The sequence below is a fragment of the Hippoglossus stenolepis genome, chromosome 5 (assembly GCF_022539355.2).
Source record: "Hippoglossus stenolepis isolate QCI-W04-F060 chromosome 5, HSTE1.2, whole genome shotgun sequence".
NCBI lineage: Eukaryota > Metazoa > Chordata > Actinopteri > Pleuronectiformes > Pleuronectidae > Hippoglossus > Hippoglossus stenolepis.
The window spans coordinates 6,580,380-6,723,318 of record NC_061487.1 but is presented as its reverse complement, the minus strand read 5'-3'; the positions used below and the strand labels follow the sequence as shown (position 1 = coordinate 6,723,318).

General features: G+C 40.9%; 8 protein-coding genes across 12 annotated transcripts; 3 read left to right on the top strand and 5 right to left on the bottom strand.

Moving 5' to 3' along the window:
- Positions 1-12,251: 12,251 nt before the first annotated feature.
- On the bottom strand, positions 12,252-14,434 carry cdkn1cb (cyclin-dependent kinase inhibitor 1Cb). Its single transcript, XM_035156902.1, has 3 exons — positions 13,717-14,434; positions 13,439-13,556; positions 12,252-12,987 (listed from the first exon to the last, which is right to left on the bottom strand). The coding sequence occupies exons 1-2, from the start codon at positions 14,234-14,236 to the stop codon at positions 13,441-13,443; spliced, it is 636 nt and encodes a 211-aa protein (XP_035012793.1). The 5' UTR covers positions 14,237-14,434; the 3' UTR covers positions 12,252-12,987; positions 13,439-13,440.
- A 7,396-nt stretch (positions 14,435-21,830) lies between these two features.
- On the top strand, positions 21,831-45,688 carry ptdss2 (phosphatidylserine synthase 2). Its single transcript, XM_035156892.2, has 14 exons — positions 21,831-22,058; positions 22,304-22,381; positions 22,887-23,251; positions 27,975-28,076; positions 30,707-30,789; positions 32,944-33,011; positions 34,259-34,393; positions 36,167-36,217; positions 37,147-37,260; positions 38,788-38,906; positions 39,412-39,526; positions 40,145-40,290; positions 41,182-41,367; positions 42,484-45,688. Exons 3-14 carry the CDS (start codon positions 23,019-23,021, stop codon positions 42,635-42,637), a joined length of 1,506 nt encoding a protein of 501 aa, XP_035012783.1. The 5' UTR covers positions 21,831-22,058; positions 22,304-22,381; positions 22,887-23,018; the 3' UTR covers positions 42,638-45,688.
- A 265-nt stretch (positions 45,689-45,953) lies between these two features.
- tmem168b (transmembrane protein 168b) lies at positions 45,954-53,659 on the bottom strand. Its single transcript, XM_035156890.2, has 4 exons — positions 52,163-53,659; positions 50,719-50,861; positions 49,952-50,226; positions 45,954-48,393 (listed from the first exon to the last, which is right to left on the bottom strand). Exons 1-4 carry the CDS (start codon positions 53,297-53,299, stop codon positions 47,846-47,848), a joined length of 2,103 nt encoding a protein of 700 aa, XP_035012781.1. The 5' UTR covers positions 53,300-53,659; the 3' UTR covers positions 45,954-47,845.
- A 979-nt stretch (positions 53,660-54,638) lies between these two features.
- bmt2 (base methyltransferase of 25S rRNA 2 homolog) lies at positions 54,639-63,143 on the bottom strand. 2 transcript variants are annotated; one of them, XM_035156899.2, is made up of 5 exons: positions 62,848-63,143; positions 59,232-59,373; positions 58,988-59,116; positions 57,896-58,010; positions 54,639-57,133 (listed from the first exon to the last, which is right to left on the bottom strand). In XM_035156899.2, exons 1-5 carry the CDS (start codon positions 63,005-63,007, stop codon positions 56,501-56,503), a joined length of 1,179 nt encoding a protein of 392 aa, XP_035012790.1. In that variant the 5' UTR covers positions 63,008-63,143; the 3' UTR covers positions 54,639-56,500. The 2 variants fall into 2 exon arrangements, with proteins under 2 accessions (XP_035012790.1, XP_035012791.1); XM_035156900.2 differs by lacking the exon at positions 62,848-63,143 and adding an exon at positions 59,572-59,979.
- A 3,761-nt stretch (positions 63,144-66,904) lies between these two features.
- Positions 66,905-72,851, bottom strand: ppp1r3ab (protein phosphatase 1, regulatory subunit 3Ab). Its single transcript, XM_035156889.2, has 4 exons — positions 72,007-72,851; positions 71,645-71,715; positions 71,473-71,552; positions 66,905-70,958 (listed from the first exon to the last, which is right to left on the bottom strand). The coding sequence occupies exons 1-4, from the start codon at positions 72,783-72,785 to the stop codon at positions 67,794-67,796; spliced, it is 4,095 nt and encodes a 1,364-aa protein (XP_035012780.2). The 5' UTR covers positions 72,786-72,851; the 3' UTR covers positions 66,905-67,793.
- A 3,052-nt stretch (positions 72,852-75,903) lies between these two features.
- On the top strand, positions 75,904-89,203 carry LOC118109399 (forkhead box protein P2). The gene is made up of 15 exons (XM_047339779.1): positions 75,904-75,955; positions 76,390-76,561; positions 79,503-79,607; positions 80,473-80,563; positions 82,122-82,299; positions 82,754-82,849; positions 84,001-84,091; positions 84,472-84,612; positions 85,373-85,559; positions 86,573-86,643; positions 87,243-87,344; positions 87,455-87,576; positions 88,456-88,525; positions 88,614-88,735; positions 88,820-89,203. Exons 2-15 carry the CDS (start codon positions 76,403-76,405, stop codon positions 88,947-88,949), a joined length of 1,665 nt encoding a protein of 554 aa, XP_047195735.1. The 5' UTR covers positions 75,904-75,955; positions 76,390-76,402; the 3' UTR covers positions 88,950-89,203.
- A 4,131-nt stretch (positions 89,204-93,334) lies between these two features.
- LOC118109626 (myoD family inhibitor domain-containing protein-like) lies at positions 93,335-98,030 on the top strand. Its single transcript, XM_047339930.1, has 4 exons — positions 93,335-93,509; positions 93,901-93,990; positions 94,493-94,726; positions 96,427-98,030. Exons 1-4 carry the CDS (start codon positions 93,458-93,460, stop codon positions 96,696-96,698), a joined length of 648 nt encoding a protein of 215 aa, XP_047195886.1. The 5' UTR covers positions 93,335-93,457; the 3' UTR covers positions 96,699-98,030.
- Positions 98,031-102,208: 4,178 nt separating this feature from the next.
- Positions 102,209-130,282, bottom strand: si:ch211-272n13.3 (ankyrin repeat domain-containing protein 26). Of its 4 annotated transcripts, XM_035156882.2 has the most exons (45): positions 129,823-130,282; positions 128,864-129,152; positions 127,765-127,879; positions 127,459-127,632; positions 126,970-127,076; positions 126,295-126,432; positions 125,848-126,008; positions 125,695-125,721; positions 125,198-125,234; positions 125,045-125,114; positions 124,916-124,967; positions 122,206-124,547; positions 121,836-122,016; positions 121,238-121,299; positions 121,050-121,149; positions 120,163-120,221; positions 120,014-120,083; positions 119,880-119,924; positions 119,305-119,316; positions 118,782-119,018; positions 118,579-118,686; positions 118,434-118,504; positions 117,069-117,968; positions 115,866-115,975; positions 114,675-114,890; positions 114,052-114,079; positions 113,813-113,954; positions 113,495-113,708; positions 113,188-113,371; positions 112,738-112,884; positions 112,067-112,529; positions 110,700-111,205; positions 110,406-110,558; positions 110,133-110,308; positions 109,775-109,868; positions 109,555-109,581; positions 109,118-109,195; positions 108,838-108,972; positions 108,194-108,306; positions 107,732-107,873; positions 107,341-107,631; positions 106,864-107,099; positions 105,770-106,019; positions 103,248-103,293; positions 102,209-103,128 (listed from the first exon to the last, which is right to left on the bottom strand). In XM_035156882.2, exons 2-45 carry the CDS (start codon positions 129,061-129,063, stop codon positions 102,998-103,000), a joined length of 9,150 nt encoding a protein of 3,049 aa, XP_035012773.2. In that variant the 5' UTR covers positions 129,064-129,152; positions 129,823-130,282; the 3' UTR covers positions 102,209-102,997. The 4 variants fall into 4 exon arrangements, with proteins under 4 accessions (XP_035012773.2, XP_047195885.1, XP_035012774.2 ...); XM_047339929.1 differs by lacking the exon at positions 114,675-114,890; XM_035156883.2 differs by lacking the exon at positions 117,069-117,968.
- Positions 130,283-142,939: the final 12,657 nt, after the last annotated feature.

The window sequence follows — 142,939 nt, the reverse complement described above, 5'->3', positions numbered from 1 at the left end:
TGACCGGAGGAGCCAGGGGTCAAACCAGCAACCTTCAGATTAGCGAAGGACCTGTTCTACCTCCTGAGCCACAGCTGCCCACAAGGAAGTAAAGGAGTGGAGCGTTCACTGCTGGTAAAAACCCTGAGCATATCTGCTGTTTAAAGTACACTTGACCCATTTGGGGCTGGAACGAAGGTGGTTTTTCATTACGTCAGCGGTGCAATGTTGCTGCTTGACTTTCTAAAGAGCTCAAGGCTGATCATTTAATCATATCAGTTGAGTTAAACAAAGTTGAAGTTACAGTTTGTTCACTTTTATTGTAAGCTACAACATCAGCATGTACAACAAGTGAACGCATCGCAGCTCCTATATGGCCGTGACATTTGGCTGTTTTCAGTCCAGTAGTACAATCAGTCTCTTGTTAGTCCAATCTGCCACGCTCAGCTCCGTCACTAACACAAGCACTGTACATAAACTGTACAACAGCCCAGCAGCCTCTGACTTATCACAACAATGTTTCTTTGAATCAAAGTACATTTACTTGGTTACTGTACATTTGTACATTTTTCATGTGTCTCTACTTAACTTGTGCAGATTTATTTTCAGGTACTTTTCTACTATCACCCCACCACACACATTAGCAAATATCTGTACTTTCTACTCTAGTACATTTTGACAATGATTAGCTTTACATGTTCACATTGTTTTTTTTATGTTTTTAAAAGAATAAATAAGGAGAGGGGAATTGGTTCATTCATCTTGCAGCAGCAGCACAATGGCCCGGTCACACATTTGTGAATGCAAAGGGAATAACGCGGGTAAAAGTTCACCAAAGTTGAACTCCACATGAAGCCACACTGCGATTTGCTTCGCCACAGGAAACAAATGTTTTATTCGCCTCCTTGCTCGCACAGATTGGAAGTGAATGAGAGGCGAAGGTTCGCCAATGAAATATTTGTGTATGTGACCGGGCCCTCGCCGTTGAAGAACATGTCAAATGGATTTCAAAGAGGCCTGCGACAAGACTCAGCCATAAATTATCATGACAATGTGTTTTCAGTAACTTAATTAGCAACATTCTTTATTAATATGAAAGAGTCTGCTCTATTGTTATATTACACAGAATATACAGTAGACACAGTGAATGATAGTAGAGTGTTTCATTAGGGAATAGGCTAAACTCTGCAAATACTTGTTTTAAAATATCCATTTGTACTTTTACTAGAGTAAAATGCTTTTGCACCTTCTCCAACACTGACACTGAACACCTGACTGACCCTCTCCTGCATAATCATCAACCAAAATTCTGTGAACTCTTTCTGCATAAATTCTCCTTCAGTCCCAATCCATTAACCCTGATTTGTTTTCTGTTATTTTTGTACAGTCATATTCAACATAAGCATGTGCATGATATCATCTGACCCACTTGCAACATATTTCCAATGTGTTTATATGGAAAAGGAGGCGTAAATGCAGTGTCTCTGGAAAGCCCCAGTCTGCAAACCATCCGCAGCGATAAAAAGGTTCCTCCACAAACGAGTATCGACTGAACCCAGTGACCCTTGGCTTGTGCTGGCCCTGTAAAAAGTATGTACGTGCTATTTGTCCCGTAGTCTTGTCCCTGTTAAGCATTAAAACAGGGAAGGTGAGCGTATGAAACGAACTTGTATTGTTATTGTAGTTATTGTATATTTTAATACAACACAATATGAAATGTATGAAAAACTGGGAATATTATACTGGTCTTCTGGTTTTCTCTGTCTATGCCGAATTGCTAATAAAATAATATCTGTTTATTAGTAAGATATAATTTCTCTTTTTGATTTAAAAGTTGCGAGTCGGATGGAAAAATGAATTATACACAGTATAAACTCTTAACTATATTTTGTATTTATATTCATTTTTATTGTCTTGGTCTGTATTTACTTCTATTCTTGGCGGAGCAACTGCAAAGAAAACCAATTTCTCCCCAGGGGATCAATAAAGCATTTCTCATTCTGATTCCCATAGATCAGTCACAGTTTGGCTGATAGGGTTTCAGCACTTGTTAATGATTAAAACAGATTGATTTGCTTATTTTAATTAATTAAAAGTAAGTGACTGTTTTTACTTACTGAAGGAGAACTCTTTTCTTATTTTGTTACATTGAAACTCCAATATCTAATCCGGTGGTTTCAAACCTGGGGGCTTGAGACCCTCCAGGAAGTCCTGAAATTAATCTGAGGATTAATCTGAAAAGAGGATGAAGGCGAAAAAAAATCTGTGGCGTAACAGTTTTAGCATTTTTGTAAATCAAATTATTATTCTTTTTTTTGTAAAATAAAGGATATCTTCACAGCCACTTTGTCCTTTAAAATTACTTTAAATCAAGGAATTAAATCCAAGAGTAGATAACAGCAAAAGCTGAACATGTTTGTTGGTAAAATATGTTTTACAATAAAATCAATAAATAGAAAAATACAAGAGTTATCTTGTTTCATCCATTTTAGCATAATTTCAACCAGAAAAATAAAATTATTGTTTTGGATTTATGAAGCTGATTCTTCCCCCATAGTGACTATCCAACAGTGCAGGGATCACAATGAAAATTTTGAGGGGTTGAAGGTAAAAAAAAAAAGTGGGGGTGAATTTGGGGGACAGACAGGAAAAGGGTGTGCCCACGGTGTCTGAGAGCAGATGGCGTGCCTCTCCCACTCTCTCCCTCTCTCTCCTTCTCTCACTCTTTCTCTTTTTGGTGACGTCCACTGGGAATTGGAGAGGCCTTTAAGCATTCCTTTAGAGGCCAGAGACAGATAAGTGAGTTATGCAGTTTACCACCATCTGGGCTCAGACAGTGCCTGGCCTGCAGCTGACAAGTGTGTGCGTGCATGTGTATACTATAGTAATAGTGGTCAAGGGAGGGGCGCAGGGGGCGTGTTTCCATAGCGATGGGACCTGGATAGAGGTCTGCGGCGCTGCACACAGCCCTCCTCCCCGGTGCTGTGTCGTCATTGTTAACGCAAATGCTGACTTTGAGAAGGTTTTCTTTTTTTTGTCCACCGTCATTGTCGACAAATTTCGGGCCATTCTTGTGCAGCTGACAGTGTCTTCATGGAACACAGCATCTGTTGTGAAACAGAGGGAGGGAGTGAGGGATGATGGCAGGGGACCATGTTAGGTTTGCCAATTTCCCCATTCCCATCGTCGTAAGCTTTGTGTGCACTGTCGTGTCTGATCTGCACTTGACCTGCTGCAGAACTGCCCGTTGTTATCTATGTTCAGGTCTTCTGTTCGGCTTGGGAACGACTCTTTGCAAATTTACGTTCTCTCTTCTGGACAAAACTTTTTAATCCTGTAGTTGCCTGGTGACTTAAATCTTTTTCGGGCAAATTTTGCTGTTGGTAGTTGCAGTTCCAACGTGGCATCAATGCTGCTGCTTCTGGTGCCACTACACTTGACACTAATACTGTTTGGTGATGACGGTCGTTTTAAAATTCCCCTGTGGAAACTTTCTATAAGAAAATTGAGATTCTGTTATTAATTTTGTTTACTTCACAATAAGTGACTCAATAAATGCTTGCAAGCCATTTATATGTGGGGTTTTTTATTAGTTATCTGCAACATCTTGTTAAACAGTAATGTGATAAATGGTTCGATGGACAAATGCTCTCTAGAAAGAAATCTGACCCAAATATGAGCTTACAGACATTCCCCAGCCAAGGGGGTTATGACATCACCCCTGTCAGTTTGCATGCTGGTTGGTTTGTATGCTTTTTAGCAAGATTGAGAAAAAACTACCAGACAAATCTCTGCAAAACATGGAAGGATCAAGAGTAGAAACTTTTGAAATTTGCAGTAGATCCAGGAATTCTTTATCACTTTCTTTACATTGCGAGATGAGACGAGGCGTTTAAAAAAAAAACATTTTCACTGATTTCCCAGGGAATAAGTCAAAAATCTGTCATATTTAGAAAATTGATATCTGCGGGTGTGAGCAATGTGATGCAGTTTGATTACATTTCCGGGGACTGCTGGGCCTTGGCGGAGGTATGCGATCTACTGAGTGATATTCTATTTAAAGACTTTGTTGGGCCATTTAATACTGTATTTCCATAATGAAAGGTGACATGAGGAAATAAGTCATGGATCTTAAAACAAAGAAAGTTCTAGAGGCTGAAATATCCTGACTTTGAGTCACACGTTGGGGTCATTTACCCACATGGCAAAATTGTTTTGGCCTTCATTTGGCCCCTACTGTCATCTGGCCCACATACTGCATGGAACTTGGGCGGTCGGCTCCTGTTTGCCAGATCTTGGCCATGGGCAAGAAATAGCAATACTGCATCTGAACCAAAGGTCGCTCGAATTTGTTTTGTGCTATTTTGGGGCTTATACACAGTTGACCACTTCAGAGTACGCCTTGCCCAAATCACCACATGTTTGCCCAAAAAGGCTAACAGTTTTTTGGGGGATATTTGGGACACATTTGCTATTTTATAAGTGGACCACTTTAGGCTCACATCAATTTTTGTCTCCAATCACCAGTAAGTTTTTGAAGTTTTTAATGTCAAAAAACACATACTAATAGCCATTGCAATACTACAGTCACTTAAATTCCAACTGCTAAAGGAACTGCTTTGATATTATCCCAAACACTATAGGAAATGTGTAACATCCTATGAATGACGCACTTTAGTTGGATGATTTTGGCCCTTCTCACCTCTGTCAGGCATCTGTTGACATTCTGATGCTGATGTTGTCATACAGTACCACGTCTGTGAGGATAACCTGCTGCTAAATCCCTTGATACATAGATTTCCATGTACACAATATAGGCTGGATACCCACTGTGTAAGTACAAAACCCCAAAACCCACATTGGGACAGTTTCCCTTTCCCTTCAGTCTCCCTCTTTCTTAAGTACCCATCAAAGCAGCCTGCCCCCACATCACCTGCCTCTCCTTCCCTCCTCGGCCAACTCTCCATCTATTCATTCATCCATACATAGACATTTATGTGTGTGTGTGTGTGTGCACGCATGCATGTGTGTTTTGTCTGAGCAGGGTTTTCCTGCTGTGTAATTGCAGGCTGCGTATCAGCCCCAGCCCCGTGTGGAGACCAAAAGATGTTGCTAATCTGCCAACAGAATACAGCAGGTCAAGCAGCCAGCGGCGGCTGAATTCAAGCAGGACCCCAGTCACAAATTGAGACAGGCTGACAAGGCCCCGTGCCATTCTGGGTATTGTTGCGAGCTGCCAACGAGACTCTAAAGCTTCTGGCGCAGTGTGAAGGGAAAAAAAGCCAAGGAAAGGTGAGCACGGCTATTAATCTATACTGCCACCAGACACTCAACTGCATGTTTGTCTGTCTCTCACACACACACACATACACACACACACACATATATATGCAGCAGCATCTAGGACAGCTTTCTGAAAGCAAAACAGAAACATTTTTGACATTTCAGCTCTCATGTCTCCTCATCAGCTTTTCTCAACTTGCCGGTCGCTGCTTTTTCAAATTAAAGTGACCGTGATTACACGTCTCATCAAAAAAGACACCCCTGTCCAAAAACGTTCCTAGCAGAGATACGCAGCTGAGGGCTCGCGGGATGAACCCGAACCTTGCCACTCCTTGCTGTCTGATGAATGATGGGCCTTTGTTGCGCGTCCCATAAAGGGTTCCGTGGCCGTCCCTTTTCACAGGACCTGGCGAGCAAATGTGAGGCGTGAATAGCATTAGTCCGAGTCAGTGCACCCATAGCAGTTTAGCCAGCCCTGAAAACACAGCCTGCTCGCCCTCCTCCCCAACTTTTATGAGCCAAAATGATTGAAGGAGAAGGGAACTGCTCGGCCAGTGGAGAGGGACGGCGAGCGGAGGAGCGCAGAGCCGAGGTGTCAGAGATGGATGGATGGACAGATAAAACAGAGACAGCAGCCGCTCGACAGAGGACAAGCATCCCGTGCAAGAAGGGAGGTGAAGGGGAACAGGTTTGGCTTGGAGGGGCTGAAAAGGGCCCAGACAAAGGGAGAGTGCAAAAGAATGGAGGTGGAGGACTGTGACTGTCAGGACTGGCGCTGGGATGGAGTTAGATCTCATTTCTCAAGTGTCATCGCACTATCTGGGTCTCCTCCTCTCTCCTCTCTGTCCAATTACTCCCACAATGCAGCAGGCCCCTTCCTGTAAGGCCACATATGGTTCTCTGGTTGTAAACCCATCACTCCCTGGTGCGGGTTTTTGATTGGTACAGTATGTGTGAAACTCAATGGGCCACAGTGGGTTGTTGTTTGACAGAGCCACTGCTGCGACTGCCTGTCTCAACACGATTTCTTCTGAATGCTGACACGCCGCCATGTCGATCACAGACCACGGGCTGCACCGCAGGACCCAATCATCTACTGTCATTCTCAAAAATGCACTTACTTGCTCTCTTTAAAAGGTGGAACATAACTAAGGCCAATTTGATTAAAACTTTGAATAAACTGATGTGGAGCTCTCAGGTGGAACTTAAATACTCTGTAAAGAAGACATAACAAGGGCCTGCTTTTTAACCACTTATAAGAAAACACATCATTTTCAAATTGTACACATCTGTTTGAATTTTGTCATTGCTCCTTGTCGTTTCTCTATGAAATCAATATTTAAGGGAAGGACTGGTTTCAGTGGCTGCGAGGCACCTTTATTTGTCTCACAGGTCGGAATTCCCCCGACATCTGTGGTTTGCAGGCATCCAATAATTGCATTGCATCACTGTCTGCATTGATATGTGTAGTCTGTGGGAATGTAACACACACACACACACACAGCAGATGTTGATGGTGATGTATCAGTGGTACCACAGAGACACCAGTGTTTTCTGTGAGTGCTTGTTTGGGGTCAGACAGTGGATCAATCAAAAGAGGGAATCACTGTCTCTCTCAAGGGCAGTGAAGCAGCGTGGATCCTCTCTCACATGACATGAATGGTCCTTCAACTGATGTTGTTTGCTTAGTGCTGAATAAAGTGAGAAACAATGTATGTTGGTGCATGTTGAGCAGCTTCGCGCGAACACTCGTGTAAAATGTATTTCGACTGAGGACTTTATCGTGAGTTAAAGGCGCCAAAGTTTTACCTTTGCACCCAGAGTGCCATGGTATTGCTGCACCTTACACTAGAGAGAAAGTCCGGCTTCAAATGTCATTTAACAGCAGTGGGTGAGAAATGCCTCTTCTTCTTCTTCTTTGCTCAGTTTATTGGAGAGTGGCAACCAACCAATCAAGGTGCATTACCGCCATCGACTGTGTTGGTGCGAAGGTAAAACTTTGGTGTCTTTGTTGATCAAAGTGATTTTAATCAAAGCCTTTTCCTACAAATGAAAAACTTTTAATAGTATGACACAAGGTCCGTGCTGACTGACTGACTTTGCATGTATTGATCGTGCCTGATTCTTGGAAACTGCAGAAGATCAATACTGAATCATCTCCGATACAAAATCTATACAGACTCAATGACATTTTATTATTCAGACTTTGGGTCCTGATATAATACAACAGGACTTAGAATAAAGTAGATTAAATGAACAAAAGATTTATATAAACATGGAGTATATGTTATAAATGCTGTATAGGCTAAAACTAATATTTGATCCAACATAATGCCTTTTAACTACTCTCTTAAATATCTGTCAAATAGTAACAACGGCAATATGTATTCTTATAAAAACACATTAAACTTAAAAACATTATCCCTTTTAAAACAATATTATACTCTGCTCTCCTCATCCACACTGAGATAAAAAACCTGACTGTTGTAATTAACTCATAGTGTATATTCCCCACACATTCACTTGATTCATTCTTCTCAGATAAACAAAGTTTTAATCTCCATCAACAACTCATTTTCTAATACAGTCTAGCGCGCGTGTTTGTGTGCGTGTGTGCGCGCGCGCGTGAGTGTGTTTGCAGAACACTGAAGCTCCATCACGTCGTGTAACATTTGTAAAGGATCTGCTTTTCTTCTCTCTTGTGGACAGCGTTAAATCCGATCCCCTTGATGCGTGGTGAGAGCAAAGTGAATTAGAAGATTGAGGTGGGAGGCTGATTAACCCCCCTATGCACCCCACCCTCCCCCTCACCCCTGTACCCCCCACCACCACCGCCTCCCTTCCAACCGAGACCAAAGTCGAGATGCAGAGAAAAGGAGGAGACCGAATAAAAAGGGGAGATATGTGAAAAGCTGCCACGAGTTCCCTGTCACACCGCCTCCTGCGCGGATTGAGTCGTGCTCTTTGTTGTCCCCGGGCATGAATACTGAGTGGATGTAAAAAGAAAAAGGCCCAAAAGGAAAAAAAATATATCGGAGCACGGCCTGTGTCTGGAATAAAAATAAAAGTAAAGATAACCTGACCCGGTTCTGGTGTCACCAATATGCGGTGCAGTGTTTTGCTGACATTAATCCTGTTTTTTTCTGTAATCCTATAATAATCCATTATAAACAGTATAGTGCGTAAAAGGCGACTTTAAATCTACGTTGGTTTTTTATTTATTGACAATATTTCTGATGTATTACTATTAGATAAGGTTTTGTGTAACAGTCTAAATAGGCTTTACTTGGTCAGGGATGATAAACTCCTAATAGTTCAATGCAGACGGCTAGACTTGTGCGCGCTATTATCCGCCTTTACATATACATTATGGCTGATTCGACATAGATCATTAACTCACCTCTACACACATACACACACGCACAAAGAGAAAGAGAGAGAGAGAGAGAGTGTGTGTGTGTGTGTGTGTGTGTGTGTGTGTGGGGGGGTCGTCCCATCCTCCGGATACAATCACCTTTATGCAAACGCGTGGGTCTAGGACTCCAGTCCTGAAGTGGAGTGGGGGGATGAGGGCGACACAGGTGTCCTTCAATCTAACGACCGTGCAACCGACGCCAAAACATCCTCTGCGGCGCGCACGCACGCACACGTCAGCGCAACCTTCAAGCAGTACAGCAAACAGGAATAATGAGTATTTTGATAAAGGGATTTGTTAAGTTTAGAGTGAATTAGACGCGAGAAGAAAAACAAAGGAGGCATTTTGTGATTTGTTGTGCGTAAGTGGCTCAGCAGGCCTGTGCCTCAAAGGTCAAAGCCCAGTTCAAGATACAATACATCAGCATTAACATTATTCATGTGAGTCATTTATGTTATTTAGTTTATTTTGTTAATACAACTGAACAAATAGTTTCGTAAGGAAATCCATGCCTCATTCTGCCTTATATTTCAACTAAAACTTATCATCGTTTACCTCAAAACTACTGGAAACGTGCATCTGTGTTTCTCATTTATTTTCAAAAACCAAATATTGACACTATCTATTATTAGATTATTAGAGGCATAATCGTTTGTAGATCTGCTTTCTTATTTGCACCTTGTCAATAATTCCCAGACAGTTTTGCTCCGCAGCTTCTAAATACACACAGTCCTGAATTCGGGCCTTCATTCGTTACGTTATATGGTTTTTTTTAAAAGTCTTATTTGGGGGAGGGGGGGGTAAAGGGGGTCAGGGAGCTTTAACTCGGTGACAAAGACTCATTTGCAGGTCAATGCGATGGCACACTCGCCTCTCCTCTCGATCCTGCTCGCCTTTGTTCCCCGTCGCCTGCGCCGATGCCAGATGGTCATGGAAAATGCTAATTCCTCTTGGCTGATTTTCCTCCTTTCCATATTCAATTGTGCTCTTTGCAGACTGTCCCGTTAATTGTGTGTTTTGAGTGGTTTAAATCTGTTTTTCTCTCTCCCAGAAATTATATTTTTTCAAAAACGACAGGCCACTGTGGTTTGCGTATGTCTGGTCAGGTGTCTGCATCCAAATTATTTGGGATTAACTGACATGTTTTGCCGAAGACCGAGAAGGTTTTATTATAGGAGCCAATGTGATTAATAGCAAAAGATAAAATGAACAGGCTCTGCAGGCGCGCACACAGAGGATTCAAGATCCATTCACTTTACGCAGGAACTTTACGCATCAGGGAATTCCATTGCAGTGACTACACGTTCAATTTATGACTTCGAATATTCATTTATTCGTTTTTTTAGCAATCACACTACACATTATATCGTTGATTGCAAATAAATTATACAAAATGTCATTTTTCACCCTTACACAGAAAAGAAAGCGTGTTGTGATTTCAATACAAATTTCAATCCAGTGAAATAAAAGGGAATGACTGCTCACATGATGTCTTGTACCTCCAAAGAAAAACATAGCTTTTCTCAAAGTATTTAATCAGTTGTTTTTATTATTTTTCATGGCGATAACCATCTAAAAGGTCAACTACATTTTTTCATTATGGCTCTGAGAACATCATGATTTGTAACAGTTCATGGTTTATATTGATAAAGATCTAACCGGTCAAGGCAAAATGAATATAATTTCACTGATGCCTGATGGAAATAAATCAGTGGATGTGAGCAAGCTTAAAGGTCAGATGGGAGACTGAAGGCCCCGCGAGGTGGATTCTCTCCATCAGCAGCTGCTTGTTCACTCATATATTCTCCTGCAGCAGCAGCAGAAGCAGGGCTTGTTAATGAGCTCTGTATGTTAACTGTCATCTCTTTCCTGTATGTCCATCATAGCAGGGTTTAATTAAGTTATAAGCTGTGTGCATTTAAAAAAAAAAACACCAGACACAATACACGGAGGCCTTTGGCACAGTGGCTCACCGTATTTGTGACAACCTGCCACTTATTACGCACGGATGGTCTGATTAAATTGATGAACGTGTTTGTAATAAAAGCACATTTCTTTTACTTTATTTGTCTTTATATTGTGTGTGTGCGTTTAAAAGAGAAGCTTAGCATTTGAATTTCGGGCCTTAACCTCTGACCTCCCTCACAATGGCTCAGATTCAATACCTTTTTGATAAAACGAATGCGATTTTATGTTCTATTTATTGGGACAAATTCTATATAGTTACACAGCTGTAGAGACAAATAAAGGAAGATGACCCCTTTAACTCTGAGGGGGGACTCGATCCCCCAGAATGTGTCCAGTACCCAAAATAGAAGGGACTTCATTAAAGTAACACATGAACAGCTGTTGTCTTTAACATGTAAACTATTGAGAGTTTAAAACTGCACTGAAAGGCCCCGCAGCTCCCCGTGGGCATATGGGCGTTAATTAGCTGGATATAGCCATAGATTAATTATAATATTTTTTTTCTACCATTCGTATCAATAGAGCAGCCAGACAAAGTGGCCTTTGTTCTCTGATGCAGGACATTCTGTGGCAGACTGAATGGGTCTTGGCTATGTCTACATGGATTTGCCATATGGCAACAAAAAGGAAAGAATGGAGCCGGAGAGCGCTTTGTGTTGGAAATCAGAACAAGGCCGTCAGAGCTTATGGCTTTGCGGAGCTGACAAAGTCACCGTGGCCATCAAAAAGTCTCCATTTTCATCAAAACATTCATGTCATACAGTCAGAGCCACTCACACAACCAGGGGGAACTTATGGGAAATTATGACATCTCTTTGTTGGCCCTCTCCTGCATGCGCCCTGACAGTGGATCCAGGCCCTGCACAGGCGCATTCAGCCACTGCTGCATTTGGCTTATTTCAATTAAAGGGTAAACTTGCAAGTGTGACCTGTTGAATGGTTTGTTTCAATAGACGAGGACAATTACAAAGACTAGTAGTTTTCTTTTTCCAGCTATGGCAGGTGGCCTCCACGCCCGGTGTATCCACGGCGGGGTAAACACAGTGTGTGTGTGCAGAGTGGGTCTTTAGAGGGCTTGTTGAGTGCGGGTGGATGTGGGGGTGTCTTCGTGGCGGACAAAGCGGGGATCCAAAGGCAGCTGCTGCTTCTTTTAAGGGGCGAAAGGGCCTTTAAATCCCAGCCTATATCCCGCAGCTGCCGCGCTTGCCCGAGGCTGCGCGTCTGAATGTGTTTTTGGCCACGCAAGGTTTACGGGCGTGAGCAGCAGACAGATACAGGCGGGGCTACGTGGAAAAAGTGAAGTACCTGCGTGCCGTGCGGAGGTGGAGGGGTCGTAAACAAGTGTGTGGTAACACTGCATGGATCCTTCGTGGTGTTGGTTGTGCTTCCTTTGCGACCATACGTGCGTAAAATGTTACACATCCTCTTTAAATGCGGCTTGTATTTCACATAATTCAATAAATCTACCATGAAGCAACTGCTCATATTATAAATATCACGTTTACACATGAGACTTTTCCCTATAACCGCATTCAAGGTGGAATTTAAGCACGAAACACCCGATCGGAACAAGCAAAATGGACAAAGAACGAACCAACAAATCAGCTTTAAATTGAAGTGAAAAATATTTTATTCCCATCTTTTTTTGCAAGACATGATTAGGGCACTTGAAGGTATGAAACAAAACACAGAAAACAAACGGCTCAGAAACACAAAGAAAACCTATTTTTCAAGTGTGGACTATGGGGAAGCTACATGATTGCAAAACATCACAATGAAACAAATGTAAATAACAAAATAAAATAAAAATATGCCCTTTGGCTAAATCAACAAGGCATTTGACCAATATAAAGAAACATAAATAAATTATAAGTTAGAATAGTCTTAAAAATATAAATTTACAGAGAAAAAACAGAACAGAAATAAAACATTTATTTAGGCTATTGTCTCTATAAAGCTGTACACTTTTTGGCCAGTGTATTTTTTATTTATTTAAGTTTTTTAGGATTGCACAGATGTTAAAACATTAACACTGTCGAGTGGCTGTATGCAAAAGCAATAATGAATGCTACATTTGTACTGGATAGATGTCACTCGGCGATATTTGTCATCCCTTCCCCCTGAACCCAAACCGTGCGATCCTGAGAGTCTGGTCCCGGTGCGCCGCGCCGAGCCGAGCCGAGCCGAGCAGAGGCAGCCGAGCCCCGGCCGTGCGCCCTTTCTCCCGCACCGTCCCCGGGGTGGGGCGGACCAACCATCTTCGCCTCCTCCTCGATCCTCAACGAAAAAAATTGCGCAGGCAAGTAGTGCAACAAGAAAACGAACGGGGTGTGAGTGTACACCTGGAGGAAGAAGAAGAAGAAGAAGAAGCACGGTGAGTTTTCTGCAGAAGTCCGAACCAACAGCAAAGGCACGAGTGCGCGTTCCGAGGAAACAGGAAATGTAACCTCAGCAGCAGCGTGCGTCACCCTTTACCCGAGCACTTTTCCCGCCACACGGTGACGCACACGTCCCCCTCCCCCAACCACTGGTGTTACTACTTCTTCTACTATCACTACTACTGCGATTTCACCACCCCTCCCCACCCCCACCACCCTCCCCTCCTCTCCATGATAAGCCTGCCTGCGCTTTTTTGGCTCACGTCTCTAATCCTCTACAACCATCCCAAAGAAAAACAAAACAGAAAGAACTCGTTGCTGGACACAAGCTAAAGTTTTTTTTTAGCAACACTATGAATAGTGTCGCGTAAGAATCTTGACATTTAAAACTGGTAAATCAGAATTTTTTTCGTACCTTCAACGGATCCTCTTCCGTGGAGTCTGCTCTACCGGGATCGGAGACTTGGAGAGGTGGCACGCACCCGTGTCACTGGGTTTTCTGTCAGCAGCCCTCCTTCGTTTCACGAAAAAGTCTGTAAAAAAAAACAGATGAGACGTTAGAAGTGTTCTCATGTATCCACATAAAAAAAAGATTACGCACGAAGGAGCGACAGACAAGGATTCAGGGCGCAGCTCCGGAGCGGAGCGCACAGCCTGGATGAGAGAATTGTCAGTGTCTTGACTGTTATTTACCTGTGATGTGTGTGTTGTTGTCAGTAGTGGCAGCCCTCTTGCGTCTCAGACACGGGACCTGTCTGTGACTCGTCCTCCCTGAGTTGATCTTGTCCGTGCGGTTCTCCTTGACCTCCACCTGGCACGGAGTGCCGCTGCTCTCGGGCACGGCCAAGCGCTCCAGCGCGTCCGTGAGAGGCGTCTCCGGCACGGCGGAGTCCGAGGAGGGCCTCTGCTTGACGGGCACCCGGGTCCTGTCGTTTTGTACCGAGTCCTGGTAAAACTCCGGCGTGTTATCCACGGGCACCTCTTCCCACTTGTAATCCCCATCCAGCGGAGTGTTGGCCTCGAAATTAAAGTTCCACCTCTGCTGGTCGCGCTCGGAAATCTCCCGCATCTTGGCTGTCATCTCCCGGCTCAGCTCGTCGTGGTCTACCGGCCCGAAGAGGTTGCGGCAGACGCTGGTGCGCCTGTGGAGAGGGAAGGTCCTCCTGGCCACCAGCCTCTCCAGCGCGCTGCACGATAACTGGACATTGGACATGTCTGAAAGGTTTCCAAACAAATTCCCCAAGAAATAAAGAGGAAGATGCCCGATGTGTCTGATTTATCCCTGATGAGAAACGACCGGGTGCTGTTGTAAATGTCTCCTCGCTCTCACGCCTGTCCACACCCCACACTTCAGTTTAAATGTACCTTCGTAGTGAGATGTGGAGTATATAACCTCCAGGGTCCTCGGTCACAGCAGCCACCTCGCACGACCTTCTCATTGGCTGCCTTAAGTCCAACCCCCAGAATCACACAAACACACACTCACACGCACAACCCCCACCCCGATTCCCCTCTGAGTCAATTTGGCTGCGCACCGATCAGGGCGCCCCGTTTGGAGTCTTTTCTCTCGGAGTGTCAACCCTGCATGGGATAACAGAGATCGGACTTTCCCGATGTCAGCGCGAAAAAGTGTCGGAGCTGCACTTTTAGATCTCCTTTGAGTCCCCGTACAAACCCCTGCATCAATTATCGGACACGGTCCGATAATGGACCTACATTGGATCTGTTGTATACAATCCAAACGTTGAATAGTCGTGTAATCTTTGCGCAGTGTGAGTTGTTTACTATAATGTTAGAATTAAACGAAATACCATTTTAATTGCCCGATGTTTGAACCTCTCTCTCTCGCTCTCGCTCTCGCTCTCGCTCTCGCTCTTACACACACACACACACACACAACACTCCCTTTTCTCTGTCACCACAATAACAACACGAGCTCCTCGGGTCGTGTAGTATCTACAACAACAACAATCAGGAGAGAGAGAGCTGCTTTTTACGCACGGAAGCAAAGTGTACAACACGGATTTAAGGAAGTCATGAATCCAGATTAGAAATTGAAAAAAACACACACAAGAATTATTCTGAACTTATAATTGTATTATTATTTTTTTTGTATATATATATTTTTTCAATCAATCTACTGCTCATTTTAAAACGATTCCTGCAATCCATTAATGTTGTGTTTTTCAGTACTGGCAAACAAATAATATGACTGAAGTGAGGGGAAGTTTTATTCCATGTTTTAAATAAAGCATCTTGTTGGTATCACACTCAATCCACAAAGGTGTTTATGTGCTACTGTATGGAAGAGTAGGCCTATACAGAGTCACTCCACACCCAGGCGGTCACCATGGTGTCTGCGTGCCGTCTTGGAGGATAAGCATTGGTTAGAGTATGTAGCAAACAGTTTATTCGGTGTTGGTCAAGCATCATTATTTAGTGTGTACATTCACTTCAGTGTGACTGCGTGCTGCCGAGTGCAGGCTCCACTCTGCTGCCCTCAGATCCTCACAGGCAACGCCTTGCAGTGGAAAAGTGGTGCACAGCGCCCCTCTGTGGTTCAAAGCTACCACTGCAATAAGGGCATGTTAAAAGTGCAAACGTTGCAAAACTAGTGTGGTACTCAGAAGTGCCCTTACCTCAGCCTTAAATTCAGTCAAGCTTCTCCAAATTGCACACACTCATTGATATCAGTCCTCTTAATATGCCAGATTTTTCTTGATCAAGATTCATGAATTATTTATCTGGCAATTTGTAACAATGTCAAAATCCTTGATCCTCACAAAATGCTTAGCTTTCCCTCTGACCCATACCACATCCCTCCACCAATTTTTCTGTAAATGCTTCTGGTAGTTTTGAAGTAATGTTACTAACAAACAAACGCAGATGAAAACACAACTTCCTTGGCACAGGAACTGATAAGCCACAAATCTTTGTGGCTTATCAGTTATTTGTGGACATGTGATCTGTATGGTTAAATGTTTGGCCTTATTGCAGCCTTATCGCAGCAACTGCTGTCATGTTAACAAGTAAACTGTAGCGATTCTGATCTGCAGGAAATTACACATATGTTTTATTTTTATTGGTAACATATTTCTGACTTATCTGTGTATATCTTCACATTTGTTGTATTCATTTCTGTCTCTGGTCTCTTTCTTGTGTCGTCTATGCAAAATTCCACTCCTGGATAAAAACACGTCATCACTGTATCCCATTTTTCCTTGTATTTTGATGAGGTTATTTAAATGCAGAAGGCTATATAGATTATTTAGAAGCAGTTTTCCTCTGTGAGGCTAAGTGGGAGTGGAACATACTCCAGTGTGATGTTTGAACTTGTATATTGGTTCCTGTCACAGGTGATTCGCTCACCAGTGGTCAGCTCTCCGTACGTCACCTCACACCTGGCTTTAGAACGCGTGTTAGAAACTTCGAGCGTCGTGTGTCATGTGACACCATGATGTCACACGTGGATCATGCAGGTCGATAAGGTCAACAGTGTCACACAAAATCAAGTGTGAGACCACCTGGAGAGGGGATGGCTGCCTGCCTCAAACAGTTCACCTGTTTCAAAGTCCAGGTGGTCTCAGAAAGTGACACTCCCTCACCGGGTGATGCTCTGTTCTGCAGGCTGGAAGTGTGACCAATCTACAGTGATGGTGCAAATGAATTTACATACACATATTGTGCATCAGGTGGTAGGCAAATCACCTCAACATGCACAACAGGAGTATAGTATATAGAACAGGGAACTGTTTTCTTGATGTTATCTAACTGAGTTCTTGGATGAGGATGAATTAAAAAAAATTTGCATCAGAACATCCGTTGTTTTACAGCTCACCTGATGTGATTAAAAAAATGAATTTAAAGTATGTTTTTCCTCGTGATTATTGCTTTTAATTCAAGATCAAAAAGAGCAGACCAAATTTGCTGAGCTATGATTAATGCCACAAATATCTGATGATCATGGTCATCATCCGGGCTCTGATCATTACCTTCTTTTTCTGTGATCAAAGCTGGTAGAAATCTCAGCATGGAACGTTAGCTCCCTCTAGTGGTAAAAGGTACGTACTAAAACTTGGCCTTACTGTTATTAGTGTAATTAGCAGTATATGTATACAGAAAAAGCCAGTGTATCTCATTAGACAGTGTTCATGTGAATAATTAAATTAAACACCCACCTTGACCATATTAATATTCCCACGGTAATCAACGAAGTGTATAAATAGTAAATAGTAAACTCTAGAATGGATTACAGATGATGATGACGAACTGTTAATCAGTTTGATTAAATGACTGCTTTTGTTTCTATAATGTCTGTTAAACAGTCCAAAACATAAACATGTAACATCTAATTAGTGTGAAATTGGTTACTGATTTACTTTGAGAGCTGGGAAGCATTTCTCCTCATACAAATATAATTGAGGGCAGGAGTTTGAATGCAAAGAGAAAGTTTGTGTCAGATATTTTTATCTCGCAGATTTCATGAGAGCAACGGGTCAGTCGACTCTAATCTGATGTCCTACGACCTGTTTGCAGCAGCGTGATGAATCTAATCACTTCGATCAACTTCAGGAATGTCTCAAGAACATCAAGGCCTGGATGACCCAGAACGTTTTATTTCAAAATTCAGACAAAACTGAGGTCATTGTAATCGGCCCGTAACATGTCAGAGAAACACTGTCTGACCAGATAGTCACCCTGGGTGGTTTTAGTTTGGCCCCAGCTCCACTGTGAGGACCCTTGGAGTCATGTTTGACCAGGACATGTTATTTGACCCACATATAAAACAGGTCTCTAGGACAGCTTTCTTCCACCTGCGCAATATCATGAAAATTAGAAACATCCTGTTTCAGAAGGATGCTGAGAAACTCGTCAATGCATTTGTTACCTCTAGACTGGATTACTGTAATTCTTTACTATCAGGATGTTCCAGTAAGTCTGTGAAAAGCCTCCAGCTGGTCCAAAATGCTGCAGCACAAGTGCTGCCAGGAACTAGAAGGAGAGATCATATAACGCTCTGCATTGACTCACTGTAAAATTCAGAATAGAAGTCAAATCCTGCTCCTCACATACAAAGCCCTTAACAATCAAGCGCCTTCATATATCAAAGAGCTCATGAAACCGTATTTTCCCAATAGATCACTTCACTCCTGAAAATCAGGCTCTCTTGTGGTTCCTAGAATCTGTAAGAGTGGAACGGGAGGTGGAGCCTTCAGCTACCAGGCTCCTCTCCTGTGGAACCAGCTCCCATGGGTTCGGGAGGCAGACACCATCTCTACATTTAAGGTTAAACTTTAATGGATAACTAAGCCTATAGTTAGGGCTGGATCAGGTGAGTCCTGAACCATCCCTTAGTTATGCTGCTATATCACTGCAACACCTTGAACCAAGAAAATGTGTGACTTCTGTGAGATAGAAGGAAAAGTTTAAGTCAAACAAAAGTAATTTTTAGTCTCAGTATATTGTTTTGTTCTTGTCTTTTTCTTTTTGCAATTTTGATGGTTACCAGGTGTCACATTAAACTAAAGATGGCTGTTGTATAAACGTGTATATGTGTAGGCCTTAGTGATACAAATATACTGTATATATTTAAATGCATTGTCACATTTTTGTGACTCTAGAAAATACCTAAAGAGAAAAAAGATCTAAAGTATGGCAACATTTAACTTATCTAACCACCTATAAACCACATGGTGCTTTCCTTGTCTGCACAGTTTACTGTTTTGTGGTCTGGCTGTGGGCTGGTGCTGTTGTTTTTGACCTATAAAGGCATTAACTAAAATGGGCCATTTCCAGGGTGTTGCTCTCCACCCCCACGAGACCCCTCACCTGAACAAACTCATCCTTTTGATGTGACAGAGGGGCTGCAGGCATCACTGTGGAGCTAAATGCTCATTTGATCCCACCATCCAATGCGACACCTATAAAACTGTTTCTCTGTGAGCTGCGTTTAAGCTTGAAGCCGGCCGTCGCTTGACACACCCACTTGCAATAATTTCCTATCTATTTCCTGCCTAATGATGCACTCCACCAAATTATATATGTGTGTGTGTGTGTGTGTGTGTGTGTGTGTGTGTGTGTGTGTGTGTGTGTGTGTGTGTGTGTGTGTGTGTGTGTGTGTATATCTTTAAGCACATCAGGCCCTTCAAAGACATGCAGTATGTTTAAAACAGCAGTGAGCAGTGCAGACACAGTTAATGTTTGATTTTCATTAGTGATAACTTTATTGATAGAGCACTTTTCAACACAAAGTATAAAGTGCTGTACAACAAGAAAACAAATGGTTAATATAGAAAGAATTACATCAATAATAATGGTAATAATAATAATAGAGATACAAGAACAACAGTAGCCTGGCACCCCAAGTAAATTCAGAAATATGCCCACTGAAAAAAGTACATTTGTAGAGACATCCTTATTTCATCAGGCAATTCATACCAGAGCCTTGGGTTCGTGATGGCAACACTCTGCCCCCCCATATAGTTTTCAGCCTAGATCCAGGGATTGACAGACTACCCCCCCGAAGATTGCAAGCTTCGTAAATATGAAATTAAAAAATCTGAGAAATAGCCTGGGGCCAGGTTGCAATAATCAATTCAAATAGAATGTCACTCAGTAGATTGCATATCGCCACCAAGGCCCAACAGTCTCCTTAAGAAACAATAGTTAAATTCATTAGATCTGGATATTTATTTGGATCTGCACCAAATTGCACACACTCTTTTCAGACACTTTATTCATCAAGATCCATAAATTATTCTGTGAAAGATCTACGAGAAACACCTTTAACCATGTTGCATTGGGTATGTGTTCTGTGTTTTTGCACTGTACAGAGTTATGTTTTTAACTTGTTCCTTTGTTATATTCTCTTATTATCAGCATCAGAATCAGAATCAGAAATACTTTATTGATCCCAGGGGGAAATTGTGTATGTTCCAATAGCTCCATGCAAGATTAGAAATATAAGCTTATAAGATTTACAAAATATATAAAATAAAATAAAATATGAAATATGCAAAAAGTAAATCATGTACAACTGTTGGTAGAGGAGGATACAATCAAACATTTTTTTATTATAAAGACCTAAATTAGAATATCAGTTGAAAAGGCAGCCGTGCATCGCCTGCACTAAATTTGTGCTGTTCCTTTCAAGATAAGTCTTTACAGCTGTGTGCTTTGTCCCGAAGGCCCTTGAAACAGATTTGAACTCTGCCTCTCCACTATTCCAGCTCTGTTTTATGGTCTGTAAAGGTCAGAATTGTTACGTTGTAGGAAGCTTTTTAGTTTATGAATTTCCCTGTGATTATGGGATTTAAAGAGGCACTGTAGGGCTATAGGCTCTAAATCAGAGAGGTTGTCAATATATTAAAATATTTATTGGTTAGAAACAATAAATTACTTCAAAGCAAACAAATGTGTTTTTGTGTTTGAATGCAAATTGTTTTATATGGCATGCAGTCAACATCATAAAGTAAAACGAGGTCAAACAAATACTAAAAAGCCCAGGGCTACTCCTGCTATTTATTTACCCTCACAAATACTAAACCTCTGTCCTCACACTTTATGATCCAAAATGGCTGCTAAAGTGTCAGTATGCCCCATCCAGCCTGTGGAGAATGTTGTAGACACACACACACACACCCAAATGCAAACAGGTGACCAAATGGCACTTGATCACCCTCAAATTTCGATAAAAAAATGTAGAGGTTGAATCACTATACTATTATTATTATTATTATTATTATTATTATTATTATTATTATTATTATTATTATTATTATTATTAATAATAATAATTACCAACTGCTCAAAGGTGATAATCTTTGACCCACAAAAATCTATTGGGATAAAAGGTACATTTTCCTCCAAGATACAGCTGAGTGAAAATGGGAGATTTTCCAAACTGGAAATCCTCCAGTCCGTTACTTCTGAACCGGAGTCCATAACTCTGGTTACACAAGAGAGAGATAACGTTGTTTTTGCCCTGTGTTGTCAGCTGAGGGTTTTTCCCGGCCATGAAATCAAGTCTCGAGGACGAGCCTCTGAATGGATCTTATTCAGTAAAATCCATGATGTAATCCAAACAAACATCATTTGGCTGAGCAGTGACTGCTCAGAAAACCATTAACAGCCCCTGTAACAGTTGTTAAAGAACAGAAAGTGGCTCCATACCTTGAGGATGGTGCTATGGTGAAAACTCCAAAAGAGAGAAAGAAAAGTTATGAATTGTGGTATCATAATGTGTAACTAACAGCTATCAATGGTTAATAAAACAATTACAGATCAGCATGCCTTGATAAGAGCAGCGTTTTTTCCTACGTTGGGAACATTTGACTGGTTTTCCTGTTCATCAAAAATTCAACTTGGTTGTTTATTTGTTTATCTCTGTTATTCATCAGAAAGTCTCCTGCAATGGTCCAAAGGGCAACTGCAAATAACATAAACTGAAAACATGTATCAACCTTACCCAACATTTACAACTGGACACTAGAGTTTTTTTTAGTTTAAACCAGCTATGAATAAAACCTTGATGGATCATTAGAAAATGAGAAACATTTAAGTAATTATTTCACTGGACAACCAGACTTATATCTATTATTTAAGCATAAGGTAATATAATATAATATCATATAATAATGTGAAGGTGTTAGAATTAAAAGCCATTGATTCATCATAACCATTGAACACTTATAATTTCTATAAAATGAATTAAAAATGATTAATATTATTCGTGTAGTTGTCTTTTTATTTAACAAATCTGTGTGACGTATGCGGTGCAGTTACACGGAAGTGACGACAGACGTGACTGAAAACATGTTGTTTGGACGCTGTTTTCCGACACCATGCTTTTACCAAGTGGCCCGATGAAGAATCGTTCTGTTGCAAATGGCTTTTATTCTGCCCGCTGTTGCTATGGGAGGTTCACACGTTGACTTGATGTCTTCAGCTGTTGTAAACAACGCTGATCCGCAGCTAAATCCGCCAGATAGGTCATCCTGTCAACTCCACAAAGCACCGGGAAGCAGCGGACACAGGTCTTCCGATCTATATATCTTCATTTCAAAATAAAAGCGTTTCATCATGTGTGGGTTTATGGGTGTTTTTAGTTTGACGGCGATGGGCCGGATGTGAAGTTGTTTGCACCCGTACCTTGACAGTGAGCGACGCATGTCCATGTGATGTGCCTGGAGTGAGCACACAGTTCACGGTCTGTGTTTGTGTAACTGAACCAGTCTCAGTGCGACAGTCTCCAGATTATTCTTTCTTTCTGTCCTTGCAGCCAGTCTCAGGCGGGTGTGCTAATGTAGCGTTAGCATCTCCTCAACTCCTCCACTCAGCAATCCCATACATTCAGCTGGTGAGTAATGCTAAGCTTAGATCCAACGTCATTGTCTAACCCACGTGAACTGGTGGAATAACGTGCGAGGTAACAATGATGGGTTTACACCGGCTAATTGCTAACAGGACTGTCAGTGAACTAAGCCTTCTTAGCGTGGTTAGTTAGCCTGCTACAGACAGCTAGCTAGATAGTTAGCCAAGTTAATGAAAGGGATGCTTCAGTCCTCGCTGCAGAGATATTGAGGTTTGTTTAGCAGCAGATACTCATTAACGTTACACAGTGGTTAGCATTGTTGCTACCTGACTGTTGAGCTCTTTTAGTGGAAATGTGTCTGTCTGCATTGTGTTAAACTGTTGTGTTACACTGTTGTGTTATACTGTTGTGTTACACTGTTGTGTTTGACTGTGGTGCTGAGTGTGGCTGGGTGGTGTTCAACCTCTCACCCACCAGCAGGATGTGGTTTCCAGGTTGTTCCCTCCGCCCTCGTCCCTTTTAACGATCTCTTCCCTCCGACCACCCACAGGATGCTGACAGTCACCTGGGTGGGGCTGACGCGGATGACGGTGCACGGGAGCGGAGCTCAGCGATACAAACCTAACCCGCTCAGGATTACTGTAAAGCAGCCAGGGGCGGTCGGTCCGTCCGAAGCCAAGCCATGACCAAGCCCGAGTCGAGGAGAAGCGGCGCGGCTGCGATCAACGCCGCCGCGAAGTGCGCCACTGCCGCATCCGCCGCCGAGCAGGTCAATAACGGCGCGGCTGAGCCGGGCTGTCCGGGTCAGAGCGCCCCGATCAAAGCCAAGGTGATGAAGCAGAGCTCCAGGGAGAGCCTCTTCCGGAGGAACACCGAGTGCGAGGTGTACGACGACGGGACCAACACCTTCTTCTGGTGAGTGCTGGCTGACAGTGACAACAATGCAAAATGTCAGAATGAATGCTGCATCATCACAAGAGAAGGTGGTGTAGTAGCAGCACATACACGAAATCAGTTCAGATCGGGAGAAGCCGCTGCAGGAAGATGCATGTGTCCGGTGACAGCATGGTGGGGTTCAGGTTTCAAGGTGAACTGAAAGACAGGCCCATGACACCTCCATTAATCACACTAATGCTTTGATCCTGTTCCAATTCTTTAAGATCCACAGAGGAGGTCTGAGGTCAGGCCGACATACAGTTCGGTGCTCAAATGCAAAGTAATCGGAGGGAATCCCCAAAGGTTACTCCACAAGGATTCTGTGGTTTGCTATAAGTGACACTGCACAGTCAGAGCTGGTTGCTGACACGAGAAAAGTTAATATCCCAGCCTGCTCTGCAGAAAGATATCAATGACAGACTGGAAGTAAAGACAGCCGTCTATGCAGCCCGTTGATATCTGTCTTCACTGTCCATGCGGTAAACTGGACGAGTGTGTTGTGCATGCACCCACAAGCGACAGAGGTCGTTGGCATGTGCAGGATGCAGGTTTATTTATATGAGAGCATGAGGCCAGTCTGGAAAAGTGACATTCTCTCCTGCAGCTTTCGTTAAATTTGCAGCTACCGTGGCCTTTCAACCTGTTACTCCAGGAATATTTAAGCCTGATTAAAGTGTGAGTGTGTGTGTTTTGAGTGCGTGTGCGTGTCCCAGCTCCTCTTTGCGCTTAAAGCAGGGGGCATTAAAAAATCTGCTAAGCTATATCTTTGGCAGCAGAACATCTCTATCAATGGGTGTTGGTGGGTTTTTTGTTGTTGTCCAATGTGTGTTATTCATTCATCCGTTCGGGGCGACTCTTGACTACCCCGAGCTACTGACTAAAAGCAGAGGCTGTGCATTGAGTGCCCATAGCTATGCTGTACCTTTTCATTGCTTCTAAATAAATACTTTGCAGCACAAACTACATCTGACCTAGTGACCATATAGCTGAATAAACACCTCCATTAAACCAGTTCCAACAGATGAAACGATTATAGCCTTCATGGAGGTAGGATCTATCATGGGTTTGTGACATTAGACAGTATTCATTTCAGCTAGTTGTACCTGATAACCTGGCAACTGAGTGTAGACAAATCCCATGATGCAATATGAAGATGCTGTATCAAAATGTCATGGTTTTGACCATCTGCTGACTCAATGTGATGAGCAGCTCTATGTCATGCTGCTTGTGATGTAGGTTATTACTGTGAAGGAATGTGGTCTCGCAGTGGTTTGTTGGCACTCCCACTGTGGATATAATAGAGATCTAATAATGGAGAATGGCTTTGTGGACAGTGTGAGTCATATGGCACTGAAGATCTATGAATGCAGGCACAAACACATTGGAATCAAGAAGCTAAATAATAGTGAAAATGCGTAGTATATCTTAGTCTTTTCTGACAGAAGTCACCATATTTCTTTTCAAAAAGTGAATTAAACTCAAATTAAATCATAATTAACAATTTTTAGCAGCTGACTCACTTACAGTGAATAAAGTGGCTGTTAATCAAACCATACCCTAGAGAAATTTGGTTGCTTGTTGTGGATTCCTCTGAAACACAGTGGCTGGATGTGGGAGTTGTGTTAGAGTTTAACAGCTTCCCCTGGTTGTCAAGGAGAGTAACCATGTGGCATCATGCAATCTGCTTTGTAAGCAAACATTGGAACAGGGGGAAGTTTTTTTTTTTTAGAAAAGGGGTGTAGTGTATGTTGGAAATAGACCTGATACGGTTAGAAACAGACTGTCCCTTTTGGTTTTGCTTCATACTTTGCGTAATCAGTGCGATTTACTTAACAATCTAGTGCAAATATATTTTTGGCTTGTTTGAAAGACTTATGGGGCATGAAAAATAGGTTAAGGGGCCGTTTCCCACATGCCTCTGCTCCCTATTCTTCTGTCTCTTACCTTTCCCTATTCTTTGTATTAGCTGGTTATTTTCTAACTTTGTTTCCACCCAATCCTTGTTGTTTTTAATCAATTATGAATGTTCAGCATAAGTTACCATAGTGATGTACCCTGGTAAAAAGCAATCAACCATCTTAACATTCAACACCCAGAGTTAAATCTGCTGTTACCTCGCTAACTATGAATCTTGCTTCGCACTACAGGTCAAGCATAAGGGCTTTATTACACAGTGAGAACCAAACAGGGATAACATCATTGGTTTGGTTTCTTTCAGACATGCCCCCCTTTTAAAGCCTCCATATCTCTGAAACTATAACGGATACCAACTGAAATTTTTGCACACCAGTGGCTGGACATTTACATACAATTATACGCAATTTCAAGATGGTTGGTCAGGATTTTTTTGCCAAAAAAACCTGTTTCAGCCTCACGGTCAACCTCAGGACAACATCAGGATATTTCTACATACACAGACTATAATTATCAGTCGCTCATTTGAACTGGATGTACTGTCTTACTCTTAGTGGCAAGTTTCAGTCTAAGCTTAGCCTGCCTCTCAGTTGCACAAGACTGGTCTTTCCACTGTGTCTTTTCATTCCCAGCGATGTTCTGTGGTTGCTAGGCAAGAGCCAAGCCAGGTCCTCCCTTGTGTCTCCTGCCAAATAAGGCAGGTTGATAAGGTCAAGGAACAGGGAGAACATGCTAATAACACCTGGTCTGCCATCTCCATGACAAGGACTGAGCCAAGGTTAAGGGGGTGACCGCAGTGATCAAAATCCAATAGAAGCTTCTGAAACCATGCAAATATGCCTTCAATTATAAGACTGGTGTTATTTTGTCTTGTGTTTACCAAGTTCCCTGAAGACTCCATATCTGCATCCGTCCCATTGGCCTCTATCGCTATCCCAAAACTTTGTTAAACACATAAAGGAGCCACACCTCTGCTTCAGGTCACATTTTCTTTAATTTCCTATAATGATGGCAAACACGGCTCAGTGTGGCTGAAACAACTCCAGACTGCTTTGTCAATCTCTGGAAGGGTAGCTTTGTCAGGCACACATCACTGAGCAAGCTCTGGGACATGGTTTCATGTTTGTGTATTGCTTTGCTAGTTAAAAGTGCTTAAAGGACCAAACTACACTCACAGTGTTAATTAAGAAAAGTTACATGAATAGTTTTTCTGCCTCTGGGGAGCAAAACAACATTCAAATGAGCTGAAGGATACACAGCCACTGCACATCATGTTGTCTGATGCTGAGACATGCCCCCATATGTTGGCACGTTCATGGCCACCTGTTTGATATAAGTCTAATATTCTCTTTCCATTTAGTTCTATTCTGGTCTCTTCGTACGCATGAGGAAATATCTTATCCAGAGTCTGATGAAGATATCTGTGGCACTAATATTATTTACGCTCTTGGTTCATCCCAGATATATCAGATTTGGCATATGTCTGTCAAAAATCACCAAGAAATTACAGGACAGAAAGATATGTTGCATTCTTACCTCAACCAAGAAGATTATGTTTTCACCCCTGTCCATTTGATTGCTGGTGGATTAGTTTGTTTATTTAGCAGGATTACGCAAAAACAACTGAACTGATTTCTGAAATTTTGCAGAGGGGTTGAGCATGACCCCAGGAAGAACCCATTACATTTTGGGGTTAATCCAGGACTTTTAGAATTATTTTTGCCTGTCTATTAACTTCACACTTAACTTGTTCACCACACTGTTTGGTGTCTGTCAGTGTTTAGACTAAGTTGATTGGGCATTATTGACAGCCAATTCAAGATCTGCAATAGGTCAGACATTTGACCCTGACTCTGGGTGATTTAAATAAATACTGTTCTCTTTATTTCATTTGTACATCCTGAACAATAATGACTACTGGCCATCCGATCAATCTAATCTTCTATAGTATTGTATTGAAACCTTGCACTGACTCCTCCAGTGCTCCTACCACACCTCATTCTCTCTCATAAAGGATCTTGCTATTATTTCTTGTCAGTTTTCCAAAGATCATTCACGATTCATTTGCACCCTGTGTACAGATAGCATACAATTATCTAGCTACTATAGTGTGCAATGTTGACAAAGGCCATGTTTGTTCTGTGCTGTGGTGTGATGTGGAGATACTGTATGAGCTTTGGCCAATAGCACGACATGAAACCTGAAGTTCAACCTGTCAACTGAAGTGAATAATTGTTTTTAGTTCCAGAGGCCATACACAGCCTTAGGTAAGGTCAGTCTGCAATCAGACAGGTTCGACACACAGACAATAAATTGAAAGCCGTTTTTGACATCTCTTCCTAACTTTATATGAAGGAAAATGTTGAGCTTGGTTATAAAATGCTTATCTCATCGTGTATATTTGTTTTGGTTGTTGCACAACGTTTTGTTCTATTTTCAGCAGAACTAAGCCACTTTCCCAACAGTAACCTATTTCATCTCATCTCCATTTTCCTTTTTCATCACTTTTATTTTACTCTTGATGACTAGAAAAAAGTTTTTTCAGCCCCAAGCAGGATGTTTGAGTCTCTGTTAGGACACTTTGTTGAGTAATCTCCTGTTTGTTATCAGCCTATTTTTGCATTAATACTATCTGATCTGCAACAGTATTTTTTAAATGTAAAACATATTAATGTGGATGTTACAGACAGAATTACGGTGCATTAATCCTGCTAAACATTCTCCCTCTGTGGTTTCAGATATCATCTTTTTTATATTAATAACCCCCTCTCTGTTGTTCTCTCTGCAGGCGAGCCCATACTGTCACAGTACTGTTCATTCTGACTTGTGCTTTGGTCTACGTCACGCTGTTGGAAGAAACCCCCCAGGACACGGCCTACAACACCAAAAGGTCAGTAGGCTGTTCTCGTCATTTCCTCTGTGTCCCTGCAGGACCCTGCTGGCTGCCCAAAAAAGGACCACTTAATCCAGTGTGGCCTTTTGATTGTACTCAAGTTTGATTAAATAGTTGGCAGAAGTTTAGCTTGAGAGAAAATTTGTTTAGCTTGTAAGCAGCCTTTATAGTATTTGTCTCTTTTTGTCCCTTGTTCTCTCGCTGTTCATACTTGCCTATCGGGTCACATAACTAAACCAGCCAATAATCACATAATTTAGCATGAAAGTACATGGATGAGATCCAGAATTCATCATTCAAAACTGGATCATTTCCATATTCAGTAGAATTCAACGCCAGTCTTCAAGGCCACATGTCACTCAATGAAACCTTTCACAGAAAAATCAAAACCTGATGACTATGAAAACGATGAGCATGAATCTCAGGCTTTCATTTCATTCATGTGTTATTGTCTTTAACACAGAGATAATGTGCAAGCCAGTATGTAACACTGAGCTATAGAAACGTAGAGACACACCATACCTCAGTGCCTCTCAACTGTATGGGTGGTTCACTTTAATGTGAAATCATAGCATAAGGTTACTATGAGCAAATCCTCAGAATATACCAATTAACTGGTATTGTAAATGCTGGTGTGTTTGTGGGTGTGGTCTCATATCCCTTTGAGGTAAAGTGGCATTGGTTTGTTCTTAGATTTGACTTCTTACTTTAGGTCTCTATTTTTAAACATGAAGTTCTCAACTTGGGAGCGAGTTTCGGTCCCAAATGAAGGAGGTTTAAGTGTCTTCGACAGAGATCAACAGGCAGATTGGTACAGTAACGTTGGCCATTGTGTTGAAGAGGAAGCTGAGCTGGGGGCTAGTGACTGGAGGAGGGAAATTATGAGTACAAGCATCCAAAATGAGTTTTCTCTGTAAGGTGGCTGGACTCACCTTGAGAGACACAGTTAGGTCAGACATCTGTGAGACATCCGATTAGAGCTGCCACTCCTTCGTGTGGCGAGGAGCCAGTTGAGATGGTTCAGGTTCCTATAAGCTCCTTTCTGTTGCCAAGGACCAGGCTCAGATGAGTGTGTGGAGATGTAAACAAAGGAAATTCCAACTTTTTTTAATGGATCATATTAACCAACGATATGTAAAAAAGTTCCTTTAATTATTTTGAGCTGCTTTGATATTTTAAATTTAATTTGCTATTTAACTAATGGCATTGATAGGACACTGTAATCACGAGAAGGCTGCATAAAGTATGTGTGTGTTGTGGGAATGTGCTTAACAGGATTTGCTGCAGTCAGGCTTGTTGAGATAAAGACCCTAGAGCTTCTTCCTGGCAGCAACAAACAAACAAACACACACACACACACTCACTGTCCGAATCTCTGTCACATACTCATTCACACACCGTCATCTTCACTCATCCTCTCTCACATATTTTGAAACATTGTTGGTCTAATCCCACACGCTCACTCGTTCACACACATTTAACCCCACTTTGACACACTGATGTACTCTCCTAATCAAAAACTCTTACTTTCTACCCACTCACACTTGTACAGTCAATCATCCAATCACAGACTCTCCTGCTGCCACACGAAGTTCAGAGAAGTGTCCTCGTGAGCTGTTTTCAGACATGACCTGTGGGTAAAATCCAGAGAATTGTCTACGGAACTAACCCGCAGTTTGTCTTTCACACATGCACAACGCAGTAGGAAGTTCTCTGCACAGACGCGATCACAAAAGCAAAAAACCCTCCACATTTCTCAGGCGAGAGGTGGAGCGAGATTTTCTTGACAACACACAGACACCAACGTTGGCTTTTATCTCCACAAACTCTCTAGACATCTCATCTAGACATTTGGTAACTTTTAGTTTTCTTCATTTTTGTGTCTGAAGCTCTATCAACCCCCCCCGCTCGCTAGCGGTGAATCCCGTGGAGATCCCCTGCTGTGTTTTCACATCGACTTCTCCTGGATTTCTACAGACATTATACCAGGTGGCCAGGCGGAGAAAGTCCTCAGAGACTGCTGAGCGTGTATCTCAGACATTTGCATTCACACTTGCACCTCCTCCATAGAAAATAAACATAGGAACTGTGGAGGTCAGTGCATGTCTGAAAGCAGCTATGTTGTCTCCTGGTTTTCACATCTCAACACATTAATGTAACACAACCTGATAACAGAGAACTGTTTATTGTTTTAGAGACATAACACCTATTTGCTTTATTTTTGTGTATCAGTGGTAGTGCCCACATAACTAGTTATCAATACTTAGTCTGATACGGCCGTTACAAAGTGAAAGTGTCCGATCCGTGCAGAAAGTTATCAGATGACATGAGGACAGTTTTCCAACAAGGATGATGAGGATTTGTTGTGACAGTAAAACCATTTTGGATGTTTTGATGGTCCTCCAGCCACTGACAGACAGGTCAGTGTGTTGGAGAGAGACAGTGCAAAACACTGTTCACTTTACACTGAAGCAACAAAAGATAGTTCATGTTATTATAAGAATAGAGCATCACACTTGGGTAATTAAACACTGCACACAACTTCAAGTGCAGCATCAAAGTCCAACGTTTAAGATCTCAACTTACATTACATTTACATTTCTGTGTTTCTAATTGTGCTCCTTTAGGGGGATTGTAGCCAGCATTCTTGTGTTTCTCTGTTTTGGAGTGACACAGGCCAAAGATGGACCCTTCACCAGACCACATCCAGGTAAGATCGTTACATTTATCACATTCATTTAAGGGGAAATTACTTTTCTAGTCTGTCACCCTAGTCTGCTCAACCCTAACCCCAGTGTTTTATGATCTTTATGCCACTTATCTCAGCAAAAGCACTTTTCCCCATATATCTGGGGAACCTTGTTTCATTTCATACCCATCGCTCTCCTATCTTGTATATTGTTTCTCTGTATATTATCAGCTGGTTAATAAAGGCTAAAATGCCAAACAAACACTAAAGAAAAGTCAAGAGTTTGTCAATAAATTACACATGAATAAATGAATCATGTTACAGAGATGTTTCCTTCATCTTTGAATCACATGCACTTGTTTGCCCTGTGTAAGTGAGGAGGCTGAAATGCATCTGTTAACAGCTTTGCTAACTTGTGAGCTGTAACCACTGCGTCGCTCAACAGTCTCATGTTAGTGTCTGATATGATATTTAGGTCCTGTGAGGGCTGGGAATCAAGGTTAATGTAGTAAACAAAGTAAAGGAGATGTCTGTGTCGATGAAAAATTCAGTTGAAAGCAGGTGAGGTATTTTACATGGTTTGCATTACATGACAACCGATAAGTCCCAGTTATTGTAACTGAATAGTGTAATAGCACATTCTGATGTAGGTGATTATTTCCAATTAAGGTGCAGGTAAGAACAGCAACAGTGATGCTTAATTAAAGAGCTCTGAGCTTCTGTTTTTTGTGTTGCCAATTAAAAACGAAAAATAGATATGATTTGTAAGAGCCATGTCAATGTAATACAAAACACCTTTGATATTTGTGTGAATCTGGAAGGTAGAAGAAGGAAAGAGGACGTATTAAAAATAAATATATATATTTTTTGTACAACAAAGTGCTAAAGAGAGTGGACATTAAAATCAGAAACCTATTAAACCCTATGAAATGTAACAACAAAGAAGCTGATGGATTTGAGGGCAGAGTCGAGAGAGAAAGGGGAGTATACTGTACTAACACACACACAACTTTTACACAGAAATCACAGAAATTGGAGGCCTGTTTAATCACTTGAACTTAAACTCGAGGTTTATTATCATACCTGTAATCCCTGCTTGATTTAAAAACTCCGAAATGTAACTGTATGGTGCCTTAATGCAGCGGAAGCGCTGTGGCATGAGTCTGCATGAAGATTGAAGGATGCAGGTGTTTGAGTTTATTTGTAGTTGTTCTTGTGAACTTATTTGTTGTTTGTTGGTTTTGACATCACCGTCGGTATATATTTATTTGTACAATTGTTTTCAAGACTTCATCAATCCACATAGGTGGTGTTTATCAGCCTAACTATAACATTGTCCCTTTTTTTTTCTCCAATCTGCGACACACAATGAATGGATGCTTATATTGAAAAACAATTAATTTCTTAAAGTAGTTTGTTATTTAAGTTTAACCAGCTTATGTAGACACATCTCTTCTCTCACACAACACACTACTTACTCCAGAGGGGAAAGCAGGGAGGAAGGAAGATAACAGGGTGTGAAGGACAGTCACGCACTGAGTCACGCGCTTAATATTGTCGGTCGTTGTTGACGTGAAGTGGGACACAATAATTTGTGCCGCCGTTGTTGCTTAACTTGTAGCTTCTCGAACCCTCCTTTTGTGGAGTGAAAGACAAGGGGTTTCAGTATTTTGTGTTTAATAGTGTAGTGAGTGAGTGAGTGTGTCATACACCCTAACCTGTTGAAGCAGCAGAGTAGGTTCAGTTGTTGTCGTTCAGTTGTGCTGAAGTTCCACAGGTTTGTATCTTGGGAAAACGACCAGGTGGGAGTTTCAGATTTTATAATCTGCAACTCCCCATGGACGAGCGGCTGGGACTGTCACCGGAAGCTCAGCTTATAAATTTGTCTAAAAAAGATATTACTTTAACACTAACACTTGAATTTAAAAAGGTACATTCTTTTGTAGGATATTAGTTCATGATTCTACTAAATATTAAAACCATGACATCTCAGAAGGATGCTTTGGCCTCATTTCAGACGGGTCCATATTCACTTCACAGAGAGACTAAAACCGATGTCATATTCAGTCCCAGATGTACTTCGGTTTTCTTTTTATTTCTTGTTTGAAGTGACACAGCAAATGTCCAGTATAAGTTGTTTCTAAAGTTTCTCACACCCTCTCACTCTCAATGCAGCTTACTGGCGGTTCTGGCTTTGTGTCACTGTTGTCTACGAGCTCTTCCTCATCTTCATCCTATTCCAGGTGGGTCCACTGATGGTGGTGATGCCATGACTGACTGAAACACTCACATTTAAACATTCAGAGGGGCATGCATACATGAACAAACATTTAATTGGGACTGAGTGTAATTTGTTTTGACCTTTTTTTTAATTTGTGTATTTGTATACTGGTGTCTGTATTTGTTACTCAGTTTTTTCTCACGTTTTTTTTTTTACCTGCCAAGGGACAACAGTTGTAAACTAGAATGGCACTCAATAGAATGCATACCTCAACCAAGGCCCAAAAGTCTCCTTATGAAACTACATTTAAACTCACTAGATATTTGGATCTGTATCAAATTGCACACACTCATAAATATCAGTCCCTAAACATGTCAAGACCCATGAATTATTGTCTGAGAAATCAAGGAAAATATTCAAAAACATTTGCTATCTCACTATGTTAAAGAAAGTGAAGGGAAATTCCTGGATCCGCCCCGTGATCCAGCGCCACATCAAAATGTTATGGCTTTTTCCCTGAACCATTCCACAGCCTTTCACCAGTTTCCATGGTAATCCATCCCATAGTTTTTGTGTAATCTTGCTTACAGTTAAACAAACCAACCAACAGAGGTGGAGAAGGGGGGTGAATACATAACCTCCTTTGCAGAGGTAATTAGCATTCTTTCTACCTCTGGCAACCTTAAATCATCACAGCAAACCCGTATAGCAATCACATGCACACTGAGACTATGTCAGTGATAGGGCATGCACGTCTCTCTCAGGTGTTAAACTTGAACATTTTGGTGATGCACTCTGCTCCCAGAACAAGGCACCAGAGCTCTTACAGACCTGACTTTTTTTTTACATTGACCATTAGTTTTTTAATGTCCAGGAACCAAAGCAACACAGCAACACTCTGAGAAACGATCTGGCGAAGGCCATAAATCTTAAAACCATAACAAACAAAATATTGGCTTTTTGTTTTTAATGTTCCACTCCGTTCACTGGTGCTTTTTCTTGTGGGATCTGCTTCCTCATCTAGAACTTCACACCCAAGCTTTAATTTAAATGACTATCACTGAGTGAGACCCTATAATACAGCAACCGTTTACAGCTAGAAAACAAAATCTCATCAGGCCTGGACACTAGCAAAAAAATTTGAAGACAGTTTTCTTCAGTGAGTAATCCTTACATCGGTCTTGTGATCTCAGTTTGCCTCTGTGTCTCTTTTCAGGAACAGTAAGTGCTGACACTTTCCATACTTCCCCTCTGTCTTCTGTTTTCCAGACGGTGCACGATGGAAGACAGTTCATGAAGTACATTGACCCCAAACTGGGGGTCCCCCTGCCAGAGCGCGACTATGGAGGGAACTGCCTCATGTATGACCCAGGAAACACCACTGACCCCTTCCACAACATCTGGGTGAGACTATTTATTTGATGCATTTCATTTTACTCTATATCACATGTTATGGAGGTTTGTATGACTAAGTCTCTTTGGGAAAACATCTACACATTTCTGTTGGAAGCAGACTTTATTTTGTAGCAGAACCACTCAGTATGAGGCTGCTCTCCAAGAAGTGATATTTCTGTCCTGGTGCTGTTATTTATATTATGGTCTACTTTTATCCTCAGTTATTACGATGAGGAAATGACCCAGATCTCAAATAAAGGAGTCTGTACACATTCCTCTGACGTGCTGTGAAACTGACAAAATCCTCTCTTTCCCTCTTTCACTTTCACTCATCAATTCACACTCCCTCAGATCACCTTCGCTGTCTCTTTGTCTTTTTCTTTCCATCTCCCTTCTCTCTTGTGCATACACACACAAACACACAGTTAGTGTGGCTGGATGCTGACTAGCACCAGAGGGTTGTGCCTATACTGCAGTTTGTAGCCCATCAGTTACAAACAGGCCTCCTTCCCCCCTGGGGAGATGGTCTGATGCTGCTGCTGCTGCTGCTGCCGCTGCTGCTGCTGCTGCTGCCGCCATGCGTGAGCAGGCCCTGTCTCGTCTGTCAGCACGATTTCAGCCTCTCAGAGTGGGTCAAACCACCACAGCACCAATATATTACAGCCAAGCTATGTGAAAAGCCTTTTTTTTTTTTTATGTCTAATTATGGAGAGATGTCTAGAAATAAATAATAACCAAAATGAAATAGATTTGGGCTTCTGGTTAAAAGAACATAATAAACTGAAATGTACCAGATTACGAGGAATGAAAAAAATTATACAAATGTAGTTGAAGAAAAATAAATCATAGTACGGGACCAGTGTGTGACCTGATAAACACAGCTAATGACTATTTTAATTATTTGGATTGATTTTTACTGTTAAATGTTCATTCCATTTAATGTCAGAAAATAGTGACAGATGTATTATCGCTTGATTTACTCAACTAATTGTTTGTGGGTAATTTACACTAACTGTATTTACCTTGTAATATACAGACATAAATATAAACATTTTGTTTTGTCATAAGCAGACATTTCAAATACAAATGTTAAAAATTACATTTTTGACTTAATCCATTTGTGAGTAGAACCGGGAATTATCTGTGCATGTGATGGAGGAATGCACTGTGCAGGGTTGAAATTCAACTTGCAGCGTGTGCTGCATTCCATACATTGCTCAGCGTTTAATTTGCGGTAAAACATTTTTTTTTTTCAAAATTCCCGATCTTATCTTCCCATGGAAAGTTTCCGGAAAGTTTCCGGAAATTTTCCGCCCCTTTGCAACCCTATATACATTACAAGAATCTATACAGTGAGAGCAGAATATATGCAGTGTAAGGGATTGCACAAAAGCCATTGAATTGCACACAGATAGCAATGAGTTTAAACCTGAGTTTCGTGTGTGTGTGTGTGTGTGTGTGTGTGTGTGTGTGTGTGTGTGTGTGTGTGTGTGTGTGTGTGTGTGTGTGTGTGTGTGTGTGTGTGTGTGTGTGTGTGTGTGTGTGTGTGTGTGTGTGTGTGTGTGTGTTCGTTCTACTGGGAGCAGAACTGGTTGAACAGACTTACAGCTGCAGAAAGGGACAACCTGTGATACCTCTCCTTCAGACACGTTGGGTGGATCAGTCAAGATGTCTTGATGATATAATAGGTGTAAAAAAAAAAAGAGTTTGTTTATTTATTGTTCAGACTGATTTTGACATGATGAGAACATGTTAAAGAAACATGTTGGTTTGTTTCTACAGGACAAGATGGATGGCTTTGTTCCAGCTCACTTCCTGGGATGGTATATAAAGGTGAGCGTGCAGATTGCATCACACGCTGAACACGACTGAGCAATAATATGCACTGACTGACTGGCTCCAACTTTCAAAACTCGCTCTCCATTTGCGTCATCATGAGAGGAGTTGAGCAAGGGACATAAAACTCATATGTACCTTGTCTGTTTGCAGCAATCAGTCCTTGACATGCAGAAAATGAAAACAACTTCTTAGTCATCAGTTACAGAAAACCCATTTAATGTGGGTGATGTAAGAGTATATACCATGTGATGATAGACAAAACGTCTTTCTGTCAGATTATGTTCATTTCATTGAGCTGCAAAAGACTCTTTATGGCAATATTATGGGTAATTTGTATGCCGCTGTGCCTTCCTCTACTTGGCACAGAAAAAGGAAAGGGTAAACAACAGGAAGCCAAACTCAAACAAACACGGAGGAGAGTAAACATGACAGAATGGGATAGCTTCAAACAGAATAAGTACTCTGACCAGCCAAGACAATACGAGGAGCTTTAGGCATCAGACCGTGATTACACGATTGACCAACATTTTCCTTCTGTTAAACTCATAAAAATGGATTTGGACAGGTCTTAAATCAATTGCGAGTTTATAACAATAAATGCCTGCAATTTATTTACACATAAAAATTAGGCTGGATAATTGAAAGAGTCTCAGTTTCAGTTTATAATGAAATGACTCTCTGATGATTGACATGTTTAAAAAATCTGTCCTGTAAAACGTGATCTGTATTTTCTGTAATAGACTGACAACAAGTCTCTATTGTGCTGTTTTGTGAAACACATAGAAACCACCAGTCTGTTCTGTTCTATCTGTCAGCATTGTAGAATTTTAGATTGCTTTCTAAATAACTTCCTGACCTCCTCCTACTCCACGCCATTCTCCTCCTCCTACTCACCCAACCCTGTGCTCTGTTTTCTTCTTCAGACTCTGGTGATCCGGGATTGGTGGATGTGTATGATAATCAGTGTGATGTTCGAGTTCCTGGAATACAGCCTGGAGCACCAGTTACCTAACTTCTCTGAGTGCTGGTGGGATCACGTACGTACATGTATTACTGATCTTCTTCTTTTCTCACATGCTGCTGTGCTGCACAGTTTTACATTACTGTCGATATCATGTCTCAAGAGAAATCTAATCCTAAATCAATAAAAGTAAATGAAAGTCAGTAGATATAAAATGTGAAGCGCAAGCCTGTTCGCCCACTCAAGATGAATGAAAGCACAGAATCACCTGACACTTAAACCTGTGTATACATTTCATAGAAACACTGACATATTCGCTGAGACAGCGGATGGTTCACAACATCCAGACACCAGCTCTTCAAGCCTTAGCAGCAGTGGCTGCTGGCTTAATTCTGGCAGTATACTCTGAGTCACATTTGGAATGTTCTCAGACCTGTGCTAAGAGTTGCTGAGAGTTGTCTGGTCTGGCGTTCCACGCATACATAACTGATCCCACATTCCACTCTATTCCAGTAGGTGGTTACTTTGTATGTGGAGCATGCGCAGTAGACGCGTATAGTCAGCGTGGTCACAGTTTTTTGGGCTGCACGCGGACATCCACATAGGGGTCTGTGCGTACCCTAGTGGATATGGGTGGATGACAATGTCTATGTCACAAGGACCATAGTGGACCCCAGTGGACTGGTGGAGGCAGAAACTATAAATTTGTCTTTAGAGGAAGATTCCTGTGAGCCGCCATGAGAACTCCCATTAATTGAAGACATGTAGACAAAATATAACTGTAAAAGTAAACACAAAAAGAAACATAATTGCATGCTCCTTGTTGACTCATAAAAGCTGTCGGAGGACTGGGGTGCAGTGAATGAGGCTGAAATTTGCATAAATAACTGGTGCAGCGAACCTGCTGTTAGTGTGCGTAAGCTTGTGCAACTCTTTACAAGGACAGACTGCTGCAGCATTCCACTTTAAGAATTGATTTGTTTAAAATGACCTGATGTATTAAAGCAGTTTCATTTTTTGCCATTGAGATTTATGACAGTAATTAGATTCTCATTTGTTTTTATGATAGTACCTTTGATTATACCAATGGGAAACTCTGCAGCGTAGTTTAAGCATCACAAATGAGAGCAAGTGTTCACAACAAAATAAGTGAGTGTAAACAGGCCATTATATGAAGATCAGGTGTTGATGGTACAAACATATTAAGAGTCAGTAAGAAGTACGAGCAGTTACTTAAGTTGTTATACAAACAATTGATTATTTACATTAAATATGATCGTAAAAGATTATGGTGGCTCAGAAAACGTACACGCACCATATGATGTTTTCATTTCATTCTCTCTCACAAAACTCACCAGGTTTAAGGTTTGAGGAGGAGCAGGATGTCATTAAGTCTTACAGGATGGATACAGTGTCAGTTTTACTTTCCCATAGGAAGCAACTAAACTAAAATGAGAGGGATGAGATTTAAGGCGAGCTCAAGCTGTGTACGCCCACACAGTCCTAAGAAAAGGTCTAATCTAACACACTAGTGTAGGTTGATCCCAGTTGTATAAGGCCCTGTTTAAACCTTTGATAACACTGGTACTTTGTCTCTCTGCAGTGGATCATGGATGTTTTGGTGTGTAACAGCCTGGGAATCTACTGCGGCATGAAGACCCTGGCCTGGCTGTCAATGAAGCCCTACCAGTGGCAGGGCCTGTGGAACATTCCCACATACAAGTACGACTTTCCAAGTTTCTGCTGAGAACAACTGCCTGTATTAACCCGAATTTGATTTCAGAACACTGCTCTTATTGAATTGAAACCTGACAAATTAGACTATTTTTATGTCACTGCAACATTCAGTGCCCAAGTCCAGGGTGAATTGATTAAAATTGAGTGTTGTAATGTCAAGGTCACCCAAAAAAACCTTTGTTGCCTTGAGAGAATCTTTCAAATTTGGCACAAATGTTCACTTAGGCTCACAGATAATAATTCGATTTTAGTGGTCAAAGATCACGGTCACCCGGAGTCTGGAACTAACTGTATGTAGACTGAAACTGCTCTAGTTGGCAGAGGTATATAACTGCATGGGGATATTTCTAGTTTATATTTCTACTTTTCTGTTGTATGACCCATTTATAGGTAAAATGTTCAGTTTTGTTTCAGTAGTTTTAAACAGAACTTCATCTTTGATCTTTATAAATGTTTAATTCTAACCGTGTCTTTGCTGTGTGCTTCTCAGGGGGAAGATAAAGCGCATAGCATTCCAGTTCACACCTTACAGTTGGGTGAAGTTTGAGTGGAAGCCCGCCTCCAACCTTCGACGCTGGCTCGCTGTGTTAGGAATTATATTCATGGTAAGAAATATCCTGTATTTTATTGACAAAATGGTTATAATGTCAATAAAGAATGAGATGACTTTACTTAAATGGAAAATATGGAGAATTAAATATATTTACTCATACACCGTATTGACACTGCTGAAGCTTTTTCATCTTAAAATTCAGCCCAATGTTTTCTGCCATGAACCACTGCTGACTAACTTTTCTGCATGATGGATTCATGCCAGATTTAGGTATATGTAGTTTCAAACTATTACTTGCATATCAGGAAATTATTCTGTGATAATCATAATGCGTTTTTTTTTCTCTATTTCTGATTGAATTTTGCTTACATTTTTGATTATGTAATAGCCTTATACAAGACTTTTTAGACTTACTCCGTTTTTTTCCTGCAGCCATTCTGCTGAATAGATTTTTTTTTTATTAAGTATAAATATCAGTAATAGCTCAACTGTATATGAAAACATGATCTGCAACCACCCACAACTGTAAATATGATTTTTTTTTTAAATGGTTGCAGGATGTAGAAGATCTACAATAAACAATGTCCTCTTCTGTTTTATTCTATTAAATTATAATTTCATTGCACCGAAGTTGAGATGTGTTTCTTTTTCTCTTCTCACCTCTTCTCAGTTCCTCCTGGCAGAGCTGAACACCTTTTACCTGAAGTGTGTGTTGTGGATGCCCCCTGAACACTACCTGGTGCTGCTCCGCCTGGTCTTTTTTGTCAACGTGGGCGGTGTCGCCATGAGGGAGATCTATGACTTCATGGACGACCCGTGAGTTTTCATTCATGCATGCAGCTGACTGCTGGACAGTGCAGGGGTTAGTCGGGCCGTATATGTTGATCACGTGTGCAAATTACTGGAACAGTGATTCATAACATGGATCAAGTATTGCATTTGGAACTTGCATTCACACAGCAGGTAGCTCTAATGTTAAGGTAATAAAAACCAGGTTTGAGTGAAGAGTTTGACTCGTTAGTAGCTTTTTCAGGCAGAAAAGATGAGCAGCACAGTGTATTTGTGTGTTCTTCTAACAGCACCGACGCAGCTTTTCAGTCATTCTATGTGGACATTCAGTCTGTGCTGCAGTTCATTGTAGGTCATTCATATTTTCCAGTTCAGTGCAAACAAAGAAATCTTGCATCACTATGTGCCCCATGTTGGGTTGATGTTGGCAAGACTTCAGGTCAGCTTAAGGAGTGAGCATATTTATTTACCTGGCTGATGATGTAAGCTTCTTATCACATCCGCATGTGGAAAACAAGCAGTTCGGGTATCATTGAGGAAACATTTCCACTGTCACACACACTGAAGCTCCATCCATGGCATTACTTGAAGTAGAATCCAACCAAAACAGTTCAGTGGAAGTCGGTGTAGTGTAAAGTCTGGGTTTCAGATGGCAGTGGAGGGAAACCGGTGTGAAAATGTAGAAGTTAGTTTACCATGTTGCTTCCCATCCGTATTCTACTGAGCTTACAGTCTAGCTATGTAATTCTCTATGTTTGTACATCATTGTGTAGCTGTAAGAGTAACACTGACCTTGAGTGATACAATGATTTGAACTTGTGGTTTAGGGCACATAATAAGCTTCCCCTTAAACAGTAACAACATCCTCCCTGTTATTTGACTGTTCTGTAACCACACCTTATGTTATTTTCCCATCAGGAAGTTCCACAAGAAGCTGGGCCAGCAGGCGTGGCTGGTGGCAGCAATCACAGTGACAGAGTTCCTCATAGTGGTCAAGTACGACCCCAACACCATCATGCTGCCCATCCCCTTCTTCGTCATGCAGTGCTGGTTGTTAGGAATCTTCCTCATCTTCATCTGGACTCTGTGGCGGTTTTTCTTCCGGTAAGAAGTAGGCTGGGTTATAACTTGAAATTAAGACAAGAAATTGGTTATAAAAAGCTAAGACATTACTCACATCTCTCCATTTTCCCTCTCTCCTCCTCTGACCCTCCTAGTCCCTACCACTCATGCTAATTAGTAATATTAGTATTCATTTAAGGTGGGCACAGGAGATAGGTGTTTGTCCCTGGCCACTCCCTCCTGTCAGTGTTTTTTCCTATTCTGATCCATAAGCATCTTTGAGCTCCTCTGGACTCATCTGTTTTTAGACATGAGTTTGCTTTTCACATATGACGAACGCAGCAGGAGATTATCTGGGTCAGACACGTTCACAACAACAGGAACATTTCTGAAACCTTTAGGCAAGGGCTGGCACCTGGGTAGAGCATGCAGGACACAGTATGTTTACAGCACATAGACACTGGCGTCAGCCCTCATTACCAAAAGCTCTCAAATCTGTGTCTTTCACATATTTTCGCCGGCATCTTCTACATGTATGGCTCCACTTTCTTCATTCCGAGGTATATTGGGTAACTCAGACATTTTTTTGAAATTTTAAAATGGGGCTGGAGGTTAAAGTCCCCTGGAAAATGTTCGCAGCAACTTTCTTGGACATTTGTGTTCTCACAAACGGCCCCTCCAGAAAATTTCAGGGAATATCCAGACTCCAGTGCATTGCTGTAAGCAGCTTTACTGATGTTGCTCGACCCAGATCCTGCATGGCACTTTGCATCTCTTTGCTGTGGTGAATCATATCATCTTCACGTTTTCAGATTTCCCTTCACATCATTTTTTGTCTCAGTGGCCAGTGAAGCGTTCAGAGGACAGACCACATTTGCTGCCGATGTAAAAGTGATACACAGGAGACGTTCTCATTAAATGAAACATAGAAGAGCAGATAGTTTTTACACACACACACACACACACACACACACACACACACTGTTCTAGTCAGCGTGTTGGGGTGGCAACTTTACAGTATCACTGTTTAAAGATCACTGTTTTCCTCTGTGAAAAAAGCCATAAAAGTGAGAGGAGCAGAAAGTAACTGGTGGGAAGATTTCCTGCAGGTGATTTTTCTATTAACAGGTTGTCTATTTTCCTTTAATCCTCTCACAGTGACATCACACTTCGTTACAAAGAGACCCGACGACGCAAACAGGAAGTGCCTGCTGACTGGGACCGCCCTCTAAGCAACAGCGGCACCATCGCCCCCTCTGGGCGCAGCAAACTGAATGGCAGCTCCGAGACTGTGAGGCAGAGGAAATCCTGAAAGAGGAAGGGGGTTGGGTTCTCACTCAGCAGCTACTGAAGGAGAAAGGACAAGGTTTGATGGGAAAATAAATAAAATGAGTGAAGGAGAATGGTGACACAGAGACGCATGCAGAGACACACAGATGGACACGTATTTGCTGTGTAGACTGTTTCTGTGCCTACGTGAAACCAGGAGTCGTTCAGACAGAGGTGAGGGCGGAAGGGGCTGTTTTCATTTGGTGCATCGTCTAGTAATTGTCATACTACACGGATTTACCTCATTCTATTTTTAAAGTACATGTGCGCAATCATGCACGTGACATTATTTATACATGTGAATGATGAAGAGGGGGAAAAAATGCTAATGTAGAGTATTGGAAGGAGGGATAGAGGTGACCAGTGACTCGACCAATAACTGAAAACAGATTCCATTTCTCAGCTGCACTTTGTCTTAGAAAACAAGCGTCAAGTTCATGTCGCTGTAAATATGCTTTTGTTCTGTGTCATTCAGTGCTGATGAGAGTAATGTCTTTTGATGTGATGACTGATCTGGATTCCATTTATCGTCCATTGCTATGCAGTCTTCAGTATCTTCAGGAGTTTGGCCACACTATTGCCGAGCAGCAGTTAAAACCAAGCTTGGTCAATAACAAAACATTTCTGTAACCTTCAGTTAAAATGACTTTAAGGTCTATTGATTCCCATAAGTTTTTTACAGATTGTACTTCCCTGTTCTTAAGTTTGATCCCAGTTTTTTTTTTTTATTATATAAATATGTTAACATGTTTAAATGTTTTCATTTACTGTTCAGGTGTGTGATTCCTAGAAGCGCTGACCCTGGAGGTTATTAAAACTGCTGCGGGATCCTCCCTCAGTCACAGAGAGGAGAGGAAAATCCTCTAAAGTTGTTCTCTCCTCTCACGCTTTGTTCTTGAAAAGAACGAGTTTGTAAAAATAAAAAAAAACAAACAAAAAAAGTCAAGACGTACCATATTCTAGGTATTTAACTTCCGATACTACACATGATATGAGATATAGTTTGGGTATTTTTTTGTAGATGTTTTGATGTCACTGTTATTTCTTTAGGGTGAATCGATTCTGAACACTAGATTGTACTCTAGCTCTTTTTTCTTTGGTAAATGTGGTGCAGAGAAATCGGCAGCATTCTCATAAACAGATCCAGGACAATCCTGCTGACAGGAAGCTGTACTCACTGTCCTCTCTGATGTAATGAATCTACACTGTCAAGGTTGAGGCTTTGCTGAAACGTTGGCTCATTCGGTCACATCAGAATGTGAATTTAATATCTGTTTCTTTTTAATGCCAAATCTCTTTTTCCAGTTGAATTAATTCAATTTTCGAAAGAAATGAAGGTTTAATGTCGAGTTAATTTGTGTAAAGGTTGGGGGAGAGAACCGATCTTGTGTGTGTGTTGGGTGGAGTTGCCATATTGCACATGCAATCAGCCAAAGCTTAGATCTCATTATTTTTAAAGCCATAAAAGTAACAGATTCACTTGAGCTGCTCCAACTGCCGTTAAACCTCACGCAGATTCCTTTTGATTTTAAGCAAAGCCGAATTTCAAAGCCATTGGAGTGAGTTGCCTCAGTAAACAGTTTTATGTTCCAAACTTAACTTGACACCTGGAAACCAAACTGACAGTAAGTCAGTAAGTTGGAGATCTCACCTCATTTCTGTCACACTGGGTATCTCGTGTCAGATGCTTCTGATTTCCTTCAGTTTTAAACCTTTAGTCCATGAATCGTTCATCAACAGAAGATACATCCACAGCTATTTTGATAATCAGTTGTCATTTTTAAATTAAATATGTCAAATATTCTCTGGCAGCAGCTTATGTGGTAGTGAACTGAAGACCCTCAGGTCTCAGCTACTGGACGAAACAAGGAAATTGAAGACATGGCTTTTTTTACTATTTTCTGACATTTTACAGGCCAATCAATTAGTCAAGCAAATGAGCAACAGATTAATCAATAATCAAAATAGTCATTAGTTTAAGTTAAAAAAAAAAAACCTGCCTGACCCAAACCTGGAAAACCAAGTGTGAGTAGCATCATCATCACTACCATCTGACACCAGACACTTGGCCAAAGAGACGAAGTTCCTGCCATCATTTAAAAGAAATGATCCAGAAAAGTCATTATCATATAACACGATAAGCAAACTGAAAATAACACCTTTCGCATTCTGATCTTGCTGAATCTCCACTGTCAACAAAAAAAGCTTTAGTCTCTTAAGGTCATAGAATCAGTGGTTAACTTGTGTGTGTGTGCGCGTGTGCACGTACATCCGTGACGATAGCTCCTAATGATCTTGTTGTGAACTAGACTGCTGCTGTATAAAGATAAAGTCCTTTCCTTCTGAATGTAAACCAGCAGAATCTGTTGTTCAAAAGAGAGGGATGTTCATCATTTTGAAGTCCTGACGTTTGTCACATATACAAAACTCTTCATTCTCATCCAGACTTTTGAAATACTTCAGCCTCTTTTTTTGAACTCAGCGATGCTGTGCAAATTAAAAACCCTTAAAACCTCTAGCTGATGTAAAACTGTGCTCGTTATTCTGTGCTGTCCTGGTTCAGTGGCTTGAGAACTTTGTAGGAGTTCACAGAGTTTGCTTTTTTCCTTCTTAAATCAAATTGATTTAGATGTGGGTCTGGGGGATTCACTGTGTTACTGTGTTCATGTCTTAGATTGGCTAAAGTGCATATATTTGCACATCAGCTCTGACAACACTAAATAGTGAATTCAGAGACTGAAACGGGAACTGGCCAAAAATAGTAATAATAAATAAACAGGACCTTTTCCTTTGTGTTTAATGATAGTGTAGTTTCACTTACGGACACATGGGGGCGGTATATGATTTGATTTACTGCTGGCGCTGCCCTTTGTTCTCGTCTCCATGACAATGATCATTGGCAACTTGCAGTTAAAAGCCATTTTCAATGATGGTTTGTGTAAATGTGAAACATGTTAAAGATCAGAGAAATTAAATATGCTGCTGCACCACATAATTTTATAACGTTTTCAATAAAATCAAATGAAAACCTGAATCAAGCTCAGTCTGTGTCTTTTTAACAAAACATCACAAGTTTGGAAGAATTATCAAACAGCTTCTATTGTGGTAACGTGATTGTACTATGATACTGATACTCCACTGTTGCTCTTCCACTAACAGAACCCCTTAAAAAGTCTAAAATGTGAATCTAAGGCTTTAAAAACTTAAATGTCAAAATATTATGTAATGTCTTTAATAGGTTTAGGTAGGTCTCATTTATGTTCACATTTGTTTAACATTGCTTCTGCTGCACTTTATAATTAGTTTTGGTAACATGCAGTTTATTTTGTTGCAGTTCTTTCTCAACAGTACAGACGTCACTGTAATAAAACTACAAACATGGAAAACAACTCTCATACAATCAGCTTCACTGTAGGAAAGACCGATACCTACTGTCTCTGCTGTAACTTGTGAGGTAACGTGTTTAGAGAGTTAATCTCTACTCTGCTACCTCAGTTTATCTTAAGATATGGGGAAGTGTAAGCATATCTGGGATTGATATTCCTTCATATCTGTCATACTGGACATAAATCTTATATTAGAATCATTTATATAAAAAAGTCTTCAATTGAAATTGATGAAACCTGCAGAATACCTGGTTGTCATACATGAAGATGTCTTGTGTGTCAATTTCCTGTCACACATCGAGGAGAGGAGTTGGTGATGAAACTATTCAACCTTTCACTACATATTGAAGTTGAGTAGCTGGGTCTTAAGTACTTAGTTGTGTTTTGCATTAACGCCACAACTGCAAAAGTTAAATACAGAAGCCTCAGCACAAAAAAAAAGCGAAGTGAGCAACAATGGGTGTTGACCATGAACTGAGCTTTTGCAGTTGTGTTTTCCATTACGGCGCTTGTGTGACACGTCTCGTCCACCATACACATACACGAAAAATATAACATTTTGTCCTGACCAAATTGCGTTACTTTATTTTGTAGCTGCTTGCTTCTATAACAATGAAGTGCGTTCGCCGACGACCTGTCTGCATGTTGGCAGCTTTATTTCAACTCTTCTCCCAATGAGGTTCCCTTCAGTAGTGTGTGAGCAGGCGAAAGAGAGACGATGTTGAGTTTCTTTGTTCTTCAAAGGAATGACGAGGGGTTTAAAAGGAGCACTTCATTCCAGGAAATCAGCAAACATTTTAGAGCTCAGCCAAACTTGGTACATTTACAGTCTCAATACAACAATCAAAAATTACATATTTTCAGGAGACTTTTAAGGAAGAAGTTTTTAAAGAAATAGTAGCCCCATAAAGTGTCTCCCTAGTGCAGAGCATTTCAATTTTGTGAATGGAAGATAGTTTTTCTCCATGTATGTGACACATGAATTAACCTGCTTCACTTAGTTTAAGGCAGAATATATTATAGAAGCCTATTAAAATAATATATTGAGCAGTGTCCCACTCGTCTCTAATTGCATAGTTTCATCCATTCTTCAACTTATTGTCCTTCAGCTAATCCATCGACATACACGTACAAGTGATGAGAACCATCTTGCACAGCCCAGTGCACTGCAGTGAACTCCTGAAAGAAAACACTCTGGGGTTAACGTAGACATAACTACTGTCATTCTCACACATTTCCTGTAGTACTGGATTAATCAGTACAGGAAATGAACTCTCTGGACTCCCTGAAGCAGCTACAGTGGATATCAAGCATTAGAAAAGCAGTGCATAGAACAAACAGGAGTGTAAGAAGAATCATTTAGCTACCAAAAAATAAAATATAAAACTTCAAGCTCTAGAAACAGATCGCTTGGACTATAATTTATGCCTGAGATCGTCGTCTGAACATGTACCACAGCCTCTTTGGTTTAAGAGCGCGATGTCCTTTGGTAGTTCTGTGGTAAAAGGCACCGTCCGAATGTATCTAACAGTAAATACAAAGCAAAAATGTGCAAATTTGTAAATGGGCTCAGTCTCAAAATGAACTGGGATCTCTGAGTCAAAGCTAAAAATACACATCTATATAATAATCGTCAAAGAGTAGAAAACTGATACTAAAGAGACAAAAAGAGGAATCAATCAGTAACCAAGTGATTAGTTTAGCAGTAACAAAAAACAATACTGGTTAGGGATATGGTCTTATTTACGTGTTTTAGAAAAATGTTCCGTGTGAAGTCTACAAATAAAACTTCCCTGTTTGTGTTTCTAAGATCTGACCAGTTTGAAGCCTTGACCTGTGTCCAGTATCGCTGGTGGGAACCAGTTGAGTTTGACTCTCTTGAGGCATCGCAGGCAGACGCTGCAGATCCACAACACATTCATGCTGCCGCACCACAACACCAACTGCACCACGGGGTACGTCATCCGGGGATAGTACATGCTCCAGTGGTTGGTGACGTCGCTTCCGGTTGGCAGGTGCAGCGTGTAGTCACTCCAGTGTTTGGAGATTCCATATGTGGCAGAGACCCCCCGGGCCCTCTCAGACCACTGGATGTTGCTGCTCGAGTTGCAGTTATACTCCACCCACTGAGAGGTAAAGTCTCCGAGCTGCGGTGTGTCCCGCAGCTCCACAGCCATCCCCCTGGCGAGCGTCGCTCCCTGCACGGCCATGTGCGGGCCCTCCACCTTCTTGACCTCATTCACCCACGGCGACGAGTTGTCGCAGTCCAGCACCAGAATGAGGCGCGAGCAGAAGCTGCCGTTCTTCTCCCGCCACCAGTCCAAGATGTGCCCCAAGCGAAGAGTGTCTCCTCCTGATGAACAGAGAATAACATTGAAAAAAGGAGAATAAGATACTTGGCAGGGATCGCTAAGGAGATTTGAACAAAATGCACTAGATAAACAACATTAAACATAATAAATACATAATTAAAAACTGCAATAAAATTATAAACAGACTGAGACTAAGATGTGGGTAAGGGTCAAAGTGGGACCACACATTAATCATGTAAGAAATCGAAGAGAAATGCTTTAAAAATTGTAGACATTCATTATGCAACTATTTTATTGGCTTAGTTTTAAATAGTGTTGATCAGGAAACTCCTGTGTTCCACATCCTGTATGAGAATTGTTTATTGTTCCTCTTTGACAGCTATTGTACACGGAACTATAAAAAACAAACAACTGTCTTTAGCAATCTAAGGACATATTGGTAGGTTTTAAGCTCTGAAAGTTGAAAGTTTTTTTGGTACAATAATGTGTTATTTACAGGGACTAATGTAGCCCAGACCTTCTGCTACCTTTATATACAGTATGAGGACGGGTTCATCTCATCAACATCACCTTTAACATCCTGTTGAATTATCCTGGTCTAAAGTGTTCCAAAGGCCTTTAAAATTGGATACATGAGCAACACTAGATCCTTATAGACCTGAGCACTTATGGTGAGAATAATAATGCCAAGAGTGTTTGCTCTATATTGAAAATACAATTGTTTATCAGGAGTATTCATCATTCGTCAAAATTTATGATATAGTCAAACATTTACAATTGACAGAATTGACTCGAATTGTCAACATTTAAGGTTAATTACAAATAAAATTCTAACTACAGTGTATGCATAATGCCACTGCATCATTCAACCAAAGCTGCTTTCAGACAAGCACTGAAGTCCACATCATTTTCTGGAATTTTCCAGTAGGGCTGAATTGGAGACATCAAATCAGTTGCTCCGAACATTTTCCAGAGGTTTTCCTGCCAACCCTGTGGTTAAATATCCAGAGTGAGCCCATGTAAGAATACAGCAGGAGAATTCACAGTGAGCAAGTGGGTGTGTTGATGAATCTTCTAACACGCAATGGACATAAGAGTGAAAAACAAAGAAACATCTCAGGATGAAAAAGAGGTGTCATACAAGTAGAATATGCCAATGAAGATTTCAACTTAGAAAGACAACGAGCTTCAAGAGCTTTTGATGATAAGGGGCCGACGCTGGGGTCAATGTGCTGCAAACTAAAACACGTGCTTATCGCAGTTGAATCTAAACATCATGGCCTCCGACCCGCTGCACCTAGAGGCCGCCTCGCTGACCTGCACAATCTCCTGTTGCATTCTTCGGGGAAACTCAAGAAATGTCTGGAACCTATTTTCCAGAGTTCGAAACGACTCAAAAAAAGACTTAAATGTAACTGTATTTTCTAAGTTTAAACTCATAAGTTGCTCATGAAATAAAACTCAAAGCATCTCATCTCTTCACAATAAAGCACCTACAAAAACTAAATTTGTGGTTAGAGACAATCTTGTAACAGCACAGCTAATCGTGCACCCTGATTTATTTTTGTGTTAAGAGCATGAGACTTGTACTCTTCTCACCTGACAGCGCCCACTCTCCACTTCTGTGGGTATGACCGCTGTAGAAGATGACGTAAGTGTCGTGGCGAGGCCCGTCTGCCGTGCGGAGCTCAAAGAAGGATTTGATCTTGGCTTGCAGGACCTCTAGAGTCACGCCGCTGGTGGAATAGTCGCAGCCAAAGGTCTCGATCAGGTGGTGGGCGAAGAAGCGCTGCACGTTGTTCAACATGCCTGTGGAACGTCTGTTCAGATCCTGCACCTGGTCCGGAGGCAGCAGCATGGGCTGACCGTCGGGGCTGCAGCACAAATACAAACAACACAGAGGAGTGAATGAAACGTGTCTATTTAGATCAGTCAAGCTGCACAGGCCAGAGCAACCACCTGACTGTGACTGACAACTTCTTGGTTTTAACTATTCTGACAAGCCATATTGCATGTGATGTTTTCCTGCTGAGGAAGACGATTTTAATCATAGCTGTCCAGGCAATAGCAAAATCCAGTCGTGTCTTATTTTTGTGTGGCCAGATGCATAAAAACATAATAAAGAATGACACACAAAGCAAAAAACTAGAATGTCACTAGGTAGAGCGCAAACCCTGCCAAGGCCTGCCAGTCTCCTTTAATTCAATCGAGCTGCACCACATTTCATACTCTCCCAGTTATCAGTTCCCTAAATGATTTGTTGTTTTATCTTTTAATATCTAATATTCTTGGCCCACACACAGTCAACTTGAACATGGCTGCTCGTTTATTTCCCACTCTGCAAGTGGTAAAGCGTCACACTGTACCTGCAGTAGTTGGTGGGAATGACCAGTGCGTAGCCCACACAGGTTCCTCCCAGGCTGTTCCCCAGCTCGTGGAAAAGCCCGTGGAACAGAGACTCGAGAGGCAGGACCAGCAGAGCCATGCTCATGAAGAGGCTGCTGGAGGCCTGCACAGCACATTTATCATTCAAACACGGGTTTAGAGTTAGACAGACAAGAAGACAACTTCTGTGTAAGCCTAAAGCACAGATGTTTTTACATGAATCTTGCACACAACAACTTAGCAAAACTCTCAGGTTCAGATTATGATGCGAGTATGCTCCTAAAAAAACATTACTGTTAAAAAAAGTTTAAAACAATATTAATCTGACCCATCTTATAGCAGGTGAGAATTCGGAGTTATTACTTGATATTTAAAGATGAATTTATGGGTGATAACAGTTTGTAACAGATATATCTGTATTAGTGTATTTTTTTTCTGACATGCACCAACATAAAAACTTTTTTTTACAGAATATAATGCAAAAAGATTGTGTCCGGGGACAACTGTCATATCAGTAATGCTCATCATACTCCGTGTTGCATTAGCTACCTAGATAACAAGTATTTTCATAGCTTTTCAGTTGAGTGGAAGCGAATGTGAGTATCTTCTGTCTTCACTCTATAACATTAAGAGTGTTACTAATGGTAATGTTAATCAAAAACCAACAATTCCAGCCTCTAAATTTAAAAAAGTTCAAACTAAAGTGTCTGGTTTCCACCAGAAATATTAAAATGCATTAGCAACATATATAAATGTGTATAGTAAGGTGTGTGTGTGTGTGTGTGTGTGTGTGTGTCTGGCCATTATTTATTTCAACTATTTATTAGGACAAGAAAATGGGTTCTGAGACTGTGGTGTGTTCTTTCTCCTATTTTCCACATCTTTTAGACTTTTGATAAACAATTGAAAGTTTAAACTATAATGGAAGAAACATTGGTTACAGCCCTAAGGCATCTTACACACGGATACATATTTCATTAATGTTTTAGACTTAAAATTCTATGTTGATGCTTATCTTGTTCTTAAAACATTGATACACCTCTCCACTCATTAATGTTTTAAATATGATTTCGTTGATGTGCTCTGTCACATGCAACTTCTATTAGACTTCTGTCCGTCCTGGGAGAGAGACCACTGGTTTCTATGGTTTGTCCCCTGTAAAATGGGTTTTGGGTAGTTTTTCCTCACTCTAATCAAAGGTTAACGGCAGGTGTGAAATTGTGATGTGCAATTTCCCCCATTTTCTACGAATAATAGCTTATTTTACATTTGAATGAATTGAAACGTAAATATGAAAATGTTGATGCTTGTATTATAATTATTATTATTTTTAAATCATTATCTTTAGCATGATTCCTCTTTTGAAAATGAGCAGATAACTGTGTATGTGATGCCTGCTTGTAAAGTACATGTGTTGTCTCATACCTGCCAACAAAGAGCAGCAACAGCAACAGTTGTGACCAGCGTGAAGAGCGCCAGGCGCTCAGAGATGAGGCAGAAGTGTCTCATGCCCTTGGAGGCCATGATCTTGTCCAGTCCGCTGACCCCTGACCCCTGGTACAGGCATACCCTCTGGCAATCACTGAGCTTGGTGTGGAAGCCCCACACAGTGATGACAAACACCAGGTGGAAGACGCACCAGAGGATCACACACACCACAAATCCTGGGATCATGAAGTACCACTGGTCCCGGTCCGTGAGCTTGTGAGAGGCCAGGATGATGAAGGTCACCTCCAGTGCCAGCAGAGGCAGCAGGGACAGCCGCCACCACAGGCCCCTCCACAGCAGGAAGGGCTGCCAGCGCTCGGTCACGGAGAGGCCGCTGAAGTAGACATCCAGCAGGGGGTCGCAGATGAGCTGGCTGAAGAAGCAGGCGAGGGCGAACGGGTTGGTGGGGACTTGCAGCGAGTTGAAGTACAGCGCCGCGGTGACGGCGGCGAAGCACGACAGGTTGAGGAGAGCCAGGACCGCCTTCATCCGGAGGGCGATCATGACGGTGGCCAGCGCCACCACCAGCACCATCACGCTCAGGGACTCCTGGAGGAGCAGCGCGATGCTGGCGACGGCGAAGCCCACCAGCTCCATCCGCTCCGCCGAAGTGAGGAAGGCGGGTCGGTACCGGGTGCACCCCAGCAGCCTCTCCAGCAGCGCCCACAGCGTCCTCAGAGCCACGCTGGCCAGCAGCAGGTAGTTGGACACCCGCTCCTTCACGTCGCCCTGCACCGCCGGACTGTTGAGGAGGCAGAGCAGCCCCAGCAGGAAGCCGAACAACAGGTGCAGGATGCTGCGGCTCACCCGCTCCATGCTGAAGTGGTAGTAGAGTATGCAAGCCCCCCCCAGGACGAGCAGAGCCAGCACGAAGATGACGAGCAGCGTGGAGTCCGTGGTCCTCTCCCAGCGGGCGTAGAGCCCCAGGCACAGGGCGAGCAGCAGGTTGAGCCCGGACAGGTACCCGAGCCACCGCACCGAGGACCACATGCTCACCTCCCCGTTCACCTCCTCCAGTCGGGTCATGGTTGCGTGGAGGCAGTGGCTGAAACAGTAGCGTAGAAACCGACACATTCTTATATTTAAGTCCCAAATAAACCGTCACTTTGACGGGCTACAGTCGCTTTACAGCCCGGTAAGACATTACAAACCCCGCGACTGACTTCCGCAACAGGTTGAGCTGTTGCGTGGCTAGCTTAGCTACAGTTAGCTCACAGCGGTGCATCTTTACACCGGTGAACGTCAACACTCACACCCTGAAGACCGTAGCTCTGTAGCTCTGCCATCGTTGGATCTGCTTTACTGAATACAGGATGGAGGGCGCAGACACCGGCTGTCCGCACCGGGACAAACACTTCAGGTTCAAAAGTTTGTGTCGCTAAAAGTTTTGGGTCTGATGAAAGTCGCCATGACACTTTCTCCGACTACGGCATGCGCAGAGGGTCAAAAAGTGAAAGTCAAAAGTCAAATCGGTGTTTTTTTATTATTTAAAATGTCCGATATATACAAAATATGTAGTTTGTCTGACATAATTTGGTTGAACATATTTATTTGATTAGCAGCTTGATGTATGATGATGTATTATCCATTAGACTAACCCAGGCACATGCCCGAGGGGTCAGGCTCCCCCAGGGCCAGGGACCGTCGATGTTTCTTGATTGAGAGCATGGAATGACCACAACTACGTCACACGATCAAACATAGTGACGACGATGAGATGAAAAATGACACAAAAACAACAAGAAATGAGTATATAGACACATACAATGAACATAAAGACACTATATGTCCTCAAAGACAGAAAATAACTATATAGAACAGCACTAAACAGACATTAAATGGCGATTTGACACAAACGTTACACAAAATGTCCAGAAAGATACAAAAAAGAACCACATAGACTCAGAAAATGTCAATTAAGACACAAAATGATCACGAGGACACAGAAAACTAGCCTCAAAGATATGAAACAACCATTAGGTCACAAAACATACAGAAAGAGAAAATCATCAGAGATAAAACAGACAATTCTAGATATAGATATATACCTATGATATTTTTTCACTGTATTTGGAGTATTTATTAATAGTTTTGTGCCGCTATTTTACTTTGTCTGTTTTTCCTACAAAAGCTGACTGTGTAACAAACGCAAGTATTCCAATGTACCCATGCAGTCTTGTACCTGTGGAAATGGTGTGATTCATATATTTAATGTGCAGTATTACTACATGAAGTGATCCTGCCTCAATTACACCGATCTCTGCTCTATTCATGTTTTCAATCTCTAATGTCAACTAATATTTTCAGCCAATGATCCACTTGAGCCACTATTACCGCTTCAAAACGTCATAAGCAGTAAATGATTAAAAAAAATAAAGGCACAATACACACAAAAAAAACAACACACCGACACTTCACATCTACATTCATTTATAAAAGAAAGATACAACCGTACTACAAGCACACATTGTTCTGCATTGTTGAAAATGTTGATAATGAAGATGAACCATCTCATGCAAATTGGCTAAAAGAAACACTGGAAGACAAATGCACCAAAATCAGTCACAAAACAACCTTCAGAGTGAGTATGTGTGGATACTGTTAAATGTTTTTTTTTCTTTTTTAAACAGAGAGATGTGCATTACTGAAAACTGATATGGACATGGCAACAACACACTGCATTACATCAACACTGGAACTGTTGTTAACTGTTAATATGACAAAAGGAGAATAGATTGTGTACATTGTTAAGATCCAGATATGCTTGATAGCTTCTGTTGAAAATAAATGTGGTGAATTTTCTGCAAGGGCATGAAAGTCGGAATGCAACAGAAATGTGAACAAAGAAGGCACCTTAGACTCACTGGTATCATGTTATGGGCCTATCGCATTGGTTGTAAACCATCATCGTACGAAAATAATTACATTTTGTAACACCCTTTGGGATCAGTGATAAAGTGCCACAGGCGAAAAAAGAAAAAAAACATCACGTGAATGTATTCCTTCATTCACACTGACAAACCCAACCACAGTCACACATTGGGCCTGCTCAGGGACAGGCGGCAACACACGCTAACGTTTCACCTGGTAGTGTCTTCGTATCTGGTCTTGCTGGCTATTGCTAAAATCTACAGTATGTCACCTGGTTCAGAGGTTCGGTTACGACAAAACAATAAATTAGTGCAAATTTCTTCTGTCCAGGTGAATTTTCTGACTGTGAGGAGATCAGATCGAAATGACACCGTAATGTATTTTCATTTCCAAGTTACAAAACTACATCAAAGGATTCTGGTGCTGAAATGGTCACTGACTCGCAGTGTTGTACTATGTTCCTCTGCTTGAGAGTAAAAATATACTGGAAATCTAACAGGAGATAATTCAATGTTGATATTTCTGAGGACAATAAGGAGGAGGAGAGAAGTGTAATACCTACTTTGAAACAATCGTACCTTGTTACACAATGAGTAAACAGCTACAGTTTCACATTAGTAAACCTAGTAATACTCCTACTGTACGGTTCTGAAAATGTTTAAAATGCTACAAATACCACGTTCTTGTAAAAGATACACAAATCATTCAGAGGATGCCAAGTTAAAATGGCACCGCCACACTTTTACACTGGACAACACCAATGTTCTGAGAATATAGATTTCAAAACAATCAACTTCTTATTCTTTTGTTTTGGAAAAAAACTAAATGCACATCAAGGATTATCAGAAAGTCGAGCTGCATGACTGTGACAGAAGCAAGCGTACCAAGTCCTGTCATTCCACCTCAGTCCCTCCAGTGCAATCGAACCATCAGACTGCATCGGGTTGCTGTATTTGGCATATATACTAAGCAGCCTGCCACACTAGCTTATTCAAACAGAGACCGAGTACAGAATGTAGACAAGCTGACTTTTGTTATTGAGAGCTGATTGGAAGATGGGGTGAAAATTGAGGAGCAGGGAGTAAAGATATTGTAAGGGAATTCACTTTCCAACTCTTAAGACTCTTAGAAAACCTATCTATTTATCAAAATATATCCTTCTTCGTGTGTGTGTGTGTGTGTGTGTGTGTGGTGTGTGGTGTGTGTGTGTGTGTGTGTGTGTACTTTCAGAGAAGTGTGTGTATGTGAGAAAATAATCTGTAAACTCTCTATCACACTGTGCAAACTGCATTGGAGGAGAGGGAGAGGGAGGATCAGGTGGAGAAGAATGCAGCAGGTTAAATTTGGCAGCGCAGCAGTTTGAAGGGGAGGTGATGGGGGAGGAGGGGGAGTCGCTGGTTTAGCCTAGCTTTGAAGCAGTATGTGGTCCTCGAGCTCGTGAAAGCCGGGCACCGAGCTGCTCTGGCTCTCTCCAGAATCTGAATCGTAGGGCGTGTCAGGTAGCTCCATGAAGCCCCAAGCCAGCTGGTCATCCTCGAACTCGGAGCGCACCTGCACTGGCACGTCGGCACAGTCGTCCTCCTCATTGGAGTGGAAGTCCTGAGGGATGTAGAGCATCTCCGGGTAGTTGTGCGACACAAGGTCACTGGTGGTGGCCAGAGACACCTTGCGGAAGGCGATGAGATGCATGTGGGAGTACTTGACGTACTTGTAGCGCTTGAAGCCCAGCGATTCCACCGCCACGCGCCAGCTGCGCATCATGAGGGCGTGGCGGTTTTGGTGGGACGAGTCGGGCGTGATGATGAGCAAAAGGCCATGCAGCTCGAGCAGCTCGTGAGCCTTCTTGCAGCAGATCCAGCGCTGGTACGGTGAAGGGAAGTAGGAGAGGAGCAGTGAGAAGACCACCACGTGGAACAGCTGGGCGGGCAAGGCGTCGATGGGGTTGTGGAGATGGCGGAGGAAGGCGTCGACTGCGTCGCCTGCCAGCTGGAGAGGCTGCTGGAGCTGGAGGTTGAGGAAGTCACACTTGTACACACTCTGAAGCAGAGAAAAGGCAGAACAAACAGCATAAATCACGGTTCAAATGTGATCTTTTACACCTACAACCAATGTCACTCCTCTTAATCCGCTTTTAGACATGCACTGAACTCCGGACAATCTCATGAAATTATCCAGAGGGACTGTATGTGAGAACAGAAATGTCTGAATCAGTTGCTGCCTGCATTCTCTGGTGTTTCTCTTGCCAGCAACCTAGAAAAACTCTGGAGAATGTGAGCCCATGTGAGAACAGCACCAGATAATCAGGAGGATTCATCGTTTGCAAGTGGGAGTGTGATGATGTTCTTAGTACACAACAGACGGTGTTTCAGACAGTGAAACTGAAAAAAACCCTAAAAAGAACACTACTATCTCAGGATGAAAGAGAGGTGGCATACACGTAACAGACACATGAAGATGTCAACTTGGAAGGACAACGAGATTCAAGAGTTTTTGGTGATACGAGCTGAGTGATACGAGCTGAGCTGTGATGTTGTTACATTACAGGCAGCTAACAGGATGTACAGCACTTTTTGTTCTGCTTTCTGCTGAACACACTCTTTACGCACACGCACACGCCCACGCCCACGCCCACGCCCACACATACATGCACACACCTGCACACACACAATGCAGACACCCCTGCATGAGTCATCTTGGCTCTTGCTTTGCTCAGTAATCGCAACACAGAAACCAGACAGGAAATCCTTATGTATTTAATGTGTCAAATATGTTGTCAAAAGAAAGAAGGCACACTGGTACCTCGACTGCAGGCACTATGTCGATACCAACTGTGAGGAACTCATCAAACTTCAAGAACGGGTTGAAGCAGCTTCCCACGTCAAGAACACGCATCTTTCTCAGATAAGAGATTGAACTGAAACACAAATGTGGAAGAAGTGTCGACTGAAGCAAAAAATGTATAATCCCAGCTTAACTCTGTATGTTTTTTTAAAAGCAGCTTATTGGCAAACAAACTGAATATTTAAATAGTAATGGATAAATGATTTTTGATGTTTTTATGAACATTATATGCAACAGATAAATACATATACTCTCTACTACATTTTACAGAAATTATGTTTTAAAGAAATAAACTGAAAATATTGCATAAATACAGCATAAAATATTATTGTGGTGAGGAGGGTGTTTTTTAAGATACTTGCTGAATATGAAAACAACCATTTTAATGATCAGAAATGCTCCAGACGGAATATGTTCTACACTCAGTGACTATGTATAATTATGAGTCCAAAAACATTCGACTTACAAAGCATTTAAAATGGAAACTATAAATATGTGGTTTAGAAATACAGAAAACACAAGTTATGTTGTGCGTCTGTTCTGCAGCAGAAAATGATATTGACCGATCTAATCTGATTCTAGATTTCTACTTTACAAGTCTCGAATATTTTTCGAAGGAGTTTAACAACAAACAATTGCAGTGTTTTAAGAGGCATTTATGAATTAGAATGAATCACCTTCTAAATAAAGGCTTTTAACATATCTCCCTGCTCTGCCATAGAGCGGCTGAAGAAAAGACAGTCTTGCGGTTTTTGAGGGTGTGGTGTATTCATATTGGTAAAAAGGAAGTATCCTTAAAGTCAGTGAAAGTGTTGTTGTTCATATTGATATTCACAGTTAAACATATTAAAAATATGATATTGGTAAAACAGCTCCAAAAACAGAAACATTTATTTTATCAGTGACATTACAAAGTTGAAGTCAACTTCAACTTTGCTACTATTGACCAATACACTATAAAGAATAGTATATATTCTGTATAATGAGTATGGAATCAGAACATAAATGCTATGTTAGATAAAATAGAAAACTAAGAACACTTTAACTTACCTCGGGATAGTGCTGTGGGGTTGGGCACTTACAGATGCTGCAGTCAGACCCATGGCGAGCGTGGCACTTTTCTCATCCTTGTCTAACATCCGTTTCATCCCCCCATCCAAAAAATATTCTTGACAAATACTGCAGGAGTGGAAAACATCACATTACTGTGAAAGTGAGGATGACTGGTAACTTCTAATATCACTGTCATGAGGTCCAAAAACTGCAAGGAGAAGACATCAAAAGTCGGCCATACCTGCGACACCATTCGATGCGTCCCTCTCCTTCGCAGTTCTTGGTCCAGTGGTTGTCTGCGAGATTCTTCATGGCCAGCGCATACTCGCTCAGTGTCTGCTCGTCCTCACAGTGCTCACGCCAGATCTTTTCAAAGTCACCCACTAAGATAATAAAGAAATTAAATCAGGACAAAATTAACAAACAAATATTTATCTGAGCTCACAGTTCAGATGAATAAAACAAGCCTGTCAAAGTTAGCTCAAGTTACTGCTATCTATCATTTCCATTCATTTCCTGTCTGAACTATTTTTGTCTTCTTCTAGTCGATCCACATCAAGTCGCAAACATTCTCAACCTACTTGCCAGTTGTGGTCATCCAACTTTGAACCAAAACATTATTTTACACCTCTGGAAATAAAATAAAAACAAAACAAAACAGTCCTTCACTGTTATGCTGTCTTAATGCTCGCTCGTCTCTGGCAGCACAGAAGTGGATTTGTATCCCTAAAAATCAAACTCAAAAAGGCATTTCATGGTAATAATAATGTCCCTTCAGCACATCTCCGGAGCTGCTCAGAGGTTTACAGCCCGTAGCACAGGCCAACACGCTGATAAAGGGAGAAATCCCATGACCACAGGGAAAAACTCACTATCTGATTTGCAGAAATGAAAGAACAACAAGTGGAGTGGTGGTAAACAGCGGCGCTCTGGAAGCATGACCACTGTGAGTCAATGCCAAGCCTACCAGATCATGCTTTACTTATTAACCAATCATAAGGTCTTTTAGCAGGACAGACTCCTCTGTGCTGCTCCGGTCTCCAAAACAACCAGTTCGTCTCTCATACTCTGAATAACTTCTGATTCAACATGCTTTGTTCAAAACATGACTTGATCCATTTAAAGCACTGCATTCATGGTTGTGTAGTGTTTTAAGGTGAAAAAAACAAGACAAGGCCCAGAGAAAATACAGCAAAACGTTCTTACTACACAACTGATACCAAAGAATTTTCTACAGCTCGAAAAGTATTACTGAAACTCTTTTTTATTACATTTTAATGAATTGTTTAAATGCTCAACATTTTCTTTCTGCTTTTTATTTTGAGATCTGATAGCAGCTAGGCAGTCAAGCAGGAGACGACCTAAAATCAAGACAGTTTGTGGTTTTTATACTTCCGAAGACAAATGCCATCGCCTGCTAGAATCATAAGAGGACGATGCACTAATACCAAGATAAAGAGTTTGCACCTGTCATGAATTTGCCTTTTTGTGTTCCCCTCCTACACAGTCTGCAGTAGGAAGAGAAAATGAGACAGAGTGCAGCAACAGCACAAAGCCTCAGTGTGGGTCAGCATTGTGGCAAGCGTTTAAATCTAGGGCACTTCACCACTGGTACTATGCCTGAACCACTGAGTCTTCTTCTTTGAGCGTTCTGAAGCTCAGATGTTGTTTAGCAGTGCCAAGGTGTTGTCAAAGGGTTTTTCCAAACTTCCCTTTTGACATGCTCCTGCACAGACTGACTCATAACAGGAAACAAGTTTAAATGCTCTCAGGACAGACAGCTGCAGATGAACTCACACTGACTCTTGTCTTTACCTTCTAGAGGCAGTGTTGGCTCAAATGACTTTGATATTTGGTTAATGAATACAAGAGTCATTAGATTACTTTGAAGTAAAAAAAGAAATTTGCATTTCCTACATCACACAAAACAAGACAGAGAAACACAATGAAGCTGAAGGCTAAGCCGTCCCCTAGAATGACACTTCACAAGATAATGAACAAAACAACAAGAGAGCAAGTGAAGATGAATCAACATATAAACAGCAGGCAAATAGCAGAGGAAGGGCAGCAAAGTCAACAGTCTTGTGTTTCTCTGGTCACAAAAGCTAAAAAAATGTATACACTGAATACATTACATGGTATTTTGTCAGTATATAAAAACAGATTGCATGAGGTTGCTGCTTAAGTAATTTATTGTGCAGCAGAAAAAATAAAGGGCCCTGTATACGACCCTGTGGCACCCAACATACCACGATTCTTGACTCTATGAAAGAGTCCAATTTACTTTCTTTTGAGTACATTTCATAGATTCGAAAATCAGCCCACTAAGACCAATTACTCAGTTTCATGAATAAAGTTCTGTGATCCTGTGTATGGAACGTTCTGCTAATTCAGCACAACACAACACTCCACCCTCTTGACTACTAATGAAGTCTGTTGAATACAATAAGCACGTTTCAGTAGAATGAACATAAAAAGAGCTAATGAAAATATCACCTCACCAACAACTGTGGCTCATGAGCACTGCAGTGAAAATGGTTGAAATGAAATTCAAGCAAAATCCATCTCACATGTTATATCTGCAACGAAAATGAGGAAGAAACTTAAGTGAGTGTTTCTTGAGGTTTTTGCAGAGAGCAGCAATTTTATTTCTGGTTTACACAATTTGCATAGACAGTCATTCTTCAGTTAGATGTTTTTGACGCGATGGTGGTTTTGACCGGGATTGAGATGTGTTTGAGTAAATGCTGATGTTTAAACTATTTCCATAAAGCGAAGCACTTATCTAAGAAACCCTGTGTGGCAGACAGGCATTTCATTAGCTAGTAGCTTTAGTTCATAAGACATATTTTTAAATTGCCATATTTTGAAGACACATCATGCAAGTCTTGGCAATTTACCTACAATCTCATTATACATCTTTCCATATATAATGTGAGTTGACTTCATGTTCTCTGCAGACCCATGTTATGGAATAGACTGCAGAAGACACTGTTGGTCAATATAGACACTTGTCTACCAGACTGTGCTCTTTAATCTCTCCGGTCACATTTGGCTGTTGTGTGCAATCTTGTATGATCAAGTCAATAAGTGAAACTGCTTTATGGAGGCAACATTGGACTTTGGACTGAATTGTGTATCAACGCGGAGTGCTTTGAAGTGTCAGGCATTTCTGGACCAAACAGACTTGTTATTTTGTCTATGGAGCATTTCTTAAAATGTTCACATGCTTTCCTATATCACGTTATGCATTTTTTTTTAAATTGTATTTCATTTTCAGCCATACTGTGCACCCCTTGCAGCTCAACCGTGCATTTCCCATCTTGCATTGGAACATTCCAGATGTGTAGTTCTGAATGCCAGTACCAAGAATAAAGCTAATGTGGTTGCAGAGGTTGCAGTGTATGTTTGTTTAGTCCACAACACTATTTATAATTTCTTAGCAATGCACTGGCAATAAACAAAGTCATTCATTGGCCACGGACAGGCTCTGTTAGTGTCTGTCATTAAGCTGTAAAGGTCCCAGTGGTCAGTAAACTGGGTTTGGGGGAGAGATAACACTGTTTGTAGTACAGACACAAGATAACACAGCAGCAGCAGCAGCAGCAGCATTGGAAAGTGTCTGTCATGTTAACGTTAAGCAGCTTTGAAGCCAGGCCCTGCTCTCTGAATGTAGAGCTCACTGGTGTCTGCACAGCAGAACCACACGGTCTGTGTGGAGGCTCGCTGACAGAGGCCCGTGTTTTCACACACACACACACAGCAGCTAGCGGCAGGGTAACATGGAGACACTGGAGCTAACGCTGCTCGGCCGCAGGGCCACATTCGGGTCGAGGGGCCCACGGTGGCTTGCTTACCTTCTCTGTATTTCCTGCGCAGTTTCCTGTGGACGTTTTTGACGACCACCGACAGCTTCTCCTGCTCATTCTTGCTCGGTGCCTCCTCCGGGATGGGGAAGTAAAACAGCTCCGGCTGGTTCTCCGTCTCCCCGGTCTCGACATTGTCCCTGGGGTCCATAGCACCGCACCTCCGATGCTGCCTCCGCCGGTCGCTTCCCCCTTTTCCGAGCTGCAACAAGACCGGCGAACCGGCGCACCGGCCAGCAACACGCGAGATGATTGGTGGACTCTGACAGGCATGTCGAACAAATGACAGCGCGTCGTCCAATCACAGGCCTGGAAACCTACCTGGGTCTGCGTGTGCGTCATGGAGCGTTTAAATGAATTATGTAAATCCCACAACTCCTCTATGTCTTTAAAAATAGCTGTCATTCATGTCTGTGTGAATTTTACTGTTTTTTAATCTTGGTTTCACACTGTTTATTGTTTTATCCTTTTTTAACTTTGTAAAGAAAAGTGCTAAACAAGTAAACCCGTGTGTGTGTGTGTGTGTGTGTGTGTGTGTGTGTGTGTGTGTGTGTGTGTGTGTGTGTGTGTGTGTGTGTGTGTGTGTGTGTGTGTGTGTGTGTGTGTACAACAATTTCCCTTATTTTACTCTATCTTTGTTTTATCAAACTTTAGCACAGGGCAAACATGTAAATTGTGCGTACTTTCAGTGTTTTTAAAGCCCTTCATATACAGTACATATTCATAACTCCATATAATTACTCTGTTACTTGCCTCTAGTTTGTCTCTTTGACTAAAACATGCTCATACAAGTATTTAGTACTACCTACTGGGATTTGGCAGAGATGCTGCTACATAAAAAGACCTTTGGTGAACTGCAAGTGAGATAATCAGATTAGGCCCAGAAATGGATGTAGTCTGCACAACAGATTTGAGAGAGTGTGACTGGGCATGAACATGATGCTTGGATAGTGTGGGGAGAGGCCATTGGAAAGTCCTCGCATAGTATTATGTTTAGCATGAGGTTCATATTATTCAGGTGCATTAGACATCTTGAATGGTGGAAAAAGGAAGATTATTATTTGAAAATTTGAAAGTTGCCTAAGAAATGAATACTGCACACAAGACCAATAACAAGCAAAGATTACTTTGAGTTAGGGAAACTTAAATTGTTGGCACAAGAGTTGTAAGCACTGTCGCAGCGTGAAGGTTCTTAGTTTAAATCCCAGTTCAGCAGGGGCTCTGGCTTCCTCACACAGCCCAAAGACATAAGGTTAATAATTAAACTTAAAACTCTCTGTGAATTCAAGCGTGAATGGATGTTTGTCTGTATATGTCAGCCCTGCATTATGCTGGCAAACTTTTCAAGGGCCTCTCCCTCTAATGCCAGATGTTGGCTACGACCCTCAAAGGATAAGCAGTATAGTGGATGGATGGAAACAACAGGATGTTGACATCACATGAAAAGCTTTGGAAAAAGTTACCATCAGTCCGTCATCTGGGATTTCTGTCACCTGACTGAGGCTAATATAAACAAGCTACTGTCTTAAAAACAGCTGGATAAATTGTAGGCTGCCAACAAAATTAGGAACACTGATGTTTACAAGAAAGCTCTGTCTCTGAGGCAATGACTTCTGGAGGATGCTGTAGAACACCTGTACTAAAAAGAATTATACATTTACCTTGTGCACCGACAGCAGAAAAAACTATCTGCATAATGACAGATTTTACTTGCAAAAGTTGAATCAAACATCCTTCATTTAGTATTAGAAATGTAAAATCCAAAAATGTCGTTCTTGTGCATCCGACTTGACTTGTGTTATCTGTGTTTGTTGTTTTACCCACATGGCTTCATTGTTATTTGTCATGGGTGGACCCCACATTTTCAAATACAGATCTCGCGATATTTCTCTTCCTCATCATTCTACCATGTTCATATCTCTGTACACATTTGTCCACGTTCATCAAAAATAATCAGGTTAACAATGTTTAAGTGGTTCAGTCTTTACAGCTGTGAAAATAGTTTCAACGGGGATTTTATCCAGACTTAAGTTAGAAATTCTTATTAATAGTTAAATACCTATATCACTGGTAGCTATAGCGTATCCTTCTATAACAAATAGCACATGATCAGTGCTGCACTGTTCATCACAGATACTGTCGGCCTGCGTCTTTCTCTGTGGTACTGTGGATGTAATTACACCATAACACATTTCTAGGTATAAATGGAGCCTCATCATGCGAGGTCTTACATAAAGGCTGCTTGTGGTAAACAGGAAAAGAAAGGCCTTATAAATGATAATTTATGTCATTGGTTACCATTGTAGCTAGTTTGTTTTTACTGTATTAATTAGAATGTTTCTGTTTACAGTGTGGCTCAGACCATAAATCATGTATTTTAGTGTGAATATTTGATTTAATAGACAGGAAATAGTCTCTTATGCTCAAAATGTTGACGGTGGCACTATAATACTGTCTGACTGTAAACGTTGGTCTGTATACTCACGGTACATTTGATTTATCACTGCACTCGAGCATAAAAAGAGCTCATACAGACAGTTGGCTGTATATGTAATCTGATTAGTGTTGGGTTCAGACAACATGCTCTAATGATACATGGCCAGATAAGCTCATGTGCAAAGCAAAAAAAACCTGATTACTGCAATGCCAAAAACACATTGCATCAAATAACAGGGTTATATAATGTTTAATGAAAAGCATGAGACAAGTAATGTGCATTCTGTATCAGGCAATGTTTTTTAGATATTTGAATAATCCATCCATGCATCCATTCATCCATCAATTATCTACACCATTTACCCTTTGAAGGTTGCAGGGGGCTGGAGCAAATCCCAACTGACCCACACACACACACACACACACACACGCACACACACACACACACACACAGGTAAAAACAATATCCTGCTAGCAGCTAACTCTTTGCACAGGGTACAAATGAACCCAGTATAACCAGACTGACAGTATAAGTTTGTTTCAGAAACAGCAAGCTGGGTTGAATCATAGGACTCAAGTCACAGATATACAATTTATAGAAAAAAAGTGTATTCGCATAGCCTGGTACCCCTGGAGGCTTCATTTGGAATTGAAACAATAATGAAGGTATAAACATTTATTCGTTCCATTTGAACAGATAGACCCTTCCTTTGTGTGTCCAATCGTGTCAGAAATGTTAGTGTGTTTCTTTGGGGGACTAAAATATGTTTTCCTGGCAAAGGCGAGAGGTAATCCTCATGGCGGGCTGCCCTGGTATCCCCAGGCGAGTACATGACGGCAGCTGTGTCCAGGGTTCAAACAGGGAGCAGGGACTACGTGCTTCAACAACAAGTCACTTTATTTGACTCTGCTGATTTATTCTGAGATAAAATATTTACCAACCTGTACTCTGAACAGGCATTTGAAGCTGTCAGAGGTGAACTCTCCTTTGCTAGATTTAATGTTGCGGATTAACACTTTACAGACAGAACTGTCAGAACTCTGCACGAACTTGGCTCAGGGTTTATCCTCAACTTGGAACAACTTCACCCTGACATTCTTTCCCAGAGAAAGATAAGAGAAGATGGAACAAGATGGGGAATAATTCATGAAAAAACTGTTCCCTACCATGTCCCTTGAGATTTTTTTTTCAATGCGTAAATATCAACTTTCAGTCTGCAGCTTGAAAATCCCACGGCATCTAAATGGTATTAAAATATAGGTTAATCTTTGTGTTTTTCAGCTTGATGCCAAACATATTTTAGAAGTGATAGGTGGTGACAACTGATTTTAGAGTAAGAGTTCGGGGGTATGACCACAGATCTCTGTAATAACACACTCATTCAGGTTTTCTTTTTGTTGGATTATCTACTAACCTGCCACCTTTAGAGAAAAATATCCCAAGACTACAAATCCTGCTTTTTATTTGTAAGCAAGTAAATAGCAAGTAATAAACTGCATTGATTTTAATTAAATCAGTTCCTACTTTATTCACTGTCAGGTGGCTGCTATCATTAGTCTATTATACGAGCTGTGACCTCCAACAATAATAAAAAGTCACTGACACATGAAATGATTTTTCTATAGTTCATTTTATTCATTATAGACTTATGAAAACTAGGTGTAACTACTACAAATACTAGGATACTATAGGGTAGCGTTCACATACACAGCAAACGGATGGGTTTCACTTGAGTAACGTTCTGCAGAAGTGGTCTGTGAGCACTGGTCCTCAGCCTGTTGGCTGAGTCGTCACTAAGTTTTATGTACAGTAAAGCAAGAAAATTGGTTCCTACTCTTGACAACAGAGAGTCAACATCCTCCCATAGGGAAAACATAACATTTACCCTGATATATTCTTTAAATCAATACCCATTATTTGTCACTGTTGTCTAATTGTTGTTTTGGAAGTGCAATGAATTCTGGGATTGGTCGGGCTGGGAAGAATGGTTTCTCAGGGATGGAAGGACATATTTGTCAGCCACACTTGGAGGAGACAGCCTTGTTGTGTCGCTGTGACACAATTTGTCTTCAAATGCAGCCTACGAAGGATGCGGCCCCTGAATGGAGACACAGCTAAAGAGCAGGCATGATGGTTTGCAGAACAAAAGGAGTCCATTATCCCATATGAAAGATAATTTTATTTGTATATCAGGGTGTCACCTCACAGCTAGAAGGTTCCCGGTTCCAATCCTGGTTCAGTGGGAGATTTCCTGTTTGGACTTTGCATGTTCTCCCCGTGTCTGTGTGGGTTCTCTCCAGGTACCCAGGTTTCCTCTCACAGTCCAAACACGTGCAGTTAAATTGGAGTTTCTAAACTGAACACAGATGTGTAAGTGAGAGTGAATGGTTCGTCCCTGTGATACGCTGGTGACCTGTCCAGGGTGTAACGTGCCTCTTGTCCAATGTCAGGTGGGATTAGCGGCATAGACAATGGATGGATGATTGGTGGACGATTTATTTCAACCTATTCTGTTGTTATTCTTCGATGGTTTTCTCTCTCCTTGAAAGCAGAGCCAAACCACTGATATCAAGTAGAGCCCAAAACAAGCAAAAAAGTCATAATGGTAAGCCACGACAAAAAAAAACACCAACAATGTGATGCATAGCAAAGTCCTTGATAGGTTGCTGCAGGAAAAAGTCTCTTTCCACCAGGAAACGTTTGTATTCACTGTCTCCTGTCCGCCCAGCAGTGACGGAGCTGCGGCTGCAGGTTGGACATCTGCTGCATCCGTGTCTTCGTGGTTGTCCTGATGGCAGCTGAGGTGTGGGTCTTCATCCAGAGACTCAGTGATGGAGGGCATGGGCGTGGAAAGCAGTTTGCCCCGGTTTACAGACGGCCTTTTACCCATACTGAAACCCGTGTCTTTGTTTTTGTCTTTGTTTTTGTCTTTGTTGGCCTGAGCCCCAGTGTGAACAGCCCTGAGACAGTGCATGTACAACTCCACCTCGTCGTCTGAGTCGGACTCTGCGCTGTCGTGGCCTGTTTGGTCACTTTCGGGCTCATCTGTTAAAATGCACGAGTCTCCCTCCATGGCCGAGGACAAACGCTCAGCTTCTGATCGGTTATTTGTGTCATTCTCAGTGCCTTGAAAATCCTCCTCTTTGTAAAAATATATTTCAGCTGGAATGTGTGCACTTCCCTCCTCCCTGTCTTTGTTACAGGCCTGCACACGGTTCATCTGAGCAGATAAACCCTCCTCCTTAACTTGTGTGACGTCTAACATCTCTTCAAAACACGACACTTCATCTTCTCCGTCCTCTGCTGTCATGCTCTCTGAGTCTGGATCTACAACCTCTGAGTCTCCTGCTCCATCCAATGCAATCTCCACCTCGTAATTTGGATTCTCCTCCTCTGCGTTTTCCTCCCTTGGTTTTACTTGATCGTCCCACACCACGCCATCATCATCTCCATTGTTCAAATCTGTTTGCATTTCCTCCTCCCCTTCTATCTCCTCCTCTTCTCGGACACCGTTCCTTCCGATACTGACCTCTTGCATCTCTGCAAAGTGTTGTTCTTTCTCTAACTCTGTCTCCTCTTGTTCCTCTCCCTTCTCCATTTCAATATCCCCATCTCTGTGTTCCTCCTCAGCTTCTTTCTTTTCTGTATTTTTGGCTTGAACATTTTCTAATTCTCCCACCTTCCATATTTCCTCTCCATCGCTCTCCTTGTCCTCCAGCCCCTCGGCTTCTTTAGCCTCAGTCCCGTTCTCCCCTGCATCACTGAGCTCCTCGGCCAGGCCTTTTCCCCTCTCTGCTGAATTTCTGTCTTCTAATTCTGTCTCTATCCCTGTGTCCTCTGAGCGTCCTCCTTGCTCTGTCTCAGTGTCTGCTTTTAAACACGTTGCCTTGTTTTCCTCCTGATCTGCTAAAATATTCTTCTCGTCCTCTTCAACCATCATTTCCCAGTTATTCTCTTCAGTAGTGTCTGCTAAATCCTCCCGTAGTATGGCTGCTGACATTGGTTCATCTTTTAAAGATTCTTCCTCTTTCGACTCCACAAACGTATCATTGCCACATGTGTGATTGTCCCTCACTGTTGCTTGTGTCATTGACTCATCTTCCTCGTCGTTGACCTCAGCTTCACCTGAATGTTCTTTTTCATCCTCATACCGATTGTTAGTCAACTTGTTTTGTTCCTCCCCATTTCTAGTTTCTGTCTGAGTTTCTCTCTGAGTTTCTGTCTGAGTTTCCTGAGAGGTCCCGGGTGTTGAGGAATAGTTTCCCTCAGCATCTTCACCATTAGACATGTAGATATTCTCAGTTTGTCTTGCAGCTGAATGATGGACTGTGTTGGGTGTCAAATCTTCATCAGGTTCTACAAGGTTATCCACCTCTGGAGATGCCTTGGTTGTTGATACTGGTGTGTGTTTACAATCTTCTATGTCATCTTCTCCACCCTTGCTGGTTTGTTGGACTGTCTCATCACCATCAGGCTGAAGTGGCAGAAGCAAATTTTCTACACTGGCAGTGACGTCATCCGCTTCAGTTGTATCTCTTTTAGATATAGTTTTTGAACTTGTATTCTCTGAAGGCTGAGCCTGTGCTGCTTCTTCTTTAGTTTTTTGGTTTTGAAAGTCACATGACAGACTGTCTTCCTGTGCATCTCCCTGCTGATGTAAACTCTCAGTGGGTACTTGTGTACTTAACAAATCTGTATGTAAAATATTTACTTCTGCTCCAGACAGAGTTTTAGGAAAATCAGATGCATTTGTGCAGCCCTGTACGACCTCACCTGGATGCAGTAGATTTTCTATACTGTCCTGAATGTCACCTGCCGTCTCATACAAACCTGTCTGCTCTTCCTCATTGGGAGGATTATTTGAAGTGGCATCTAAGTTCTCTTGGTGTGATTCCTGAGTGTTAATCACATTTCCCTGAGATGTGTCAGCGTTATTTCTAAGATCTGTTAGAAGAGTGCCGCAGCTCTCTTTCCCTTCAGAGTGAGGATAACTATGAGTTGATTCTCCAATACTCAGTGTTGCTTGAATAGGATTTCCCCACTCACCTAAGTTTTCACTCTCACATCCCGCTCTCCCAAACATCTGCTGATACAGTGGAGCCACCACAGTTCCAAATGTGAAGTTGGTGTTTTGGCTAACAAGGCTGTCACTGGTCACTACTGAAGTTACACTGTTGACCACAGAGTTGTTAGCGGATTCATAGCTTGTGTGTTGCTCCTGAGTTTCACCCTCAGCTCTGCAGACTGACTTTGCAGGAGCAGACTCGTCATGTGAATGCAATGGTTTATCTGACGTATCCGTGGCACTCCCACCACCTGTTAATGTTGCAGAGTCAGTCAAATGTCTGCTCTCAGGTTTCTCTGGCTCGCTGTTAGATCTGCTGTCATCCCCCAGTGACGTATCATGTAGAACATCAAGAAGGGATTTGCTGCATGTTTCCAGGGCCTCTGAAACAACCTGAGAAAGTTCTGATCTGTTGCCTCCCTCGGACAGTGACGGCACATCTGAATGCTTTTCCACCTGCTTTTCTTCACATGCTGCCTGTTTTGCTTCTGGAGGGGTTTCCTCCCTTTCAGTGTCGCTCCCTCCCTTCTCTCTTTGGGCCCGAGCGATCCGCGCGGCCTTCCTGCCACTTCTTCGGCTGCTGATTCGTCTATTCTCGTTCTGTCCATCAACAACAAGAGAAGATTAATATCGGCCATGCTTTTTTAATAAAAGGGAGTGGGGATTTAAAGTTGTAAGTCACAAAGGAACGTTACGTTAAATACTGTAGCCTACGTTTTTATCTAATACTAAAGTGATTAGAAAATAGCGTGCATGCAAAATATGAGACACAGGGGAAGTGCAAACAGCATGAACGTCTTGTCCTTTTGGAGCAAAGTACAACAGGGCGGAGCTTCTCAGGCTGCAGTCAAGTGACATTCTCTCAGAAAGTGCACCCAGGCTCATGTTAAGTTTCTCCTGTACCTCACAAACAAACCATGGTGTCTTAAAGTTCCCTTTCATAGATACTGGTGTAACAAACCTGCAAACACAGTTTTGTTGCAAAAAGAAAATTTATAATCTTGTGTATTCAATTGCATTTGGCAACTAAATAGTCTTAAAGCAAAACACAAAATGTGATAGTGAACTGGTTTGTTATGTCCTGTGTCAAGTAATCATGAAAAAAAGAACTTACCTTTGTTTTTTGTCCATCTTCACCATCAGAGATTTGCTTGGCTTTCATCGTGGTCGCTTCCTCTGCATATTTTGACACAACTGGAAAAAAGCAATATTGCACATTGTGTTTGTCATTCTTCAAAATTAACAAATATTTTCTTAAGTTCACAATCAGCTGAATTAATATTCACCTGAAATAGCTGAAGTACTCTCCTCAGGAGAAGCATCCGTGGTTGAGATGTTTTCCGCAAAGAAGTTCTGACTGTGAATTAATAAAATAAAATTAGGTCTGTCTCATGTGTGTCTCTCGCCAACTAACACACCACGAGACGACGATGCATTATTATATACTACAGAGGAGCTTTCTTAACTATATGTTCAAATAATTTGCTTCAAACTTTAAGCAAATGCTTTACACATATTCTTGAAATTGAATGGCAGAAATTGGACAGTCTATTCTTCCATCCATGATTCTTATAATTAGATTAAATATAATATACTATAAGCCATATAATAGTATTGACATTTTAAAATCCTTCACAGTTAAACACACCTGACTGTCTTAAGGCAGCTTTTCTTGTTCACGTTGTCCCTCTGTGGTTTGTCTTTCACCCTCTGGTGACAGAACAGCACATAATTCCTGTTGTTGTTGTTGGCCCAGAATGTCCCCACAGGAGTCTCGTACCGCAGACAAAACTCCACTCTGGCTCCCTGCTCCCCGAACGGGGGCACCAAGGTGAGCTTGAATGAGAAGCAATCCATCAGACTGTCATTGGAACAGGGGACGAACTCTGCCAGGAGGTCAAAGTAGCTGGACCAGGCGTCCAACGTAGTTCGGACATACACTGTCTTACTGAAGGAGATGTTGAGGACACGGATCACGCCTTTCAGTATTGTCGTCTTATTGTGAAGTAACTCGATTGTCTCCAGCTCCAACCTCTGGTCCCGCACTTTGACGAACAGCTCCTCAGTGGACAACGGAAGGGAGAACGTGTGAGGAGACAGGAAGTACTCCTCTGCCTCTGTACCTTCACACTCAGGGGAGCCGTACCCTGGCAGCTTCGGCACATCCCATGTGTCAAACTCCTTCACTTGCACCAAACTGAGGCCCTTGGAGTCTGCAAAGGACACTCTCCTGGAGCCGCTGAGGGGCGGCTCGGGCTCCCATTCCTCGTCAGTGGAAGAGCTCCTTCTCCGTGGGAGGGGAGAGGATTTGGGCCTGATGCAAATAACATCTTCACCCTCATCACTGTCTTCGTCCAAGGAGCTGGGGCCTGGCACTCCTAGGAGGTTACAGGTCCCGGAAAGTCTCGGCTGTCCCACAAACTCCATGGGGCTATCTGTGAGAGAGTCAGCGGGAAATGACTTGCAGTGCTTCTGCTTCTGGCAACTGACATTCAACATGCTCTGACTTAACAGATGGAGTCGAGTTACAGATGACATTGTTGCAAGGGCCAACACTATAAATAGGCCAGAAGGGACTTAAACTATGTTTAGCAATCTAAGCTCAGGAAGAGAAAATATCATGTGTTTATGGGATATCATTTACAATATACAGTAGATCAATGATTATCTCATTTTCTTTTTGCAAAACTCTGTCAAAATCTTCACCTTTTTTGTCTCAACTGCTGTAATTGCTCTCTGAGTATGGTATTTGCACTACAACCATGACTTTTACCTTGACGGCTATTTCTGATTGTTGCTTTTGGCCCGCAATAGGTCACATGAGGACTAAAACGGACCAAATGGCCTTTACATTCTTTAGGCCTCCAAAATATTCACCTCTGACCAATAAATCACTCTCTGAGTCTGACATGGGGAGAGACCACTTTCCCTCAAGATCAAACTGCGGATATTAGAATTACACAGTTTACTGTTATGAATACTATACTATTACTGTTTGTGTTACTTCCTGTGTCCTGTTCATTCATAATCTTACTGGGCAAAACTAATGCATATTTTAATAGTAAGTAAGTAGTAAGTGTTTTGTCTGAACTGAAGAATGGTGACCTCCACCCTAAGATATGAACGGTATAAAGGCATGTTAAGTTACATAGAAGACAGGAGATGTCCAGTGTTATGTCCAACAGGAAAGAACCAAGCTGTCAGAGGATGTGGGATCGGATACAGGCAGGGTACTTAAACTAGTAAAAATTATACAATAAATACAGGGATAGGAGGAACAAGACAACATCTATCTGACAGGATGCAACATCATGGAGGAGAGCATCAGAGAAATTATTTTAAAAAAAAATCAATGCTAGAGGGTGTCAGCACCTATGGGAGTATCCTCACAGACCCAGTCCATCCTCCAGAGACCACGATGAGCTCCTCAGACAATCCCTCTCTTAGGAATACACAGCTGTAAACCTTCGCTCTCCTACGTTGCTCTGATCGCCACAGTCATCCTCTCCTCCCCCTCCCAGAAACTCAACCTGGCGTCCATCTACAAAGCGATGGCGGAGCGGTTCCTTTGTGAAGGTGAGCCTCTGCGGCCGGGGCCATCACTGGGGCGTCCACTGAGCTCGCCTGAGAGACTTCCAGCAGAGTTTTCTGGAGCCACCGTTCCCGTGGAGGTATTTGGAGTGGACTCACCCATGCTGTCTGCCCTGGAGTGTCCATGTGGGCTGGGTACAACCCCCCAGCTGGATGACACAGTGCTGTTTTCTGGTCAACCGCACTGATGTGACAGTGTTACCGCTGGTACAACACAAACTGCACCGTATGGACACTAATAACATGACATCACGACACCAGCAGCACAACCCCCGCAGGACTCCTGGTTGCTGGTGTGTGACCCCCGTCCCTAAAGAGTTAATAAAACCATTGCCTTACAGAGTGAACTTTTAATTTCACCCCTGAAATTGCTAAGGAAGGTTTTTTTCCTGTGGCTGAATACACTGAATATACTGAACACACGTGTGTTACTTTTTTCTTCCATAAAAGCTTCAGGACAGGTAAATACTGATCCAGTAGGTGGCAGAAAGTTACCTTGGTAACAATATCTACATTTCAATCATTAATTGCTCTTATATCTGCCCTACATGTTTTGTATGAGAGAAAGAAACATTTTGGCCTCAATGCTCAACTGTCTCTTACATAAATACATACATAGTAAAAATAGTTTAATCTTTGACATGTGGTAGTCGAAGATATTACTCTGTATATTTATGTTGTTTGTTCGTTGCACTACGACACGAAATAAACATCGAAATATAAAAGCACGTGAAATGAAAATAATGTATTCAAGGCTTCTGTTCCTACCTTGAAATCCCTCTCATCTCACCAGAGGAGAATGAGTCTTGATGTTAGAACAGCCTGGCCTCTGCTGCACCTGCAGTCTGTAAAACATGTTCCACAATAAAGAGCTGACATTAAAAGAAAAACAGCTTTAGGTTTGCATAAAGGAAAAGCAAAAATAAATGGTCTGTATTTATGGAGCTCTTAACAGACCAGTTTTTGACACTCACCCATGCACACACGATTCATACATGTATATGCAGCACTTTCTCTATCACACATCACTCTTACACTCAGGGGCCATTTGGGCCCATGGACACTTTGATATGCAGAAAGGGGGAGACTGGGATCAAACTGCACTGCAGAGCAGCTGGTTAGTGGACCACCCGCTCTACCTCGTGAGCCACAGTCACCCCAATACATAATACTACATAGAAGAGAATGAAAAACGTGAAAATGTGACTGAGCAGAAACTTCCTGTATAAAGCTTTATTACATCAGAGTCATTTCAGGTGTCTGTGTTGAACTTCTGCACTCCGGGTGTTTATCAGCAGTTCGAATCAACACACTTCTATTTGTTTGTCGTAGACGCACTAATGTGCTATTCAAGTAAAAGTGCACTACCCTACTGTAAATAGCTCTTTGATAACAGTTTGACAGTTGAAGCCACGGAGCTCTTTTTGTTGTTTAAATTTCTTATGTCTAAATAAAGTCACAGACAACTATACTTGTCTTTTCTCAAAGGGCCCTTTGTTTTCACCATTAAAGACAATAAACGATGCTCGGATTGAGGATATATTTTTTTACTGTTACCTGATTGCATACAGTACGTCTATGAATATCAACAAAGGAAATGAATGCATTCTCACAGCCAAATGGGTAACTGAATATCACAGGGTTATGTTTTCATGCCACAATATAAATAATCTTTGCATTATTAGCTGTGTATTGATTTCTGTGAATTTCTAGGGAAGCTTGAATGTAGAAAATCTCCACTACTCACCAGGGACGCTCTCTTAATTTAAAACTATTTCAAGCCCTAAAATAAAAATAATTGTCTGCAGCTCAGGCTGATTTTCATCTTTTTTTTCACAACCTGGTGATCAACTTCTTTTCTCTGTCTGTCTACTTTAGTGACTGAAGCTGTGGCTCCTCCCTCTCAGGTAGACACACAGCTGGAGCACTTTCTCCCCCATCCTCACTCCGAACCGTATGAGTGGGAGACACTAACTCTGCCCGGCTGCTCTGTCTTCAGCTAAATGGTACGTATGTTTATAATGTTATTCTGGGAGATTTAAAGGCAGCACAGAGCTCTCAGTTATGGACATGGGATGACAGTGTCTTCTTGTGTTGTATCACTTGAAGTAAAACTCCTGTTTGTGCCCAGTGATTGTGAATGTGAGAGGTTGGTTTTTATTGCTCGTATGTGTGGTTCTTTAAACTGTATCTACAGCATTTCATTAGATTCCAAACCTTGCATTGTTTGTTTCAATTGTGCAAATATTTTTTCTTCCTTTCTCTTTGTATGCCCTATAATAAAACACACATGCTTTGTATTTTTAAATATCACAAAGTATATTTTTCTTTCTTGCCTTGTGTTTAGTGCAAAGCCACATGAAGGTGTGATGTAGCAGCTATGCTGAAGTGTATTTTCAGTGTATTTTCGGTTTATTTATTGTTGAATATTTTCTTTCAGGACCTGAGCTGGGATGCCTGAGTCTCCTCTCAGTCCCACGGCAGCCCGTCAAACTCCAGCCGCCAGCAGCCTGCTCAGTCACACAGACAACAGTGCGGCAGAGAGAGTTGCTAATGGGGACTCCTGCCGTGGAGTGAGTGGTGAAAACTGGCAGAGTCTCCACCATAAACAGGTACTTTCATCCTCCTCCTCTCCTTCCTTCCTCCTCTTCATAAGCGGGAAATAGCACAGTCTTTGGCAAACAGATGTCAGGAGAAATACAGCCAGTCAGCTCCACATTGGACATCCTCTGACAGGACAGCCAACACAAGCCTGCAGTTCTGTGGACAGTGGCAGGGAATTCATTTGAGATCTGATCCGAGCTGGGAGGTGACATGCAGAAAACTCTGTTTGTACTTAATTGTTAGATTGCATGTCAGAGCCGAGGAGGAGTAATTGTCCACAGACCTCTGCCAAGCAGACGCAAGTGAAAGTGAAAAGTGAAATGAGCATGGCCCAAGATCATTTTATGGTTGTCTGCTGCGATTCCATCCCTGGGAATCTTAATCTCCGGGATCAGTGAAACAACAAGGTAATGAGTGTGTGGTCGTCTCCGTCTCCTTCAGACGGCTCCTCATCCTGACAGTCTCATCCTGTTCTCTTAATTCACTTTGATCAGGACTTGTAAAGGCCTTAAACTTCAAACACCTTAAAATATTTGAACAATATTATAAAAACATTGCTGCTGTGCATAATCAATGGTTTCATCTTAATGATCACCACTGTTGACAATGTTGTCTGTCGTGACTCCAGTCTTCAAAGCACAATAATGACTTGTGATATGAAAGTTTTTAAATGTTAAACTCTAAAATGTTACAGTTGAAGACTATTGACAGTGAAGAGCGGGCTTCTCTCATAAAAGAGCAGGGCCTCAATGTGTAATCTGTTGTGTGGCACGCCACACACTCAAATGGTGTCAGTGCCTTATTTAAAACTTTGCTTCAAAGAAAATCCAGGAGGGACACAGAAAGTAAAAGACTAAACCTGCAGCTGCTTTTATTTTTCTGATACATTATTTAGTAATTAAATTTACTATCATTTATTAAAATGTCAGAAAATTAATAAAACTGTCCATCACCGTTTCCCGAGTCTAAGGCAGCATCTTTAAATTAGCTGTTGGGCTCAGTTACACTACCCTGCACACTGTCATACACGTGGCTGACTTCTGGTCGAAACACCAGCTTTGTTGACTGGTGCAACCAATTCTATGATAATTAGCTACGTGTTTTGTTTTTTCATAGAGAGGAAGTTTATTGAGATGAGTTGATTTAGGTGATTTTGGTTATATTAAGTTTGGGGAAACCGATTTCCTGTTCCCTTAACATGTGGAGAACTCGTGTACATAAAAACTTTAAATAGTTGAATAAACACTGCACATTTTCATCTTATTTCTTCATTACTTTGTGTCTGACATTAGTTTATTCTGATTGTCACAGTTCAAAAACCACAGATACTTGCTTTATTACTAGCTGAGAAAGTCCTCACGTATAATGCATGGAATCGTTTGCTTAATGTGTCTGAAAACCGGGTCAATAAGAAGGTTTTCCTTTTAATCACACAGCTCTCCTTTGGCAACAGATCTTCCAGCTGTTTTTGAGGAAGCTGAATTATAATATAATATGTATAGAAATAATTGACCTTGCAGTTTGAACACAATTAAAAGAAAGTGACTTGCTACATTTGAAGAAAAATAGTCAAAAGATGTTGCAGTAAAACTGAAATTACGATCATATATTAAAATCAAGCACACTAATGGCACTAAATCTTGTGCTATAGCAAACGTTAGTCTATTTAAAAACATCCCTGTGGACAACAGATTGAGTGAATTAAAAGAGGTTGAGAATGAATCACATTCTATTCTGTGTTGCCTTTATTATGATGAATTAAGATTATAGAATACATGAATAGTCCTTTCAAACTTAAGAAATGTTCTGGTGCACTGATAATGACAGATTGGTTGTATAGGTTAAATGCTCATAGGTTGCTACCTTTGTTTCTAAAACGCCAGGATGGTTCATTTGTTTAGTGCTAATATTGATGCTGCTACTTTGGTTTCTTTCTTTCTTCTTTATTCTTCTTCTAAATAATAGTGTATTGTAAGCCTGCTTTAGGCTGGGCACATAATGTACAGGACACAATAATGAAAATACATAAATCAAATATAACTGGCTGTTAATGCTTCGTGAAACTGTTTAACTTACATACATTTTTTTTGTTGATCAGCACATTAACCAATATAATAATTGTTTAAATCTTAAATATGACCAAATCATGAATAACAGATACAAGTAATTCAGATACTCAGATACTACTACTATCTGATTTATTGTTTTTTGGAGTGTCTTATCTGTCTGGTGGAAACTTGTGTGGGAATATCTCAAAAGTCTTATTTTATTACATCCAAGATTATACACCAATAGAGATAAAGTGAGGTTTTACTGAAACCTATGAAGAACATAATCAAGTCACAGCCTCTGCACATACGTAGAGAAAATTACTTTATCTGTGTAGAAATAAAGAGATATTTATCATAATGACATTTTTTAGCAAAAATAAATATGTAGCACTATGTCATTATATTATATATTCATATTATATTTTAAAATAATTTGCAATACAATATATTTAATTTGTATGCACCTTTTGTTGTTTTAAAAATGCAGTCATGGCAATTGCCGCTGCCTCTGTTTGACTACAGAAGGAGACGGACACAATCACTCTGTTATTTGACGCTCAATCAGTAACAGTGCAGATCGGTTATTATTCTGCCAGTGTTTGCCTTTATTAATACCCATACACTTCTATTAAGAGTCACAACAAGCATGTAATTGTGTTGCTAATTAACTGGTCAGCCCATCTCCCATCTCATTTGGGGTCAATGACACAATCCGACATTAGGATGTTCACAAAAGGTTGACAGCACTGTTTGGTAATTGGATTGGAAAGATTCCCATTGGATGGTTATTACTGTTTAACACTTGACACTTGCCTTCTGTCGGGTGCACTCGTCCTCTCGCCTTCACTCTGTAGACTGTTTCTCCTGCATCATCGTATCCCTCCTCTTCCTCTTCAAGGTGTGTCTGGCGATGATGGCTCCTCGGCAGATTCAACAGCTGCTCTCTCCAAACCAGCTGCAGGCTCTGATCCACCACAAGCAACAAGCTCTTCTGCTCCAACAGGTATTTATAAAATACTTACACCAGTACAAGTGTTTTTGGTTCCAATGCACAGGACTCTGGTTAACTTGACTTTGTATAATTTATTTACATTACACAAATACTGTACTTATTGGACTGAAAATACTGTAATTTAAGGAATAAATGCAATATAACATAAATATAAATGTAATGCAATATACCCTGGATGACTGTCCATACTGTAACTACAGTACTTAATGTTATATAATATATTGCATTAAAATTGCAATGCAATATAAAGTTAGCCTAGCCAACTGACCATATTGCGACTCAGTGAATAAATTCTTTAACATAATGCAACAAAAAATGTAGTGCAATATTAAGTTAATATTAAGTTAACCTAACTAACTGTTAAGTTGTCATCCTAACTATCCAGTTAAGTGAAACTAAGTGAGTTACGTCTGCAGAGGCCAACAAACACAAAACACCATGGTGATATCTTGAATGATAATTGAAAGAAAAAGTATTCTAAAGGAAAAAACAAGCTAGCAAAAAACAACTAGTAAGCATTATATAAGTTAATGTTAATTAGTGAGTATACTGTTGTAAATAAAATACAAATTAGTAAACTAACCCACCGACCCATAGATTGTGAATATAAACATTTAACCCAATATATTTTCTTTTTTTGACAAAGTGCTGAGGAAGTGTAAAAAAGACTAACCGCTGTCTGATCTGAGAACAAAACCACACACTTGAATAAGGAAAGACTCTTGGGACAGAAATATTTTTACAGTTGGCCATTTATAACTTAATGTATATTGAAGTTTACTATTTCAAGAATTTTTTTGTAAGTTGTTTGAGAATGAATTACGTGTCTTTGAAATAATGGTTCACCATTTCCCAGCAACATCTGAAAGAGTTTTACAAGACTCAACAACAAAAGATTCACCTGCAGCTGCTTCAACAGCAACCCAGCAAGAAAGTCAAGGAGGCAAGTGATGATTTGTCTATTATATTTGTTATTATTATTATCTGTTGTTATTAATTTGTTTCAGTTTACTTGACTGATTTTGCATCTATATACCTATCTATATTTATCCATCTTGGGGTAAGAGCTTTTATGAGGAAGTCCAATAAGATTTAACAAATAAAATAATTGCTGGTGTTGAAATCTTTTCAATGGTTCCAAATAAACTGCTACAGTTTCCACAGAAGAACATTTAGCAGTGGCCTGCAAAAATAACGAAATCAAATTATAACGGAAGAAGACAGGCAGCCTAACAAAAACAGATAGAAAAGAAATTATTGACAAAAATTCAAATGACTATATAAAGCATAAAAACACATTTAAATAAAATAGAGACCAAAGACAGATATCTTCACTTCACCAGAATATAAACTGTACAGTGGTAGTAATCATGTGCTTAATGATATCTAATGAAGATACATGTTCATGTGCTTGGTCTTGTTTTGAGAATGCAATGTTCTATGTTTCTTGCCGTCATCTATAGATGAGATTGTGAGCGTGAGATTTCAAAGTCAGGAAAGTCAACTCACTGTGACGTACTAGTTAAGGGGTGTTATGACAGCTTGTATATGTCACTGATTTTAATCCAGATTCAAAATCCAGAAAATGATCAGAAGACAATAGAGTGTGAGCAGAGTTTTAAATGGATATTACCTCACTTTTCTGCAAAATGAGTTGTTTTCTGTTTGTCTCCTCCAGCTCCCTGCACAGCAGCTCGTGTTCCAGCAGCTCCTCCAGCTCCAGCAGCAGCAGCAGCAGCAGCAGCAGCAGCAGCAGCAGCAGCAACTCTTCCGGGTGCAGAGACCAGTCCTGTCCTCTTCTACCCTCCCTCCAGGTCACTGCTCTTTACATGTATTACAGGGGTTAGGGTTAGTTCTGTGGTTCTGGAGTCGTCTTCAGAATTATTTCTTGTCATTAGTGAGTCCTCCTCAAACAGTTCTACAATATACCGTCACTTTTTACTGGACGTTGTGTGTAGAGCTTTTTTACAAACAGTCTATGGTGCAGAGTAAAGTTTGTGTTCATCCTACCTGGTTTATCTGCAATGAAGATTTCATAGTCAATGTGTGGCTTATGTTGAAGTTTGAATGATTCACTGAATTGCTGTTATTTTGTATACATTATACACTGCATGTCGGCAGAGTGCTGGTCGGCTGTTTGTCACATTTGTATTTATATTTAACGTAGAAAATGTGAAAATTGCGCCAAACTCGACACAGCACTTCGTCAGGCAATTTAGAATAAACATGCCATATGTGCGAGATATGCGTTCCACATACAGACAGACAGAAAGAAAAATAATTGTAGTTGTAATTATTCCTGGATTACAGTAAAATGGCTCATGAGAAAGAGATGCTCCCCTAGTTTCTCCAGAAGAAGTGTGTGAATGTGAAACTGATTTTAAAAAAGCACATGTGTGAACAAAAAAAGGACCCTTCGCTTTACAGTATTTATCGTAATCTTGCTCAACATACAAAGCAACATCATTGGATTTTACAAATACTGTTTGTTTCTCTACGTTTCAGTGGGTTTCAGCCCAGCAGAGTTGCAGCAGATATGGAAGGAGCTGACAAATGGATTAACTGAAGATAAAACCACGATTAAGGGCAATTATGACTCTTCCACTAACGACACCAGGTCAACACAAGTCAGGGGCAGACAGGCCGATGTCCAGCCGTCTCCCTCTCCTCGCAGGACCGAATGGTGAGACCAGTCCGCTCCTGCTGTAAACAGACACTCCCTCTCTTCTAAAACATCAAGCACTTGTCACCGGCAGACGTTTTCCTCTTGTCGAGGTGTGGGTGGGGAGGCGTTATCTTTTGCAGCGAGGCTTCACTTTTAATTCCCCTCGGGACGATAGATTTTTGTTTTGCTTGTTTGCTTTGTGTCCCACCACCTGAAGTGGTTATGCAAAGAAAAAGAAGGAAAAAAAAGTTTACATGAGTACATGTCCCAAATCAAAAGTAAACACTTTTCCATTTATTTTTCAGTGCTCCCCTTCCAACCTCTCTCTGTCATTTTCCTCCACCCGAACAGAAAAGAAAACACTCTCATGTCTGTGTTATTGCTGTTGTGTTCTTGTTCTCTTACTGTTGTTTGGCTGCTGTGGTTTTTTTTAATGATGACAATACTTTCCTTCTTCACCTCCCTCGTCTAGTGCTGATCGTGCCGCCTCACATGTTCTCTACAGTCATGGTGTGTGTAACTGGCCCGGATGTGAGACCGCGTGTGAGAACTTGAACCAGTTCATCAGGTATTTAAACTCCATCCTAATGCATTTCAGCTTCAGTTTGTTTTTCAAATCTGTTTATCATTCAAAGTCATATTTAATATTTTCAGTAAAAAATTACTCACTCAGTGAAATGCCCCAGTTTGAGACTCTTATGAATTATCATTTCATTTGAGTGACAGAACTAAGCATCTGTTTTTCTGAAAGATAAATCTCTGGAGGTTGGTTAACAGCACTTAATGCTGTTTACTGCATATTTTCAGATTTGTCAAAGATCCTTCAAACCATGTAAATAAAAAAAACTGCGCAGATTATTGATCAGTTACCAAATTGCAATTTCTGAATTTTCTTAACCATAAATTAAATAGCTCTGCACAATCATTTTTTTTAATTGTTTGAAGTAACCTCTCTGGCGGCAGCAAGTGGCCAGAGGCAATTGGTTTTTGGGTTGTCTGTCTGTCCCTTTGTCGTGGACATGGTATCTCTGGAATGCTTTTGTGGAATTTCTTCAAATTTGGTACTAACATCTAGTTGGACAGATGAACTGATTTTGGGGGTCAAAGGTCAAATGTCAAGGTAACAGTGGCCACACAAAACATGTTTTTGCCTCTTAAGCATAAATATCTCAAGCCTGCCTTCAGGTTCTTCACATTTGGACCAGTTGTTACTTGGACTCAAAGATGAACTGATTAGATTCCAGAGGTCAAAGGTGAAGGTCAAAGTGACCTCATAAGATTATGGAATTTTTCTTTAAGTAGACTGGAACTGTACTAGTCGGTGGAGGCAGGGTGATGATTCTAGATAGGAAATAATCATAGCTTGGGTATAATTGTATTTATCATGCAGCAGGATATTGTTTCATACAGAAAAGAGGATTCTGGAAAAATATTCAAAAGTGTTTGTATAACAAGCTTCAACTATTTTTCAGACACACTGATGTTTATCTCCGTGACTTGAATGTAAGGATAAGACATGAGTGTCACAAACAAAGAGATAAAAAGACTATAGTATTTTTTTCTTTTGGAGTTGGAGTCAGCTGTAGCAACAGAGCAGTTACAAATATTAAGCATTGTTTTGAGAGCTATTTGGGGACTTGTATATTGTACTGGTGTATGCAACTATGGAGCAGATTTTTTCAGTGGAGCGTTGCTTCGATGCTCTTGTGTGTGTTTCAGGCACATAGGCAGTGAACACACTCTGGATGACAGGAGCACAGCGCAGTGCAGAGTCCAGATGCAGGTGGTTCAGCAGCTGGAGCTTCAGGTATGAAGCATGAGTCCGGTCAAATCTGTCCAACATCAAAAGTTAGAGCTGCATGCAAACCTGTCCTGTAACGATGTATATCTGCACAATGACAATCTAACTGGGTGCACTGATTAGAAGTGTGTGTATTTAAAAGGTATCTCCCCAAATATTAATAGAATATTATTTCTCCGTAACTGATTCCTCTACCACCTAAACACCTTCTTTCTCTCAGTCTATCCAACACCTTCTCCTCCTCCCTCCTGACGTTTGACACGCGAGGAAAATGTACTTTTCAAAATGTGTCTGGTTCACAGCCTCCCATTTCAAAGATCTGTGCTCAGTGATTTTGAATGCGACGCCATCCACAGATCCCCTCTCCCTCCCTCCATGTCCTCTAACAGCTCTGCAAAGAGCGGCAGCGTCTGCGGGCGATGACGGCTCACCTGCATCTGCCATCTCCAGAAGCTCAGTCGCTGTCTGCACCCGCGAGTCAACAGTTGCCTGATATGACTGATATGGCTGCTGACCCACGAGCTCCACAGGTAGTGTGTGGTAATAGCTGTGTGTGTGTGTGTGTGTGTGTGTGTGTGTGTGTGTGTGTGTGTGTGTGTGTGTGTGTGTGTGCGTGTGTGCGTGTGTGTGCGTGTGTGCGTGTGTGTGTGCGCGCGCGTGTGTGTGTGTGTGTGTGTAGCAATAAAGAGCTGTGAGCAAAACAGTAAATATGTGGCGGGGAGTCAAAACACCATGTGTCTGCCTGCAAACTTATCTTCTCTGGATGAGGATGCAGCCGGCCTGTATTTGACCTGGGAATCTTTTACAGTTGGATGAGTTGCTCTGTGTGTATGTTGGTATTTTCTTTGAGATAAAACAATATGAGATAGACAGAAACCCTTGAACCTGCTCATGCAGATGCATGTCTGCAAAAAGTTTTACTTTTGTAAGGTCCTTTCTTTTTGTACCGAAAGTCTTAGCTGCATGACGAGATCCTTCCTGAGTGTTTCTTTTCCCTCTGGCGCCCAGCTGTTGACATCACATGGCCACCATTGTGTTTTCATACTGCGGAAATTCTCTGTGTAGAAGCTAATCATTTGTTAATCTTGCAAATATTGCACATTAATCAAAACACTCACCAAACAATTTCACCCTATAATTAACCATAATTTCTTGTGATATTAGTGGACTCACCCCTGAGGAGGCGAATCGAATCGCTCTGTTACACTGGAAGTCTCTCTCTGTCTGATTTGTTTTGTCTGTCACTCCGCCTGCTGCTTTATTAACCTCGTCTGCATGTGTCGCTCTCAGCTCAGTTCCGTCACCAGCGACCTGACCTCGCTGAACTCGTTGGACGGGGCACGAGTCTCCTCGCTCCAATCTCTGGGTCCTGTCAGCTCTCCGTCCCTGGGCTGTGAGGAGGAGTCGCCCACTCACACAGGATGTGCCGGGGCCATAAGACGTCGGCAGCACCCTCTGGTCTACTCGCTGTCCTCAGGTAAATCTAGAAATGCACACAGAGAGATGGTTCATTTTAAATGTGTCATGTGCTACATCTCTCAAATGTCTTAGTATTATGAAATTATTACAACTTCATAATTATAAGATGCAGGTCAGCAAAATGACAATACATTGACAATGCCACCCAACTGAGATTGTGAGGCGGTGACGTTCGGAGCTGACACGCTGATGACCCTGATGGAGCGAGCTTCTTTAGGGTTTCCGTATGAGATTTCCTCATTTCCAGGGACGGAGGCCTCACTGTCACATGTGAATGCACTGAGCTAATCAAATAGCTTAATGTATAATAAATGTATTCTGTTGGCATATGTGAGGTGTACCCATTATATCAATGCTGTGGAAGAACTTTGTAATAACAACCGCAAATTGTAAGTTGTGGTTCTATCAATTCAGTCTGAAGGCATCTTGAGTGATGTTGGTTAATACTTGCCTCCAGAGCATGCTACATTATTATGTGTGAGGTACAGATATGTCATATTTGTGGTGCCCCCTATTGGTCGGATAAAAATGCTTTGGTATACCTATTCCCAATTTAGACCTCAAGATATCTACCAAGATTTGTGATGATTGGTCAAATTCAGCCACAGCTCACTAAGCCCCGCCCTTTGCGATAATATTTTGGTTGATGACGGCATGTTTGTTTTTTACTAATCTTTGTCATGAGTTGCTAATAGGGATGGGTTTCTCCGTCCCCCAAGGCTGTGCACCAAGTTTGGTCAAAGGTTCTATTTGTTTCACTGTTTGGCTAAAACTTTGACCCCATTGGATGACATTGATCTTTGATGAGGAAAGAAAAAAAACTCAACACTGAACCCAAACCAAGCAGCAAGTTTATTCCAAATTGGATTAAATCTGCTTCAGTTATCACTGTGACACACAAAGAGATGTCACTGGTTACAACACACCCGCCTGCTACATCAACTAATGTGGTGTAACAAATAATGTGGTCACTTTTAGCTTTATTCCACTTTCCACTTTCTCTTCTTTCAGAAAATGAGTATGAGCTTTACAAGAACAGTGACATCAGACCACCGTTCACCTACGCAACACTGATAAGACAGGTACCATCTTTGACTCAATAAAGCTGAGCTCTTTCTAAAATATATATATGTGAGTGTGTTTCAGTGTGTGTCTGCATTTATATGTATGATTTTCTTCACATTTGTATTCAAGCATCCAGATGTTTTCCATGTGAGCTCATTCATTTGAATCACTCGTCTAAAGCTGAAACATTTTGTTATCAAAGTGACTCTTCCATCAAAAATCACCTGGTTTCAGCTTTATAGTTTGATAGTATTGAGTGGTAAAAAAAAAAAAGACTTCAAATAGGTCATCTTGGGCTCTGAGCTTTTTAAAAACAACTTACAGTTTTATTTTAAATGTACAATGACTGAATGAATGAATTAAAAATCATGTCCAAATCAGTGGATCATGAACACAATCTTTATAGAAGGCTACTGGCTTTAATACTTAAATAGGTTATTTTAAAATTAACAAAAGGTTTATTCATGGGGCTGGAAACAACGGCCACAGGCTGGAAAAAAATTGCCTCTGGTTTTTGAGTGTATGATTTTTCCCTCCTGCCTTTTATTAGAGGTGAAACAGTCATGGCTTTGATTTGATCCTATCATGTTTTGTCTTATTTCCTCTCCATGTACAGGCGATTATGGAGGCATCAGACATGCAGCTGACGCTCAATGAGATCTACAACTGGTTCACACGGACGTTCGCTTATTTCAGACGCAACGCTGCCACTTGGAAGGTATCGCCCGCTCAGATAATTAACTCTGTGATAAGAGCGTGTGTGTCTCACCTGATTTATGCAGGATGTACTCAGTCACAGCTCCTTCGCTCTGATTTTCTCTGGATCAGAACGCTGTGCGCCACAACCTGAGTCTGCACAAGTGCTTTGTGCGGGTGGAGAATGTGAAAGGTGCCGTGTGGACGGTGGATGAGGTGGAATTCCAGAAGAGGAGATCCCAGAAGATCACAGGGTAGAGTAGATAACACCCTGTTTCATCACAGACTTCTTATTATCAACATGTATTTCAGTTTGAATTTAACAATAATAACTTTGTTTATACAGCACCTTCTAAGTGCTTCACAAAGAGGACAAATAAAAACAGGAAAACAAAACATCAAAGGCAACAAGCAAAATAATACGATGTCATTGAAAATAAAAGACAGCAAATTATTGAAAATAAACAAAGAAGAAGAGATTCTCAAGGGTTTTTTGTCTTTGCTTCAGTATTCAAGAAGAAAAACAGAAAACTGTTTTGCTGCCTCTGGCTTTTAACACAGATCAGGGACCATCTCCTGATCAGTGGAGTGAAGTGTAATTAACATGCAAATAAATAAATCCTTACAAATTGTAAAATTGGACCAATACAATATAAACTTCTTTGTCCTCCACAAATCAAATTTAATATTAAACCTTAGACCTTGAATTTAATTAGAAAAAAAATAAGTTTTTGTTTTGAGGTCCCTGTGTGAGCATATCTGGGGCTCATCGATTGACAGAAGGTAACAAATGCATTAAAAAAGCATAAAGCAAACACAAGCGTCCATGTCCTGTGTTCTTCCTGTCGACAAAAACAAATCTATAATACGTCTACTGTATTGAACATGAGTTTTTTTTATTGTCTTTAATAAATTAAGGATTATGGTGAGAGTCACTATGACGACAGTTTCGAGGCCTTGTCCCGATCATTCACGCAAATTAATTATTTGTCATCATAACTGACCTTGCCTCAAACTACTGCTGTTTACCGTGTTGTTTTATCAGTGGAATATATACGTTATTGATTTGCTCTCCATAAATTAGACATGGCCATTGCCTATTTCTAAATGATTTACCCTTTGTTATTCTGCAGGAGTCCATCACTTATTAAAAATGTGTCCTCGAACCTTGCTTTGGGGGCAGCTCTGACTGCCAGTTTACAGGTGAGCGGGTGTGTGTTTGAGCCTCTGGATTAAAGGTTTTTGGTTGATCTGTGATGACAGTTCGATTTTTTGTATCCATTTGTTGTAGACAGCGCTGGCTGACACGTCACTGCCAGGGCTCTCAAAGGAAAGTGTGAGCAGGAACTCCAGTAGTCAAACACAGGAGAGCAATGGCCACAGTCACCAAAACATCTCTGCACGTGTCCAGCAGTGAGTTTATTGCAAAGTCCAGAAATCAAACGACTCGTGTACAAATATGGATTTTCAAATGTCTTGGTTTTTCACCTCTTGCAGGTCTCTTTTCCTTAAAGAAGAAACAATGAATCTGAATGAACCAGAACGACAGATGGCGACGGTGAAACCAGCCGCTCTGCAGCATGGCATGACTGGAAATGACCAGGAGCACTTATTCGACCTCGAATGAAACCTTGAGCGTGGAAATCTTTTAATAATAAAACAGTAAAGCAAGATTTCATTGCGCGTTCAGGGATGGAGGCAAAACAGTTCACAGTACAAACAGAACCATTGTGATTTCATGTGATGAACATGTCACTGTGCTGCCAGCTGGCCTGGAATCTCCAAAACTGGGATTTAAATCAGATCAAGTCCATATAAACATTTAGCTGCTGTTTTGCAGTCAGTTAAGAAATATAAAGTAACACATGTGGTTTCTGTGTTCACCCACAACTTTTTCAATCATTTTTTTAATATTCAAATTTATAGGTAAATGAGAAAAAATATTTCTGACTGTAAAATAGGAGCAATAAATGTATGTAAGTGTTTTAAGTGTTTAAGTTCAGTGATTCTTGATGCTCTACATTTCAATATTTGAGTTTCAAAGTAAACTATCTAGAGAATAAAATGTTACGTTTGGTGATAATCTACAAATGATGTAGAGTAAAGCAGGTGAAGTTACAACATGATGGAGGTGTCGTGTTTGTGTTTACAGTTAAAATCATGTACAGTTTGTGCTGTCCGACTTTCTACTCTGTTTTGTCTGTACATAGAGAGATATTGTTATGTACAGTATATACGATTTTTTTGAGGAAGCAGGTTTTTTATGCTTTTGTTTAAAAAAATAAGTGTTTTAATTTATCTTGTTTTACCACTGAAAGAAAGATAGTTCCAAACATTCCTCTTTTCTAAAAGTTAAAAATATTCTGAATAAATACTTGAGTATTTATAAAGATGTATGTGCCTGTATGGTTGTATGTCCAATGTATTTCATTTCCATTAAATATATATATATTGTAACCAGTTTAATGTTTATCTTATTGTTAGAAAACTTGTGATAAATGACACTGATAAATACAGTTTTTGTTTTGAACTGTGTTTTGAAATGTGTGTTGAACAGGCCTAATTATAAATGTTCATGCACTTTAAAATTCACCCTCATTTATCAACGCCTATGAAAGTGTATGTTGGTTATTTAGTTGATTTTTACAAGGAAATGAATAAATGACTTTTCTTGAGTGAATACACCTGTAGTGTTGTGTTTAGCAGGCTGACCTGGTTACACTAATCCCTGATGGAGATCTTGAAGGCTCAGGACCATTGTTGAGCTACATTTAGTGATCATCAAGGCATCAATCATCAAGGTCAACATATCATATTGAAATAAAATCTCAGTTTTCATGAATTTTTGACAGTTAACAAGCTAGGAAAATATTTTTTTTATCAAAATGTCTCTTAATTACAACAACCACTGAGTACATGTAGGTTTTCATTGGAATTCACATAATTTACCTTGAATATGATGATTGTCGCACCTCGTTAAACCCTAAGCAACAAATTGTGATATTTAAATATCGTCTCTACAAATAAAATGTGATTGATCTACTTGATGAAAAACCAGGCATATTGAGTGTTCTGAGGTTTTAGAGTGTGTTTAAGTTAGTGCAGATGCAAAAATAACAAATCTGGATCTAGCTAATTTAAATGTGATTTCATGAGAGTGCCATTCTAGTTCCCTGGTAGAGTGGTGAAAATGCAATTCAATGCCTTATCTTGAAATGTTAAAGAAAGTGATCATAAAAATTCCCAGATCCGACCCTTTGTCCAGATCTGTGCCACATATGTAATAGGTTCTTTTTGACCCATGCATGTCCCATCCTTCCACCAAGTGTTTGTGAAATCCATCTGTCAAACAAACATATAAACCAACCAACAAACAGATGGATATGACTGCAGAGGCAAATATGAGTAAATTATTCGAAATCTATTTACATTAGATATACAGTGCAGGGAATATCTTTTATAACACTGCAGCAATATGTAGTTCTAAATGTTGTATTATCAGTGTGTGTTATATGTTGTTATTGACATGATGTGTGTTTGTTTATACATACAATTATGATTCATTTATTTCTGCCATTCACACACTGCATCTATGTGCAGCACTTTCTCTATCACTCATCCGTCACACACTGCCACCACAGTGGTCTGAGGCAATGTTTGGTTCAGTGTCTTGCCCAAAGACACTTCGGCATGGAATGGGGGAGACTGGGATTGAATGCTGACCTTCTGGTTAGAGGACAACCTGCTCTACCCCAGAGTCTCGGCTGGTCCTGTTCTATGAATTAAGTGATTATCAACAAATGAGGAAATGTTGGGAGAACAGTAGTTGGTTTGTTCTGCATCATTCATTCTTTACTAAGTTTTTGTCCAATATTGATGTGTTTTATTTTGCCCCTTGATGATCACTGAGATGAGGTTCTGGTTTTTCCTCCTGTTTAATTTACGACATCAGCGTGTAAAATATTGGATTAATAATAAAATCCATGGACAAACAGTCCCGGCTGCATCACATCGTCTCATCGACTGATGAACGCTGTGAAGTGAAGCTGTTAACGTCGACTTCACAACCAAATGAAAGAACAAAGGCCTCAGATTGTCTCCGCTCCGTGTTTTGACTAATGTCAGTAATTGTCTTTGCTGATAACGAGTTCGTTTTAGGTTTGCTGTTGCCTCTCAGGGCTCCCTTTGATTTGCTGTCAGCCCATTAGATGACATTCTCCTCTGATTGCCTCTCCGTGCAGTGTGTTTACTGACGGAAAGTTAGCGTGGTGCGAGACAACTTCAACAGCTTCACTTTTGTGTTGCTTTGATGTGCCACATACTCACGGTGAGGCGGGCAAGTCAACATGTTTTTCAACGCAGCCCTTTTGACAGTACTTAGTCAACAGCCCCTCCGAAAAAGAGCCGGTCTCTGTTCATCTTCTCATCAACATGTAACAACGATGCTGTCGCCAGCGCCTTCACCATCTTCAAAACATCGTCTGTGGGAGAATACGATTTTTTACAAACCAAGATAAACACCAAAAAATTTCACTGATTGAAACTAATTACTTATTAATGGTGTTTTTCCTTTTTGAAGGTTAAAATAATAATAATAAAAAGACAGAATCAGAGATTCATTCCCTTGAGCTGAACCACATGAAAACAAGACTGAAGGTCTAGAACCATATCGGTGGCCGAGTGAGTACAGACGACTCAAAAGTAAAGGGGGTTACAGGGTGTCAGAAGAAATCAGAAAAAGCGTATCTAGTGTACGTGAGAGTTTTAGGACATCTCAAAATGTATGTTGAACTTTGTAGACAACATACCTCTGCCAAGGCTCAACTGTCCCCTTAAATTCTATCAGGCTGCACCAAAATTCACACACTCATAGATATCAGTCACCTGAATATATCGGATTGTCATCATCATGCATTAGTCCCCTGGGAAATTGGGGAAAATGTCAAAAACGCCTTATCTCACAATGCCCCTTTGTCTTGATACGCCCCAAAACCTGCCTGGCCCAAACCACATCTTACCAAGTTTTGTGGAAATAATTTTGATAGCATTTGCACAATCCTGCTGAAAAACCAGCAGACAAATGGACAGGGGCGGAAAAATAACCTTCTTGACAGAGGAAACAATTTTGAGGGATTCTGTAGCGAATCTCTCAACCACAGGAACACAATGGGTTTTGTTTGAGTCTGTAAAAAGTCACTACAGTAATTTACCACACGTAGACAGACGTCAAAGATGAGGCCACAAGGCTCTTTTAGAAAACAGCCCGTGGACTTCTATATGAGAACACCAACCACTAAAGAAAACCATTGATATTTGTCCATCGCTAGTAAACGGAACTTCTCTTTCACAGAAAAGTTTAAAATAAATAAAATACAATTTTATTTGTACATCCCATATTCACAAATCACACTTTGCCTCATAGGGCTTAACGACCTGTATAAGGTGAAACATCCCCTGACAACAAAAAGGGTAAAAAAAACACTAAAGAGAAACTAAAGAGAGAGTCACATGTGAAGGATCCCTGTCCCAGGATGGAGAGAAATATAACAGATGTGTAACAGAACAAGAAAATAAGAATATTTACAACAGATAACACAGTGTCTTACCTACATGCAGAGGTGCATCAATGTTTAAAGTATTTATACAAAGTCACAACACAATGTATTTAACAATGATTGTGTTCATTTGTGTTGTATGAATTGTTGTTGCTTTGAAAATGTGCCCATAAATACATGCAGATTTGTGTGTGTGTGTGTGTGGTCGAGGGTTTGCATACATTCAGTGTTGAGCTGACACACTTGTGAGGTATGTGTCTCCATTGTGTTATGTGACTAAAAGCAGAACAGAGGAGGCTAAAGTCACACGGCCCGGCCTCAGCTGTGTCTCTGCTGCTGTGATCAGCATGTTCACAGTGACCACTAAGATCTGCTGGGAAGGGGGAGTGTTGCCCACCAAACAACAACAAAACACACACACACTTCCAGCTCACTGTCTCCTGATTGGTGACTCAGGCCGGCATGCTGGGTGTTGCTGGAGTTTTCCTGACATCTTGGCGTGGACAGAAGCAGGAGGATGAAGAGGGCGACTGATTGATGAAAGTGAAACAAAGCTACGCAGACGTCATGAGTATCAGACATGTCACCTGGAGATCATTTACCTGTGGACGAGCAGAGCAACCCGACTAAAGGTAGTTATACACACACACACTGCTGCTCTGAGCACGGATGTTCAACTTCAACTAAAGCTGCTACTTATTACTTACAAGATTTCCCTGAGAAACTTGTTTGCTAGAAAAGTAGTAGAACCTGTGAAATAGCAGCGAAGGCATCATGGGAGTGAAACTACCCCCCCCCCCCCGAAATACCTCATTGCATTATATGAGAGTTAGAAAACGTTTTAACAGATGATCATTTAGGATCATTGTGCAAATTTCATTTCAAACTGTCTTTATCGGAACAATCAATTAATCAAATCAGAGGCAAAGCAAATGTTTAAAATAATCCTGGTTTTATGCCTTTTTTATTTATACGAGGTCTATTCGTTTTTCAGCTCACACAATTTTTTTATTGTGTCTCAAGGTGGAACGTTTTTAAATTCACCACAGGATATCCCTTCAGCTCGGGACTCCGTTAGCGGAGGAAATACCATCCACACTGACCTCATCAGCAGTAAGTGGAAACCCTGACATCTGCATTGTTGTTATTATTATCTTTGTTTTGTAGCTTTATATTTGGCCGGATTTAACCACTGCATGTGGAATCATGTACTTATTGTTTCAGTGAATTTTCGATATAATAATTATTACAATATGTCAATAAGTTGTAAAATATCAGTAGTGTGAAATAAATGCAGATCCTTCCTTCATAAAATGATTTAATAACATGGGACCTACTATGTTTCTCTTTTTCTTGTACTTCATTGGTGGAAATTACAAATCAAATTGGTATCAATCCAATTACAATAAACAATTTCTGTCAAAAAAAACAAGATGAAACATACGCTCCTTGGCGAAGGTACATTCTCCCACATACTAGAGAACATGATACAATCCTGGTTGAAAGACAACGATTTGTCTCTCACTCATTTTGAGTTGTAGTAGTTTTATCCCCGAGGAGCCTCCACACTGTTCCTGTTGGGCAGTAATCATGATCTCAATCTCTGTGTGGCCAGCCCAGCCTCTGCCTGCCTCACCGGAAGTAGCAGGGCCGAGGAGACCGTGTGACCCCAAGGAGCCCACCTGCCCACGATGTGGCCTCACAGTGCCAGACCACAGACCCCTGCCTGCTCCCCGGGACCAGAGCGGCCTGCAGGGCTCCAGTCTGTCCGTGCACAGCAGCGGCAGCAGGAGGAAGAAGAGCAGGGGCAGTGTGGTCAGCTCACCCCAACCTGCAGCCACAACAAGTGGTAGGAACTACAACTACAACACTGATTGTAAATAACTGTAAATAACACAAGACACTGTGATCTAAGATTCATATCATGATGAACTGTCAAACTAATTTTATTAATGATGGTGAGTTTATGTTTATAATATGACATTTTCTTTCTTGAACAGATTTTTCCTAATAACCTGGATAAATTATGTCAGTACAGACTTGGGAACTGAGATGTGGGTTGAATGATTGTTTGAACCATGATTTAATATCATTGGCTGTTGTTGCCGTTCTTGATACTTTTCATTGAAAATCTTAATGCGTGGTACTTCATGGGGGATGAGCAATTGTGTTCCAGTGTTTCTTTTCAACCTTTCAACCTGCTTTCTTCGTATTCTTCGTTTAACAGCCCCCTGAGGCTGAGGGTGGAGAATACTACAATTGTGAGGCTTTTTTTTTTACAAGATAAAAAGGTTCATAAAGAAGGATTTAACAGCTAATAAGAATGCTGAGTTGAAATTGTTCAGTTCTTGGGTAAAGTGAGCAAATCAAACAGTGGTGGATCCAGGGACAGGGTCGGGGGGGGGGGGGCACTGGCCCCAGATGAAATCTGAAGTCCTGTCAATAATCAGTTTTTTCACTTACTTACAATGCTAACAATAAATATGACAATTTGTTTTTATTTTCTTAAGCTTTTTTGAAGAACAAAATGATCACGGAACAATATAAAAAAATATATTCAAAGATGTGTGAGATGTCTGCTCAAAGCTATAGAGCCAACGGTAAACAAGGAATGACTTAGATGTGCCCCTTACTGAATCCGGAATAGGGATGTTGGTCATCTAATTGGACATCTTAATGGCCCCTGATTTAGGAAAATCTAAGATTTTTAACCACTGCAATCAAATGATTTTTCTGTTACCACAATAGAGAATTGTGGCTCTGCTTGTACAAACAAGCAGAGCCATAAAAAAAAGTTTCCATTGGAGACTTTCAAACTGCTGCACTTTCTTCCAGTTTTATCAAAGCGCGTGGTGGACGACTCTTTGTTTATCCTTGTGTTCATGTTGTTATCTCTATGAAGTGATGCATTAAATCAATACAGTAGCCACACATAATGCATCCTTTTTCATCTACACGCAGACATTAGCATAAGTTGTGTGCGGGGGGTGCATAATTTGAGCGGCTAAGCAGAAAAACGCCGGACCCCACTCCCCAGGGAATTCTGCCATCTCCGTTTCATTTACTTCCTTGAGTAAACAGGATAAAACAGCTCGATTTGCATGAGCTCACTGACTATGTGCTCTGTGTGAGGATGAAAACGCGAGCTGAGCACCGGCGAGGATCGCGAGAGACGCACAATAACACACCGGCGGGGTTAATGTATGCAATTTCATGGGCACCTAATTTGGGTAGTGGAGCAATTATCTTGTGACAGCTTCTTCGCAGTTGTTGCTCATCACCAGCCGCCTCTGTGGCCCTTTTTATTTTCCCTGGAGGCTGGAACAAACCTCCGTGATTAAGTAAACACAATCACACTTGATCACTGCAGCACAGTGCTTTCTCTTTTAACTTCTGCCTGGCACAACATGCAAACATGCGAGAGATTAATTTAGGGTTAATAGAGTTGTTAATGTCTGACAGGCTTTTAGAACAAACGGCAGCTTTTTTTTCGTGACCTCAAGAATTTGCAGCTGAATCTCTTTCCTGTCTCGTTGCTGACGCCTCCAGACTCCTGCGTTCACCTGCTGCTGGCGTGCCTGTGGTGCCAGTGCTCCGGGCTGCTCCTGGGCCTGTTGGAGGCCTGCTCCTCCTGCCTCCACGCCCTCTGCTCGTCATGCTGCCACGCCTGCGCCCGCTGCTGCTCGGCCATCCAGGAGGCGCCCGTAGAGGAGCTCAACTGCAACGCCCACTGCCACTCGGTCATGTTCGAGTCCTGCTGTGAGCCGACGGAGTGTCTCGAGTTTTGCCTCGAGTGCTGCGAGATCTGCCATCGCAACTAGGAGGCAGCTGCACCAACTGACCTGAGGACTGTAGTTTCTGAGCTACTTGTGGAAATCAACGAGGGATTGGTCCAAATACAATGAGACATCGTCAACATCGCTTGTTGTGACTCTCAAGTTGTGAACTGCACAAACAGCCATTCTTTTACGAATGTTTCTACTAATACTTTTACTATTTTTACACCAATTGCTGCTAAATACTTTTTAAAAACGTATTCCAATCCACGTGATTAAGGGGAGATTTGACTTCAATTCCTCAGATTGATCTTCAGTGAAGGGGACAACCCAATTAGTTAGATTGTTTCTGAAACATTTTTATGTTATTTGTTGAAATCGTCTTCACATCCCTGTAGCCAACAATGAATAAAGTTGTCTGAAGCCCAAGCCAGACTGTGATAATCACGACAAATCACGTGATTCTTTCCAGATGAATTGGCGTATACCTGTCTGTCACTAACCACTCACTGCCTGTGCTCTCACTGCATAGGACCGGAGTCTTTAGCCTGAGAGACATACACTCTTTGTGAATGTAAAAGTTCTGTAAAGTAAAAAAGATCAAAATCCGTGGTAAAGTGAGTTCCTGTCCTCCACTGGAAACACTGTGCCTGAAGCTCCTGGTCAATCGTCAGGCCCAAACTTCTGAGGTATCATGATTTCATTTCAGGAGCTAAAACCAAGTGTTTCCGACAGAGGCTGAAAGGAGGAGCTGCATCAATGGATACTATAGGGAAAGGGTTTTCCGAACAATGCAAGTGTCTGGTGGCTCGTGTCAGACAGACAGATTACATACTTGTCAATAGAAAATACACTTGCTCCCATGTGAGTGCCCATGGGTGAGTTGGTTGTAAAATGAGGTGTGGTCAGGTGCATGCTGGCACATTGACTACCTTGAGGCAGAGGAACTCAATGTGCTTTCAATGAACAGAAAGTCTTATTTATTCTAAGGTCACATTATGAAGTTAGTAATATGATCACTCTGGTTGTTGCACATAGATGATCTGCTCACGAGTAAAGTGAAACTGTTCCCTCTTCAGAGAAGTGTTCTCTCTGACAACCAAAACAATCCTTAGAATAAAAACCATTACAACCCTTACAATGGTTATCTGGGAGGATGCAACCACAGCTGGCCTTTGATTGGTTTATTACCTGTTATGCCTGAAACACAACCATGATTAGTTAAGGGACTTGATGCAACCGCTACGGAACTGACAGGAGAAGGAAGAAATGGAAAACAAATTCAAGAACCTTTTGAAATATTGAAATCCATTTACCAGGGTCATTTGTTCTGTTTGTAAAATACCTGGATGGATTGACAGGGAGAATAAAAGTCAGTGTGGGACTTTCTCAGACTCCAGTGTTGTTGTTAGTTATGTTGCAGCATCCAAGTGTTTTTTCTTTAATAAAAAAGTACGGATCACATAAAAAAGACCCACAAGCATGAAGAATGTACAGTTTTAAAGCTTCAGGCCTCATTCCACAGAAACACAGTTTGTTTGTTCATTGTTACGTTAAATGAGTTTGACCCAGACCCAGACGGCTCAGGCTCTTTGCAGCTATTTGTTTGGGATCTTATGTCGTAAGATTGCAGGTTTGACTTCTCCCCGCTCGGCTCTTTGCAGCTGAGGAACAGGCCGACAGAAAACTTGTCAGCCCTCTCTTGAATCCCTTTTCATAATTTGTCATATAAAGCACTTAGAACATAAAAGCGTGCGCAGTCTCTCCAGATCTCGGCAGATTGAAGCGAGCTCCTTTGAAGTCGTCATGTGAGGCGACAGCAGAGAGGCAGAGTAAACAGCCCAAAATAAAACAAAGCGTCGATAAAGACAACGCTGTCAATCTGTCCGGACGAGCCAAGAGGCTCACTTAAATCACGTTAGAGCGAGTAAATCGAATTTAAGTGTCTCTTTTGCCCACAACACATTAGGATTGTGCTCGTGACAAGAAACAGCGCTGATGTCGGATTTAGAGCGTGGCGAGCGCACACCAACAAATAATAAACAGCCAGGTTTGTTCCACTTGTCCCCCTCAATTTGTTCTACCCTCTACCCACACCTGATGTCTACCTCCACACATCATAAACAGAGAGAACACACATTGCTACATATGTCTCAGCCACACAGTCATACTCTGTTTGAGCCTCGATGAAGTTATTTACCTTTAAGTTTTGATAAAAAATTGCCATGATTCCAGATAATATCGAAGGAAAAAGGAACAAAACAAAACAAGCTATTTATTTGTTATTTCTGTAGGTGATTAAACAACCAGAAAATAAATTGATAATTAAACAATATAAATCATTTAAGTTATTTTATGAAAAGAAAAAAATTGGACTGATGATTGTCTTGGGTTGGATGGACAAAACGAGCAACATTAAATCTTCAGAAAATTCTGATGAGAACTTTTCATTATTTTTCATTCGCTAAATAATTAGTTGATAAATCAATAAAATAACTGGCACAATAATGAATCATAATCATATGATACTATAACAAATAATAATAATAATTCATAACATATATATAAAGCGGTATTGACAAATTAAATAACTAAAAGAACTAAATCAAGTCCACGAGTTACCTCTGCCAAAGAGGTGGTCTTCATCTGTTTGTTTGTTTGATAGTTAGCAGGATTACCATAAACTACAGGACGGATTACCATGAAACTTGGTGGAAGGATGCGGTATCACTCAGGGAAGAACCCATTACATCTTGGTGCAGATCCAGGATTTTTGTTTTCATGTTCTTTAACATTGTAAGATGCAGCGTTTTTCAACATTTTCATTTATATTTCAGGGAATTATTAATGGATTTTGATGACAAAAACCAGGCGCATTTAAGGAACTGATGTCAAAGAGTGTGACATTTGCTGCAGCTTGATGCAGGAGGTTGTTGGGCTTTGGTGAAGGTCTGTGATCTACTGAGTGACATTCTAGTGATGTCTTTTGACTCAGAGGGTTCAAAGTTTGACTAACTTCTAACCAACAACATAATATATCAGTGAAGACTTTCTCCATCAAAGCTTAATTTCCTTTTAAATGCTATTAAACTAGAAGGGCACTCGGACATTACATGTTAGTTAGTTAGACCCCAGTTCAACCTTTTATAGAAAATGGTCTAGACCTGCTCTAAATGAAAACTGCCATTCGAAAACTAAGCTAAAATAACAAAATCAGCTATGATTTGGCAAAATAAAGATGAAACTGATTTGACTCGAGGTTTAAAATGACACTTTTAAATTACTGTTATAATAACTGTTATATGAATAAATACATAGTAAGTAAAGTAAATACATAAATAAATAGAGGAATACATAGAGGTCTTTTTGTTTTAGGTCAAAGTTTCAGGTTATTGATATGGTTTCACAAATGTTTGACTTTTCTTGTATTGTTATTTGGTGTCACGCTTTCCTTTGGGTGTAAAGTGCATTTGCACATGTAGCATTGTCTAAGATTTACAAATAAGATTCAGCCGACGGAGCCTCGAGGTCGAGAACTGACACCTTGTTTTTGTGAACAGTTGTTGGACTGCTTCTCTGAGATAACAACACTGGGCACTACAGACGTAGGACGACCCAGCGAGGAGCGGCTGGTTTTAAACCTGAGCTGCTTTTCAAAAACAACCCTTTCAACACTTTTTTTTTCAGAATCTGTCTATTTGTATTCTCGCCTTCCTCCAAAGCTTCATGACAACGGTTGTAACCTCCTCAATCAAAACAAGGTTTATGTGTAGCGTATGATGAGGCATCTATTGGAAAAAAGGGGAAATAATAACACCTAATAGTCAGTCTGTCAGATGTGCCCATCTGCTGTAAAGGAAACAAAAATAAATGTAACCAGATTTGAATATCTAACATTTGAGGCTGACGCCGAGAGGACGGATCAAAGGGAAGAAAGACACAGCGGAGGGGGGGGCAAATCATAAACACATTGTCTCATTTTAATAAGTGAGGGGAATGGTTTCTAAACCAGCGCATACAATCAAGTTTAACGTGTTTGGGAGTGTGAGAGGAGGAGGAGGAGGGCGGGTGTGTGTGAGAGTGTGTAAAGTGAAGTACATCAAAACATGGCTAATGAGGGTTGGGTTAAAAATGGGTGTGCATGAAATATTGATGTTCAAGCTGCATTTTTATCTTGAATATACGACACCTGGAATCTAGAGACGCTCTGCAGAACAGAATAAGGAGCAATTCAAGCACAACAGAGTTCAGGATGAAAGATACTGTGTAGTTATACACCGAATTCAATAGTAAAATACATACGTGTACGTTTTTGCTTGTTTAAACTATTGTGTTTGTTGCCACTCAGATACAAGGTATCAATTAAAAACAAGTGTAAATGCTTTTTAAAGAAGCAGATTGGAAAAAGAGAAAGTTTGAATGTACTTTATATTTCAGTATATGTACTATTTGTGACACAACAAATAGTACATATACTTTTACAAATAAATCTGCATGTTAGAGTGTTTGTCACATATGTAGTGTTTGTGTCATACGTGCAATATTATTTTATCTCAGCAAGTACATACCACATTTAATCTGATATCTGGACAAATGCATTGTTTGTTGTTGCTTCTACCAAGGAGGTTATGTGTTCACGTCTGTCCATATGTTTGTTTGGTAGTTAGCAGGATAAAGCAAAAACTACTGGACAGACTTCTGACAAAACTTTTCCCCCCATTTTCCCAGATCATAATTCATGAATTTTGAAGCAAAAACATCTGGCACATTAAGGAAACTAATATCTTGAAGTGTGTGGAAATTGGTGCAGCTGGATTGGATCTAAGGGGACTCTTGGTGGAGGTATGAGTTCTACTGAGTGTCATCTAGTTTTATGACATGAAGTCAAACTGCATCAGTCACATTTCACACAACCGATTAACTGAAGTCCTCTTGGTTTCATTTGCACCACCGGCTGTTCACGTGCTTACATGAAATGTACCGGTGATATATATTTTCCCCCCGGAAGTTGGCTAATGTTAGCTAGGTTAGTGTAATCTGATAGTTCCCATTAATGACCTCCGACCCCTACATTTATGAAAGACACTAACATGTAATGTAATATTAGTATTAGTGTTATTTAATGTAATATGTCATTTGGCATCTGACATTTTCTTTTTGGCAGCTACAGTGACCTGCTGTTAATAGGTAATTGCTTTTGATTGGACAAAGACCAGGCAAACAAATTAGACATGACTAGTGACAATACATTGTAAACTAACTACAGTAGAAATTACAAAGAACTAAAGCTAATTCCCTCAGCCAAGGAGGTTATGTTTTCCTCGCTGTAGGCAAGATTACACAAAAATTACGAAACCGATTTTCTTGAAATTTGGCTGAAGGGTGGGGTACCAAGGAAGAACAAAGGTTTTTTCAGGTTCAATAACATTCTGAGATTAGCCGAGAGTGTGAGTTACTACTTCTAGTTTAGTGATGGACTCACCAAATGTAACCCAGGTGATTCGTCTTCTTGTTTTGTTTCCACTCAATATCCAAACATCAATGTCTCACTCAAGTTCAGGGTTTTTCCTGTTTTATTTATAACGTTAGAGTCTTCTGTAATGTACAGGCGTCATAAATGTTCATCAATATGTATAGTCTTACAATATTCATGGATGAAAATGAGTGCATTTCCCTTTTGATAGCCCTGAAAACAGACCAGGCAAAAGCTGAAATGACAAGTGTACAAATGCAGTCACCCTGTTTCAATAACTGGAGAGTATTCCAGCTCGTCTGATTCAAGTATATCACGGTCATAAAAAAAAAGAAAGAATAAATAAAAGATTCATAAACACCATGCGCCAACAAATCGAATAATGTAACACCAAGACAGATATTGCACCATTTGATGGCACGTACCAAATGTAATATCTTGGCAAAAATAAATTCATGATGCATACATCAAATACTTATAAATTCAAATTTAGCAACACCAATATTCACAAACAAAAATCCAAACCACGGTTCTGTATATACAGTATCTTTTCTGCTAATCCAAACAAAACAGCTACAGAGGAATCAGAATTAGTCAGAAGGAACAAATACTTTCAAGGTTCTCTCTAATTGTACCCATCAATAATGCAACACACATATATTTCATATACATGTATATATATATATATGACTCATGCCCTCTGTTCCTGAGTGGTTAAGTGCAATGTGCATTATGTTTGATTTCTTTCATAAAAGAGGATACAAGGATGGATTGTTCTAGTTGCGTGACGAGGCTGTGGCTTTGGCCTTACAGATGCTGCTTTAATGGCTGATATAAGGAGACTGAGTTTGAGCAGCTGTGATGTGTGTGTTCAGATCATGTTGTTCTTCTTCAGTACCTCCAAGTACTGCTGTGTGGCCATGCTGACGGGGTCCAGCGCCACCCTTGAGACGGAGCTCACCGGGGACAACTGCGCAGAGGCCACGTCCAGCTCTGCTGTCGCTGAGGACGAGAGAGAGAGAGAGATGACGCCATGAGGCAGGAGCTACAGGTCACATCTCTGATAGCATTAATTCCATGAGACTTTTTTTGTGCCGTGATTCCAGCTGCAGTGAACTCACCGTTGTTTAATTCCTTCGAGATGTTTCTGTCCAACTCACTCTGCATCTGGAAAAAAAGGAAGTTGGAGTTTGAAATGTCTTCAAAATAAATATTTACACAAATCCAAAAAGATGCAGGGATGATATTTCATAACCAAACACAACACATGGTAAATGAAAACATTACTGCAGGGAAATCTGAACTATTGTGTGCAACACAGCGGGACACGCCAAGCATGCAGGCTCTGCTTCGGTGTAGGATTATTACTGCAGGTTATTTCATGTTGCCTTTAAATCTCACTGCAGGTACAGGCAACGGTCAACTCAAGTCATCTGCCTCCACTAATTATACAAATGTATAGATAGCGAGATAGAGATATATTCATACTGAAGATGAATGCTTTTAGGTGAATATAAGAATCTCACATTAAGGAAACATGTTTCTGCGTGTTACATATATATAGTATATATATATATATATATATATAAAAAAACACATTCAAATGTGTAGAGTTGCTGTTGAGATTAACTCAGTTTAGTTTTGCATAATTTATGTGTTTTCTACATTAACTGATTTTTGTTATCAAATCTTTTTTCTTATCCGAACTAACCCTGACCCTTCACATCTCCTTTGTCAGAGGTCAATGCCTGGATGATAATACATTTGAATGATGTGTGTAAAAACATGTCATGCCTCTCCAACATGCTTACACAGTATTGTATGTTGTATATGTTACTCTCCTGTGTTGTGTTAGACGACAAATAACCGATCAGATTTGATTCTGGCTAGTTATTCATTTGATCTCAGCAGGTTGTTTTCTTCTGTAAAATCTGGACACATGCTTGTAAGGAGGTGATAAAAGGAGACGAATTAAGCTTTTTCAGTTTCTTTCCTTGAGTGTGTTATCTTATTTCTTTGTGAATGTAAAAGTTGGATACTATAAGGAAAGGGTTTTCCCAACATTAAAGCATATAAACCTTTTCAAGTAATAAGACAAAATTATGAAACTAAATGAGCATAATAAGTCTCCTCTAAATGAATCTGACTTGATTTTTTAAATCAAATACATACAGGAATGTGGGGCATACTTAATAACTTAATACAACTGGCTGTGTTTGAACTTCACTGCTAAAATCAGCTTCAGAACAGAGCATGAAGAAAACCAACTGAAAGACTTAGAGTGTTTTTACAAGTAGTAAATACAGAAGAAGTAAGAAGAAATACAAGTATTAGGCCCATATGAAGAAATAATGAGAATAACGTCATATTATTAGAATTAAGTTGTAATTGAGACGAAAGTCACAATTTCAACAGAATAAAGTTGTAATTTAAAGAGAAAAAGGTCATAATATTATTTTATATATATTATAAAATGATTAATATAATACATAAAAAAAAAATATATATATAATTTATATAAACAAGTCATGTCAATTATGTTACTAACCACAAAAAGCACAATCCAACGTTCCTGCTCATTTCAGTGTTGAAACCTATTGTTGACTTTGTTATTGTTGAATTTTCTATTTATAGATTTTGCAAATTTGACTTATTTTTGTAATTTGGCAAATATTTAAGAGATAACATCTTTATGTCGGCTTTTGACAATTTGTCATTTTAATTTAAAAAGGGTAAAAGAGGTAATGAGGAACAGTTGTTGAATTACATGTCATTATTTGAAAAATAAATGCATGCATCTAATTGCAGTAGTGGGAAAGCTCAGGTGTTTAACATCTGTATTTTCCACTGTGTAAATCCTGAATGTGATTGTTTTTACACACACACACACACACACACACACACACACACACACACACACACACACACACACACACACACACACACACACACACACACACACACACACACACACACACACACACACACACGGCGAATAATAAAAAGCTGATTCTGATTAAATGGGAGCAGAGGTTTAAATGTGAGGCCACCAGAACAGTGAAGGCAACAGCAGCAGCCGGTCAGACACTGAGCTCAACACATCTACACACCTGGTTATGAGTCTGGCTGAAGAGAGGAGAGATGAGAGACAGACTTTTGAGCTAGAAGCTAGAAGAGTGAGAAATAGAAGACAGGTTAGAAGTAGAGTCCCACTACATGAAGACTCGAGACAGAGCGAAGAAGAAACAATGTGTAGGAGGAAGAAAATAAAGTCAGGGATTAGAAATCATTTGAGTTTTGAAGGTGTTTTTGTAGAGGGAAGCTGGGCATTAAGAGAATTTAGAAAGCCACCTCCTCAATTTCACACCTATCGTCGGTTTTCTCACAATGTGAAATATTTGATGTGTAAAGTCTCGCAGAATAAAACGTCTCTGCGGTGATGAAAACATAACAACACACCAACTGGTCTATAAAAAGCAACATCTTTGAATAACACGTCACCAGTTACACAGGAACAACACTGACAACCATGATGCTGTGGAAATGAGAATGGCCCAAAATAAAGGAATGAAGTATAAACTTCAGTGAGTGAGTGAGTGAGTGAGTGAGTGAGTGAGCGAGCCGGGTTCATGACTGTACCGACCTTGGCCAGATAGTCCTCCACCCTGCTGTTCGGCGCATCAGTCACAGGGTTGAGGAGGGACAGGCCCAGGCCCAGGCCAAGGCTTCTGTTCAGGGACCCCAGTGTGGCCCCGTAGTTTGCCGGTGAACCCAAAGTGCCCACGTCCAGCGAGGGACTTCCAAGGCTACCGTTTGCTATGCTGCTGGTGATAAGAGACCGGCTGCGCTCGTTCAGCAGCTTGGAATTGGCTTCTGTGAGCCGACTGTTGGACCTGCAGAGAAAAAAACACAGCGAGGGTTAGTGGTTGATACAATACAGGTTTGGTGCCTTTGTCTAATTTTACTGTGCCGCGTGCTGAGATTTGAATCATCAGCCAAGCTACAAGATTGTGAGGCGATGTTAAATGTTCCTGTAGAAGCCACAAGTTTGGATGATGTCAACTGTTATACGACAAATGTGTTTATTCACAGTGTCAAGGAGAAGTAATACACTACCTGCAATCTGCAGGTTTCATAGTGATGTCTCTGATTGGTGGAGCTTGCCGTTACCATGGAAACGTTAACCACAACTACTAAAATCACATAGTCTACGTTGGGATAGTTCAGCGTTACATTACGTTTACCACAGAGCATCCATGAATTCACTTCCTAACATGTTGTAGTCTTTTATAAGGAAAGGGTCCAAACAGGTGAAAAACACCTCAACAACATTAAATTGAAGAAGAAGCACTGGAAGTCATTGGAAAGGGATCATTCACCATGGTTTATGGGATGCATGGTTCCTTCACACTTCTATGTGCACAGACGTTTACCTTTTCCTTTTTCCAATATAATTTTTTCTCTGAATCAAATGTTTTCTGATCATGATTCATCTCGTAGCTCGTCGGTCTGGTTCCAGGCTTAAAAACGCTTTTTATAAAGATAAGCTGAAATGTCAGTGGAGAAAATGAATGGGACAATTTCCTTCAGGAACCAGAGCCGTTTTTAAAGTGGGCGGTCACTGTCAAACATTATTTGTATTACATTAAATCAGTGATGGATATCAGGTTTTGAATACTTTGCAGATACCTGCAGCCGGACCTTCTTGTCCCTGTGGTGAGAACAAGCTGGTCTCACCTCTCTAGTTTAGCAGCCAGGGACTTGCTGAGGCGCAGCTCCTCGGAGTAGAGCTGGCGGTATCGCTCTAGCTCGGTGCGCGTGGACTCTTTTTGGTTAAGGCTGTCTTGCTGGGTGTTGCGGGCGCGGCCCAGTTCCCCATCCAGCTCCCGGATCTTCTGCTCCAGCTGAGAGCGCAGGTTAACCTCATTGGCCGCTTTAATCTGATCTAATGCTTCTTGGGATGCTGCCTGGGACTGGGAGATCAAAAGACACAATCATATTCAAATCAGAGTTATACGATCATATAGTCGCTTCAGTAGCAACATTGGACATACTGTATATGCACAACAAGTTATTCAGTAAATTGTCCTGTCTCTTATTATACATTTTGTCGTTATGATTTTCTAAAATATTTTTTCTATTGTATAAACTATTTGTCATTACTATAACTAAAGATTAGCTTAATCACCACATTTTCCCAGTTAGAATTGTTACCTGCAGGAAGACGTTGACCTGCTCCAGTTTCTGTTGTATCTCTTGACGGGCCCTCTCCTCTGCGTCACGGCGGTACTGGTCCACCTGGCTCTGCTCCATGTGAGCCGTTTCCATCCTGCGTCTCAGGTCCAGTACCTCCTCCTCGAGCTGCCTCTTGCTCTTCTCCAGCTGGTCGGTGTTGTGGCTGAAGCTCTCCAGGGAGGCCAGCTGATCCTTGAGCTCCCGGTTCACCTTCTCCAGTTGGCTGCGATGAGACGCTTCCTTCTCTAGCTGCTCCCGCAGATCGTCCACCTGGGAGAGGAAATGTTTGAGGTCAAAGGCTGAGGTCTAACACTACACCTCAGGGTTATTTGGGGGTTCATACTGAAATCACAGTTTCAGGCAGTCAAACCTTATCTCTCATTCGTCCCCCCTCAGCCTGGCTGTGTCTGCCCAGCTCCATCCTTATGCTGCTCATAGGAGAAGCAAACTCTGCTCCACCGGTGTCATGGTCCCTCAGTTTCTTCTTAGCAGTCTTTAATAGTGTACGCAGCCTTAAACACATATATGCACAAATACTATAAGTAATCAACAACATTAGGTTTGCAAAGAATCCGACAAAATAAATCAGTCACAATGAAGTGAGCACAAAAAAACAAAAACACTAGACAAACACCATAAATGAATAGTAATTTAGTTTAAAATAAAAAAACAAAAAACAGTGTTCCCTTACACCAGATACAGACATTGGTGCACCACAGCCACATAAGCCAGGAAAGACTGCACTCTACTGGATCCTACTTTATGTCTAAATGGAAGGAGAAGGCACTGCCATGGGTGAGGAGAGCCAGAGGAGGAGGAGGGTAGGAGTCACCTGTACATTTCTTTTTGAAGATCTGTGTTTCTCTTCATCTCTTGATCCAGACGAGTGTCTATGGCCTTCTTCTGCTCTGCTATCTTTTTGGCTTTCTTCTTCTCTATTTCCATCTGGAACATCAAGATCAGGAGGGATGGTTATATGATGCATAATACTCATATTACAACTACTAATAACTATTAACAATTAAGCAGCACTAAATTTCCCTGACTCACAGATATCAGTCACCTAAATGTGCCTACATCTGTTTTTTCTCATCAAGATCCATGAATTATCCCCTGGGTTCTTCCCTGACCCATACCACATCCTGCGACCAAGGTTCACAGAAAACCGTTCAGATGTTTTTGTGTAATCCTGCTAACAAATAAACCAACCGACAAATAAAAGGATGGGTGAAAACATAACCTCCTTGGCGGGGGCAATAATAGCATGCAAGCAAACGTATAACTAAAGCCCCTTTTCTACTGTTCAAATAACCCACTGACATCCGGCTTTTGTTTGCAATGGGACTGAGAGGGAAGAGAGACAAACTCCTCTACTGGCAATGGGACGGGGGTCAATTGCCTATCTAAGCATGTTTACGCACGTTACAACACCTACATACACCCACTAATTTTGGTCTACAAGAGATTTATGATCACCTGAGAGTTCAGTTCTCCTTTTTCCTTTTCGAGCTCTGCCAGGCGCAGTCCTAATTTAGAACGACTCTTCAGCTCCTCCTCCCACAAGACCTGAGAGTCCTGGGCTGTGTGAGACAGAACACTTTGCTTCTGGACCTAACAAGACACAAGTTGAATTATTATAAATACAGTTGTGAATATCTATATAAAAAAGAAGAAGTTCCAGTCAGCTTCTTACTGTGATCAAATTTCAGATTGATCAGTTAGCCAAACATCCTGCTGTTCTTTCAGTGCCACCAACCTCTCTATTGAGTTGATCTTCCAAAGTCATCTTACTGCTTTGGAGGTTTGTGACCAAATCCTCCAAATGACCTCTGACCTACAAAAATAAAGAAAGTCATTGTACAAATATAATAATTAAAGGTGGTGGGTTTTTAATACAAGAGATATATAAGAGAACATTTTTTAGATGTAAGGAAATAACATGGGTCATGCAGGAGGACATGAAAAGGAGTGAAAGACCCCACATACCAAGATCAGGCTTGGAGGACACATTTTAATATCACCAAGAAAACCCCAAAACCTACACCAAGCTATTACTACTGCTAGAAGTTTGGATTCCTGGTCGAACAGCTTGTCCAAAAAGCCCACACCAAAAAGTGCTTTTCATTTTGCAGATACATAAAGAATGATTTTAAATCCACACAGAGTTACTAAGTCTACATCCACAATACCAACCCCTTCTCCAGGTGAGCAGTCAGATAGCTGGAAAAGATTGGATATCTTAAAATATGATAAAAGACTTGATAATTTTAAAATCATAACACATTTCACTAAGTATGACATTACTGAGATATTGTAAGATGTGTTTGGTCAAACAGAAGTAGACATGGCACCGTGAGGATCCTGTTTAAAATATGGATGTCCATGTTACTGGGTTATGTATTCAGTCACTCACCATGACAGCTTCCTGAGCCCCTTTCTGAAGAACTCCAATTTTGTTAGACTGTTGCTTTGCAGCCGCCTCCAGTCTGGCATTCTCTATCTCTAGCCTAATGGGACATTATACAGAAAACACACATCCATAAACTGTACATCAAAGTGTGTATACTCATGACTAAAAAGGCATTTACACATATAAGCTCATATAATTATTATGTTTTATGGAGTTGGTGTAATTTACATTATTGATTTCATTGAATTTAACTGAATTTTTTTTTAAATGGATCAATCTTTCTCTCAAATAAGTTTGTGTCCATCTGTGTGTGTGTGTGTGTGTGTGTGTGTGTGCGCAAACAGCATATATTTGTAAATACCTCTGCACAGCTTCCTCCAGCTGTTTGATGGTGGTATCAGAGGCTGCTGAGGACGACAGCGCCTCCTGGAGTTTCTGAGCAGCAGTGGTGAGCTCCTTTTCCCTTTCATCGAGGCCGCTCTTCAGACTGTTAATACGTTTCTCAGCCTGCACGTACTGGTCTTCACTCTCTTCCAACTACAGACAAAAACAAGAGAACGCAGCTCATCAAAAATACTGACAACTAACTATTTATTTTAGGGGTTTACTTAACACTTCTTAACACTTCCATTACCTTTCTCTTTAGCCTGTCAATGTCTTTTAGGAGCCGAGTCTTCTCCTCCTCCAGGTCATTGCGATAGCGCGTGTTAACCTCCAGAGAGGCTTCGCTCATCGACAGCCTCTTGAGTGAGTCGGCGAGCTCCTGCTGCAGCTGCCTGAGGTTCGTCTGTGCTCAGGCAGAATCCAGACAAATCAAAGATTGATTAGATGTACAGGGAGATCCTTAACTGGCATGTAGTTATATTACTAAAAGTGGGTCTTGAGGAAGAGGTTAGTTAATTTTATTACCCTGCAGTCCTTAACTTACCTCTCTTTCATTCTTCTCTTCCTCCAACTTGTAGATCTGATCTCGGAGATCAGCAGCCCTACTGGCCAACTCCTTATTTCTCTCCTCCACTAGTTGTACCCTCTCCTCGCTGTCAGAGCGCAGCTTGGACAGAATGTCGCTGAAGCGCTCTTGGGCATCTGTCACAGCACGGTCCTTTGCGACACCTTTGTTCTGGGCCTCCTCTAGCTGTTGCCGCATTAACATACCCTCACTTTGGGCTTGGGCTAGCCGCTCCTGTGTGGCCTCTTGGCGAGCTGTGGAGCGGCTTGCCAGCTCCCTCTCGGACTGGAGAGACGCTTCTAGCTCCTTGGCACGTGCAGCCGCCTGGTCCTTCTCCCGCTGTAGGACATCCAGCAATAGGCCCTTCTCAGTCAGCTGCAGAGTGACCCGATGGACTTCATTCTCCAAGCTGTTCGTAGAAGCCTCGGCCTTTCCCAGCTTCTGGGACAAGCAGCTGACCGTCTCACGCTGAGAGGTTGCTTCAACTGTAGAGTAAATTTATTAGGAGTCATTTAGAAGCTCCCACTTATAAAAGATTGCAAACAAAAAGATTCACACACAAGCAAATAATCCAACAGACCCTCAGGCTACATCTATACTAATATATTTTAGTTTTAAAAGTAAAACGATAGTTATAGCTCCATATCTGTTATAATCCATTTCCATACTAACACACCTTAAAACACATTAAGTGACCTTTCACGTACACTGGCTGCAGATGATCTACTCTGCAGCCAGTTGCCTGCTTGCATCAAATACTATGAACGGAAAACAACAATGGTAAAGCTAAGAGAAGAGATTTGTTTTCATAAAGAGGTGGAACTGTTATTGACAGTAAATGTTTACAACATTTTGCCTTCACCACTGGTTCTCACGTTGTGGCTGAAAAGAGCCAATCAGGAAAGCAAATACAGGAAACTGCATCATCATTTTTAAACATCTCCTCCTTTGCCCGTCCAGACAACAACTACAAAGTTTTCAAAATAAAACAAGGCCTGAAGTGGTTCCAAACTTCTCCATTTTAGGTGCTTGAAAACTCTGGAGTAGGCTTATGGTTATGGCCGCCATGGTAAAGAGTGATACTTCCTTTGTGTAGTTACACTCCAAATGGGTTTGATTTAAATACAGTAAAGAGTATGCGAAGAGTGGCAACCATATCAATAGTTGACTACGTCAAATCTGTTTCTCAGTGGCAAATAGGTAACTCTTTTAAATTTGATCTTCCTTTAAATGGATCATAAAGGAATGAAGCACATTATACTATTTAACACACTTTGGATTAGTGAGTGTTTAAGTTATTAGAATGTTTAGCATGGCATTACCCAGCCATTCAAACTATCACTAACCTGTGAGTTTGTCTTTTAGACGCTGATGTTCCTCTTTCTCCCGGAGCAGAGCTTTCTCTGTGTCTGCGTGAGCTGCCAGGCAACGCTCAGCCTCCTTTATTGCCCCTGCCAGTCGGGTACGAGTAGACTCCACCTCTACCTCCAGGGTTTCCCGAGTCTGCCGCTCATTTTCCAGGCGGGTTGTGATCATAGCTAACTCAGACTTCAGGGTGGTCACCTGGTTGTTGCAATTGTAGACAGTTTGGGTCAGGGCGTCCCTGTTGAGTTTGAGATCTCGTCGAAAATCTTCTAGCTGCTCCTTGAGAGCCTCGTTCTCCTCCAAAATGTGGCTCTCTTTGAGATTGCTGTTGGCCTGCGAACGCTCCAGGTCGGTTCTAAGGATGGTCAGCTGCTCCTGGAAGGTCGCGTTCTGCTGGAGCAGCTCCCTCTCCCTGTCACTGGCTTCAGTGAGCTGAGACAAGGCCTGTTATTGACAATAGCAGAAAAAGCATGTCAATTTTGCCTCGAGTTGGCTGGTTCTCTTTAAAGTTTTGTCTTCAAAATACATTATTTATCCCCGTAATTTTAAAGATACTAATATGAATCTTCTATCTTCAACACCACACTGTATCACTGTTATTTTAAGATACATGTTCCAAATTGATGTATAACACGATGAGTGCCAGGATTACCTCGTTGCTTTTGCTTCTATTTCTCTTGTTCTCCTCCTCTATCTGCTGCTGTTTATGCAGATGACTGTCGAGCAGATTCTTCTGCAGCATCCTTGCACTGCGCTCCTGAGCCAGCAGTCTCTGGGTCTCACTGTGGTCCTCTTCAAGCTACATACAACATAACCCATTAATGGAAGAATCACACATACTGTATGGACAACAAACAACACCATCTGCACAAGATAACATACAAGATACATACATACATATAAGCATCATTGTGAATTCTAAATAAATGATGCATAAGGAGTATTACTTATTGTACAAAATACATACTGTTTGTATGAACTGATCTATGAAAGTATCTTAAGTCAACTCAAGATGGGCTCTTCTAACATTCATACTGATTGCTATAAAAATGACACAAACCAATATTATTGCAGTGAAAACAGAAAAAATGTGACAATGAACCTGTTTCATGTTGTTGACCAGTGTTCTCATCTCCAGCTCCAGGTTCCTGAGAGTCAGCTCTACCTTCTGTCGCTCCTGAACCTCTAACTGATGCTGCTCCTCCGTCCTCCTCAGCTTCTCTCTGGTGGTGTTGTACATCATGGTGGCATTGCGGCGATTTTCCTGCTCCTGTTTCAGCTGAAACCTGTCGCGCACAAAATAAAAACAGGCATTAGAGTTACAACAAGTACTGTAGGTGCGATGTACAAAATATGAGGAGAGACCAAGACAATGTTTCAAACTTTGGAGGAAAGGAAGTAATTCTCACTTGAGGTTTGTGACTTCAGTTTGCAGTTCTAGCTGATTTCGCTCCAAGGCAGATTTAAAATCTTTAACTTCCTCGAGGGCGCTCTTCAACTCTGCTCTCTCCATTTCCAGCTGGCTCACCTTATCTGCCAGGTATCCATGGCGACTCCTTGCCTTTTGGATGGAGCGCTCATATTCGTGGAAAATGTTCTGCAGCTTCACCATGCTTCTAGAGTCTGTGATATGATATATTTAAGTTTTTAAAGGAATCTTTAAACACTTTATATCTTTAAAAAGGCACAAACATTAGAATTTGATTGTATTTGACCTGATTCAGTACCTAAAGTAGCTGAGTCAAGCTTCTGAATGAGGACAGATGCATGACGATAGCCTGAAGTGGGAGAGTCGATGTCGTCAGTGGCTGTGTCTGACGACTGAGTGAGCTCATCAAAGTCTTCAGCCAACTCCTCTTCTTCTGTGTTCTGAATATGAAAACAAAACATGGACTTAATGCTCAGTTTCTTTGTATTGTGTACATAGATTTAAAAAATGCAGTTACTGGCAGAATGCGAGTTTTACCTCATTTCTTTGTTTTCTGCTGGTTAACCTGAGTCCATGAAACACAGTGAAGAGAAACAGGGGTTACTTTGGAAAAGTAATGTGCATTTTAAGAGCTAGATTAAGAAGCTGCTAGAAGAGTAATGGTATAATGCAGTATACAGTTCCTTTTTTAGAAAATCTGTGGTTAGTCATGCAGTTATGTAGGAAGATAGAGTGAAAATCAATTAAGATTGCAGCCTAATCATCACCCACCACCGATATTGTAAAGGTCTGTTCAGACTGAATGCAAAGCCAATTTATATCGGAGATATATATAAAATATCTGTAGTAGTGCAGACCAGGTCTGGACCACTAGAGCGTTAATTTGGGACAAACAACCAATCAAGACGTCATGTAACTTACCAAAATCTTTGTTTTCTCCCGTCTCTTATTTTGTATCTTTTCTCTATTAATTAATTTAATCAAGTTTGAAAGATTTAAGATGAGCATAAATGATTGGTTTGCATCGAGTCACTTCTTTCCATTGACCTTTGAAGCACTGGTGCCAGTACATTTCACCTTGACTTCAGCCTGAACTCTCATTACAGGTTAGTGACAAAGAAGTGAAACTGATACACAGACGTGGCATACTGCATATATACCTTCCTTCATCGTCCGACACGTCACTTAAAGTGCTATCGTCAAACACAGAGAGAGGATCTCCGTTAACATGGGTGTTGGTCTGAGGGGCTCTGCTGCGCCGGGCCCCTCTGACCAGCTCCAGCTTTAAGGTCTCTTCTACAGCCTGTCCCTCCCGTTTGTTGCTACTTTGGCTCTGCTGGAGGCGGAGATGCGATTGCTGTGGTGCCTCGTTGGTGCTAAAAAGAGCAATAAACCTGATAATCAGTGAGTTGTGGAACTTATAGGTACTGCTGATAAAATCATTCCTAACCCATTAAGACCTAGGATGTCGAAGAAAAACGCACGAACATTTAAGCATTGATTGAATCACCTTAAACACGAGGGTTTTTTGAGGAGCTGACAGATTTGCTAACTGTTAAGTGGGTTAGAAGGTGTCAATGTTGTTTTCATCAATGAAACTCTGCTGTACTCTGCTTTAATATCGCTTCTCTTGCTTTGATTGCCAGCCACCGTCTGAAACGCAATTTTAAATGATTTGCAGGCTAGGGGCACTGAAAAACAAACTACATCTGCCATAATGCATTTCACCTATCCTGGGGGGGGGTAATCTCAGCAAATGTGTTTCATCAGTCTCATGTCTCGAAAATGATGACATCATATAAAACACGTACATGCTCATCCAGCTCCAAAAGGAGAAGCATGCAAATGTTGCAAACGCTCTTTAAGGTTTATGCGCTTATGTTGCATCAGGTCTAAATAAGTTACTTAAAATACAGGGCTCTTTCTTTGAATGTGCCATTGAAGAATAAGTTGCATACAAACATGAGCATTACAGAATCATATAGAGACCACACATGCCCCTTTTATACAGAGATCCCATTATATTGGTATAAGAAGACCCCTTGTTGAGCTTCTTTACACCGAACCATACAACCATATATTGCCGCCCTAGTGAGTGATTGTAGATAGAATAGTGGCATCCTGGAATCAGAGGCGTAACGTGTAAAACACAATGAGACCGTAAACAAAATGAGTAATAACCTAAAAGATAAAATCAGATTTTTAAATATGATAGAGTTGTGGAAGTTTTGTTTAAATTATAAAGGGGGATACATTTAACATCAGGGCTAACAAATGTACAATAGGAAGAAAGAACTGCAGGCTGCTGTTCCTGCTGAATTGCTCCAGTTAGTCTCAACAGGGATCCTAACCTGCTCTCCGGTTTCTCAGTACCCGGCTCTTTCTGGGTCATTCCACCAGTATCCCTGGAAGCACTGGATTTTTGCACCTCCGCTACAGTCTTTGTCATCTCTTTACCAACCTGAAAAGACAAAGGCAAATATTTGATAACTCGACTTGTGACACTCATCCTAACTGGAAAGAGTCGGGGCCAGCCTTTTAAGATGCAGGTTGTGCGTGTACTTGCTCACTTTGTCGTGCATAATTCAGTGTTACCCCTCCCACCTGAGACCTAACACCCAGTGTGCTTACTCTATTTTACATTTTCAGTTAGTCACTAGGATGCACAATTCCATACACTGCAATGCTTGTGTCAATCTGTAAAACTGAATTGTGTCATGTGAATGGCAAGACACAAAAACTAGATGATATGGAATTCAAAGGTTATTTGTGAATTCCTTGTGCCCTCAACACATCTTTAGAATTAGTTGTTGTCCTCTGTGTGAGTTAACATGTCAAATCATGTAGCAAAGAAAATGTATATATCCTGTGTTTTCAGGAACACTCAAAAAGCTGGCAAAAATCACTCGTCAATTTTAATACCTCAATGTATGATGACTCACTTAGTCACATCATGCATTAATAGAGAACAAATCACAACTGCACTTCTTTCAAAGGCAAAGAAAGCATCACCTAGTTTGTACAACGTAAAGATACATGCAAAGTCCATGCATAATGACAGACAAGTCACAACTGGAGAACTCGCAAGACTTTCTGTAGTTTTCAAAAACAATCAAGAAATTCTTTTGTTTACTATAAGTCAGTACCCAAAAGCTTCTTGAGCGCAGCTCAAATGATCTGCAGCAAAATTTAAACCCAGTTTTACATGTCTTAGTTAAGGACACACAAAAAAACGTAAAGAGAAACATGCGGGATTAGATCTTCTACTTGAAATCAAACCTAAAGAAAAGAAATATTAAGACATGACGGACAAAAACAAGACAATGAACTTTTAACATGAAAGTCATAAGGTGAGGTGATGATGCTCGGTCAGTTTGGCCCTTTGGAAACAGCTGATGAAAAAGAAATGAAATTAAGTACATGAATGAAAAAAGAAAAAGAGAAAGAGAGGTGATCTAGAAGGGACTATGGGAGGGGCGGCCATCGTCTACCTCTTTCAGGAGTTGGGCCTTTTCTTTCTCCAAATCCATGAAGACAACCTTCAGCATCCCTACCTCAAGTTTAAACCTCTCCAAGTCCTCCTCCAGCTCCTCGTCAGAGACACCAGGAATAGATGCTGAATGCCTGCTTATTAAGGGGGGGCAAGACTTAGTGGCCTCCTCACGATCCTCTTCTGAACGGGCATTGTTCACCTCAGCTCCCTTTAGATCAGCAGTTTGGTCCTTTGAGATCAAGTCCAAATGTTGCTTGTGGAACGGACCTTGTTTGGTCTCGTCCTTTAAAAATGAGCTAAAGTCAACATTCAAGTCGGGTATAATGTGACCACCGGTAAAAGCTGTGCTAGCGTGATCTCTGTAGCACTCTCTCTGTGCTGTGGTGAGTTGTGGTGAAGGAGACCTGCTCTCCTCCAGAGAATCATCAGTGAGTAGATCTGGCTCCTGGTGCATGCTGCTGTCCCTGACCGGAGGCGGAGCGAGCTGCATCCCATCTTCACACCGAGAGTTGCCAGGTGACTCTGTCAGCGAGTCTTCCAGTCCAGACTCCCTCTGCTCAGGTATGGTGAGAAGGATAGTACTTCTTGCCCTAGCTGCCGGGCGCACAATGATTTCTCCTTCATCTTCATCACTCGACTCTTCTTCTGTAGAAGTAGATTCAGCTGTGGCCTGCTCCTCTTCTGCAGCATCTTCTGCAGCATCTTCTGCAGAACATCTTGAATTAAACAGCTCCCCAAACTTCTCTTTTAATTCACCAGCCACGTTCTTGAAGGTGGATTTTACTTCCCGCTTCTCCACCTCTACCCAGAGCTTCTCGTAGCGTTTCTCCCATGGGCAGTCTTCACCTCCTCCTTCGGGACTGGGTTGATCTCTTAACTCATCACAGTTTTCTCCTACACGGCCTGATGGCCATGGTTTATTAAAACCTAACTCACATGTATCTCCTGTATCATCTTTCTCCTTTGATGGCATGGGTTGACAAGGAAAAACACAACACACACAAGACAAAAACGCAAAAACCATGTTTTGATTTTAAATGACATACACAACAACACTGACATGAACGTGAAGCCATTATCACTTTCTACTTTTGTTGTTAGAAAATTAAATTACAGTATTATTTTTGAAACACATTAACCATTCACCACAACAAAAGCTAATAATCAGAATTATCATTCAAAGGTGAAGTCAAAATCTACATTCACAAGCTGCAATTTCTTTGGCAATAAATTGTTATCCCCACGTATGTTATACTCACATAGAAGCATTTACATATTTGCAAATACATATGTTACGATAATGAATTTGCATTTCTCCTATGATTGGGAAAGCATGGGAGATGCTGTTTTGTCTGGGCCTGAACTTGATGAGGAATGAAAATATGTTAAGATTGTGATACACAGTATTTTTTTTAGCATTTCTCACCTTGTGCTGAGGCCCGTCCAGCTCTTTATCCGTTTGTCTGTGTCCTGCCATTGATGAAAGCTCAGGAGAACCTAGGGAGACAGAGTGTCTTTATTAGAGGGCATGTGTGCACAAAGGCCTATTTCAAAAGACCAGTGATCCTTACCTGGTTTAACTACTGCCTGATGCTCAGCTGTGTATTGCCACTGATTGACAATTTTGTCCGTGATGGTAGAAGCAGAAGGTGCTACATTTTCTGGTTCCCAATCTGATTCTGAATGAGAGCAAATCAAAGAGAGAAATAGAAAATGAAATCCTATGTCTGTAAACTGAAAAAATAAGAACATGAAAGGTCTTCATACACTTTACCTTCTTCACTGTCTGGTTTCTGAGGGACCATCTTCCTTGCCCGAGGTTGAGGATGGGGTAAGAGTCGATGGGGTGTAATGCTGATGCTCCTCTGAGGTGGCGGGGGCGCTGCTTCATCTTGCTCATTCAAAGCTGGATGGGTGCATTCTGGGAACTCATCGAGTCCAGGGGAGGCCATTTTACGACCTGGCAGCGTTCTCTTGCTGGCCGTACTGGCTGAGTCCCAGTCTGATGCATCTGTGACATTTACACAAGAAGCTCCATGTAAATGAACACAGCCACGCACGACACAAGTGAGTATTTTAGAATATAGGACGAGAGTTTTGGTAGTCATTACTAAATGTGACTGCACTGACTCTAGTATCGGATTTGTGCAAACCTCCCTTATACAATGCACTTGTACACGACGATGGGATATGCTATAAAACTATTGTTGTAAACTGGGATCTCAAAAAAGAACTACAGTTAACAGTAAATAAAATGAAGTTCTACTAATCTAATCAGCTAGTTCATATTTACCAACCTGGTTTTACAGCTTCAAGACGTGTGATGACACAAAGTAAACATACAAACAATAGAAAGGTCAGGCTTGCAAGCAAATGTATAACTTCCATCAAAAGCTTCAAACAGTCAGCAGCTCCTGCGTATTTAAAGGTGAAGCTTTCATTGAGTAGAGATGTCTTGTTTATGCTTATTTTTTATTGAGATTTAAAACGAATCCCTTTTTTTTATGTTTACACTGTTTACATCTACATCTCTGGAGGTTTTGAGCACCTGAAACAAATACTTTTGGAAACACTGCTTAAAATTCATTCATATCATCGTGTAATTGTCTGACTAGCGCCTCCGCTTGAGTGTTTCTTCGAACACAATTTGATTTGCTGATGCTTCCAGTGCCACATGAAACTTCCGCCATATGCAGCAACAGCAACCGAACCACAATGCAGATGGCAACATGTCAGCCCATTCAAAGTGAATGAGCAGTGACGCGTCTAACCCGTACATTTGAGTCCAGCAAAAGTCTGAATGTGTAAGCATGGCTGTAAACCAATGCCGAGTCAAAAACCACCACCCAAAAATAACTAAAACTTATTTTACCTTCAAGATCATCAACGTCACCCAGACCAAGCTCTTCCATCAAGTCTGTAAAAGAGGAATACAGTAGTAAGAAAAAAAATCATTCTTCATGTAACTTAACTATTTGGGATTATACAAATCTTGATTTTATTTACCTGTCTTTCGGCCATTATCGCCTTCAAGTTTGCTCAGAACACTAAGTGGTTCCCATTTTGGCTTCTCAGTCTGGTAGACAGGCAAAATATTGCTACTTTATTTTAACAGGTCACAATTTTCTTTTATACCATTTAGTTGCTGAACTTACCTCTTTCTGTGTGATTTCATCTTTAGCATCATGTTCTTTTCCATTATCATCATTTCCAACTACAGAAGAGAAAAGACATGTTATGTTTGAGAAGACACATTAAACACCATCAACTCCTTCTGTGAGAAACAAAACATCAATGTGATGAAGTTGGGTGAGTTTGCCAGAACGATGTGAAAACAAAGCATTCCCATGCAAATGTGCTCATGGGTTAATCAGCATGACAACAACATGGTTAGACAGCAGACGAGCATTCAGATTCCCACGTTCTGGTTTTATTAGGACACAAGTTCAGCATCAGCCAGGAATTCTGACAACACCTGTAGCCATGTGTTAATATTATTAAAGCCAAAACATAAAAGAACCCCAAAAAAGCTGAAGTCGAACCCGTGGCCCTTTACGTCCCAAATTTGGGAGAATGGGGTTCATAGGTAGCAGGAGGAATGGAGTGGTGTATGCTGCATGCATTTTCTTATAATGATCATGAAGTGATAGTCAGGCCTCTGGTATGGTTAACATGCGGTTCTTCAGACCTTTGAGTCAAGACATGCATTTACCCTGGCTGCCTCTTGGCCTGTCTACACTCCTCCGAGGAACTAGAGCGACCATCTTATTGCCTCCTTCTCCTCTTAAAAATGAGGGAATATAAAACAAGTCTACAAAAGAAATGTAACATATTGTTCGCAAGGGTGTTTCTATTATGCATTTCAAATTCTACATATTTGCTGTAAACAGAAAGCTTTAACCATTAAATACTGATAATATTAATACATGCATTAATGCAGATTTGTAAAGTTAATAAGGTCATTGTTTCTGTAGCATGAAATGGTGCCTGGAATGATTTAATTGCTCTTAAAAACAAAAGGAATTAAATAAAATGCACCTACTCTCTTTATTTGCTTCTTCAGCAGTGGACGTCTCTTCTTGATCCTGAGTAGGCAAGCTTTGTTTCTCCACATGTGGCATATTGGTGTCTTCAGAACGGGACTGGAAGGGTAAAATCGGTCTTAATGACAACACGTGTGTAACAAACATTTAATCCTACATGGTGATTAGAAACATGTCCTTACTGTACCTCAGAGTCCCAAGAATCGTGCTCTTCTTCTCCCTTCTCTAGACCCAGCTCAGAGAGGAAATCTATTCAACAAATGTAAATTAATTCAGCTGAAAATATTGAAAAGTGGTGCAAATCAGTTATTTTGAAAGGGCACAAAAGCAATAACATCGTCAACTGCATTTTAAAATTGCATTAAAACATACATTCAATCAAACTAGTGCAGTGCCGATTGTAAACCTGCCTGTTTGGAATGGGCGGTTTGCTTGGTTTGTGGTAATGGTGGTTGCAACTTTCACTCTGAAACTGTAAAAGGGACCTGTAGTAATTGAGCTGCAGAATTTAAAGACTGGCTGCAGGACTCAGATTAGATAATTTTGTTGTTGATAATACAATTAGTAGGAGGAATGAGGACTGAGTCTTTTTTCAGATTATGTTTGATTCAAATCATAGCTGTACTGCTCAGGAACCAGTATTATTCTCATACAATTAAATTATGTAATTTTGCTAAATGAACAAACGCAGCATATTGTGTGTCTGAGTGCCACCATGTTTGCTGTTGTTATGATATTAGTAGCCACAACAGCTTTTCTGTGATGATAAATGATTTGCCACTGACCTCTTTTCTTATCTTTTTCTGTCTCTGGAACAGTTGAAGCTGCCCCAAGAGACTCTCCACTCTCAGCAGGCTGATCGTTTTCATCTGACATGTCTCCTTCTTCCTCATCCTCCTCATCATCATCTCCCACCTGCTCTTTGTCGTCATTGTCATCATCCTCATCATCAGTGGAATCTTCTTTCTGTGTTAAAAACATAGTTTAGAAATCACAAGGCATCTCTGATGAACAGAGAAGTGCTGAACAAACCAACAATAACCATCTGAAAGAAAATGGCGATGACACAACTAGAATATAGTCCTTATACAAACCACATTACACTAGAAAAACTGCCACTAGTACTAAAAACTACCTGTTATATTCCTGTTTTACCTGAGAGACACGGTCCTCAGTGTTTTTGGACTGTTGATATCTCATGCCTATTTTCTCTGCTTCATCAGGCGAGTCTAAATCAACATCATCAATGTCAGTCTGAGGTAACACTGGATCAAAAAATGTCTTCCCGTCATGCCTTTGATTAGGAGTGACCTCATCATCTTGATTTTGCTCTCCATCAATGTTGTGTGATGAGACTCTTGTCTGGGGAACAATGGCACTTTTGTCCTCTAGTGGAACATATGCTGTTAATCTGGCTGCGTGTTCATCATCTGACTTCTCGCCTCCATCAAGCCCGTTATCAGAACCGTCTCCCACGTCAGACACTTTGACTGTGGCGCTGGCAAAATCGTACTGCAACCGCTGGTCCAAGCTGTCAGAGTCTTCACTTGACTCCTCGTCCCTGGGGGGATCGCTTTTTATAACATTGACCAGCTTTTCTTCCTGGGGCCCGGTAGACTCATCATTTCCAACAATAACACATTTTGAATTTTCTTCATTGATTTTATGTCCATTACCTACTTCTGTTTCTTCCTCTAACTGCTTGTCCATTGCACTTGTAGACCTCGATTTAGGTGACCTCACACTGGCAGGGGTAGAAAGATTCATCTTCAAGAAGCCGTCCCTGTCTGCCACTTCATCCTTTGTCTTCTGCTTTTCTGACTCATCACTTTCATCTTCATCATCCCAACTACTGTCATCACTTTTCTCTTTTTCCAAGTCTAATTTTCTCTCCATTTGTGATGACTCAAGAATTAAATCGACATCATCATTATCTGGTATTTCATTTCTGGTTGTGTTTTCATCATCAGGTACCAGTGACACTGCATGGGGAGGACCATTTGACTCTCTCTTATGACTTCCTTTATTTCCTTGCCAGGAGCCATCAGAATTGTGCTGCTCTCCAGTCTTGTTTGGTGTTACATTTGTTTTAGGAACTTTACCACAAACCACTTTACCTTTAGTGCAGGAGCCATTATCATTGTCATCATTTTCAGAAGAAGAACTCCACTCTGATACATCTACTGGTGCTTTACCTGGTCTGCTTTTGGATTGATGGACTCCTGGAGAGGATTTAGGTTTCTCTACCATTTGCTTTGGCGAGACACATTTAGAAGATGGCACCACAGGTGATGAAGAATCCCACGAGGTATCCGCATGGTCTTCATTCGATTGAGTTAATTTACTTTTCTCATTCAGTGCTGCTGCTTCTTGTTGTAAATCTAATCCTCGAAAATCACTTTGCTGATCGAGCATCTCCTTCTTAACCTCATCTTCTTGTGGGAGATCACCGTCACTGTCCTCTAATGAAGACCCCCAGGACGACCTGCGTTTGTCCTCTTTGAGCACTCCTTCTTTTAATCCAGTATCATCTTCAGCATCAGAAGCACCGTGTGTATTTTCTGCACAAACCTCAGATAACTTTTTTTTTTGATTATCAAGTACAGTGTTGCAACCAAATCCCACTGTTTGATTATCCTCGTCATTGTCACTGTTGTTCCTCACTGTATCACCACTGTTTTGTTTATTGCTCCAGGAGTCATCATCAACATTATCCTTTTCCATTTCTCTCTCAAACTCTTCCTCCTTAATCTTGCAAGGTGAAAGAGTCTCTGTGCCATGCCTGGATGGCATAGGACCTCCTGTTGACGCCAGATGTAAAAGTTTGTTTTGGTCTGATGACCAAATGCATTCCTTCCCAAGGCTGTCATCCTCATCAGAGAACTTAGACTCGACCCTAATGGCTGACACGACACAGTCGTCCTCTACATTTAATGTTTTTAGCATTGCAAAACTTGGAGTTCCAACTGGGCAGACAAGGCCGGTATTCTGAATATCTGTTTTGGCATCTTTCTCTGTGGCATCTACTTTATCAGGAGTAGTTCCATCGCTGTAAGAGATGTCAGTGGCAGGTATCTTCTGACTATCAGCACAGTCAATAATGTTAAGGGCAGAAGCAACAGGGGGTTTTAGGGTGTCTTCATATTCAGAAGTGTTGGCCTGGACAGGAGCCACACAGTTGTTGTCATCCTCCTCACATTCATTCTCTTCTTCGTCCTCTTCATCCTCTTCCCCATCTTCCTCATCACTTTCCTCATCATCTTCTTCTTCTTCTTCATTGTCATCCTCTTCTTCCTCCTCCTCTTCTTCTTCATCTTCTTCATCATCGTCGTCATCTTCTTCTTCTTCCTCCTCCTCCTCCTCCTCTTCCTCCTCTTCTCCAACTTCCTCCTCAGAGTCCTCTGCTTCAGGGCTGCCCTCACGAAAGTCCGATGTTCCTTTACTGCTTGATGGTTGCTCTGAGTCTTTGCTTTTCCCCTGCTCAGCTACCCTGTCTGCTTATTTTTGGGCATTCAAGACAAAAGGAGAGAAAGATGTCAAAGAAATGCAACAAGCAAAGCTTTAACAGAAATATTTTACCTCTCTGTAGCTAGGAAGAGGGGTGGAAGTCATCTGGGGTGCTTTTGAAAGGAAGGAAATGGGAGTGGGATCTACAGGTTTCTGCAGAGCGTTGCTGGATGGTAACGTTTTTGGGAGGGATGGGATTCTCTGGACTCTACTTTCGCTCTCTGGATCAGATTCTGTACCGCTCAAGGATCTGTCAAGCAGTGCAGAAGCTACAGGGTAGGCAGGGACAAAAGATTACTATATAAACTACAGTGTCGACACAAAACAAAAGAAGTGAATGTTGAAGGATTATTTGTACCTTCTCCCTTTTTAGATGCAATCATTCTGCTTAGGTTTACTTTCTGTGGTTTCTGAAAGACAGCACAAATGATGGTCAGAACAAAATGTAGGGACAAAAAAATACTAGGAAAGGGTGGGTAGCACCAACCTTTTTGTTTAAAACCAATTCGTCATCATCTTCAGATGAAGGCCATTCATCAGAGGCACTTTTTGAAACCCTTAGGAGGGAGCAAGAATGGTTTGAGCTGGGAAATCAAATTGAATTGTAAGTTGCAGATCAGAAGAACAAGACTGTGCTCACCGACTTAATGACTCTGACTGAGAATTGTCTTCAAAACCTGAAACAAAAAAGAGGAATCAAAATCAAATCAAAAAATGGCTTTTAGTATTACAACTTTCAAATTGCGACATCTTGAGAGCATCTAAATTTTAAAAAGCTGAAAAAGTATTGGACACAAAGCACTACAATCTAGGCCACATAGAAAAGTATTTCCTAAACCAGTGATTCTCAACCAGGGGTCACCGCATAATTTCTAAAATTACATATTTTGATCTGTAAGTTGTTTTTACATTAAATTAAACTGTGGGTTAATAATTATAGTGTGGCCAAAAAACACATCCCACTTCCCCATCTGATCAGATAGGAGCTGCAGAACGACAACAGTGAGTGACAGGAAAAAAAAAAAAAAAGAAAAAATATCTAAATTCGATAGGTTAATTTCTGCTGACTATACTGGTGGGATGCAACTCGGAAAGGTTGAGAACCACTGTCCTAAGCTCATCTACACCAAGTAATACCTCCCCCTGCTTCATTTGCTCCATGCCCTAGATCCAGTCAAGAGGTAATGCATGAGGAATGAATGAAATAATCAGAGTCAATAATGAAGAGACACAATAATATCCTCACACTACTGGCATTTACTGTTACATGACAACAACTTGCACTCCTACCATCTTTGTCAGTGGCTGGTCCTCCCAGAGAGAAGCCTGCTTCCACATCTTGGAAAGGACTGCCTGACGCCCTTTTCTTCTTCTTCTTGCCCGGACCTTGGTGTGACAGGGAGGGGCCATCGCTCCTCTGGGTGCCATGCTCAATGATCAGGTGGGAACAACTGCAAGATAGGCAAGACACTGAGGACGTCGTAATGTCACATGCCTCCATATGCTGCTGTGATTTCAGATGTGGAAATGTGATAGATATAATGTGAGAGAAAAATGCGATGAATAAAACTGTAAAAAATGATTCCTAATAAAGATCAAAAGCAGAAAGGAGCAGTTGGTGGGATTTGGTTGTTTGTTTTGTATCAGTTTAATTTTCCACTCACACACCACTAAAGCATATATTACATAAAGAAATGCCACTCCAGGAAAATAAGTGCAAAGAAAAGAGCAGCTTACGGATGGTGCCCATTCATTCCTGCGTAGTCATCAGCCGACCATCCTTTGGTATCCTTTAGTGTTGTATTTGCGTTGAACCGCAAGAGGAGTCGCAACATAACGATTTGTCCATTGCCAGCAGCTATCATTAATGGGGACCTGCAGATACAAATCAATGATAGCAATATATACAACTGTGAATAAGAGACCGTCTTGTGTTTGGTTTACAAGAAGAACGTCCATCTACATGTTGACATTCTGACCCACGAGTAGTCATTGCAACATTGTTACACGAGTAATGCTGGATTACAGAGCTTTCTTCATTCTCTTCTTTCATTTTGACCTTAACTCAGACAAACACCTGTAAACATCTGCCCAACTACTCACAAACACACAGATAGTACACCGTTTCCTCTCCACTTCAACAGTCAACAAATGAGATAGTCTTCACTTCCCAACTTTAACCAACACTTAACTTTACTCATATCCACCAACCAAAAACCATCACTTTGCCCAAATGGGACAGGGGACAAAGCTTTTGTCCCCAATTAACTGGTCTTTAGTCTGAAATTTGTCCCCAAAGGTACCCCAAGACAGTCAGACAGACACACGCAGAAAACAATACCAGCCCCGCTGTCACTGATGGTAAAAAGTTAATCAGCAACATTAAAATCATTAGATGTTTATAATAGTTACCTTTGGTCTTGGTCCAGCAAATTCACATCAGCACTCTCGTTGAGGAGAAACTCAGCCATCTCAATATGGTCCTCGCGGACTGCCACAGTCAGGGGGGTGAATCCGTCCTAGAGAATGTATTACAGTCAACAACCTCATGAAATGGAGACGTGTCATCAGAATAGCATACCTCATCCTGCGTGGAAGGAATGAATGAATACATACATACATACATACATACATACATACATACATACATACATACATACATACATACATACATACATACATACATACATACATACATACATACATACATACATACATGACCAAAACATGTAGATTGTTTTTCTGAAGATCTTTCATTTACAAGACCTTTACAGAAGCCTGCTGACATCTACTCACAATTCAAATACAGTTTATCTGACACCATGATATTAACTGTGACTGTCCTAACGTATGGCTTATAGCTGACAAATAGAGCGGTGGTGGATAGAAAGACAGAACCACCTTGTTTGGGGCGTTGATGTTAGCCTCATGCTGCAGCAGCAGGATTGCGAGGGAGATGGATGGGATGTTTGCTGCTAAATGTAGGGCTGTATTGCCATTGATGTCCACCAGGTTAGGCTCGGCATGATTCTCCAGCAGCATGCTCACACATCGCTCATGCTGGCCCTGCACTGCCTGATATGGTCAAGAATCAACACAAATACAGAGTAAGGCAAATACAGCTTAACACAATGTAGAAAGATGATCATCAAACATGTTTTTCATTAAATTAAGATTCAGTCTTCAAGTATCATCATCCAGGATTACCTTCATTAAGGCAGATCTATTTTGATTGTCACATAGGTTAAGCTTGGCTTTGCTTTCGACAAGGAATTGCACCACCTCCAAATGTCCACTGGCACAGGCAATATGTAGTGCAGTTCTGTAATAGTAAAGCAGAGAGTTTCTTATATCCAAGTATTCATGTTCTAACTAAAGCACTTTCACTGACAAGGATCTCCTGTCCAAATGATAGACTGATTTTTAAGTTCTATTACTTCACTGCAGAGGTTGACATACTACAGTATACATCAAAAAACTTCTTCTTTGATCATGTTGATCATTGTGGCATTATATTATATTCATATGACAGACACTTTTCCCTGAAAATCCAGAGATGACTTGAGTGATAGTTACTGGTATACAGTGCTAATATGCAGTTACAACAATCACGTTATAGAACGTGTATTGTATAATTTGCAAATGAGTTGATATATATATAGGTATATAGGTATTGGGCAATAGTCCATTTTACCTATTCTGACATGTTGAGCACCTATCATCTTTTCCTTATTACAAGCTATTCAAAACATTTCAAATGGTAATTTATGCCTAATCTGAAACGTAAATTGAAAAGAAACAAAGAGGTATCATTTACATTCGACTCATTTTGCTCACTCAAAACACCTGGCAGTTTGTTTTTAACGGTTAACAAGCTGGACATCATTTTACAGTACAACAGAACCGCTATAGTTTATGAAACACTCCATACTGAAAGATATACTTAACAATTACACAAGGGTCTTAGACTTTTTTTTAACTTTATCATTATTCATATTTCAAAAGTGCTAGAAATAAAGCGACATATTAGTATTGCTGTGTTCACTTGTGGGAGACAATTTGACTGTTTATTTTTTCTGCACTAGTCAAAGAAAGCCTTTAACTATATCTCTTGATTTAAAGGATGTATTGGTCTGTTGTGGAATGCTAAAATACACTGATAAAACTTTAAAATAATTTATACAAGAAAATGAGAGATAAAACAATACCATTTCATAAAATATCCTGTATAGATCTATTTTAAAAGAACTATTCACCGAAGACCAACTTTGAAGGATGTGACAACAGCTGCTTTAATCCCACATACCTGTTCTCCTTGTCAAGCTGATTGACATCGTTCTTTTTCGCAAGCTGCTTCAACTTTGCCACATCGCCCGTCCAGGCAGCCTTGTGAACCTTCCCGAGGTCCTTCTCTTTCAGTTCATAGCCAAGGGAGAGCACACTACCGCTGTCAGGGGTACCGGACGGGTGTTTCTTTTTCTTAGTGAAGCTGAATATCTTCTTCATCGTGCACAGCAGCACAACACTGCCTCAGCACCTCCACTACCTGCCACTCATCTGGTGCTGGAGGATCACCGCGGGTGGCTGTCCCATCCCTAAGAATAAGACGTGCAAAGCGGATTAGAAGCCTATAAAGCTGTACAGGGGGCACTGTGGTTTGCTATATATAAAGACAGAACTGAGTACCAGAAATACTGCTCTCTACACGGTCATTTAAACTGACGTAATGTTGGTTTTAACCCATAAAAAACCATAGATCGGGTGCATGTAAAGGGAAGCAACATGCACAACGTTGGAGTATCTAATTACTGACGGTAAACACAGCTGTCATGCTAACAGGAGCGTTTCAGTGCATGCTAAGCTACACGTAGCCTGGTTTTCTTGACCATACCTCACAAGACGTCCTCTTCCGCGTCTGTTGCTCCTGGGTTTGATAAAACATGTCAGCGACCCATCGCTTCAGTGTTCAACGTGCACAGAGCCGATCATGTCCACGTTAGCTCACGATAACACACCGCGTTGTTCATGTGCACGTAGCGTTATATCTTGTGGCGTTGTTACCATGGTAACTGAATGTACAAATGGCAGGCTAACGTACCCAGCCTGAGGTTCACCCTCTTTGCTGGTGTTCAGAACTGTGTAAGCATCGTGTTGTGTCATGAACAGACCCTCATCTAATATTACCGGGTCGAAGGAGAAAGACCCTGAGCTTTGGTCACTCATCCTTATATTTACGAGTATTTGTTGCCTAGCAACATCACCTACCTTCAGCTGACTCCGTGCTGCGCCTCCCACGTCGTCACTTCGCGAACGATGCAAACCGCCACATTTAAACAGGACTCAGAGCAGAGCCGAGCCCAACAGGGAGCCGTGGCTGCAGCGCTGACACACCGCGGCGGATTTACAAGAGACTTCGGCTCAAAGACATCTGTCCTGCTCCTCCAGAGACAGAGCGGCGGTCCCTGGCTAACCTCGGTGTAACGACCGTAGCCCTGCTAACTCACTGCTAATTAGCGCAGGATTTAAATCAAAGCTGAGCTGGCTAATACGTTGCTCAGCACGATACGTTTGAAAGGCATACACATAGTGTGGGAGTATGCTACCACAGCTCAGGCTAGCACCTGTAGTAGAACAAACAACAGTATGTAAACTCTAACACTGACCTGTTGATTGTCTGAATCAGAGTAGTTTCACAGAGCTAAAGCTAACGAGCATTCGCTGAGAAGAAAATCATGCTAGCTGTTGGGATTTCGCGGAGCCAATCAGAAACGAGTTTCCCGCTCCCGACTGCGTAGCCTGACCAATAGGAGGCTGCGGTGTGTTAAAGGTTGGTTTACGGGACACAGATGGACGCTGTTTTCTGCTTGAGACGAAGGAGCCCTGGAGAAGAGTCACAACTTTACCACTTGATGGAGACATTTGTCCTGGAATAAAAAAGACCCCGGCACCAACTCACAGTCTGAGGCATAAAGAAGAAGACGAACATTATTATGATCAGTGTATTATACATTCAGATAAGCTCATTCATAGCAAACAGACATTAGACAAGCCCACAATTCTCGTGGTTGTGGCACAGTTTAGACCTTTGACTTAAGCTTTTTTTTTTTTTTAACAATAAGTCTATAAATTACAATATTATGGAACACGAGGAGATAACAAAAATATATAAATAATACCAACTGGCAGTATTGAGGCATCCAATGTGTGTCTATAGGGCTGGCAAATATCACTTTTGACCCAATGATCAAAGTTTGCCAGCAAAATCTAAGTCTTGAGTGCTTTTAATAGTCTCAAACTTTCAAAGATGCTCGGGCTATAGATCTTCAGATGTTTTCTCAAACAATCCCAGAATTTAAATATTCCCAACCATTTCAAGGCTTATGAAAGATAATCATCTAGGAGCTTTTCTTTATTTCCAAACAAAGAGAGTATTATTGAGTCTATGTGCTTTAGACACCAAAGTCTATAGTTACCAAAAGAAAATTGCACTGCATAAAAAGAAAATAGATCTTCTTGTTACTATTGGGAATACAATTACAGCCCTCACTGGATGAATGCACTGTAAATATGAATGTGACTGCTGTGCATGTCCACTTGCAACAGTTGTTTCAATTAAGGTTGATGATTCCAACTAAGGGTCTCACCATCGCAGGATCTAAAGTAAAAGCCAACCCTAATAACTGGCCTTATTCAGGTGCTGTCCAATATTATATCTTAATGAGATTCATAGCATTACTGAACATTGTGCTAGACATCATTAAACTGGCATTAAGTTCTTTTCAACCTCCACTGGAGCACAGCTGCTGTTGTGACATGATTGACAGAAATTTTACTTTATGAAATCATCCTGGCTCTGTGTTGTAAAGCTTCAGAGGAAGAGAGGGAACTGATGCTGTAGATAAAACAAATCAGATAAATAGAATCAAATACAAAAATATTAAGATAAAAAAAACAAATGCAACGGATAAAAAATGTAATTCCTTTTTTGTAACACACTGCCTAACTTTCCTATTAAATAACAAAAGATTTTGTTCTTGCGCACAAATCAAAGGTCAATGCCAACTGTTGAGGGCCCACTGAGATAAACCAGCCAGATACTAGAGGTGATATCTGGAATCAACACTCAATAATAACCCATGCTTCTGATGTTATTTTCTGAAAGCAGGGATATTTTTGATCCAGTAATCAATGAGTCAGAGTCAATTCAAAATCCCAGACGCCAGTGACCAGCGATCCATTAACCAATCTTAATGACAGCACCATGGCAGTCGAGATGCCAGACACATCATGCATGCAATCAAATTACATGATAAGAATAGCAAAACATATGATTTGGATTCTGCTCTGTATTAAGCCAAATGAGAAAATGATTCAAAACCATAAAGTGTTTGTTAAACACATTGTCAAGTTACTGCTTGTTTTATTCTTTTTTAAATATACATATACAAAATGGTTTGTGGGTTTAGGATGTCTCAAATTAGATTAGTAGATTTACTCAAAAAGCCTCTGTTTAATAATCGTTCATTATCATTCTCCATTTAACACTCTGACAAATAATGGAATTCATTGCGATACTTTTGACGTTATATGTCTTTTGTGACTTCAAAGATATCCATGCCACCCTAAATCCCTCCTCTAAATGAACATAGGCTGCAAATAAGACAGCCAACTTCACCAAAAAGGTTGTGTTTGTATCATTGACGGCCTGGTTATGTTTTCTTCGGCTTTTAGTTGTTTGTCTGCTAGTTAGCAAGATTACAAAAAACGACTTAACAAATTACCAAGAAACGTGGTGGAAGGATGTTGTATGCATCAGGGAAGAAACCATAGCATTTTAGTGTGGATCCAGCATTTCTGTTACATTGCATGATAGGACATTTAGCAACATTTTTATTGTTTTCTCTGAGAATATTTCATGTATCTTGTTAAAAAACACACACATATTAAATGGACTGATATTTATGATTGTTTGCAATTTGGTGCAGATCCAAATAAAACTGTGAATCTAGTCCATTTAAATGTGGTTTCATAAGGAGACTGTTTGAGAGCCCATTCTAAGGAACAGAAAACAACAATTCATACAATTTGGATAATTACACGCTGGTGAAAACATCTCTATCACGATTAGTTTATAGTCAATATCTGCCAGTAGATCCTTTTCACCTAGATCTTGCACACTGACCCATTTAGTGATTTTTTTTCTTTCTCTGCAGATGCTCTTGCTAAACTTTCCACTCATCCAGCTTCCTATACTTTATAACTATGTTCTCAAATTGAAGTTGGCTTGTTTCAGAGCCATCCAGCGATCACCTCAGTTGTTCACCTTCATGAAAGCTGTGTGATTTGAAGCTATCCGTCTGCCCCTTGAAAGGAGCTTAAATAAGGAAAATTACACAATTGTCCCCTATTTAAAGATAGGATGAATTATACTTTCATTGTGAAAACCTCACAAACAGTTCTTGTAATTTCTGCAAAAACCCAGGATGATGAAGGAGATATTATGAGTGACCACAAGAATCAGCCTTCCACTCTGTGATAATAATATGTTAATCCACAATATGAGTTTGTGTAGAGGATGGCTCTCTACCTCCAAAGTCTCAAATTATTTGGGTGACTCCATCATGTAGTGTTATGAGTCCACCATCACCTCTGTCCTCTGCCTCTTGTGGATGATTCATTTTATTTGTTAAGATTCCCATTTGGTCCAAATCCATAACAATTATTAAGAATATCTTCATGAACTTAACAGTTTGATCAGGTTATCCAATGTTCTTCATTTAGCATAAACATGGCTTTATCTTGTCTATGATTCATGTTTTTTTGTTATAATAAGGCCTATAACTAATAACTAATTCTTAATCATTAAACCTAAACATGCACATGCTTACCTCCTCGTCCATCCTTATAAGAACTTTGATCATCACTCACTATATCATTTTATGGCTTTAATCTGAAGTGTAAAGTATAACCAGACTATAGAAGTCTCCGAGGCTGTAGGGCTAGGTTAGTACTTTGCCTTAGATAGTGTTTTGAGATAAATGTTAACATCGGCCTGTTAACATTTATCATGCTAGCTGGTATGTTTACAATGTGCACCATCTGGCATGTGAGCATTTTATCATATGGAGATTAGCAGAAAAGAAAAAGTGCGGTTAAGATAGGTGGTAATTTTTGCAGATATTTCCACGGCAGCTGGTGCGATCATTAGCACCGTCAACTCACAGCAAGATGACCCCTGTTTGACTCCCAGATCTTGGCTCTGCCTGAGCTTTCTCCAGTTACTCCGGCTTCCTCCCATGCAGACATAGATCTCTTTCTATTGGCCCTGGTCCTGTCCAGAGAGTGACCCACCTCTCGCCCTTCAAAGGATAAGCAGTATAGATAATGGATGGATGGTTTTACACAAAAGTATTTGAAATATGTCAACCCTGACCTGATGATGGCACTGAGATGAGAAGTCAAAGAATGAGCAAAGTAATTTTGTGGTGGACATGAATGTTGCTATGGTCTCACTGCAAATCCTCCAATAGTGGAGCATGGCTCAAAGGTAAATATCACATTACCCCTCTACTGTCTGATTTGTGAACAAACTTAACACACAATGTAGAAATTCTGTTCAGTGTTCACAGCTTTGCATTAAAACAGGACAGGAATTTATTATGCCAATGTAAATTGGATTTTCACATACATGCAAGAGGCTAAATGAAAAATAGAACAGCCTAATGCCATACCATTTACCTGACAGCGTTTACACAGTAACTGCTTGAACATGAATTTAATATACTTCCATACTGTTCACATCCTGTGAACACACACACTTTTCCTGTCAAAACACTGGTGCACTGATGGAGCCGTGCGCTGCCTCACAAGACTCTTTCCTCACCGGGAGCTAATCAGCACCACATCGAATTGACTGACAGTCAACAAATGGCCGCTCCGCCAGAGCTGTGAAAGGTGGTAGTGTTAATGGGGGCGTTGAGCCTTGAGGGCGGGAGAAAAACAACATTGACATATGAATTCAGGATCAGTAACCCAGCCTGCATTTGTGGCAGATTGTTCATAAGTACATCTCAAAAATACTTTCTCCAATTGAGCATAATCTGTCATATTCAATGTTAATCTTTACATCATTTATCACACTGCTTTTTCTCCTGCATGGAGACACTGACTCTCAACTTCCCTTACAACTAGTGTCATATACATGTCATATGATCTTTACGTTTCTTGCGATTTAACCGTCTGTGACTTCACTAAAGGCCTGCATTTCCCTGGTGGCACATGAGTGTGAGAAATTAGTGACCTGAACAGGGGCATAATTGTGGGACCGTGGATTTTTCTTAGTCTGAGGCGAATAGGTGTTAAGCAGGAGGACGTCAATAATGTCCTTTATCAGCTTTGCGTTAGAAAGGCATTTTGTGGTATGGTTAATTTAAACAACTCATGCGGCTTCAAAGTCAAGGCCACTTCATTTTTGGCTCAGGACGGAGCCAGCATTAAGGAAGTGGGTGCAGAAATATCCCCTTCCACAAATTGTTTCTTATTGCTCTCCCTCTGACCCAAAGAATGCATGGAAGGATATACTATGAATACTCATGTACGTGACATATGGTGAAATTGAGGGCAGAGACTCATCTGCAGGGCATATTGTGAAATAATGAAATTAGAGCACTTCAAGGGGTAAGCTACATCAATGTATCCATGATATGGTCAAATGCTCTTTTCAGTGTCCATGGTTTCAACTTGCTGCATTTAAAATAGTGTGGATGTGTAAACTGTAACTGTACATGACAGAGGAGGAAACGTTTTGACTTGAGTTACCACATCTAAATTGATTGGGCCCTGAAACTGGCTCACTCATGGTTGTGGTTAGAAGCTGAAAATAGTTTCATCTATCTGACATTTTCAACTCCTTTTACCACTGACACTGAAGTGGCACTTCAATAGCTTTTACTGTTTACAGCACAAAAAGCACTTTGGGCTCTAATTTACACCCAACACAAAGTGGCACTAAGCCCTATGATAGTTTCAGACTTATGCAGTTGTGACTTTTGTGTCCAGAGGTCACAATGTTTAAATAGCAATGTCTTGTGTACCTGTAAGTATCGTTGGTGCATTGCCATCTTAAAACACAACTGACCAACAAATTGACCAACTCCACCATTTTTCCACAGTATGAAGCTAGATTTGGTAATTGTGGGAAAGCTAGCAAGAGCATGCTACACTTAACAAAATTTAACAACACCCCCATACCTCCTTCTCAACTTCTGGCTATTGCCTCTGAATCAGTGGTGTATGTCTCTCCAGCTTAACACAACTATAAATATGGAGTGAGATTAGGGCAGGATGCACGCAGGCAGGCAGGTCTGTTAGTGACAAGTTTGCCGGTAAATCACCCCATTGATAGGTTGTGTTTATTACAGTCCTGCGAGGGCCACAGCCACTGTGTTTTTTTAATAACTTTTTTAATGATTGCTATCAGGACGTGAAGAGGTTTTCAACAAATGAGATAAAAAGGGTTTCAGAAACAGTTTACCAATCCTATCTTTAAGTATCAAAATTGGATTTGGATAGACCACAAATGCTTTTTTGCACCATGCACTTTAAAGCTCATTTATGCTCAAAGTGAGATACATATACGGAAAAGGATGAAGCCTTCTGACTGTACTCTGCGTTCATTTCATCTGTATTTGTGCAAGTCATCTGAACGCTTACAGATACAGACGAAACAGAAGAAACAAAGCACTAACACTGCAAATCTAGGGAGCAGTGTAGCCAGTGGAGCAAGTGAGACGACCACAGGACATGAGGAAGAAATTTCCACAATGTCGGAACTTTACAAGAAGAAGGGTTGCAAGTTTTTTTTAAAGCTATATGATCACAACCTCCTCCACCATCGCCATGTTTATTGTTGTCAGAAACTCTCAACTCTGCTCTGGCCTCTAGTGGATGTATTGCTTAACAACCATGCTAACGTAAAGGGCATGGACGTATGTGGGCACTGACATTTAAATCGTTTGAAACTGTACGTAACGGCAGCATAAATAAGCCTTTAGACCGTGCACTAAGATTGAGCCCTTGAACTGAAAGGATTAGTTGTGGACTCTTTCTCACTTAAACGTCAACTGATATTATAATTCCATTCAGTCCTTAAACATTAAGCTGATGTCCTCATTTATAGTGGACTGCTATTTATTTAACATCAACTGGTTGTTATGTATTTACATTCATGTAAATTGTCTTTGACCAATTAATGATCACAACCCCTTTTTGTGACCCTGTGACCTTTCCTCTTGCCCTGACATTAACCCAATCTTCAGTATTGACATTACGTACCCACCTGGCCGGGGGGCCATTAAATGGTGTTAATTAAGAAAGCTATTGACTCTCAAGACCCAATAACCATTCCTTCAGTTCCATCACCAGTATACCTTTCAACTCCCTTTAAATGAGCTGATAAGAGATGAATGCACACAATCTGCTGTGTGTATGTATGAAGCCAACATGAAGACTCCTGATTTCCTTTATATGAATCAACTGCTTTATCTAGTGCTGTATTGACTGGGAAAATTACAGCATAAATGTGGGTTACTATTGCCCTCGCTGCACTCTTCCGAGTCAGTCTTGTTCCCTTTATAAGATTGATGTTTCCAGCATGAATGCAAGATCAGAACATAAACACTGGGTAGCTGATGCTCATATTTGTTGCATTGGTCTGTCATGATCAAAAACATAATCACGATTCTTACACTTCAATAGGGAATTATTAGTCCAGTCAGGTTTGTCCTATAGAATAATTCTGAAAAGGACACGATTAAAGAAAACTGCTCAATACAATCAAGATATAAAAGAATTGGTACATACTGTATGTGGTTATCGTTGAAAATGACAACATTCTCAATATTACTAAAATCAACATTTATAGTAGAATAACAAACAAGTACATTTCTGTGCACCTGTCCTCACACACTACCTGCATATCATTTTTATTGTGGGTGGTTTAAAAGACTGAATAGAAATATATCCCGTCAAACATGCTCGGGTTCCTAATGCAGTTGTCAGCAGTGTTATCTCTTCATGCAGAGATTTATTTCTTTCCTGTGTACTCCTGACAAAAAAATTAAAACAAAAATTAAAACTGATGAATTCCCTGAAGAAATCAATTATTGCCTCAAATAAAAATTTTACTAAGGCAAAAACGTTCTTGTAACAGAAATGAACAAACGTGACACTGTGTATCCAAATTTTGGATGACATCATTTAATGACAACCTAAGAAAATGAGATGTGGCTAAATTAACTTCTCAGGAAACTTGTGTGAAATATTACTGTGAATGTTTATTTTTGGCAACAGTGACAGATGGGAAAGTTCCTACACCCTCCGTCTTTTATACCCTTTGTACCAAAATTAGCAGGTATACTCAAGTTTTTTAAACGTGAGTAAACCCCCATGAGTCATGTTCACCGTTACAATTACGCTGGAAACCAATGCATTGGAAACCTTGCTGTCTTGCAAGTGTTGCATCTTGAAGGAAAAATCATTGTTTCACGTTGTTCCAAACATGAAAAATCAATAATCGAACAAACGTTCATCACTATTTACTGGACGAGGGTCGAAAATTGAATGTGCATCATAATGTTGGGCCAGAAAAGGTGCAGGGTCAGTCTCTGGACTGCCAAAATGAAGAAAAGATGAAGAAATTAGGATGCCAATCAGGTGAGGAGTGAATACTGATTCTATCTATTCCCATTGCAGGCAAAAGCCAGATGGAAAAGTGGCTGTAGTCTTGTCTGTGAAGATTTTCAATCATCCAGGTCACGGTATCTTCAGAAGTAGCACAGGTGTACGTAGGCAACTGGACTTGCTTGTGTTTGAAGACGTTTCACCTCTAATCCAAGAGGCTTCTGTACTTTAAACTGACTAAAAACCAGTTGCGGCTGGTGATAACATTTATTGGGGAGGTTTTTTTTCACACAATATGCCAGTCCTGTAGCTTTCATCGAAATTGTAGCGTCATTGTAATTGTGGCAACTTCCATGACATTTCCATTTTTCGGAGAGATGTTCTAGTTCTCGCAAAACAGCAATCCAGTGAAGCAAGAACAGACATCACTTACACCACATCCAGTTCAACTCTGTTTCTCATAACAAGAGCCGGAAATGCTCCGGGTGTGAGCTCGTCCTCATCCTTTGCTGCTGAATCTGTAAAACAGCTCAGTCCAGACCAAGCCCCTTCATCCTCTTTTTTTTCATGTTGGGGTGTTTGGAAAGAAATTACTTGATTATCTTCGCCGGTCAGCCTGCAGCCAAAGTAACAGCGGACGTATCTGAGACGGCGTCAAGGGTCGACCAATCACATTAGATTAAAAAAACGTAAATCAATACCTATTGACTGTAAATAAAAGTGGGAGTGCCTGGGGCGCAGAGAGCTACGTGCCGTGGAAAATCGGCAAGAGTCAATTAAAGAGCAGCCTCAGGTCCCTTGGTTGTCGAAACGTTCAGGACCCCCATTCACTTCCATTTGGCCGGCGCCCCACACGCCAGCTGCAACTGGTAAAAACCTACAGTTGGGAAGAATCTCAGAATTCGGTTCGAGATTTATCGCTACAGAAAATGTAATTGTATAGCAGCAAAGTTTAAACCTGTAAATATTATTTAATTCACTGGGAACTTGTTCTTATTTGTGCACATCCTCTTCATAGCGACAAGATATTTAGCTGTTTTCACTGTTGTTTAAATAGAAATGTAGAGAGTTGAAGGTTAAGCTTCTCCAGCAGCAAGGACATTTAACTATGAAGTAAAGGCCATGACGTCTCCTCCCGGTTGTGTATGCCCGGTAAACCTTCAACTGGCCCCCAGGAGGCATCCTGACTAGATGCCCACGCCACCTCAACTATCCCCTTTCAATGTTAAGGGACAGCAGCTACCTCCAAATATCCGAACTTCTCACCCTATTTACAAAGTTGAGCCCAGCCATCCAACAAGAAAACTAATTCTGGTCACTTGTTTTTGTGAACTTGCTCTTTTGGTCTCTACTGTGGTCACTTGTGTTTATATCATATTTACTGATTTCTTAGGTCCTATTAGACACTTAAAATATATAGATAAAAAATGCAACACACATGATTAAGGTCAGGAAGCCGAACCACTGCTTTGATATTTCATTTCAGGAAACCCTGCTGTGTCTAATAGTTTACCAGTTAGTGAACGGAATAACACTGAAAGGCTTGGAGGTTGAACATTGTGCTGGCTAAGCTGAAATGGTGTCATGCAAACAGGACGGACGGTGTTTACAGCATGTGTTGCTGGGTTATCTCACTGAGCTTTAGCAGGCTTTCCCAGGAGTGATGATGGAAACCAGTAGCAGAGATGCTGGGTGGTATGAGGTGTTGTCTTCAGAGTTAGGAGATGCGATCACATATTTTGAACCTCTTCCAGGGAATTCCTCTCGTGAACATCCTGAAACCCTGCTTTGTATCTACACGGACTTTGCTTTTCTGCACACAACATGTTTAGTCGTTACAACTTTTGGGAAGCTAGTCCAGGAGTGAAAAGGTTATATGTATATTTACTTTGTGCTTCCCTGTGTATGTACCCTGTCTCCTCCAATTTCTGATAACATAATAGCAGTTTTATTATTTGCTCAGAGACCAAGAGACCAGTACGACCATGCTGAAAAAATACTGCAAGATCACAAGATTTGTGTGTTGCAATTAGTCATGGCACAATATCAGCTAAAATTATAACAGCTCTTTAAAGTTGAAAGTTCATTTGGAAGCTGAGAAATTGGTCTCACCACAAGGCTCATTAACTAGCTATTGTGGAGCTTTTGATCATATCACATGATCTTCATCAGCAGGTGGTGTTTAGCCATTTGTTATAGAATTACCTTTTGTTCCAAACACTTCAGCCTATTTGTACATTCTTGCTGAGGTTCACTGTTCATCCTTGAGTTCTGTGCCATCTGGGATGAAGATCATGTGATATGATCAAAAGTACAGCATAGCTACTAAATTGACCTTGTTATGAGAACTGGCTTAAAACTGCAGAGTTGGCACGTTGCTGTCAATACGTCAGGGTCACAAAATGATCCCATGATGTGGGACCCACCTTGATTGATATTGTTTTTCAGTGCTGCAAAATCCCTAATGCATGTGTAACTGATCACTGTACCAAAACTCACTGATACGCTGCCAACTTGGACATTTCAGGGGCCCTGGGAAATCTAGCAAGGGCAGATGGCTGCTTTTGTATTCCAACCAAGGGGCAACATCCCGGGCTGAGCGATGAGGCCAATACGGAAATGCAAAAAGCTGCAGTTCACTGGGTGAGGCTGGCTCCGAGAAGGCTGGCTCCAAGAAGGAGTCAATTCCCATTGACTCCCGACTAAAAAGTTAAAAAGCCCGACTTTAGAGCAGAATTAAACCTGTTTACAGCATGGTTCAAACAACGGTTTTAGTCTCAATCACTTAGTTCTTCCTTCATGACAACTCTGAGGGGGGTGAATTTTTTTCTAACTCACTCGTTTAAATTATATAGAGGTTTGATATTATGAATAATTACCACTTGATGGACAGGTGACGTCACCGTTAGCTCGCGACTCCAGCTCCTAGCCTGTTGCCTGCTCGGCTTCACCTGAGCTAACAGGCTAACAGGCTAACCCCCGTCACCGAACAGGACCTGAGTCTGTGGAGAGGTTTCACTCACATATCGGATGAATAATACGGTTTGATGTTCGGCTTGTTCTCCTGACAGATAAGTTAAAGACGTCTGCGCTCCCGTTTCTGTGGTCAGTAAAGTATAGTATGTTATGTATGTGTTAGTAGTGATGAGCAGGTATCGGTGTCTCTGTACCTGGCTGGTTAGTTTAGCTCCGCTAGCCTGCAGGCAAGATACCAGCAGTAATGGAGATGCTAACGGGACCGTACGGGAGTTATTGAACCGACATGAACCGACATGAACCGGTCCACACAGCAGAGAGAAGCGTTATGAATCTTTTAAACTGAGACAGGCGACTGTGTGTGTTTGGAGAATAAGCTCCACCACGTAAGATATCTAATGTTATGTAAAGTTGTTTCACTCGCCAACCCATTTGACTTGACTGCGTTACACAGATTATTATTCTGCAGAAACAGATTTACTGTGATCAACTGAAACGTGAGTATTTAAAGTCACATCTGCATTTTAAGAGCAGCTGTTTAAAGTAGCATTACGTCTCCTAAAGCTCTTTATTCAGAGTATTGGTGTTGATGTGTTGTAACGTGTTAGTGAAAACTAAACTTGTCGGCTACAGTCAGTTTTTACATCGTTAATCTTAGGCAGACTTTACTGAATTATTGTGTTAAATAAGTGGACATGCAGAATAATGTATTTTTTTGTCACATAAATAAATTATAGGAAGTGTAACTTTACTAGAATAGACAGTCACATAGAGAACCTGAGGCTGATGTCCACCACCTATTTCCTAAGCTGAAATGATTATGATCTGATGAACTTTGAAGTAATAAACTTTTATTTTTACCATGTAAAAGTCTGTTAAGGAGTTAACCTGGCACATGTATGACTTTACATATCTGTGTATTTGTGTTGAATGTTCCTCTAGGTGACTCAGACAGCCTGCACCTGTGGATGTCCAACATGAGACACAACTGGAATCCAACCAGACTGAACACTGACTCCAGGTACAGACCTGTTTCCATAACTTACAAACAATCAAAGCAAAGTATTGCACATAATACATAATGTATTAAATTATATATGCAATACTATTAATGTGGAAGAACTCCATACTGTACATTCATTGTCTTGGTAGTGCACTGTTTAATCCAAAACCATATTCAAATACATAGTTGAATATCCACAGAAAATAAGGATACAAACTTTGTTCATAAGTAACACTTCCTCTACAATAATGCCATACTTCTATGTTTCCTGTCATTTTATTAGGGACAGACGAGCCTGAAGGACGCAGCTGTGCTGACCGTGTTCTGTCTCTTATGGCAAAGAAGAAAAATAAAACACTGGGTTTTTATCTAAAGTGTATCAAATCAGAAAGTAAAAGATAAACATTGTTCTGATAAGTGTTCATTTTTTTAACCAACCATAATGAATATAGAAATTAACTCTATTATCCATAACACTTAGCAATGACTGCCAACTCTAAACAGTTGCAGGCCATCTTTAGTTAAGGGAGGAAAACATGAAGTGTTGTGCAGATGAAGCTGGTGCAGGTCGTCCTCATGTTGACCAGCCTGAAGCTGCCGATCTCCACCATGTTGCTGCTGCCACAGTGGATGCTGAGGACATCAGGTGCTGCAGTGCTTCATCTAATGAAAAGAAGAAACTCACTATAAAAGGATGTTTTATGTTGTGTATGTTCCAGCAAA

Excerpts from the sequence above, each read along its gene's own strand:
- LOC118109399 (XM_047339779.1), top strand. The coding sequence starts at position 76,403 with ATGCCTGAGTCTCCTCTCAGTCCCACGGCAGCCCGTCAAACTCCAGCC. Across the intron at positions 84,092-84,471 it reads AGCAGCTGGAGCTTCAGGTA|CTCTGCAAAGAGCGGCAGCG; the intron begins TGAAGCATGAGT and ends GTCCTCTAACAG. Across the intron at positions 86,644-87,242 it reads ACGCAACACTGATAAGACAG|GCGATTATGGAGGCATCAGA; the intron begins GTACCATCTTTG and ends CTCCATGTACAG.
- ptdss2 (XM_035156892.2), top strand. The coding sequence starts at position 23,019 with ATGACCAAGCCCGAGTCGAGGAGAAGCGGCGCGGCTGCGATCAACGCC. Across the intron at positions 23,252-27,974 it reads GGGACCAACACCTTCTTCTG|GCGAGCCCATACTGTCACAG; the intron begins GTGAGTGCTGGC and ends TTCTCTCTGCAG. Across the intron at positions 28,077-30,706 it reads ACGGCCTACAACACCAAAAG|GGGGATTGTAGCCAGCATTC; the intron begins GTCAGTAGGCTG and ends GTGCTCCTTTAG.
- tmem168b (XM_035156890.2), bottom strand. The coding sequence starts at position 53,299 with ATGTGTCGGTTTCTACGCTACTGTTTCAGCCACTGCCTCCACGCAACC. Across the intron at positions 50,862-52,162 it reads TTGCTGCTCTTTGTTGGCAG|GCCTCCAGCAGCCTCTTCAT; the intron begins GTATGAGACAAC and ends TGTGCTGTGCAG. Across the intron at positions 48,394-49,951 it reads TGGAGAGTGGGCGCTGTCAG|GAGGAGACACTCTTCGCTTG; the intron begins GTGAGAAGAGTA and ends TCTGTTCATCAG.
- bmt2 (XM_035156899.2), bottom strand. The coding sequence starts at position 63,007 with ATGGACCCCAGGGACAATGTCGAGACCGGGGAGACGGAGAACCAGCCG. Across the intron at positions 58,011-58,987 it reads CCCCACAGCACTATCCCGAG|TTCAATCTCTTATCTGAGAA; the intron begins GTAAGTTAAAGT and ends TTTGTGTTTCAG. Across the intron at positions 57,134-57,895 it reads ACATAGTGCCTGCAGTCGAG|AGTGTGTACAAGTGTGACTT; the intron begins GTACCAGTGTGC and ends TCTCTGCTTCAG.
- ppp1r3ab (XM_035156889.2), bottom strand. The coding sequence starts at position 72,785 with ATGGAGTTTGTGGGACAGCCGAGACTTTCCGGGACCTGTAACCTCCTA. Across the intron at positions 71,716-72,006 it reads AGCTGCCTTAAGACAGTCAG|TCAGAACTTCTTTGCGGAAA; the intron begins GTGTGTTTAACT and ends ATTAATTCACAG. Across the intron at positions 71,553-71,644 it reads GAGTACTTCAGCTATTTCAG|TTGTGTCAAAATATGCAGAG; the intron begins GTGAATATTAAT and ends GCTTTTTTCCAG.
- cdkn1cb (XM_035156902.1), bottom strand. The coding sequence starts at position 14,236 with ATGTCCAATGTCCAGTTATCGTGCAGCGCGCTGGAGAGGCTGGTGGCC. Across the intron at positions 13,557-13,716 it reads CAACAACACACACATCACAG|ACTTTTTCGTGAAACGAAGG; the intron begins GTAAATAACAGT and ends TTTTTTTTACAG.
- si:ch211-272n13.3 (XM_035156882.2), bottom strand. The coding sequence starts at position 129,063 with ATGAAGAAGATATTCAGCTTCACTAAGAAAAAGAAACACCCGTCCGGT. Across the intron at positions 125,722-125,847 it reads ACCAGCCACTGACAAAGATG|GGCATGGAGCAAATGAAGCA; the intron begins GTAGGAGTGCAA and ends GACTGGATCTAG. Across the intron at positions 107,632-107,731 it reads GGGGACGAATGAGAGATAAG|GTGGACGATCTGCGGGAGCA; the intron begins GTTTGACTGCCT and ends TTCCTCTCCCAG.
- LOC118109626 (XM_047339930.1), top strand. The coding sequence starts at position 93,458 with ATGTCACCTGGAGATCATTTACCTGTGGACGAGCAGAGCAACCCGACT. Across the intron at positions 93,510-93,900 it reads GCAGAGCAACCCGACTAAAG|GTGGAACGTTTTTAAATTCA; the intron begins GTAGTTATACAC and ends TTGTGTCTCAAG. Across the intron at positions 93,991-94,492 it reads CCACACTGACCTCATCAGCA|CCCAGCCTCTGCCTGCCTCA; the intron begins GTAAGTGGAAAC and ends CTGTGTGGCCAG.